General features: G+C 40.8%; 2 protein-coding genes across 2 annotated transcripts; one reads left to right on the top strand and one right to left on the bottom strand.

Annotated features, from left to right (window-relative positions):
* Window positions 1-15946: 15946 nt before the first annotated feature.
* ANKRD55 (ankyrin repeat domain 55) lies at window positions 15947-108244 on the bottom strand. The gene is made up of 11 exons (XM_059919308.1): window positions 108173-108244; window positions 78445-78567; window positions 71712-71842; window positions 67834-67943; window positions 58383-58443; window positions 47821-47949; window positions 35943-36127; window positions 30115-30282; window positions 26278-26918; window positions 18643-18735; window positions 15947-16325 (listed from the first exon to the last, which is right to left on the bottom strand). The coding sequence occupies exons 1-11, from the start codon at window positions 108228-108230 to the stop codon at window positions 16204-16206; spliced, it is 1821 nt and encodes a 606-aa protein (XP_059775291.1). The 5' UTR covers window positions 108231-108244; the 3' UTR covers window positions 15947-16203.
* Window positions 97046-97457, top strand: VCF2 (VCP nuclear cofactor family member 2). Its single transcript, XM_059916019.1, is given in 2 exon segments — window positions 97046-97182; window positions 97229-97457. Coding segments are annotated over 2 exon segments (366 nt in total).
* Window positions 108245-144179: the final 35935 nt, after the last annotated feature.

Raw genomic sequence — 144179 nt, forward strand, 5'->3', positions numbered from 1 at the left:
CTGGCCAGGGAAGGCCTTCCCTGTTCCCCCCTGCACTCCCACAGGGTTAGCTAATTCCCAGAGATATAACACAACTCACCGGAGAATGTATTTTTCCTATGCAAACTAACCAATTCCGGAGCCCACACCCCAACTACCTCCTTTATGGGCTCTCACAGGGTTCTTACACTTGGCCCACTATCCTCCTGCCCTAATCACCCCAGGGCCAGATACCAGAGGACTAGAAGTGGTCCCTATGCTGCAGAGTCTGCTAAAATTATTCCAACTAGCCAGTCCTAAACCTACTTACCCTGCCTTGCCTTGCCTTCCTGTGAAAACCATAATCAAATCTCCTGCCCGTGTTTCCCCCTCTCTTTCTTCCTCCTGGTGCTTCCCTGTGGGACCCTGCGTGGCCTGGTCCCCCTCCTCTTGAAGACAGTGAGTAACAAACTATCCTTTCAATGGCAGTCGTCTCCTGATCTGTTGGTCCCATATTACTGGAATAATAATGAAACCTACATTTTAAAACATCCACCTACTTCCTTATCAGTTCCTTTTGTCTTCAGTCAAGTGTATTGAAACAGGTGCCTATACTCACCATCACCACTCACTTCCTTACCCTCCACTCTGAAATTCTCCTTGAAATCTGGCCTCCGTCCCGACATTCCTCTGCTACCATTCCTGCCAAGATCACTAATAACCCTGTTGCTAAATTTTAAGACTGCTTCCCCAGCATTATCTGATTGGAGTTTTAAGCAGCATCTGATACTAGTGACCACTATCTCCTTGAAACTGTCTTCCCTTGGTTTTAGTGATATTCATCTTTTCCACCAGTTTCTTAGAATCCTTTGTGTGTTCCATTTCTGTTTATCTGTTCACTGTAGAATCCATAGAAAATTCAATGTTGTACTTGTCATCTCCACATGGATATCCTACCAGCATTTTAAACTGGGAACTTCCTAAACTGAACTCATCGTCTCCATACCTTAGCCCGTTCCCCCTCTGTGCTCCCTTTCTCAGTGAACAGCAACGTCATGCTGGAGTTGGCCCGGTCAGAATCCTGACGTCCATCACCCTTGGCTCCTCCTTCTGCCACATTCCCCACAACCATCCATCACCAAGACCCATCGATTTTACATCTTGAATATTTAAAATCCATTTCTTTCTTTCTATTCCCTATGTCTCTATGTTAATTTGAGTTATGGTATCTCTCACCTGGTTAATGCAGCAGCCTCCTAACTAGTCTCGCTGACTCCATTTTTGCCCTCTTTCTTCCATTCTTCATATTGCAGCCAGAGCTCTTCCTACACATTCATATCAGGGCACATGCAACCTCCTTTCCTTACTTTACACCACTTTGATGGTGCCTCATTATCCTTAGGACAGAGTCCAGATTTCTCCACATGACCTTCAAGGACCTTCATCTTGTGTTCTTTGTGCGCCTCTCTGGTCTCTTGCCTCTTTAATCCCTAATTAAAGCCTTTTCTGATTTTCAGGTGCTCCCAGAGCCAACAGAATACCTCCACCAAAAATCTTACCACACTCTATTGTCAGTGCCTGTCTCCTTACTTGTTTCTCAAATTGTTATATGCACCTTGAGGGCAGCACCATGTCTGGTTAAGTGTACCATGTCCAACACCTTGCACAATGCTGGCATAAATAGTTGCTGAATAAATGACTGCGATTCCAACCAATGCTTGTGGGCAAGAGTGTTTCAATGACATGGTCTGTCCTGAGAACACTAAGATGATTGTCCTCACGCTTCTTTCGTCAACAAGAATAACATTCGTTGAGCATTTACTGTGTGTCATGCAATTTTTCAGGGTTAGGGAAAGAAGCCAAACCACTTCCTTAATCTTCCACTGAAATGACATTTAAAAAAGCTCACTTTCTTTTTTTCTTTTCTTTTATTCCATTGGTGATTAAAACTGAGATCATTCTTATAGGGACTGGTGTATAAAACCCCCAAGGACTAATCACTGACTTTAAGCAACAGTGACCTCAGGGTGATGGATTAGCCATGATATATTTTGACCATATGCATATAGCCATTCATTAGATGCCTGGGAATATTAATGACAAATCATCACCGCTTAAAAATGTGCTTGTTTAGAGATTGTTTTTAAGTTTGTTGAGCTGGACCACATGTTTCCCATCTCTAATAATTAAATGAATAGTGAACTAATAAGCTATCTTTTGGTTTGCTTGTAGGAATGCAATTGTTAATACGTACTGGGAAAAAGGAGGTCATTGTGGGGCACAAAGAAGTCATTATTAATGAGTTAGTGGAATTTTTGTTGATTTCCTGGAGCAAACAGATATTTACATGTCTGAGATTTTGAGCGTATCTGGCAGGGGCTGAAAAATATAATGTATCTTACATATCAACTTGCAGTTGCCATCCCAGGAGTCTTTACCACAGTTTGCAAAGACCTAATAGGAGTAGCCAGGCATTCTTGGATTAAGTTATTCCATTTCCTCTTCATGGAGAAGAAATTGCATTATTTAATGCTCCCTCAAGCCACCATTCACACTGGGGAGAAAAAGTGCTGTCTTAGTCCACTTGAGCTGCTATAAAAAGTACCATAGACTGGGTGGCTTATAACAGTAGAAATTTATTTCTCATGGGTGTGAGGCTGGGAAGTTCAAGATCAAGGTGGCAACAGTTTTGGCGAGGGCCAGCTTCCCGGATCACAGACGGCTATCTTCTCCCTGTGTCCTCACATGGTGGATGGGGCTAGGGAGCTCTCTGGAGTCGCTTTTATAAGGGCACTGATCCCATTCATGAGGGCTCCACTCCCATGACCTAGTCAAGGGTGATGGTATTAGTAAGTGGGGCCTTTGGGAGGTGATTAGTAATTAGGTCAGGAGAGTGAAGCCTCATGAATGGGATTTGAGCTCTTGTAAAAGAAATCCCACAGAGCTCCCTGCCTCCTTCCATCATGTGAGGACACAGTCAGAGGTCAGTAGGCTGCAACTCAGAAGAGGGCCCTCACCCAACCATGCTGGCACCCTGATCTCAGATTTCCAGCCTCCTCCAAAACCGTGAGAAATAAATTTTTGTGGTTTCTAAGCCACCTAGTCTGTGGCCTTTTGTTACAGCAGCCCACAAGGACCAAGACAAATGGATCTTGCCCAAGAGAACTTCCTAGCGTAGAGATAGGACCCCAATAGAAAGGCAGGCAGTCAGAATCTTGGGGCAGATGGGGAGACACAGCAAGGGAGACTGAGTAAGATAAACTTTAAGAAATCCCATTGGGGGAAGAGGCAGCTGTTCCACAGCTAGCACCCAGAGGGCAGAGGCCAGAGCGCAACTCTATCAGCTTTGAAAGACTGCACCTTTGTTCCCTCATCCACTCTCTCTCCCTGGGTCTGACCCTGGGGTGTCTAAAACATTTGCTAGGGAGTTGGATAAAGGAGGAGAGAAGTAGTCAATGACAGCCAGTTCCCTGCTGCAGGCTTTCAAGCCTGAAGACAACTTGACCTAGAAATTTAGATTAAGAATTAGGTTGGAGTTTCAATATCAACTGTTCTGAACTTTTAAAATGACAGACTGTTCTTGGGCCTTGAACACCTATGGGACCTGCTTGAGATTTTATCTGGGGCCTGAAAAAATGGTCCATGTTTACTATGGAGTGGTGGACAAGATTAAAACTGCTTTCATGTTCACACTCTGTTGAAACTGATTTCTTCAAGAAATGGGTCACATATACATTTTGGAATGTTTGCTAAAAAAAAATTCAGCTTGATACTTTATGACCTCTTTTTATGTGTATATGTGTACATCCATACACACATATCACAGACACATAATCATAGACTTGTACAGTTGGAAGGATATTTAGAGATGTTCTAGTCCAAAACACTCAGTTCATAATGAGGAAAATTGTTTCATTAGGATCTCTTTCAGTTCCAAAGTTCTCTATGACTTTATGGTATTGACAGCCACTCATGGAAGATATTGCAATAAATAACACTTATCTCTTAGGGATATGCATTAGACTATTGTAAAGCAGAATGAAGTAACCTCTGGTGTTGGGGAGGAACTCAGGATACCAGTTGGCTCATTGCTTCTGAAGAGGACATAAGGCTGACCGCTTTTTAAAAAAAATTTGACTGGGGATCTGCCAGCTTAAATAACTGCAGTATCTGACCAAGAGCCAAGCCTGGGAGGCCAAAGACACAGAGTCCAAAGATTGCCCTTGTTTTAGACAAGATCATTCCAATGCACCTTCACAGAATGCTTGGTACAGGGATTTAGGCTTGTAGGCTTCCAAGATGTCAGTCTTTCCATAGAGCCTTGGCTCTGCATCCCTGGGTTTTTCTCCCGACCCCAATGGCAGAGACAAATCCAGAGGGATCTTTCAAGGAGCTTTAGGCAGGAAAATAGAGGAGTAGGCAATGGCCACAGTCCATTAATCTCATTTTCTTCTGTGTTCTCCATTTAACATCACCAAATTGCCTCACCCTTACCACTCAGGAACCACTTATCCCGTGTAGAATATGATTGGCAGGAGGTGGGCACTTCTACTGCAGCTTGGCAAGCATTCCATGGTTGATAGAGCCCTAAAGATGCTAATACCACTCCCCTTCTCTTCTTAGGCCCCCAGTGGTTTTGAAGTAGCAGCAGTGACTGAGTGGTTCAAGTCTAAGAGCAGAGAGGCCATTGCCTGGAGCTGTGTGTGTCTCAGGGCCTTGCATATTCAGACAGACAGTGAGAGCAGTGATAAGTGTATGGAACTTTCTTGGAGAAATCTCTTGGGCGATATGCACTGATAGAACCCAGGAGTTCAGCATCTCAATGGCCTGGGGATTGAAGGAGAAGCAGGCTTGAACACAAAGATCTCTGTTTCAGCTTCGGGGATCCCCCAGCACAGTTTCAGGTTGACTCTAGTAGGAGACTCAGCTTGTCCCAGCTCTGGGCTAATAAGCCTCCCTGGCCTGCAAGAGCACACAGGTTCCCACTGCTTAGGTTGCTTGTCACCAAGAATTCTGAAGAAGCTTTAGCTCTATAAGCAAAGCCAATAACCACTCTGTGGTTTTGCTGACATTTTCCTTTATAGTTATAGAGGATGAGGAACTTCTCCAGAAAAAAGAGGAGATCTTAACAGCAAAAAGCTTCCTGCCCTTAGAACGTGATACAATAAAATGACTGAATTAATTGAATGACTGCCCATCAGTTTATTCTCATTGGTATTTTAATTATCTCCCATTTTTTTCTCTTATGACTACCTGTTTGCTTTAAAGGAAACTAATAAAATCACCTTTTAATAGAATCACTACTGACCTCGGCCATTGTATTGTATTAATCAGGGTAGGTAATAACTACTGTTAAAACAACTCCTAAATCACAGTAATTTGAGACTAGAAAGGTTATTTCTTGAAAACATTAAAGTGCAATTGGGTCTTTGGCACTTGGAGTCAGATCACTTCCAGCAAGTGGTTCCACCATCTTCTGGGCCTCAGAGCTCTCCACTGGGTCTTCTGCATCTTTCTCCTGGCGAGGGAATAGAGCCAGCGTGAATGACCCTATGAGAGGTTTTAGGGAAGTCGGCACATCACAGCCACTCATGTTCAGGATCAGCCCCGGCCTCGCCCCACTGCAAGGGGCTGGGAGAGGTCGTCCAGCACGTGCCCAGGAAGAAGAGGAGACTATGGTCCTGGTGAACACGGCAGTCTCAGCAGCAGCCCACCGATCCTCCTGCGGGAAGCAGTGTGTGTGGGGCTATGACCCCAGCTTCTAGAGTCTAGCCAGACTGTCTGCACCGGAATTCCGGCCCTGCCATTTGTAGCTGTGTGACCTTCTTTGTCAAATGGGCATAATAATGGTATTTACCTTTTAGGGCTGTTGTGAGGGTTAAAGGAGATGACTCCTGTAAGTATGTACTGAACTTAGAACAGTGGCTGCACATGGTAAATGCCTGAGGGATATTCGATGTTTATCATGAATGGGAAGCACTTAGGCCAGGTCTGATAAGAGGATGCAAGAAGACATCAGCTGTAATGTTTCTCCTTTCTCTTACTGTGACTTCAACTACAAATGTCATTTTCTAACACGTTCAAGGTCCTCTACTGACCTTCCTCTGCTTCTCCTTTTCTTTTTTGTTCTCTTCTTTGCTGCACTTTTGGGTGGCTATTTCTGTTCCTGATTTTTATTTCTTTCTCCTCCATCATGTACCCTCAAGCTGTAAAAGTCTTCTTTATTTATGCCCCACTCTGGCCTCCAGTCCCCTGCCTGCCATCAAACACCTCCTGAAAAGTTCCTCCTAATGAAACCTTGTCTTTATTGCCCATTTAAAGAATGGCTCTAAATTAAGTGGAGTGGTCCCCTCTGGTTTTCTATTTCCCCTGCTTTTATTGTATCAATTCTCATAGGAAATGAAACCCAGCAGAATCTGGGCTATTAGCAGCAGCAACGCCAGTAATTGGGAATCAGATTTTATGGAGTTTCTGGGATACTGATAGGACAAAGTCAGAAAATAGAAACTGAGATAATTAACAGATTTCATAATTGCTTTACCTGTATAAAAGCAATCTGGAGAATTTTGGTTGGTGTCCTCATAGACAATGAGCTTTATGAGAGTAGGCGTTTTGTTTTATTTGTAGCTGTAGCTCCCTCACCTGGAACAGTGCACATAATGGGTGTTCACAACTTTTTTGCTTAACTAAGTGTTAGCAGCAGAAGGGAATGGGTAAATGGTAAATGAGAACAAGGGAACATTTATTTATTAAAGACTATTTTCTACCACTACTTTTTATGGATTTTTAATTAAAAGAGTAAAGTCATTATTAATAAGTGTTTTTCTTTGCACCAAAAAGGACACTAGCAATGTTGGAAGGACTAGCATATTTTATAAAAGCATATGTCTTAGATCCAAATGGCCAGTCTTCTTCATCATATTATTCATTTTCTTTTAAAAATTGTCAAGAAGACACATTCTTCAGATTCAGTTTAATTTAAAAAAGGCAGTTACTCATATGTGCACATTGGTGAAAAATTTTTTTTCTTGTGGGGAAGATAAAATGATTCTTAAATTATTTAGAAGAAAAAAACTCATGAAATTTAGCACACAATAAAATAGAAAAATAATGACAGCTCATTTGCCCAACCTGTATTAAATACAATATAAAGCTTTACTAAGTGGAACCCAAGGCACTACAGCTGGAATAAGATAGTAGCAGCCAGCATTTATTAGTTGTTTTCTTTGTTCCATGCACTGTTAAGTGCTTTACGTGCATTAACTAATTTTATCTCATACATAACAATGCCGTGAGGTAGCTACTATTTTTATCTCCACCCAAGAAGAAAGCAGAGCAGTGAGATTAAGTAACAACCATCCCCATTCACACAGCTGGTTAAGTGTGGGACTGTATTCAAATCTAGATTTCCCATCCTCAGAGCTTGTAAAAGATGTTTTAGAAGAACTTAACGTATGAAAAAGTTTTAATCATGTACATAACTTAAAATGTCATATAATACCTCAAAGCTTCAAATGAAGCCCAATGTCACACTCTTACACTCACACACTGAATTCTCACACCCCAAAGGCAGCCACTTTCAATTATTTTAGGTTTTGCTGTTACTGAAACAGGAGGGAAGGGGGCAGGGCACAACCTTTGAAAGAATGACATAGCCATAGGACATGACAAAAAACTGATTAGAACCAACTAGGTCCAAGACGGCGGAAGGTTCCACTTCCAGTGGACCTCGAGCCTCGTTTTATGCTCATTGTAACACATTAGCATGCTAAATGACACACCCACCAGCGCAAAGACAGTTCTGAGGCCAACCATAAAAGGTCAAAAAATGGGCAGTGGCCGAATTCCTGGAAATCCCCACCCCTTCCCCAAAATAGTTGGAATAATGCTCCCACTGGTTAGCCTATGAAATTACCCAGCTCATAAAAACTAACCACCCTGTATTTCAGGGCCTCTTGCCTTCTGAGATGGCCCACATTGTGTCTGTGGAGTGTGTTTCTCTCTAAATAAATCCACTTCTTACCTATCACTTTGTCTCTCACTGAATTCTTTCTGTAACGAGACATTAAGAACCTGAGCTTCATTAAGTCCTGAGACCAGGTGTGTGATCTCAATGAAAAGACCATGGGTTCAAGTCCCAACCTGAGTTGTATGGTTTCATTACTATTTAATGAATATTTAATGATATTTCTAAATGTAAACCTTACATTGCTATTTCTTGATATTTTCAATTTTAGACCTTATCTATTGACTTCCGAGTCTGAAAGATGAGGATTTATCTCTTTTCTGCACAATAGTTTCCTATCCTCACCTTATGGTAATTAAACAATAGTTGGTTAAAACAATATTTACTGTTACATTATAATAATATAAATATTATTCACAAAGTCAGGCGTAGACCATGATCACACTCTACTTCTTGTAACAACACCCCACCCCTTCTTGGAGTTAATTCTTTTCCCATTTTCTTAGTTGCTTTGTCTTCCACGTACCTATCACAGATTAAGTCCCCCAAATCTCCTCTACAATTATAAATGTCCTCTTGATATAAATCAAACACATCAATCCTATTAGTTTCATTTTGTTTTTCTTTGAAATATCTTGATGCTTGCTGTCTTCCTGCTTTTTTTTTTAAATTAATTTTTATCGGAGTATAGTTGATTTACAATGTTGTGTTAGTTTCTGCTGTACAGCAAAGTGAATCAGTTATACATATACATATGTCTATTCTTTTTTAGATTCTATTCCCATATAGGTCGTTACAGAGTATTGAGTAGAGTTCCCTGTGCTATACAGTAGGTTCTTATTAGTTATCTATTTTATATATAGTAGTGTGTATATGTCAATCCCTATCTCCCCACATTGGTGAAATTTTAAAGCAACAACAACAACAAAAACTCAGAGCAAAACATTACATTCTATTAAATTATTATGGTTTGTAAAGTTAACTTTCAAATGTTAAAGATAAAACACACTTGAGAAGCTTCTTTATGTTTTAAGTTTCTTATAAGAACCAGCATTTCACTGAAAACACAGCAAGAGGTGGATTATTTTTACCTGATGCTCCATGTCTGTGTGTGCACATATTTGGGTCTGGGCTACACGTAGCCAATTCTCTATCACTGGGAACTGCTTTGAAAGTTGATAGGTCCAGGCCTCTTTCCTTCCTTCTCCCCCTCCCAGAGTTCAAGAGCACAGACACAGGATGGGAAAATGGTTAAGAGGAATGAGAACACAGAAATCAGTTTGTTTTGCTTCTTGTGAGCAGTTGCGTTAAAAGGTTTGAGTGAGGAGAGAGAAAGTAATGGATAATCCATTAAAATGCTGTGCCTTAGGAGTACCATCAACGCCTCTCACTTTCTGCTAGTGTCATTCCCATAAAGGAAAATTGCTGGATCATGTTCCTCCTGCCCCTCCACCCTGAGAAACTGTAATCTTCCCTCCTGACTGGCTGTGGGACTGGCTGGTGAACGGATCAGCTTCATCACGCCCCACCCCCATCCTCTTCTCCACTTCCTACAGAGTCTCAGAAGTTGGCTCTCCTTTCCTGAATAGGTCTACTGATGAAGAAATGAGGTCAAATTAGCATGAAGTATCATTTTGAGAAAGAAAAAGCGATGCTAACACTTTCGATACTGGGGCAGGTTTGTCAAATATGTTAAGATTTCCTTTTTGCCTAACCAGTAAGGTTACCACTTTATAAGAACCAGTCCAGATTTCCTCATACTCTGACCTGTACCACCTACAAAAAGACTCTGGTTTTGAGTGTCAGGATCTTGAAGAGGTACAATGTTGATACTCTGGATTATCATTTCAATTTTTTTTCCAATTTGTTCATGTCTAGAGTCTTTTTATTTATCTACTTTTAGGCTCTGAGAGAGTGACTCTGGGACTACAACTTAGAGTGGAGGAATAAAAGTAGAGAAATAATCTTGAGACGTAATATTTTGTTTTATTAAAAGATAATTTACTGGCTTTAAATCACAAAAAGATAAAGAGCCAAAACAGAGAGTATATAGCTTAAATAATGACTTTTTTCTCTAAGAAATATAGGAAAATCCTTATCACTTAACCTCATATAAACTTGTTATATCCTTTATATGTTCTTTTTTCCTGCAACATCTACCCCAGTGCAAGAATCAATGAATGTCTGTTGAAAGAATGAATGACTGCTGATCCACAACAAGCTAAGGCAAGGACGGAGAGAAGATGCCAGAAAAGGAGATAGTTTCCAGATCTCAACATTAGAACTGGATACTTAAGGGGCCTTCCTGCCTATCTGAGTGGTGTCTGAGTTCTTGGGTCATGTGGTTTAAAGCAACCTTTCTCCTTACCAACCAATAGTGATTGGTTATGCAACTAGCCGAGTAATTCAAACCCATAACTATCCATTCCTGCACAAAAGATATATACTTTGCCTGGCTCATGAATAAATAAAGGCTTGTTTATCCCCTTGACTCTGGGAGAGTTGGTCTAAGGAATGGCACTGTCACATCCATTTTCTGCCTTTCATCCCTTACCATGGGTTCATGTTTATTTCTTAGCTAGGAGGGCAGTTAAGGGGGACACATGCATTTCCTGAGTGTTACAGGGTGTGGGGTGGTAACAAGATCAGACGTGAAGTCACAGAGAGTGCTGCCTACATTAAGACTGGGTCATCTGAACAGAAAAACTGACTGAATTGAGCTGTGAACTGTTAATTAGGCTCACAAGGCAACAGCGAGAAACAGCATTCATCCAAGAGTACACATTCGGGTGTGATTTGGCTCAAGGTGAACTCTGAGGGGAATCCCATTCTGATTGCAGTGTTGAGTCATGCATGCATATATGACCTGGTTTCAATAACCCTTGGATTAAATTATATCTCATGAAAGGTTACAATTTAGTATAGTAAAACCTAGGCAAGTCATGGTTACTCTTGAGACAGGCATGAGTCCTGTTCCTCAGAATCAGTGTTAGCAAAGGGGTATCTTTTAAAAATATTACTGCAGTGCACCGTGCAGTCCTGCAGCCTGTCTCCTGCTTCAGCAGTGTTTGGCATGTGCCTTGTTCCAGCCTCTGACCACCCTCCAACCTCTTTTCCAGTCACAACCTTCTGAACCATCTTCCCGGCCATCCTCTGCCTCCAAGGTCAACCAACGCTGTGTTTTGAGCTTAGTTTCCTATTGCATGTGAATCAACCATGAGTTCCCAGATGTGTGAGAATTATTCCACCGAGCTGGAGGCTGCCGTCAATGGCCTGGTCAACCTGCATCTGCAGGTCTCCTACACTTACCTCTCTCTGGGCAACTATTTTGACCGCAATTACGTGGCTCTGGAGACCACTTCTTCTGTGAGTTGTCTGAGGAAAAGCTGAGGCCTCCAAGTGTCTCCTGAGGATGCAAAACCAACACCGCAGCTGCACCCTCTTCCAGGAGGTGCAGAAGCCATCCCAAGAGGAGTAAAGCCCTAGATGCCATGGAAGCTGCCATGGTCCTGGAGAAGAACATGAACCAGGCCCTTTTGGATCCGCTCCCATCTCTCTGACTCCCTGAAGAGCCAATTCCTAGATGAGGAGGGGAAACTCATCAAGAAGATGGGCAACCACCTGACTAACCTCACAGGCTGGCCAGCCCCCAGGATGGGCTGGATGAGTGTCTCTTGGAAAGGCTCACCCTCAAATACAACTAGGAGTCTCTGGAGCCCCGTGGCCTTCTTCTGGAGGGGCCCCTTTGTCATTCCTCTGGTGTCAAAGCTTCTGCCTGAGCCTTTCCCTGCAGTCAGCAGGCAGCTTTTAAACCACCCTGAAGCTCTCTCCCAAGTCGTGAACCAAACAGAAACAAGAAAGCATTTTGCAGAAAAAAAATTTTTTTAAGTGCTCTTAATCCTGAAAGCTTTCCTCCCAAATGTTACATCTATTGGTGTGCTGGTAAACTAGATCTCAAATAAAAGAAAGCACTGATTTGCAGTGTTTGCCAATTTTCATGGTGTAAATGTTCCCACCATGGCCAGTGCCAAGCCACCAATGTTCACAAAACTCCTGAATATTAGATTCAATAATCAAATCTTGCAAGCAGGTAAGACCTAGCTCCAGCACATCCATGAAAGCAAAATCTTATTCACTTTATAAGCCTTTATTAGAATCATACAAAGGGCTTTATGGAAGCTTGCATCTTCATCCATAGGTGAAGACAGGATGTGGCAAAGGGAAGACAGTGATTGCTAAACTCCCTATGATAGAGATTTAATGGGCTAGCTCTCAGGGACTAGAGATTCAAGGGAGGGAAGAGACCCTAAATGTTTCCAATTCATTTTTTCTTTGTATTACATGCCCCTTGCCCTCCACTCCCCCCTTGCCCCAAGTCATTTGTTCGGAGAACACTGGGATAGGTATCTTAGAGTAAACTACTTAGACATGTGAGAACAGTGCCTTGGTTTTCAGCTTTTCTTGAATTCAAAGGCTTGCTTGGTTTCATCATATACATCTGCAAAAACTCCTCTCATAGCTTCCTTCTAGCTGTAAACTATAATGTTGATTGGCTTCACCTTCCGTTTATTGTTCTTACATATTTTCAGAAACTGCTCTTGTCATCTAGCTCAGCAGCTTAAATAAGTTATACTTTCAAATACAGTTAGTGTTTGGTTCAGTACAATACAAATGGCAGAGCAGGGCTTAGCAATGAAGTCTCTCTAGTCCCATGGTCCACATACATAATTCCCCAACAACTGTATTCCTGCTCCAGAAATTTCATAGGTGTTGTATACCTTTGGCATAGCCTCCTTTCTGGATTTATTTATTCAGACTATCTGCCATCCAGGCAAAGTGGAGCTACAGTTAATATTTGTAGGAAGAGCCCACCAACCCAGTAATTCGTGCTAAACCAGAGTTTTTGGAAGGTACAGTTTTTTCCCCTCATTTTCCTTAGTTCCCTTCAGCAATTTCTTCCGGTAAACACTTAACTCCAAGGCTCTCATCTTCCTAGAATTAAGCCGATATAAATAGACTCTTGTGACTCCAGCTTATTATCCCTTCCAACTCTATTAGGTCACAGCTTGACACACAATATGATTTTAGAAACCCACGCCACGTGACTGATTAGAAATATAGTGCCTCCCAGAAAGACAAATATAACCATTGATTCTGATTTTGCCCCTACTCTTTGAGTGTACTGACGCATGTCTCTAAGCAAGTGTATCCCAGCATTTTAAAAGTGGTCTTTTGAAAATAACCCTTTGGAATCCACCATGGGCTTAAATGGGGTAATTAAGAAGGAACATATTTAACCTTAGCATGAAATACAACACTCAAGTCAAAAACTAAATTAAAGGAACATGATAGCAGCTCTCACATGCAGTAGCTAGACATTCTTATTGCTTTCAGGGGAAAATGATATTTTAAAATAGGGAAATTCTATCAGAACCACATATTTCCTAGACATTGAGATAGAAATATTAATACTGGTAGATGAAGACTGTCAACAAACTGTAGGTCACTATCAAAACTACTGTTCTTCAAAGTGAATACCTTCCCATTCTGACCTCCGTTTTAGTCCAACCTTGGTCTTTCGGGCAGCTGAATGAGTTCCAGGACATCTCCAGAGGCCAGATCTGGGAAGTCAATGAATAAATTGTATGAAAAGCCGAAGAGTTTCCAGTCAGCGTGTTCTTCTGGCATAGCTGTCACCAGAAGGACAAAGGTAGCTATCACATTAATATGTAAAAAACAGGAAATATCTTGTTAATAAATCCTTAGCATAAATTTTATTAACGGTGAATGGTAAATCACCTTGCAATTGCTAGTGGTCCATAGACTAGGAAAAATGAGAGCAATATTCACTTTATTGTGGTGATCTAGAGCTGGATCTGCAATATCACCAAGGTATGCCTGTATTAGCTGTGTTGCATTGGGCAAATTACTTATCACTCTCTGCGCTGGTTCCTTGTCTGTACTTGGGGGATACAGGTTGATGTAAAGATCCAAATGAAATAATGTATGCAAAGTTATGATCCTTAGCAATGAAGGGAAATATAAGTGGTAAAAGAACAACAAAAAAAATCATTTTAGAAGAAAAAGTTGCTTGAAAATTTTTTAAAGTTGGGCACAACTTGGTGAACACCTCTGATTTGGTCAGTAAAATATTGGCCGAGGAAGACTCTACCCCAAACAAGCAACTTTACCTAGAGACAAAAGGATAGCTGCTCTATTTAAAGAGGTGGTCGTGGGTAGTACATTAAATTTTCGTAGCTAAGCAAAGATTGTTAAATCAACTTGGATGGAAAGGCCCAACATTAGAAGATTCTGTGTGCGTACATATAACTGCAAGTGTTGGGGGAATAGTGGGTTTTATACAGGGGTGTTTTGTTTTGTTTTGATTTATTGCTTTGACCTCTTAGCTATCCATTTGGTGATCTCTTAGGGCCTGAGCTTTTGTTAGTGTGGTAATCTTTTGAATAATTCATAAATATTCTAATTCTCCCCTTTCCTGACACAAACGGAAGGACTGCATTTCTCTATCCCCTTTGAAGTTAGGCATGTCCATATGACTTAATTTGGCAAATAAAATGTGAGAGGAAGTAATGAGACTCACCTCTGATTTTCTCTATTTTGGTGACCAAGGAAGTACAAGTTGAAATGGAATCTACATCAGCCAACTCTGCCAGTTGGAAATGGGACATGCATCGTGAATGAGAAAAAAAATTGTGTTAGCCAATGAGATTTTGGGGTTTGTTACTGAAGCAGATGCTAAGCTATCCCAGCTAGTCTAGGCAGTGTAGGGCCAGGTATCTACTTGTGGATGGACATGGATTCAGAAGTAGCTAGGTGACACAACTGAACAGCCTAACTGATACTTACAAAGAATGATTCTTCAAAGATAAAAATAGCCCACAAAAAAAAAAAAAAGGAAGAAAGAAAGAAAGAAAAAAGAAATGAAACCCTTCAGAATCTATGTCCTGAGAGCTCTTCCATTTGCACCAGGATTTGATCTGCCTCTAGCTACTGTCTAGCTTGGGAGCTTGATCCATAGGCTTTCCCTTTTATAATCCCCGATTCAGATAACTATCCTTAGCAAAATGAGACTGTGGACTAGTAACTTCTTCCATTATCACTTCTTACATCTCTCTATCTTGCCAACTCCCTATCTCCCTACTTCCATCCCTTCCTTCTTTCCTAAAAAAAAAATTAGCTGAATGAGTGGCTAAGTATGTTCTAGGTATTGTACACATTTCTAGAAGTGCAAAGCCAAAAAACTGTGATTTGGCCTCAGAGGAGCTTCTATTTAGTTAATGGCACAGTCTGACCTCCCTAAATAAATAATACTAACATAAAATGGTAATGTTATACTTGAGATATTTGCTGAATAACATGCAGGCTTGGAAATAACATGGAGTGACTATGATCTTATATGGCTAAACCTTGAACTTTCAATCAATCCAAACAATACACAAACATCTTAGTAAGGAGATCTGCAGTTAGTAGTAGTCTTTCAAAGTTTGCTATGTCATAAGTATGGGAATGTCTTGAGTAGGCAGAGACCTTTATTTTGAAACAGAAAAAAGAACGATTAAATACGTAGAGTATTTGAGGAATGTATGAGGAATGTCTATTTCATTCTGTTAGGGCAGGATGTAGACCTTTCCAACTCACATGATCTTCTCAGTATCAGAGCAATCAATCATATCTGAAAGTGACAATAGGTGGAAATAATCAAATAACAAAGAAGATACATAAACATTGTTAAGTGATTTGGGCTCTAGCCAGGACTTAACCATGTTAGAAAATACTTTGCAGATGATTGTACACTTAAAAGTCATAAACACTGACTGATTAAAGAAATTTACTATTTTAATTTTAATTAAGTTTTCTTAGTCCAAAGTAGAATTGCAATAAATGTAAAAAACATGTATGGAATGTACTTTCTTTTTTATTCAGCAAAGCATACATTTTTTTAAAAACATAAAATCATTCAAAAAGACCAGCAAACATGCCACAAAGCAAACCAAACACAGCTAAGTTTCCCTGATGATAACATGTTGTGACTTTTTATTTTGGCATGTAGAGGTCATGGAAACTCACAGACTTACAATATATGCACAAAGATTCTAAGTGCTTATTTGGAACAAAGAATTTTGAGTTGTAAAACCATGAATGGCTTATAGAATGCAATTTACTAAATTAGTCTTTGTTCTTACAAAGTAATCTTATCCTTTGACAGTTGAAAATATATATAATCTATATTTTTACAATCAGTGACCCACAGTCACTGATTAATTTTCATCATTGGTGGAACTGGCAGAGTTTTCACTCTCTTCAGCTGGTGGGCTGTGTTCCCGCTGGCTTGGGATAGCAGGAAGCACTCGGTTTGTCCGTAGAGGTTCTCCAGATAGAACTGGGAGGAAAGAATAGAATGAAAAACTTTCAAGGTTTGCATCTCTCAGAGTCTCACAAGGAATGATGGCAGGAGAACTGTGTTATTTCTGAAGGAATGGAGGCCCTTCTAAGAAGCTTTTCTTGGGGAGACCTAAACTGCAGGAGAAAGCCATGTATATCTATCTATCTATTCAGGCTTACCACGTGTAGTCAGGGATGCCAAATATGCACAAAAACAAGGCAGGGCCAAGTTTGATCAAAACATGATCAGGCTGTTGGTGCCTAGCAGAGCCTTCTTTTCCTTGGGTGGCGTAGCCCTTGATGGCCAGGTCAGCACAAGGCTCTAAATAAGCCCCAAGACGTTTGTACTGTGCTTTTATGCAGAAGTCAAAAGGTTCTCAGGTTTCTTTTAGGAAAAGCACTGTACCTTTCTACTTCTTTTTCATAGAGCTATAGTTGATCAAAGATCTTTATCTTCCCGCCTCCTTAAATTTAATTGTGAAAAGCAAAGCCCCTGGGTTCTGCCAAAGAAAATCCCCATTACTTTGGCTTCCCCAAGCCACACCAGGATTCAAGGCTGAGTGATTCTTCCCTTAATGAGATGTCTTTGTGACTACATTTCTGTTTAAGACAAGGTCAGACTTGAATTTCATTCAATGATTGAATTCACACCATCCAAAACTCTCCCTTTAGACAAATTAGTAAGGGCAAAGGAAATAATCTGTCAAGGCAGGGATCTTAGTTTGTGCTACTAACTCTGTGTGTGACTTTGGACAAATCTCTACCTCTCCCTTTCCTTATCTGAAAGAAAACAGAGTTGTACTAAGACTGCAGGGTTCTTTGTTTTTACCTAAAGGGTTCTAGAACTCTTGCTTCTTCCCATTTGAACTGCAGCCTGGGGCAGAAAAGATATATTGGATATTTACTCTGTGCAAACAGCTGCAAAGGGTTTTATGTACATTATCTCATTTAATCCTCTCAACAGTCTTATCAGGTTGCACTACTCTTATAAGCTAAGTGAAGAAACTGAAGTACAGAAAGGTTAAGGAACTTGTCTTAAATAGGGCAGCTTCTAAATCACCTAACCTCTGCAATTAAGAAGATGTGGAGAGAGAGAGAGAGAGTGTGTGTGTGTGGATGTGTGTGTGTGTGTGGATGTGCACACAAGTGCTTGAGTACACGTTATAAAGGAGTGGGTTGGATAGGAAGAACAGGAAGGAAGGGAATTAAAATCCAATGAGTAGGGGCTTCCCTGGTGGCACAGTGGTTGAGAGTCCGCCTGCCAATGCAGAGGACACGGGTTCGAGCCCTGGTCTGGGAGGATCCCACATGTCGTGGAGCAACTGGGCCCATGCACCACAGATGCTGAGCCTGCATTCTGGAGCCCGTGAGCCACAACTACTGAGCTTGTGTGCCACAACTACTGAAGCCCGCGTGCCTGGAGCCTGTGCTCCGCAACAAGAGAAGCCACCGCAATGAGAAGCCCGCGCACTGCTATGAAGAGTAGCCCCTGCTCGCCGAAACTAGAGAAAGCCCGCGTGCAGCAACGAAGACCCAACGCAGCCAAAAAAAAAAAAAAAAAAAATCCAATAGGTATTACCTGTTTCATGTGACAGCTGACTCAGTATCCTGTAATTTTGCTTCTGGCTCTGCTACTTACTACCTAAATAATGGGCAAGTTATATGACCTCTCTGAACTCAAGTTTTCTCATCTCTACTGCCTCAGAGTACAGATATAAGGATTTACAAACTCAGAATTTCTAGGCGTGGGGCTCAGGAATCCCCTTTATAACAAGCACCCCAGATAATACTTAGGCACAGGCAAACTTGATCACTTGGTGAATAGAATGTATTAACAGTTTATAGTGTGAGAAGTTTTGTATAAAATAACGCTAAAAGTAAAACTGATGAACAGCATCTACTTGATTATTCCTTTCTGCTTAGGAATGCATAGCCTGTGAGTGCAGAGGTAAGACACATTTCTATCTGTCCAACATAGTAAGGAAAACAATGTCAGGAAGCCAGTCTTAAGAGAAGAATTTTTAAAGCATTAAAGACATTAAATAGTACATAGCAAAATAAACTTCTGTTATTGTTTTTATAGTCCAAACACAAAAATTCCTCCAGGGAGGGAGTATTTTTTTAAACAAGCATTACCATGTTGGATGAAGCTTTAAAGACTGTCTCTATTTTATTTTCCTGTAATTTACAGGGTTTGGCGCCTGATGTTCTCTTGAAAAAAATGAAAGTAAACCAAAATAACATTTAGCCCTGTCTAGACGTGTTAACAGTGTTAAGCTTTGCAAAGGAAGCTGAGGAAGATTCAAAATACTTACATTTTTGGTCTGGTAGGGGAGCCAGGTTGTTCCGGGTGAAAGGAAGATCCCAGATTTTAGGTCTGTTTGGGGAGAGATGCTGAAAATTTTGTCCTGGGGACAAACAGTTTGCATCAATCATATGAGACTCAACCAAGTGCAAATTATAAAATCCAATGGATAAAAGAATCATAAAAGTTGTTATAGATCATGAAATTTATGATGTTAACAACAATAACAAAAAAATACTAATAGCTATACCATATTCAGTTTCTATCACATGCCAGTCACCGTTTAAATGAAAGGAAAAGGTATCAGAAATCATTTCTTGGGTAAACTATTTAAATTTTATAAACAAGCACAGTTGGCCATGTACTCTACAAAACTTGAAAGTTTGAAAAATAACATAGGGTATTAGTATATCACATACTGGTCAATCTGGGTTGAATGAGTGGGTGATGAGTAGGATATATTCTTCTAGAGCTGTGTTTCTTAGTCCTGGCTGCACAGAGAAATTATCTGAGGAGTTAAAAAAAGATGCTACTCTGGCTAAACACCACAGCAAATAAACGAGTATCTCTGGGGCTGGGATAGGATGCCAGATTTTTGTCAGCTCCCAGGTGATTCTGATGTGAATCCAGGATTGAGACTCACTGATCAAGAAGATGGGAGCTGAGTGAAAGCACGTGGGAGATCTGGATGATCTAATTTAGATGACCAGTAGAGTTATGCTGGAGCTATGCATAACAGCTCTTAAATTTTCAGGAATTTTGTGAGCTGGTTGACATCATACTCAGTGGCTTGACATCAGCCATGGTGGGAGTATTTACATTAGGGAAATCAGCAAGTACTGATTTTTCTCTGAAGAGCCACCTATTAAACATTTATTAGCACATGATGGATGTTGGATGGATGGATGTTCCAAATACCTGAAAATAGAAGGGACTACACAAAAGTTAAGTCCATTTAACAAGTTGACCAAATGGTATAATAAATAGGAGTTTGGGCTCTGGGGTAGGACAGGATTAGGCTTAATTCCCAACTTGGGCAAGTGATGTTCTGTCTTTAAATCTCAATTTCCTCATGTAAAATGCAGAAAATAATTTTATCTGTCTTTTTCAGTTGTCATAAAGATTAGGAGAACAAAGGTAAAGCATTTAGCTTATAGAGTAAACAATAAACATTAGCAATTATTACAGTGTTATTCTGTGGCATGTTTAACATGATCTCCTGGACAGTGGGGCATGTATTCATTTGATCTTTTGTTTAGTAGTCTAGTAGGAACCAGAATCACTACAGCAACACTCATAGGGTTTAAGTCTTCTGTGTGGGTAAAGCAGTCCTTAGAATAGGGGAAAAAAAGCATTAGCCATGATCCACCTCCCACCTGCTTCGGTGAGTTCAGTGGTAGATTTGTAGGGGCAGTCATCTGAGCAGTGTCATTTGATGTCATTTGATGAATATTAAGCAAAATTTCTAGTCTCCTTGGTGGACATTTTGCCATTATATTTTTATTCCTTTGAACTTTGAAGGTTAAATAACCTCACAAGCCATTATTTAAAAAGAAAACATTCCTAAGTAGAATTACAATAAAACCCGTATCAGTTCATACCTGATTATTCATGCATGAACACTTGAGCAGAAATTTGCAAAACCCAAAATGAGATAATGATAATTATGGATAATGCATATTGAGTACTTACTATTGTCAAGGACTGGACTAACTGCTGTAGGCATAATCTCATTTAATCCTAACAATCACCTTCCCTTGTGAGATAGGTACTATTATCATCCCCATTTTACAAATGAGGACACTGTGGCTTGGAGAAGTTCTAAATTGTCTGCAAGATCACATGATGGGAAGTGTCACCCAGGCTCTGGACCTAAAATCCACACTATCCTGCCTCCTTAGGGGCCAAAGCAATATTGATAGGATGAGAGAAGTGGCAGAGAAGGACTTCAGCAGTGATTTGGGAGGAGGTGGGAGGAGAGTTAAACTTTCTTCCACACTGGCATTTTGCTCAGTTTTGAAGGACAAGGCAGAATGTGCATAGTCCAAAGTTCTCTTATCTGTGCTGTAGGCACCTTCAGGGAGTGTCCAGCCTGTGGGGACAGGGTTGAGGACCACTGTCTTTTAGAATAAAAAGGCAGGAAACGTTTTCATCGTTAAATGAGGAAACAGAAGCGAATGAAGATTAATAATAATTCAGCACTCATCTATTGCAAACTCACTGTATTCCAGAGCCTAGAGTACAAACAGAAGGCAAGGTGCTCAGGAGGGGCTGATGGGAAGAGAGGCAGGTAAAGTTGTACTTTTGAAGGCCATGAGTAGTGCTGTGAGGGTATCAAACAAGAAAGAAGGGTCCAGAGAGGTCAACGTGTCTTGCATCCCATAGACCTCGCTTGAACATCTGCTCTGCTACTTCCTAGCTAGCTCTGTGACCTTAGGCCGGTGGGCTAACCACTCTACTCCTCAATTTCTTCATCTCTAAAATGGGGATAAAAATTCCTCTCCTGCAGTGCTGTTGAAGGGGAAGTATGTGGTTCACTGCCCCAGAGGAGGCTTAACAAGGCAGAGATATTCTTTTATGATGGATAGTAAAAATGGGTCACACCTCCTACAGCAGTCAGGGTAACTTCTACATAGGAGGCAAGTTTTGGGCTGGTTCTTAAAAGATTGTAGGAATCTGTCAAGCACACAGTGGATGGAAAGTAAAAATAACATGGGCAAAGACGTCATAGAGTAAAAAAGGTATGTAGTTGTCTAGGAACTGAGAGATATTCAAGGAAGTGTTCAAGGGGATGGGGGGTGGGAGGAAAGGATTTGAGACGGGAGGTGCAGAAGTTGAGAATGGGAAGTGAGGCCAGGCCACGTTGGGAGGACTTTGTTTACCAGCTAAAGAATCTGGCCTTCATCCTGTTAAGATGCAAAGCTTCTGATGGGTTTAAACAGAGGTGGTCACAGCATCAGACCTACCTACTATCAGACCTGAGGAGGAGAGTGCGTTGTTGCTGGGATACTCTAGAAAATTCTGGAGAAGAAAGTTCTCTCTTGAGGGAGAAAGGAAGCAAACACTTTCTTAGCTTCCTTGTGATAGCTTGCAAATAACCAGGCTGGTAGCAAACACCACAGAGCTTTCTGTTCAATTTTCTCTGAAAGCTGCTCTCAATGAATTAAGCTGATGTGCTCCAAATTCCCTCATTAAGTTAAGTGCCTCATCCTGCATCTCTCTCCATCTAGCCCACTGACAGGTCTCAATAAATGTTAAGCAATAATCATTACAGCTAAATGTTCAGGGCTGCTGATGTAAGCACAGGACATTAGCTGCCAGGAATTCAAACGGTAGCAATCACTGCTAGCCCATATTATTTCTACTAAACCCAGGGCGGGAAAAGAGAAAATCCAAAGTAAAGGGACCATCCAAGCTCGAGCCAGTGGTGCTGTGGTATGATTTATAGTATCCAATTGCTTTACTACTTTAGGTTTCAAATCAAGTATGGGAGCTCAATGTAGAAATCTACTGAGTTTCAACCTGCCTAGACTAACAACTTAAACCCCTTAAGTGAACCCTCCCAACTGTACTCTGGAAGCTTCAGTAGTTCTGAAAACAACACCTCAAATTGGGTTAAAAATATTCACAAAAATAAAATCTATAAGGCAGAGAGAAATCTTTTTATTTTGGGGAGTACAGTGTAATTTTTAAGAAAATCACGTTGTAGGTAATTTGGTAAGCATACTAACAAACTGGACTTTGAGACTTAAAGAGAGAAATATGTACATTGCCATGGGATAACTTCCTATTTAGGAGGTCTGGGTGCAAGTTCTGAATACGTCCTTAGTGACATATTCAGAACAATTAGTTGTAAGACTGAGCAGATTCTAGGCCATGTAAATTATAACTGGCAAGGGCCTCATGAAACAAAATGGTCCCAGACTCTGTATCCAGAGGGTAGGAAAACTGTAGCCGAGAGAGATGACATGTCTTGCCTTATCAATCAGGGCTCATTCAGGAAAACAGAGACTTCTTTAGGCCTTTGAAACAGAGGGAATTTCATACAGAAAGGTGGTTATACTGGTTGGTGGAAAAGGTGAGAAGCCAGAGGACAGGGTAGAAGGACAATCCAGAGATTAACCACAGCAGGAAGATGCAACCACTTCTAGGCTGGAGTGATAAGGGGAAGAGTTGGTATTACCAAGGCTCAGAAGCTAGTGGGAGCCAGAACCACAGAGTGAGGGGCTTTGTGGAGGAAGTGGGAGGAATTGGAACCCCTATTGGAGAATCCATAGGAAGCAGAGGGACACTGTGTAGAACTACACTTGTTTTCCTCTTTCTCCTGCTCTTACTCTTTTGCCAGTGCCTCTTGGTACTTGGCCAAAAGTACCTGGAAGCAGCTGCAAGGGAGCCTGGGAAGTGTAGTTTCCTGAGATACAAAGTAGAGCTGGAGGGAAGAGACTAGATCTGAGAGCAAAAAGGCAGCTGACTAGCACGTTTACTTAAATGTCATCGTCTTTTAAACAAAGGTCATCTGTAGCTTGTCTCTAAGGCATAGTGCTTAGCATAGGGCCTGGCACATAGTTAAAAAAAAAAAACCCACAAATGTGTATGTGTGTAACAGTACAATGCTCAATCACTGTTCTAAGTATTTTATATGTATCAATTTGTTTAATCTTAACAGCAACTCACAGCCCTACATGTTAGGTATTTCCTCCCATTTTTGACATGAAGTAACAACGGCTCAGAGAGATTCAGTAACAGCAAGTAAATGAGAGAGTCAGAATTTGAACCCAGATAGTGTGACTTTAGAATCCCTCTCTTGGGGCAATTCCCTGGCAGTCCAGTGGTTAGGAGCTGGCTCTTTCACTGCCGTGGTCCCAGGTTTGATTCCTGGTCAGGGAACTAAATCACATAAGCCGTGTGGTGCAGCCAAAAAAAAAAAAAAAGAATCCCTTTCTTAACCACTGGATGTGCTGCCTCTTCATAAATCAGGATAATAGACATTATCCTTTAAAGACATTACCCATTAAAGAATGAGTGAAAGAACTAAGGTCCTTTCCGTTTAAAACTCTTATGATTTTGTATCTAAACATGAGAAGAAAATCAATTTAAAGTGAGTTGTATAATCAGTTTAGCAAATCCAAGTACCTTAAAGTTCATTTATAGGCTGAAGATTCTTGGGAGTTTATCTTGTCATGACTCAGTTACCTAGAATGGTTCCTAGTTATTATCAGCATTCAAAAACATTGGTTGAAAAAAATAAATGCTTTGGTACAGGCATGGCTAATTATTTGACATTCCCTTGGAGAATTCTGCTTCTCCTTTTCTGCCCCATAGGACTTTTCAAGTTACTTCATTGGAAAAGTGAAACAAATCCTCAAACCAATTTATTGAATTTCCTTTTATTTTAAATAATATAGAAGGTTTTAGATGGCACATGTGACAGAATCTACTAGTTCTCTATCCAATATCTATTCTCTTTTTCCTCCTAGAAACAAAAATCCAATTTTGGAGGGACGGTCATGTACCCAGTTAAAAGGATCCAATTCCCAGTCTCCCGTGCAGATAGGCATGATCATGTGACTAAAGTTCTGGCCAACGAAATGGAAGCAGACTGTGGAATTTATGGGAGATAACTTATTAATGGGAGCTAATTCAGCTGGCAGACATCCATTTCCGCCCCCCCCTCCTTCCTTCCTCCTGTTCTGTCAGATATTATGAAATGTGAAATGATCCAAAGGATGAAAGGCATAGGTTAAGTTGTAGAGCACACAGATGGAAGGAGCCTGGGTCTCTGGTGATCATGGATTCACCAAGCACCTGGGAACCATCACCTTCGACTACTTTCATATGAGAGCAATAAACTATGCTGTTTAAGCCACTGTTACTTTGCATTTCTGTTACAGGCAGATGAACCCAATCCTAACTGATATAGAAAAGACAGCCCAAGGCTGTCCTGGGAACAGAACAAGAACAAGACTTTCACAAATTTCAAAAAATTTTCAAAAAAGAAGATATTAGCTAAGACAGGACTAACTCCAGAAAGCAGGCTGAGTCAAGGCCCTGGAGGCCACCAAAGTGTCAAAGACAGCAGATCAATATCTTTTCTTCCTCACCGTTCTGCAGAACACAAGGAAAAACTACCCATGCTTCAGTGCTTAGTGGAGGAAGTAAAATCTTGAGGGAAGTTTTTCTCAGGAAATAGCCTTCATGTGTTTATTCCTATCTATCCTGTGCTTAAAAACATATAAATATGTATGAGGGAAGCCATACTCTACCTCACAGGTTTCAGACATCAGGCACATGAAGATGAGTGAGGAGAGCCAGACTCATGCTGCATATTAAACAGGAAGGAATATTCCTTATTTCCGAAGATACACTGTGCTCCTCTACTTCTTAAAATACACATAGCCCTCTTGGGCTTTCATTTTTCTACTTCTGAAAGAAATATGGGTTCAAGCAATATATCATTTTTCCTCTTAACCCTACTATAAGAAAAACAACAACAGAAACTTGTTGGTAAGAACAACTGACACTCCACGGAGAGATACTGGAGAGTGGTGCAGACTGGGTTGAACTGGGGACAGTGATGTCCAAGTGATGTCTATGGGGATAGTGGTTACTCAGATCCAGGCAATTACTGCCAAGTGAAATTTGGGTTCAGTGTTGCCAGACTTTTCGATTTCTCATGAGAAGCTAGAGTTTTAAATTTTTATGTAAAACTTCATGATTTTTAAATATTAGTAATTAATTCACTTGATTACTGAATTAGTAATGAACTGATTTTGGAAGCTGTTTTGCAGCCTCTGCTTTAGAACGATAGTTCTTAGTCTCTGGTATACATCAGAATCACCTGGGGGCCATTAAAAAAATAAATAAAAATTTTAGTGTGATACATTTGTTTAACACAAATGTTAAATGGGAAAATAGATACGTATATATTGCTTGCATGTGTATAAAAATATAGATTCTTTAGTGTGATACACTTATTTAAAATGTATATATACATATATATTTAAATATGTATAAAATATCTCTGGAAGGTAAAGACAAAATTGATAACATAGCTTTGGATGAGGGGCACTCGGTAGCTGGGGCAAGAGGCAGGAGGGAGAATTGCCATGTAACCCTTTGGTGTGTATGGAGACCTGAGCCACACATGTGCGAATGTGTTCTCTTTCTACACGTATACATAGAGGGCATCGCCATTTTCCCTTTTGCCTCACCAAGATCTTGGTTCAGTAGTCCTGGAGTGGTCATTGAACACATGATTTAAAAACAAACAATCACACGAACAAATCAACCCCTCATAGGTGATATCGCCAAGTATCCCTGCTTAAGAATACTTGCTAGTGGAAATAGTAATATTCCTGCTCTAATCTGCCAGTCACCACACATACCTGCTGCGATGAGAGAAGATGAGAAGGCACATACTTTTACTTGATGATTGCTCTCAAGGTGGAAAAGCAGACTGTTTCCATAGCCTGGAAATCCTGAATCCAGTAGACTCAAGGGAAAAAGGTAGCCTAATCACCCATTTCCATTCTGAGCCTGTCCTCTAGGCTACCCACTGTCACTCCAGTTCCTAACCCAGGACTGCATGACACATTTCTTGTATAGAATCTGTCAGAAATGGGAAAGAAGGAAGCAGGGACATTACCTGATGAAGGATTATGTAGATGAGGAAGATGTGGCGGCCATGACACCTCCTGGTGACTGGATCTGCTGGTAAGCAACCTGTCTAGCAGCTTATCAGAAGAAGACACAGTCCAAGCTTTATAGAACACCTGGTTATCGAGCAATACCTGGCAGCCAGTTCTGTTATTCAATAAATCCTGCTCACTTAGGCTTTTCTGAGATTGCTGGGCAGCATGATGAGTACCAGAGCTCAGGCCAGCATGGGAAGTGGCCCCCTGGGAGGCTGTCAGGAAGTTATGGCCTAGGGTGATGGGTGGGAGACTCTGCGTTCTGATTGGTGGAAGCCCTTTATGGGCCAGGGGCTTCTTTTCTGGCAAGTGGTATTTTGAATTCTCTGAGGTCCTCTTCTTAAAGTCAACCATAGCCACCCGACCACCAGGCTGTTCTTGGCAGTTGGTATCCACGTTGCTGTCAAAGGTGGTGATGATGTCATCAACTTCCGAGGTGGGCTCTCCCCTGTGCCAGTCCCTGCTGTGATCTTTCTGATAGGCCCTCTGCTCTTCTTTTTTGTTCCTGCAGAAGATTTGATTGAGCATGCTGAATCGTCCCTCCTTCTTCTGGGGTCTACTCTTCTGGGAAGGAAGGGGTCGAGTAGGCTCTGTTCTATGGGAATATAAAATAACAAGGATGCTACGTGAGGGCAGGAAGTGGAGACACCAGCAGTAACCACACAATAGACCTCCCTCTATTCCATCCACCTGAGCAGGTTGTCTGAGATCATCCAAAGACACTCGAAGCCCTCTCAAGTCAAAGGTGACGTGCAAGAGCTACTCACAACCTCCTTGGCCATCCCCTTCCTTGCCATGGTCAGTTCTCTGTCCAGTTAGAACATTTCTTAGTTAGATTTCACCTGCTCCCTCAGGAACTATCCTTTCAAATTTTGTTTTCTCCCAGGGATCAAGTAAGCTGAAAATATCTCAAAGTATTACTGTTCTCACTTCTTAAGGACAGTCAGTAGGAGTGCAAGCTTTAAGTCAAAGAGATGAAGGCCAAATGTGGAGTTCAGGCTTCAACTAGCAGCAGCAGGGTGGAGGTTACAGATGTCGGGGGAGTGTGATTTTAGGCTTTCTCTGAAAGGGATCCCAGGAGATCTGGGCAGAGCTCTGATAGTATCCACCTTAGGAAGCCTGCCCATTTTACACTGTTTGTGTGTTGTTTCTTGTTGAGCTTTTACTAAATTTCCTATTGAAAAAGTGTACTAAAGGAAGCCGAGGAGAGAAACTTTTGTCTGGGCTTCAGCTGCAGAAGAGGAAGTGTGTATGCCAGAGGTTGGGCGTGGCAGCAGAAGAAAATGAGCAATGCCCAATGAGCAGGCAATTTCTAAAGGAAAAAACGGTCAGCAGCTGTCCGGCTGGCTCTTCTTGTGTGGAGAGTTTCCCTGAGGCACTATTCTGTTTTTGTTCCTTGGAAAATTCTGTGTTGTTCTCTTCTGAGGCCACAATTGATTTAATGCTTTCTGTGGTATGAGTTAATGATGAAACCTGACCGTGTTCATGCCCTAAAAGCCAGATTGCAACATTACTCTTTGGAGTGAGATATTGTAATATGTAATTTGAAAAAATCACCCCTCATTTTGGCTGCATATAATGAATGGTTTTTGTTTTTGTTTTTTTTCTGCAGGTCACACAGTGTATAATTGAATCTTTATTCCTGTGATATATTTTTATCCTCCTTTCACCTTCCAATAGGCTTTTTGAAATATTAAACACAGCTTTTTGAAATATTAAACACAACTTCTGGACTCCTGATACTACCAGTGAGAACCCCAGGAGATCTCTAGCATTCTTTCAAGTTTCCCCGTACAGAATATGCCCCTGTGCTAACTGATGCTACTTCAGCATCTTCTACAAACAATCTCCTCCTCCTTTTAAGGTTGTGATTTTGGCCAGTGGGTCTCAAAGTATGGTCCACTGAACCTGGAGGTGAGGGCCCTGACAGTCTTCAGAAGTTTCATGAGGTTTAACCTATATTCATAATAATATCAAGATGTTGTTTTTTTCACTGGTCTGCTTTTTACACCAAGGGTGCAAGAGAGCAAGTGGGTGAAACTGTGGGCTCCTTGGCACAAATCAAGGTAGTAACAACAATAGACTTTCATTGAGAAAATTGCCATTAAACTTAATAATGTCCAGTAAATGTTATTAATTTTACTAAATATTGATCCTTGAGATACATTTTTTCGATAAAATAGGAGGTACTCATAAGCAATTCTACTATATACTGAAGTACAATGGTTGTTTTGAGGTAAAACATTTGTGCCGTTGTTTGAGTTGCTAGCTGAACTAGGCACTTTTTTCATGAAACATGATTTTTATGGCTTATAGACAAGCTGTGGTTATTTGGAGATGGGCATTTGATTTCTCAAAAATGAACAAAGTGAGCCTGTCATTTCAAGGTAAACAATTGACATTAATTGTTGCCAATGACAAAAATCTAGCTTTCAAGCAAAAATGAGAATCTTGGAAAATTTGTATGCACACTGTGAGCTTGACAGCTTCCTGATACATAGAGGCTTTTCTGATGAGATCAGTGGTGATATTAACAAATGTGATTTTTTTTCTGGTATTGTATAATGAAATGTACTATTTGGAAGATCTTCATAACTAAGTAAACCAATATTTTCCAAATGACCAATGCAAGATATTATAAAATCATGCATAGATGTAAGACACATTTAAAGTGCTAGAGAGATGACTGGATTTTAATGTAACAGAATTCAAAAACTTCACTGATATGGTGACAGAGTCCACATTGCCACTAAGCTTTAGGAAACTACTACTTGTCAAGTTTTGGTGTAGTATCAAAGGAAAAGTATCCACAGTTATCTGAAAAGGTTCCTGAAATACTCCTCCCTTTTTCACCTACATATCTATGTGAGGCCAGATTGTTTTCATACACTTCAGTCAAAACAACCATATTGCAATGGATTGAATGCAGAAGCAGATGTGGGAATGCAGCTGTATTCTATTAAGCTTCTATAAAGATATCAAAGAGACTCAAAGAGCAAAGTAGAACAAAACTGCTCTTCTCATTACATTCTTTTGGTTTGTTTTGAAGAATGGGTTATTTTTTAACTAAAAATATGGTATTAATGTTAACTTGTAAATGTAATGGGTTATTACTTTAAATTAATAACAAAATATTTTTTCAAAAGTTTCTCAGTTTTAATTTCTAATGCCATAAATATTGATAGGTGTAACTCACATAAACAAAAGCTCTTTAGGATCCTCCATAATTTTTGAGAGTGTAAAAGGGTCCTGAGAACAAAAAGCTGGAGAAATGCTGATTTAGGCAAAAGAGCAATTAAGGGTATATGGCATACTCCAGGGCCTGCGTGCCGGAACTACTGAGCCCGCGTGCTGCAACTACTGAAGCCCACGCGCCTAGAACCCATGCTCCGCAACAAGAGAAGCCACCGCAGTGAGAAGCCTGCGCACCGCAACGAAGAGTAGTCCCCACTCGCTGCAACTACAGAAAGCCTACGCGCAGCAACGAAGACTCAATGCAGCCAGAAATAAATAAATAAATAAATAAATAGTATATGGCATAAAGGGACGAGGAAAGGGAGAAAAAGGAAAGAAGAGATTAGAGTTCAGTGAATATTAGGCTGATGGATTCAGGCTTACTGCTATCATTTTGCTCCACAGCGTCAAGGACATGTCATTACATGTTAGATAATGGCAAACATGATTATTACGTTATTGCTGGTTTTCTGCTAGTTTTGGCAGTTTAAACAATTTCATCCAATTTTATAAATCTTTGAGAGGAAGAAAAAATGAGTGCCTCCTGGTGCGCTCACCTGCTCTCTTGGGAGAGGAGCTTGACACAGGCCATGTGGCCGCAGTACAGGGCGTAGGCCAGGGGTGTGCTCTCACTGATGTCTCGCAGGTTGCTGTCTATGCCCAGCTCCAGCAGTGACTGCACACAGTCTGCCTTTCCTGCAGCTGCAGCCCAGTGCAGAGGTGTCCTGGGGGACCACAGGGGAACAACATAAGTGTCTGAGCACATGAATGGTACAGGTTACTTAGCTGGCAACAGCTCCTGCTTGAAGTTGGGTCGTGGCAGGAAAGACTTGTTGCTATTTACAGTGTGGAAATGGTATGCATTAAATGGGGCTTCAGGATGATGGTGTATGTGTGTAAGGGCCTCTCCTCTAATTCTGATATTCTGTGGCCTTCCACCTGCTTTAGTCTTTCTGAGAATTTCCTAGAAGAGGAAGTAGGGGGTCAAAGGGTATGAACAGTCATAAGGCTCTTTATACATAGTGCCAAACTGCCTTCCAAAAAAACTGGCTCAATCTCTCCTCCTACCAGCTGTGTCCCTACTCCTTCCCAATATTGTATTATCACCATCTTTAAAGATCTTTGCCAACTTGGTAGGCAAAATGGTACTTCAGTGTTGTTTTCTTCCGCATTTCTTTAATTAATAGTGGGGAAGAACTTCTGAAATATATGTTTATTAGCCATTTGAGTTTCTTCATTGAAATGATTCTTAATGCCCTATGCCCATTTTTCTATTAGATTATTAGTTGTTCTTACTAATTTATATAGGCTTTTAAAATATTTAAGGTATCAATTTTTTTTCTAGGTTATGTTTATGAAAACATTTCCTCTAATTTGTTACTTAGCTTTTAATTTTTTAGTGATTTTTTCCATAAAAAATTTTAAGGAATAATCACATTTATTTACCTGTTCATTTTTTGGTTTGTTTCATGATTTTATGTTTTAGAAAGTCCTTCATCAGCCAGAAGGTAGATGAATATTCATCAGTATTTAAACCTTGTTAAATGGCAAAACTATTATTTTCTTAAGGAAGAAAAAAAAAGCCAGAGACTGGGAGAATATATTTGCAAACAGCACATTCAACAGAGAGTTTGGGGCTTCCCTGGTGGTGCAGTGATTGAGAGTCCGCCTGCCAATGCAGGGGACACGGGTTCGAGCCCTGGTCTGGGAAGATCCCACATGCCATGAAGCAACTGGGCCCGTGAGCCACAATTACTGAGCCTGCGCGTCTGGAGCCTGTGCTCCGCAACGAGAGGCCGCGATAGTGAGAGGTCCGCGCACCGCGATGAAGAGTGGCCCCCACTCGCCGCAACTAGAGAAAGCCCTCGCGCAGAAACGAAGACCCAACACAGCCATAAATAAATAAATTAATTAATTAAAAAAAAAAAAAACAAAAAAACAGAGAGTTTGTATTCAGAATATGTAAAGTATTCCAAAACTGAATAAAAAAATACACAAGCCAATTAAAATAAATTAGCAAAAGATCTGAACACTTTATCAAAGAAGATGCATAAATGGTAAATAAGCACATGAAAAGGTGCTCAATAACATTTTTCATTAGAGAAATGCAAATTAAAACACAATGGGATACAACTACATATTTATTCAAATGGCTAAAATTAAGAAAAAATAAAAATAATGTATATATATGTGTGTGTGTGTGTGTGTGTGTGTGTGTGTATAACTGAGTCACTTTGCTGTACAGCAGAGATTGGTACAACATTGTAAATCAACTATACTTCAATTAAAAAAAAAAAATTGAAAAAAAAAAACAAACCCCAAACCTGGCAATAGCAAAGGCTGATGAAGATTCAGGGCAACCTGAACTTTTATACATTTTTGGTGGGAATACAAAATGGAAACAGTCACACCAGAAAATAGTTTGTCAGTTCCTTCTAAAGTTAAACATACTTACCATAGGACCAAGCAATCTCATTTCTAGATATATAGCTAAAGAAATGAAAATTTATGTTCACACAAAAACTTATACACAAATATTTATAGCAGCATTATTCATAATTGCCAAAAACTGTAAACAACCCAATGTCCTTCAATGGGTGAATGGGCAAACAAACTATAGTTCATCCACAAAATTGAATCCTACTCAGCAATAAAAAGAACAGCCTACTGATATATGGAACACAGATGAATCTCAAGTCATTCTACCAAGTGAAATAAATCAATCTCAAAAGATTACATACTGTATATTCCCATTTATATAACATTCTGGAAAAGGCAAAACCCAAGAGACAGAACTAATCAGGGGTTGCCAGAGCTTAGAGATAGGGGAGGCCTTGACTACAAAAGGACAACCTGAGTTGATGTTGGAGGTGACAGAATTGTCTTGAATCTTGCTTGTGGTGGTTACATGAATCTATGCATGTGTTAAAATTCACAGAACTATATGTCAAAAAAAAAAAGTAAATTTTACTGAATGTAAATAAAAAGGAAACCAATATTTTCTTCTAGATTTATTTGGATTAAAAAAAAAACTGCACATGTGTCTGTATGTGTATTTTGATATGTGTGGTGAGGTGTGGAGCCAATCTGACCATTTTTCCAGTTACATAGCCAACTTTTCTCAACACCATTTATTAGTGCAGTGGGATCATATTTTGAGATCTTGACCTATATACGTACTTTTCTACCCTTCCTCTTTCCTCATTTAAGGATATGGTTGATTTTATGCTCAACCTCCGGGGAGGGATATAGCAGGGTGGATAAGAGAAATAGTCAGTGTCTTTCTGTTTCCAAAAGCCAAGCCCAGAACTGAGAGCAGATTTGGAGCAAATTAGTTCCCCAGCTGTAGAAAGAACTACCAAGGCAGATGGGATAAGAAGGTGATAAGAGCATATAGGACTACTGGACCCAAGAGCAAAGGGGACCCGAACCTTGCTTCCTTGGCAGAGATGCCGGGAAATGGGTGGTGGGGGATGTCTGTGTGGTGTGCCTGGGCAGTGGCACCCTGGGAGGCTAAGGAGGGGCACAGTGAAAGAGGACATGCCTGTGAAAGGGGTTTCCCGTGAAGAGAGTGGCTACTCTTCCTGTCAGTCACTCTGGGAAGGGATCAGTTCTGAGGCAGGAAAGGAGGGCATGAAAGGCCTCTTCTTGGCTTTACTCTGGGGTTTGACCGCTGGCAGAAGGCCACCCCTGGAAGAGCCAAGAGGTCTCTCAGACATGGGGGCAGCCTGCGGGCCGGGCATCTGTGAAGGGGCTTGGGCCTTAGTATTCGGAGGGTAGCCATGTCAGCAGTGAGACCACAGTCCCCATGGTAAATCGTGTCCTCTGTCAATCAGGCATCCTTTTCCTCATGTTATGATATGGGCAGAAATTTGAGAACCCTTAATAGGACCGTATATTTTTTCAACATAGTCATCAATCACACTGCCTATTTGAACATGTAGCAGATATGATTCATTCCATTCTGTGTGAGTGAGGTCTCCAAACAATATTTATTATGAAACAAGATGAGGCACCAGCCATATTATGCCTTCCTGCTTAGAGAATATATTGCCCATAAATTCAGTAGATGGAGGGCTGGACATCAATGTAGTCAGGTTTACCAACACGTGACAATTCTCTCTGGAGCACTGTGAAATACTCCTTCACAACAATTGCTAAGAGTGACTGTTTTAATCCTTCTGGCCATCAACATGGAAGAAGAGGTCCAGAAGGACACAGGGAAAAAAATTATTTTGCAGAGAAACAGGAGAAGCATAGATAACTTCTAACTAATACACATAGAGCCTTCATGGGCAATATGTAGCATTCAATTTCAAGTTACCTAAGCTGTAGTTCCTTTCTTATCTCTAAGCTTCAGGATAGTCCTACAAACATAGCAGGCTGGACTCAGCTATCACAGTGAGGAGCTGGAGAATCAGGGCCCATGATTCAGAAGAAATTCATCACAGACAAGCAGTGGGCTGATGAGGTGGTCTCTGAATGGCAGGAGATGAGGGGCACAAGAATGCAGTGTTGGTTGAAGAGAAGCCAAGGAACGATTTATGGAACATGCAAACATTCTCTAGATAATTCCCAGATATGTGTAGGGAGGAGAGTTTGATAAAAGACTCTCCTTCCTGAAAATAAATGACTTGGGTACTAAAGGAAAGTATGACCTCATAGACTGATGAAATTTGGGACATTTAAGCTACATAAGCTATTTATGAGTTATGTGTTCTGTGCCATCAATCTTAGGCTAGTACCACTGTGTTTTAAATGTCATAGATTTATGATGTGTTTTAATATCTAGGAGGACTAGTTTCCCCATATTTTCCCTCATCCTAGGTTGTTTTTTTTTTTTTTTTAATCATTGCCTTATTTTTCTTCTCTTTCCTCAAAAACTTTCTCTCCACTGGGGGAAAAAAAAAAGAAGGAAAGCGAAGTCACAGTTGTTGCAAATGCATTAAGTACTTAAACCTATGAAAATTTTGAAAAATTCTATACTAATACAAGCTTACAGTTTCAATGTGAAGACACAGCTACACAATGCAGGATGCAGAAACTGAAAGAAAATGAAGAGCAGGATTTGATTAGTGCATGCAACACATGAGCTGAACTTTGGAGCAGGAACTAGGCCTTTCTTGAGATTTTACTTCACTTTGAACCCTTGTAGGACCCAATCTTTTGCATTTTCTTTCTGCCCTTGGTTTTTCTTTCTTCCCTGAGGCTGGGGGAACTAAATTTTCTCTGCTAAGCATGTGACAATGCAAAATGGGAAATACTCTATTCAGAGCTGGTTCTACAAGTATTTTGAAGTAGGCAAACTTTTTTCTAGCCTTCTTTTCCTAGATGTGTTCTTTTCTTCTCTTTTTGGATCATTCACCTTTCCTCCTCATGTAACTAAGTCCTATTACTTTCTTACCTGCTCAAGTTCAACATCTGCTCTTAGGAAAAGGTCTAATTTCAATGATTTATACCTTAATTTTAATTAAAGTCATCATGTTAACCATCTCCAGCTTCTGAGACTTACATGGAACCCAAGATTTTTTTCCCCCTGTGTTATAAGGATTTCGGGTATCAGGAAGTAGGAAGTGCTTCTTGGGGCATCTAAAATCATGATAAGTAGGTGGCTAGATTTGCACTTCAATAGAAAAAGGTAAACAAAACTATACGTAGTGTACAAGCCTTATACTCGTTTTCAATAGTCTTATTTGTTGTTATATTATTCTTATATTTCCATTGAGTCTGTGCCTAACTGAAAGAAAGGTTAGATACACATTGTAATTGAAAAGTTCTAATAGTTGATTATGGATGAAGGGCATGCAGGCGAAAAGCTCTGTTTAGAAGTCAAGGGTACAAGTTTTCACTTAGTTGCTAAATACCTCTGAGGCAAGTCTCTTTACCTTTCTGGACTCAGCTTCCTTTTCTATGCAAATACATCTTTAATGACTGAAGAAACCCAAAACAGAAGCCTGATAAGGTCACATCTAGTTCTGAACACAAAGCCTCTATTATGCTCTTCTCTGGATAACAAGAGCTTGTTGACTTTATGACATAATCCAGGAACGAAGGAAAAGAATCAAGACTTACTGTTAAGAACAAAAAGTGCCTATAGCAGGAAGCTGATAATACAGAAGGCCTTCTGAGAACACTGAGAACGGTTAGCAAAAAGTGGAAAGTCTGACAATACTGTACAGTCATGGCGTTTCTCTTCATAACAATGATTTTTTCCTGCCCTGACTAAAATAGAGCAGCTTTTATTGTCACAAGCGTATGTATAAATATTACTGGCAGTAAGGATATAGTCATATAGGATAACTCCTTAAACATCTTCTTTATTTTGAGATTAAAATTTGGAAAAGATGACTGGTAGTTCCCCACATTTCCGAGTTGCCATGGATACCTGTCGTCCACATCCAGAGCCTGCAGGTTGCACTCAGGGAATCTTGCCAGCTCGTTGATGATGTCACTGAAACCTGCTGCTGCGGCGATGTGCACACACGTCTTCCCACTCTCGTCGTCGTAGTTGATTATGGACGGACCCTGGTGATGGCTCAGAATGATGGAACACAGAATTCTGTTTCCACTCTGGAAAACAGAGTTAAAGAAAGCTCATGTACAATCCAGTGCTCTTCCCTGTCTATGCAAATTAAGATAAAAATTCAAAGCAAAAAAATTCAAAACAACAAAAAAAGAAAATTCATTTTATCAAACCCACAAACAAATTTCCACTTGTCTCAAGTCACTGCAGGGATTTTTGTCTCCTGTAAGAGTTAAATTGTCTTCCATAATCAGTGAACTAAGGAGGACTTAAATACAGGTGTAATTGACTGACATTAGAGCTAGCACAATGGGTGGGCCACCTAGATGACTTCCTCATTAAATATATTCGTTTTGTTTCCCCCACTTGCTGTAGAGGTTAACCCCTGAGAAGCTGGCAGAGTTAATTTTAACATTAACAAAATGACTATGACGAGTACTGACTAGTGACGTAATGATGATCAGAATGATCTGGTAATGGTCAAATTGCTATAAATTGCATGTAATTTAATTGTCAAAAATCCTTTGTGAAAAGAAGTGCGTCATAATTTAGTAGCTAATTGATAAAAAGAAATAAAAACAAATAAGTAGGAAAAGGAAAGAACTTCAGGCAACCGTCTAAACTGGGTCCCTCTTTCTGTGTAGGTGTATAATAAGTTTTTATCTTATCTTTTTTTTTTTTTCGCTCTGTGGGTCTTCATTGCTGCGCATGGGCTTTCTCTAGTTTCGGCGAGCGGGGGGCTACTCTTCATTGCGGTGCACGGCTTCTCATTGCGGTGGCTTCTCTTGTTGCGGAGCACGGGCTCTAGGCACACAGGCTTCAGTAGTTGTGGAACATGGGCTCTAGAGCACAGGCTCAGTAGTTGTGGCACACGGGCTTAGTTGCTCTGTGGCATGTGGGACTGTCCAGGGCCAGGGATCGAACCCACGTCCCCTGCATTGGCAGGCGGATTCTCAACCACTGCACCACCAGGGAAGCCCTTATCTTATCTTTGAAGGGAGGCTATTCTACACTCTTTTTAGTAACCTGTCCCAGCCTTAAAAGTCACCAGCTCTTTCTTGAGAGCATCCTACACCTCTTCAGCTTGAACAAATGAGTAAGTAAATGCTGCTCATATTACCTTTCATTGGACTGAAAAATACAAAAAACACTGCATAAGCATTTGCAATTTTAGATGACAATAAATCCTCAATGGCCAATAAAATAAATTCTAGTTTTATCTCACACAGTGGAAAGTCTTATCTTTCAGATTTCTCCTGATATCTGTGTAAAGATTATAAAACAGTCCAAATAATTCGTCAGCATTTTAACGTTCTCCATGACTCCATATAGACCCTGCATCTCCACGCAGCGGGTCTTATGGGAAGAATGGAGGTCTCTAGGAGGCACGAGGAGCAGGTTAAAGAAACGGCAGAGACACGCACTAGTTCTGGGGGCCAGGAGCCAGGTCACATGCGGGGCTCAGGGTCCTGGGCAGAAAGAGTGTTGAACTTTTTTTTTTTTTTTTAACGTCTTTATTGGAGTATAATTGCTTTACAATGGTGTGTTAGTTTCTGCTGTATAACAAAGTGAATCAGCTGAGAGTGCTGAACTTTTTTAAAGCTGCAATTCTAATACATTCCAAGTGCTATTCGACAGCCACCTCCTAATAAATTTTCCCATGTAAAGTTTCTTTTGGCATTCCTCCCACTTTATTATCCCAGTTTATTTGACCCCAGGGTTGTCTTTTAGAACCTCTGAGTCCGTTTGCACAATTCTGTGGAACAGCACCCTTTCATTTTTGCTTTTCCTTTTCCTTTCCCTCCCCTCTCCCTGTTTGCAGTGAGGACTCTCCGGATATCTCGTTACTCAGCGTGGCTTCACAGGGAACCGTTACACAGTGAACCCTCGAGTGTGCTCCCACTGCATCAGGGGACTGCAGCTGATACAAGTTCTGCAACCTCTTGCAGGACCAAAGGCTCAGGGCACTCAAAGCTCTCAACTTTGAGCCCCAGAAAGAGTGCTGAGTGGGTTTTAAATGTTACAACCAGGGCCAGCTACATAATTTATGGGGCCCAGGGAAAATGTGGAGCCCCCTGTTCACATGGCAGAGGAATAATGTATTCCCTTCTTCCATGGTGTCTCTCTGGACCTGTCACTGCGATTTTTATTTGCTATTTAGTGTCACGCTCCCTTGGGCTGGGCATTCTCACGGTGAGTGCAAACCCTCACAGGTGCCTAGGGCCCCATCTTGCAACTCAGCGCATGCTCAATTCTGACCCTCCCTGAGTCTGTGCCCAGACCCCTGCCAGGGGACTGGGGAGCTGGGGCCTGAGCATCTGTCCCAGGGCAGCAGGGAGGTGGGACTGTGTGAGCTGAGGCTCCACTGTCCTATTAGACTTAACATACAAAACACAAATTCATCGATAGAATTACTGAGACTTTTCAGATGGCCACAGAGCATTATACCCCCAGCACAGAGCTCCCTTCTGAGTGTGGGCCACCTGTGGCTTTACTGGTCACACGCCCATAAAGTGGGCCCTGCCTGCAACCTTTTTCCTTCTTTCCTTCTCACCTTCTCCCTTACATCCTCTTTCTCCCTCCATTCTTCCTTTGTCTCACAATGACTTTTAAATAATTCGGATCAACGACTTTAGTTCTATGGCATGCCTGTCATCAAAAGGTGGCTACAGTGAACACATCTAAGCTTTCATGCCTGCTTTATCAGCTTTTCTAAGGTTCTTTCACCTGATGTTAGGTAAACATATTTTGAGGGGTCAGAAATATGGTATATTTAAAACAATCAAGAGACCCCTCTCTCCTTTTAAGAAGCACTAGCCATTGGAAAAGGAAAACAGAAGCAAAAACGAGTGTCCGCTCAATGAATTGATTTCGTTTATGGTTTCCTGGAAGAGCAAAGGAATTCAGGTTGCCACAGTGATTCAAACAGCAAAACACTCTGTCACGCTTCTCCCTCTGTGTGGGATGGAGTGTCAGGCACAGATGGAAAAAACAAAACCCACTTCTTACACACTGCCTTCCTCTCTCCTTGCCTGACCCACAGAGGAGCCGTTCTGGAAGCAGCAGCCAGCTGAGATAGAGGCTGCGGCCCAGCACATCTCAGTGGGCCTCTTCTGAGTTCCTGACCACGGTCCCACTCAGCATTCCCCTTGCAAGCTGGAGTCTTACACGGCTTTTCTGGATAAGAGAAATTCCACCCCCTTACACTTTTCCTCCAAAATGCCTTTTGTCCTGAATCTTCCAGACAATTCCTTTGTCTCTAAACCTGGCTCTTACTTACAACATTATCATTGCCTTTTTTTTTTTTTTTCTTTATAAGACTATCCTCCCAGGAGTAATGGTGATAGCAATGTTTACTGAGTGAACGTTCTGTGCCCAGCACTGCATTTCCACGTTCTAACTCATTTAGTCCTGACAACAACTTCATGAGGTAGGTACTCTTATCATCCCCATATTGTAGAGGAGAAATTGGAGGCACAGAGGGATTAAGTTGCCCACTGTCACAGCCAAGAGGTGGCAAAGCCAGGACTGACTGTCTGCAGAGCCCTCGTACTTCACCACTACACCATTTTGTCTCCAGTTAAAAGTACGGTCGATTTATTTGATCCTGCATGTTCATATGGGAGGAATTTAAGCGAAAACTGCTCTTGGGATCAGCGACATCAGTAGCAATGAAGTGCGCCTTGCCAACTGAGACCTTCTTTCAACATTAGGTGCTTTAAAATCCTCTCCTAGGAGGGTTGCCATGGTGCACCCTCACAAGAATTTGAGAGAGCCCTGGAGAGTACTAGTTTGTGAGCTGAGGCCCTGGCTCAGTGGTCTCCTGGTAACAGCCTTCCCTTCTTGGCAAAATGGGCTGAGTGTCAGTCAAAGGGCGTCTCCAGGCCTGGAAAGCCTTGGTCACAGACACCAGGAAGCACCAGGAGAGAAGAAATGGGATGTTGGCCAGAAGGGCCCTTAGGAAGAATGGAGAGTGGGTTTCCGTTTGGTGGGAATATCATTCAATAAGGGAAGAATGTTGTATAGATCTTATTATGGAGCTCTAGAATTCTACATTGGGTGGCCAAATGAGACTGTGGATTTACTTATTTTTGCTGCATTTTTGTTCTTTTTGTCCATGGGTAATCCATAAAGTACCTTCATGTACTCTGAAAACTGCTGGGAACTACTGAGTCCTAGTCATTTTCTCTTTATACCTCATGAGGGAGGGGAATTCACAAGAAGGCTTGCCAAGAAGAAAGTTGAATTAACGTACAGTAATTTTGCTATAGGAGACTGATAAAAAACAAGATTCCAGTATCTTGATTGTAGACTCTTATTCATTTATTTTATTTATTTTTGGCTGCGTTGGGTCTTCGTTGCTGCGCACGGGCTTTCTCTAGTTGCAGAGAGCGGGGGCTACTCTTTGTTGCGGTGAGCGGGCTTCTCATTGCGGTGGAGCACGGGCTCTAGGCATGCGGGCTTCAGTACTTGTGGCACATGGGCTCAGTAGTTGTGGCTCACAGGCTGTAGAGTGCAGGCTCAGTAGTTGTGGCACACAGGCTTAGTTGCTCTGAGGCAGGTGGGATCTTCCCGGACCAGGGCTCGAACCTGTGTCCCCTGCATTGGCAGGCAGATTCTTAACCACTGTGCCACCAGGGAAGTCCCGATTGTAGACTCTTTTTATTCTAGGTGATCTCCTAAGGAGTCTTAACACAAGATTTAGGACTAGTTGTTTATTTGTTAACGTGTTGGCAGCATTAATTCTATGGTGGGTTCTTCAGGGAGGGAACTCCAATCTCCATCCTTCTCTTGGAGGTAGGGGTCTGTTTGTTACATGGCAGTGACTGTACAAAGCGGACGTAAGGGTTTTAGGTCACATGGCCCTTTTAAAGGTCTGGGTGGTTTTGTGCTATGAGAACACTGGCCCGTAAGTTCAGCTGGAGCCAGATGTGTTAGACTGGAATGGAGCTGGAGGGGAAGTTTTACTAGTTTGTATAGCGTGAACACTTGAGAGTTGAGGGTTTGGGGCTAACTAGAGGACAAAGGGGCCCAATATCCTGGCTTGGAGTCAAGACCATCTTCACGGTTAGCCCCTTTGGACCCAGGCTTTCTGCTTGGCCTGACTCCAGAGGCTGCTGTATCCCAAAGCCTGGGGCTGACTCTCCTGGAGAGCAGGTGGAAGATAGAAATGGGGGGGTGGGGCAGTGAGGCATGGTGACCCTCAGCTGCTGAACTACTTCATTTCACAGGTGCTCTAATGATTAATATGGAAAAGTCCCCCACGAAACCTCCTTCCCTGCTGTGTTAGTGTGTAGACAGTGTCTAGCTTCTGCTTCTAGCTGTCTGGCAAGGTGACAGTCTCTAGGACATCTCTGCATTGCCCTTGCCACACCTATGACTGGGAATCTTTCTGCTGAAATGGAGTCTAGCAAAGAGTAACTCATAATAAATATTTGCTGAACAATGCATAAATAAATAAATAAATAAATAAATAAATAAATAAAAACAAGCCTTACCAACTATGGGCAAAGCCAAATGAAATAGAATTTTACTCATCCTTTTCTTAGCTTCCCTCTCTTTTTCTCACTATCTCCTGCCTTTCACTCTCTTTTCGCTTCTTTCCTCACTTGTGTTTACTCCTAGGTGAGTTCCTGTTTTTTCTCTGTCTACCTCATCCCTTTCTTCTCTGCAACCAAGCACTGGGGAGCTGACACATGCAGGCCACTTTAACTTAGGCTACCCTTCAAGACAGCTCAGTCTTTGCTCCCAGGGTAATGGGGTTGATTTCGTACATTTGACTTTCTCTTTGTTTACTCTGGGCTTATGTGGCTTTGTAGTTTTCCTCTTATCAAGCACTGGGAGTCGTGTGGCCTGAGTCTCTGCAGGCGTGGGGTGTGTTTGGGTAATGATAACCTCCATGTGCACTAGTTTCACCACCTGTGAACTGAGGGGTTGGACTAAATGACTTGTGTGGTCCTTTCCAGTTCTAAGGCTCTTCCATCTATGACCCGGATCCACTAGTCTATGACATTTATAATTATCCTCTGGCATTCTGAATATATTTAAAGTATACTTATAGGATTTTGATACAGTTCAAACAGTTGACCACAGATCTTGGCCACCACGGGAAGGAGGAGGATTCCATGCTGGACCAAATCAGTCTCAGGCACTGGGGTTGATGGTTATATTCAAGAGCTCCAAGGGTATGTGTATGTGTGTGTGTATAATTTCCTTAACCACATAACCACATACTGAATGAACAAACATGAAATAGTTTTATATTACTGCAGTTCTTTTCTTTCTAACCTCCCTTGAAAAATGCACTGAAAGAAGAGTACTGCTGAGGAAGATTCCAAATAAACACATTTTCTAGGATTAGGAGGAAGGAGCTAGAGGTGAGATTTGAGGGGCAGTAGATACTTGCCCTTCTCACTGACCTGCTGTCATATCTATCCTAGAATTCCTATCATTAGAAAAAACTCCTTGATACTAAGCCACATGGACTAAGGCACATGGACTTCCCTGGTGGTGCACTGGTTAAGGAGGCTGCCGATGCAGGGGACACGGGTTTGATCCCTGGTCTGGGAAGATCCCACATGCGGCAGAACAACTAAGCCCATGCGCCACAACTACTGAGCCTGTGCTCTAGAGCCCGCAAGCCACAACTACTGAGCCTGTGCGCCACAACTACTGAAGCCCATGTGCCTAGATCCCATGCTCTGCAGCAAGAGAAGCCACCGCAACGAGAAGCCTGTGCACTGCAACGAAGAGTATCCCCCGCTCGCCACAACTAGAGAAAGCCCACAAGCAGCCACAAAGACCCAGTGCAGCCAAAAAAAAAAAAGATACTAAGTTATTGCATTCCTGGAAGTTTCAGTTAAGCTGAAAATGGTATCTCACAGAAAGAACCCAATAAGCCACTGTTCCCACTGGCTTGGGATGGATAAACTTATTGAACTGAATTCAGTGAACATCTTTTTGGTGTTCACAAAGATTCACAAAGATCTGTTCTGGGTCTTGAGAGACATCTGGATGAGTAAGGCACATTGCCCTTAAGCACATAGTCTAGAAGAGGAGACACAGGCACCCCACTGATCGTAACACCAGTAATAGAAGTAAGGAAGTGCTAGACGGAGGGAAAAATTCTGAAAGCGAGCTCAACAAAGAGGGTGAACTTAGTTGGGCCTTGAGAAATAAGGAAGAACAAGTATAAATTCTGCAGTTAGAAGGGATGATGCAGGGAGTGCAAGAAGAAAGAAGCATTTCACCAAAAGGGAAGAGCATGACCAAGGGGAAGACAGGATGAATCTTTACGATGTATTGAGGGGATTATTAATATTCTAGTATGATTGGAATAAAGCCTATATGGCTTGAAGAGGAAAGGGCAGGGAGCAGGGTGGGTTGCAGAGAGGCTGTTCATGGCAGTAAGTGCAAGGCAAGGAGTTTGTTCTTTACCAGAAAACGGCACTTGGTGAAGGTTTTTGAGCCAAGAACCAGCAGCGACCATAATTGTTTTGGTGTAGTAACAGTTATGTTAGTGCATTCCTTTGTGATTTGTAGAAAGAGCACTTGGTGCAATGTGAGAATAGATTGGAGAAGGAAAGGGCTGGAAGTAGGAATACAGATACTGAAACTGTTCAGGTGAGAGACAGGGGAAGGTTGATCTAAGGCACTGATGGTAGGTGTACTAAATTGTCTCCATTTGTTCTTCCCGGTTAACTCTCCATCTTTTTTCATCCTGCTCTCTACCCTTTAGCATGTATGAATTGCATCAAATGGGTCCCTTTGCCCTTTGGCTTCTGGTTGGGATTGGCCAGTGAGTGGTACTGACAGGAGATGGAGGTAGGAGGAAAGAGTGATTGGGGCATTTATCCTCCAGTTCCCTCCCTGCTAGGCCACAGTTTGACTATTCCATCAAAGGCTACAGTTTCTGTCCTAGGCCCTTTCCTACAGCTACAGCTTTTGCCGTGTCTTAGTAACCATTCCCTCCCATGCCCTCCCAGATGCCCTAATGGCAACCTGCTGTTGTGTGTAAATAGCCTCTTTATGAATCTATGCTCAAATAATCCCATCTGAGTGGGTTGTTTCCTGCTGGGGCCCTGATCTATACAGTGGGGATAGAAAGGAGGAGACAGAGATGTGAGACCTGAGGAGGTGGAATCGAGAGGTCTTGATAACCAATTACACATGAAGGATGATAAGGAAGCAGTGTCCATGGGCCACATGATGGCCTTTGGCTTGGGCTACTGGGTGGATGGGAATGTGACGGGAAGGAGAGATCATGGATCCAGTTTGACGTGTCCATGGGAAATTATGGGAAGATGCCTGGTAGAGTTGGAAATGTGAGTTTAACGTTCGAGAGAGAGGTCAGAGCTGGATTTTGATCTGAGGAAATTCTGAGTAGAATGATAGTCAAAGCCCTAGGAACCGATGGGCTTTCTGAGGAAAGGAGAATGACAAAAAGATTAATGACTAAATTTCTGCAGTGTTGAGGAGTGAGAGGAAGATGAGTCCGAGAGATACCTGTGTAGACTCCTGATAAGCTAGTATCATCACAGATAGGCAAGAACATGCCCCGAAGGCACTGAGATTCCATCAAGGGAGACTGGATGCAGATACGGACAGCGTTCTGCTCAGTGTTAGCCCAGAGAGAGCCACGCAATCGGGTCTCCTGGGCAGATGGGGGAGGCGAACGAGGGCAATGGGCCCACAGGAGGGCACCACCAGCTACCAAGGGACCCAAGAAATGGGGGCAGAAGTCAAACTTAGTTTACTTTTTGGGCCCAATGTTTCAAATCTTTACTGCTTTGGTTGCCTGGGTCAAATACAGAAGCTTTATTAGTTCAAAGTGCTATAGCTTTAAATATGGTCTCATATAGTCCAAGAGAAAAGCAGGAAGTTCAGTGAAAGGAATTAATGACAATGGGAAATAGACTCATTCATGTGGAAAAACTTTATGAGGAGCACAGTGCTGGCCCTGAGTTATAAATGAAGAATAAGGCTAACGGAGGCCAGTATAATCCCAGTTGCAGCTGACATTTGGAATTACCCTCAGGCTTCTTTGCAGAGTAAAGGGCAGAATACACCACTTCTGAATTTTACTGCTAACCACAGGGAGGGAGAGGGTGTACAGTTCCTCCAGAGGGTGATTCTTAACCTTTTGTGGGGGGGGGGGGTTAGTTACAGATCCTCACTGAAGAGTTGAAGAAACTGTAAACACCTCCCTCAGAAAATTGTATGCTAACATCCTCACACATAAGCACGTGCAATATTACATACAATTGTAGGGGTCCTAGAAGGAACCTGTCTTCTTAATCTTTCCCCCCGCAATGCCAGATGCAGAATAGGTGCTCATGAAATTTGTTTTTTTTTCTCATGAAACATTTATTAAGCTATTGAGTATACAAATGTGTGAGGCATTATGCTTATTATACAAAATCATGGTCAAAATGTAAATATCTTAGGTAGGAGTAGCTAAGGTTTTAGAACCCATTAATATGAATTCATTTATCATAGTAGTTTTCAACCCCAGCTGGACATTACAATCTCCTGGAAGAAGGGAAAACTTTAAAAATTACTGACACCTAGGCTCCACCCCAGACAAACTGACTGAAAATCTAAGGGTGTGGGGCTTGGGTATCAGTATTGTCTAAAAGCTCTTCAGATGATTCTAATGTGCAGACAGGACTGAAATCAATGTAGCAGGTTAAAAGCTATAACATTTAGTAGAGAGAAAGAATATAGTATGTAGATGTGGGTATGATAACTAAGCTTTCATGGAGGAAATTGGGAGCCATAATAAAAATGATAATCTCTTCCAATTACAAAGAATATTACATATCACTGTCACACGCACGGTCTCATTCATGCCCCAAAGATACACCTATAGTTAAGCCAAGCAGGTTTAGGTGACTGTTCTCAGAACAAAGCCAGCTCTGTTCATGCAAACTCAGATCTTCTGAGTTGAGCACATTTTTCTTTGGATTTTGCCAAATTGCCTCTTGGAGGATCAAAACAAGGGTTCCCACCCATGAAGAGCCCAACTCAGAAGGTCTGGAGTGGGGTCTGGGAATCTGTTGTTTTACAAGCACTGCTGATGATTCGACTGCAAAGCCGTCTCCCAAGCAGCAGCTCTAAACTGGGCTGTGGTAGAGCAAGGTGGAGCAGAGGAGGCATATCAGTCAGAATTCCCCGGGGAGATTTTTCAAAATGCATCTGCATGAGCCCCATCCCAGATCTATGAAATCAGAAAACAGGGGCAATGGGAGTGAATATACAGAAAAGGCTTGGTTCTGATACCACTCTCACCTCAGCTGAGAGCCAACACATGTGGGATACATCTTGGTTGCCCAGCCAGGCTGCCCTGGGGCCACTGCTCCAGTGGTGACCCCTGACCAGCCAGAGGACTGGGCTCTGGGCAGGGACTGGCATGAGGGGGACAGGGCAGCTGATTAGATACTGAAAGTATGGAGGAGGGCGCTCAGGGCAGGTGAGGATGACAAAAACATGCTTTGTTCACTTCACAGTTTTGCAGGGCTGGCCCTGCTACAGGGTAACTGAAGCCAAGTTTGTAGGAACAAAAACAGAGTAGTTTCCAAATCACTTCTGTTTTGCCCTTATCTCAGGCACACATGTCAACCCTGAAAGTGCCAGGTGCCCTTCTCTGCTGTTGTGTGGCATGTGAAAACACCTGAGTGAAACCACCATCAGGGCGTGCAGAATCACAGGGACCCTGGCAGCAGTTCAGCAAGGGTGCCCTTACTGGGCTGATAGAAATAAACAGTGGGGATGTCTAGGTTAGGCATGAAAAGACAGAACGGGCTAGCAAGTTTGTTGAAAGGATGCATAGTATCGCTCTCCTTTCAAGGACAGAAGAGATAACTCTTAGTTAATCATTCCCTTTGAATGATTTCCTTAGAAAACACTTCAATAAGTGTTAGCTATGGCCATTCTTTCCCCTTAGTCTCAGTTTTCCCCACTTTGTGTTTTGTGTTTTTTAAAAATTTTTGGCTGCACTGCACCGCACAGCACATGGAACCCCCGACCAGGGATCGAACCCACACCCCCCGCATTGGAAGGTGGAGTCTTAACCACTGGACCACCGGAAAGTCCCAGTTTTCCCCCCCTTGGACTGTAGATTTCTGATTTCTCTGGTCATGTGTACTGATACAGATTCCCTTTTGGGGTAGTGAGGTAGGGTTATGAGTCACAATTTCCATTGTTCAGAGCACCATTGTTCAGGGTCACCTGGAATTACTCTGCTTCAGAGGATTTGGAAGGAAGAAGAGAGTCATGGTCCAAAGGCTTTGAAGGGACTTTCCTAATAATTCTTTGAAGGGTTATCCTGGTACACTGTGAGCCAGCATCAATTATTGAGATGGAGAAAGAGAGAGTGAGAGAGGGGTGTGTATGTATGTGTGTGTGTGTGTGTGTGTGTGTGTGTGTGTGTGTGTGTGTGTAACAGCCGAGGTGGGTGATATTCTGTAACTCCTCCCCCTCTTTACCTTGGCAGGATTTCTTCTCAGCAACTGATGTACCCAAATCCTCCAAAGTGGCAGGTTTGCTGTTGCTGCTCTGGGTATGAATGAAGGGAAGAGGGCAGCATGTATCTTACTTGCTCTGTTGTACATATAAAGGCCACATCAATGCTGGGACTGTACCTTTGAAAATTCCATCTTTCCGGTCTGACATGCTCAGAATTGTTAACATTGTTTTACACCATTTATACTTGAGACAAGCCCACTGGCTAACTTCTCACCTGCACAGCCCAGTGGAGAGCCGTTTTAAAGTCTTTATCCACAAGGGTGGGGTCTGCCCCCTTCTTCAGCAGCATTTGGGTGTGTTGAGGCCGGTTGTGGAAAGCTGCCCAGTGGAGTGGTGTCATTCCCTACAAAACCACAATCAGAGGGACACAGATGAGCACAGGATATCAGGCAGGAAAACGGAGCACACTTTCTCCTCAGGCCTGAGGGCGCCACCAGGTGTGCTGGTTGCCGCCTGTCAGTTCATTCGTTCCTTGGGCCATTCATTCAACAGATACTTATTGGGCTTCTACTTGGTGCCAGGCAAACAGGTGTTAAGGATACTACAGTGAATAAGATAAATAAGATCCTGTCCTCATGGGAATTACACCGTGGTAGAGGAAGATAGATAATAAACGCACGCAAACAAGCAAAAGGATTTTCCAGATTGTTGAATGCTATAAAGAATGTACTTGGGGTGCTGTGAGAGAGTAACCACCACGGGGGTAGGAACTGTTCTACATGGGCCTCTGTGAGCCGGGGTGAACTGTGGGAAGAGACCAGCGAGCAACAAGTCACTAAGGCTGGCACCCGTGATCAGTCACGCTGGGATGCCATCTCCCGCCACCAGGGCAGGGGCGCTGTCTATTTTACTACGGTGTTTCCAGGGACTGAACCAAGGCTAAATAAATAGCAGTTGAATGAATGAATGAAAGAATGAATGAATAGGGAGAGGAGGAGAAAGATGTGAGATGAGGTTGGAGAGAGGCAGGGCTGATCCTGGGAGCGTGGGATGGGGAATACCCGGTATAAGGCATCTGGATTTTATTCTAAACTCAATAGAAAGACAGTGGGGGATTTTAAGCAGATGTTGACATGATCTGATTTACATTGTTTAGAAGAAATCACTCTGTGGCAGCTTGGAGAACAGATCTGGATGAGTCAATCTGGTGAATCCCACCTTCTTTCAGAGCTTAAGGTCACACACTCTAGGCATCATTTACTAATAAGATAAGCTTCTTTTGGGAAACATTTGCCAAAAAGAACCAGTATTATTTGGGAGTGTACTATGAAAAGATGGCCTCTTCTCCTTGACTATGGCTCTCAATAATATGAAATGTATCTAAAATGATTCTAGATTAAGATGCCTGGTAAAGGGAGCAAAGGACGTAGGTAGCTTTCTCTTTTTGGAGCTGTCTCTGCAGGTAACATAAAGATAATGTCACCGCCTTGGCTTTCTCTGCTCATCCAAGATGAGCTGAGTGGAGGAGATGGGCCTCAGCCTAGCTAGGAGTGCAGAACTAATATTATTCCAGAATTAATATGTATTGATCTAGAGATCTTTATGAGTCCTTATGTATATTATCTCACTTAATCCTCCAAACAGCTTTTTGGATTTAGCATTGTGGTGAAGTCCACTACATGCTCACCAAACTCTACTTCCTCTCCCTCCAGGGCGCATAGTCAGTCTACACTCCCCAGCCTCCCAGCAGATACATGTAGCCACGAGACTGAGTCTTGACCATTGCAGTGTGGACAGAAAGGATGGAAGGATGGAAGCCCCGACCCCTACAAGGTCTGTCTAGAAAACAAAACCTATGTCGTCTTTGACATATTTTCTTCTCCTCACCTGACAACTGAATGTAGAGGAGGACAAGGCTCAAGAATGTGCTGGAATCATGTGATTAATCAACCCAGGACCCTGACTGATGAGGTCGGACAGGGTCACCTCATCAACCAGCACTGGGCTATGAAGCAAGCAGGAATTAAGCTTTTATTATGTCAGGCCACTGAGATTTCGAATTGTTTGCTATAGCAGTTAGCCAACTCTGACAGGTGCCACTGTCCTTCCCATTTTGTGGAAGAGGAAGCTGAGCTCTAGGGAAGTTCACAAGTCTATGATCGAGCTGAATCTAGGGTGTGATGTTTGTGGGGCCGTGAGATTAGAATGTTAAACCCCCTTGACCAGTTCCATATTCTAAATCATTACATTATGGTCTGCTTTCAAGTTTCAAGTGTCACATAACACTGAGCCTCCAGATACTCTTAAGGATATTTCAAGAAATTGGTTCCATATGGAAAAGAATGCTGGTCTAAAAACAGTGGAACGTCTTGTTCTTATTGCAACAGCTGAATATTACTTGGGATTCAGAATAGCTCACGGCATTTCAATGGGTCCTCTTCATTTTTTAATTTGGCCCACTGGAATTAGACATCTGGACTCCAGGGAATCAGATTCTTTTTACTGTGCAAGGATTATTCCCAGTGCTAAGTCCCATTTGCTTCAGAATCATTGGCTTCCTTATGAAGTGCCACCTGTATCCAGGGTTAAAGACATTGGAGACAATTTTGAAGTCACTGGGGTGTAAGCTTCAAGAAGGCAGGGCCCTTGTCTGTCTGAATCCCTGGAGCCTAGAACAGTGCCAGGCACATTGTGGATACTAAGTAAAGGCTTATTAAATGAGTGACTTCTTACTGTTCTTGATTGAATTTTTTGCTCTTGTAAAATTTGGCTTTGCTTTCTAAAATCATTCACACAAGAAACACAGACAGAACATGACTTCTTTATAGAAAATGAACTTGTCTGATATGATCATTGTTACCAACTGTTCAATTGAAACCTTTTAGAATTCCTGATGAGCGCTCCAAATGAGGTAGATAGCAATCACTACATGCAGAGATACAGATTTAGCAATATGAGAATTCAGTGTGAAATTGTGAATTAAACTGTCATTATGCACTGTTAATCCTTGTCTCCTAAATATAGCTTCTAGGCTTTAAGAGTTATTCTCTTCAAACACCCTTCCCCAACCCCCTGCTGGAAAAAAACAAAAGAAAACAAAACAAAACCCCCCACCTCCTGCATGCTTTGGTAAATGGTGGGGAGGAGCACTACCATTTTTCATATACCTACTTGGTGCCAAGAACTTTATTCACTTCACTGAATCTTTACAACAATCCTAAGAGATGGGTATTTTTAGACCCATTTTACAGGTGAGGAAACTGAAACACAGCTTAAATACTGGGTTGGCCAAAAAGTTCATTCGGGTTATGGAAAAACCCGAACGAACTTTTTGGCCAATCCAATAATTTCCCTAAGGCCACTGACTGGTTACAAGGCAAAGGTGGGATTCAAATCCAGGTCTCTCCAACTCTGGAGGAAGATGCTTGTTGCACACATCAAGCTAGTAGACTTTCATTTTGGAAGTGAGCTCAGCTGCTGGACAAGTTTTTTCTTTGTGATTTTAGCTAGATTCAGGGTCTTCTCACTTTCTAGAATGGTGATTCTCAGTAGCATAAGGGTTGCCACCCTTTATTATTATTTGTTTCATTTGGCATCACCTCTAGTTTTCTTCTAAAAGTGCAGCTGGCAGATATTTATTTTTGTAAGGTATTGAAATATACATATTCTCCCCCAACTCCTCCCCTAGCCTGGAATTTGGGATCAGTGTTATAAATAACTGTTGATCCTCTGAGTGGCCCCAAATCAAGACTTGAAATACTCCATTACTTCTCTAAATAATAATATGTTATATAATATAAATTTGTGTATTTATATTACAGTATAAACAGGTTTCAAAATTCACTCAAGTCAAGGGAAACTTCCTGTTGCTGTTTTTTTCAATTGGGCTAATGAGAAATACAAATACATCCTCTTAGAGTTAGTAAGATGAAAACCAAAACTGTTAGAATCAGCTCAAGTGCAGCCCTTTGTATTGCACAACACACTTTGTTTAGGAACTTTTTCCTACAACTGCCTCCTCCTTCCTTCAGCTTCTATTAACACAGCTAACACATCCTAGTTGTGTTATGTTAAGACTCTGGTGGCCATTTACGGGGCAGACTTCAGGCTTGGCAATTGGCATTTGCACTGAGCTGTGATAGGGACTAAGATTAAGCTGTGATGCACTTAAAGGCCGAGGCTATGGCTCATTCACTGCGATATGCCCAAGCACACATTAGTTGTTCAAGAAGTGTTCATAGGAAGAATTAATTAGTGAATTGCAGGTTATCCAGGCTCCCTTGAATTCATGGGGAGTGTAAGGTACTAGAGTCTGTCGAACGCAAGCCAGCCACCTGTGTCCAAACTGTGAGGCTCCTCATTGAGTCCCTGAGGACTCAACTGGGCCTTCAAAGAATCTAAGGGCTGAAAATCTAGGAGCTACCTGAAGATATATTACAACAAACACCCAGACGACTCTTGTAGCAGTAGAATTCCACTTTGTTGAAAAAGAAGTATTGGCTCAAACAGTGAAGAGTAACTTACATTCATTTAAGAACATAGCTCTCTAGAATGTTTTGGAGGGAAATGTTAAGTTTTGGTTGACTTAGGATCCATTTCGAGATAGCTGATAGGACTGTGTGTGGTGACTGTTGGGTGCATAGCGGGGCTGTTTTGGAACAGGTTCTTGTACAGATGAGTAATTCTGTGCCTTGAGCCTGTGCCACCAACATTTCAGTTAAGGGCTTTCAAATCCTATTAGCTTCTCAGACCTTTTTTCTTTTTTTCCAAAACCACTGTAACTTTTATGTTTTATGAAGCAGAAATCTGATGAAGTGCTTAGCAGTTTTCATGTTTCAGAATTGCACTTTTAGACCAGCTCTTGCAGACGCTGAAAGACACAGAGAGAGAAATGTGTGATGTGGCTGGGTGCTTGGTTCACCCCTCGCCTTGGTGCACTGGGGGTAGAATTTTAGCAGGTGTTTGAAAGATCAGCAAAACAATTCTAGATCATCTGAAGGATCTAGAATTTCACAGAAGTCCAGTTTGGCTCTGTTTGACATTTTAATATTCACACATTATTAATTTTGTGACTACCTCTCACAAAAGTTATAGAGGGTCTTCTGTATACAAAAGATTGGAATAAGTGATGTACTTTAAAAGATTCTTAAAAAACCTAGATGGTTAGAAGTGCTGTAATGAAAGCCATTTTCTTCAAATTTATTTGGGAAAAACCTTACAATTATAGATCACAAAGATTAGTAGTGCATTAGCAAAAAAAGCTTGCATATTAATATTGCAAATTTGTTCTTTAAAATAGTTTGATATCTGTTATTCAATATAATTTTTTTAATTCTATATATTTTATTTTATGTAATTTGAAACATTTTTCTGAGAAGGGATCCATAGGCTTCCCCAACATACCAGATGTGTCCATGTCATAAAAATGGACAAGGACCCCTGCCCTAGAATCTACAGTACCTTTTTTAAGATCTAGAATAATATAAAATCTTATTTTTTTGAGAGGAGATTTTGGAAATAACTAAAAGTCAGCGGGAGTCAACTCTGGTAAATAAAATGGGTCATTGAGTTGGGTCAACAAAACAAAGAGAGAAAAGGCCAATAAAATAAAATTATATGACTTTTTCTTGAATTTAATGATGTAATTCTCTATTTATCTAAACATGTATTTTTGGGGGGACTCTACTATGTGTAAGTTACTGAACTAGATTCTAGGGACACAAAGATAAAAAATACTGCCCCTAGAAACTTATGGGGAAAGGAGGGTCGGGGGAGAGAGGGAAGTGAGGGCTCCTAAGTAGTAGTGACTCTACTCCACTTGTTAAGGTGTTCATTTTTAGGATAAAAATTCTGGTGCATTAAAATTTTTTTGCTTTATTATTTTACCTTTTGCCAACTGTAAAATAAAAAGATTTCTAGGGTCAGGGACTATTTCTATTGATTTTGCCTTTATAGTGCACAATCTCTGCTTATGCTTGTATCTTAGGAATGTTGTAAGTGGATTTTAGTGCTAAGAATTATATCCAAAGATTCACATCTGTTTTTGCAACTTGGATTTATTTTCTGAGAGTGCTGTTGTAATGGAAGTTTGGATTGTTAGGCCACTCACAAAAATCTACTCATATCAGAATGTGCATTTAATATAGGATCAACAATCTATCCTGAATACCATGCATAACAGTGCTTTTCTGGATAAATGCACTCAAAGTTCTAACCCAGATGCCAACATTTCATAGCCACTCTTGATGGGGTGCTCTTCCTGTGAAAGCTAAAATGAAAGCAGGAGAGGTTAGGTTCCAGGAATTTAGCAACTTAACTCTCTGTAGCTGCAGTAGACAAGCCTCTCTCTTTGTCATTGATTCCCCTTAGGTCCAGAAGAACAAAGGCACAAAGGACAATCTGACCCATCTGACCCATCTTGCCTTTCCCACAGTGTAAAACTTTACAGTGTGAATAGCTTCTAAATAAGTCACTTTATAACTAAGCAGTGTGGTTAATGAAACAGGAAAAACAAACAGATCATTGGAATGAGAACAAAGAGTTCAGAAATGGAACCATATATTTAAAAAAAATCTTGTAACAAACTAAAAGAAAATTTAGCATAGCGTAGTTATGTCCCTAGGGGTAGGGAAGGCCTTCTTTAAAAAGATACCAAAAGCAAAGTAACAATGGACAAGAATGATCATTTTGATTATATCATATTTTAAAATTTCTGTACAGGAAAAGACATCACAAGCAGTTCTAAAGTAAGGAACAGACTATGAAAAAATATTTGCAATCCAACAGCAGACAAAGGATTAATGTTCAGAATATAAAATAAACTCCTATGAATCTGTAAGAAAATTACAAGTAACACAACAGATGAACGGACAAAGGACCTAAACAGGCAAGTCACAGGAGATCTAAAAATGACCATTGCAAAAAAAAAAAAAAAAAAGATGACCATTGCACCTATGAAATTATGCTTGATCTCATTGGCTATAAGGGAAATGCAAATTAAAACAATAACAAGGAAATCCAACAATAGGCAAACAGTGATAAACACCCTTTTACACTATGGGTGGAGCTATAAATTGATGCAGTCGTTTTGAAGAACAACCAGGCATGCATATTAAAAATAAAAATAGGGAACCCTCATGCAATGTTGGTGGGAATGTAAACTGGTGCAGCTGCTGTGGAAAACAGTATAGAGGTTCCTTAAAAAACTAAAAATAGAACTATCATATGATCCAGCAGTTCCATTCCTGGGTATATATCCATAAAAAATGAAAACACTGATTTGAAATGACACATGCACCCTAAGGTTCATAGCAGCATTATTTACAACAGCCAAGACATGGAAGCTACCCAAGTTCCCATCAATAGATGACTGGATTAAGATGATGTTGTGTGTATATATATATACAATGGAATATTACTCAGCCATAAAAAGAATGAAATATTGCCATTTGCAGCAATGTGGATGAACCTACAGAATATTATACTTAGTGAAATAACTCAGACAGAGAAAGACAAATACTATGTGATATCACTTCTATGTGGAATCTAAAAAATAATAGAAAAGAATGTATATACAAAACAGAAACAGACTCACAGATATAGAAAACAAATTTGCGGTTACCAATGGGGGTGGAGAGGGACAAATCGGGGTACAGGATTAACAGATACAAACTACTATATATAAAATAGATACGCAACAAGGATATACTATATAGCGTAGGGGATTATACCCTTGTAGTAACCTATAATGGAATATAATCTGCAAAAGTACTGAATCACTATGCTATATACCCGAAACTAACACAATATGGTTAATCAACTATATTTCAATTAAAAAAAAGAATAGAACCCCTCCCCCATACACAAATGTACACTCTCTACTGCCTAACAATTTTTCTTCTAGAGAAATGCTCGTATAAAATACTCAAGGAAGCTTATACAAACACCCTTCAGAGTAGTGTTTGTGATAGTGAAAAATTGGAGACAACCTAAATATTCATTCATAGGGGAATAGAAAATATAAGGACGTATTTTCATAGTGTGAAACATTATGAAGCCATTGAAAGGAATGAGCCAGATTTATATGCATCAACATATCCAAGACACTCTAAGACATATTCCTGAGTGAAAATCAAAGTTGGAGAACAACATATAACATGAGATATCTTTCATGTTATACTCCATAGTGCCTAAGTGTCTATATATATATATATATATATATATATATATATATATATATATACACACACACACACACACACACACATAGTGTAAATAGACAAAAGACTGCGAAAGAGACACATCAAATAGCAATTGGGGGCTAAGGTGGTGGGGTGGAAGTAATCATGGACTTCTGGTATTACTTGTAATATTCAAATTTTTAAAGAAGCGAATGTGTTCATGTATTACTTATACAAGTAAAAACTAACAACACAAAAAATGTTTTAAGTCACTGAGTTCAGATCAGGACAGCCTCTAGAGTGATATTCATCTCTCTGATATAAAGTGGCACGTATCATGGTTTTTTATGTAAGCAATTAGAGGATGGCTTCAGAAACAGATTTTTTCCTTCCTCTCTCCCTCTCTCCATTCTTTAGTTTCAGTTAACAATCTAATATGTCTCTTAATGAAGTTAGATTTCTATTAATTGACCATTTAACCTTTAACCACTATTGTGATAAGCTGGGGAGTCCTTCAGTTATTGGAAAATAATTTTATTCACACTATGTAGGGGTTATGTCTTGCTCTTTCCTCTTGTCATTAGGAAACCATAATGTTCTGCCAGAAATAGCTTACCTTTTCCCTGATTTCTTTTGCCTTTGCTGTTTTTTGCTTCCTGTTATTTAGCAGATGTAGAGTGTGTGTGTGCTTTAACTGTTACCCCCTCATATATGATGGAGACTACACCGTGCTTGGAAGTCATTGGAAAAGTGATTGTGGGAGGGGCGGGGTTCAGTAAGCGACTGCTTATTCAGAACACCGAGAAGCCAAATGCAGGAACTCCTCCAAGGTAACAAATGACAAAGAAAGCCTGGGCCGTGTTCTTTCCATTTCAGAACTGTCCTTTGTCCAATGGCAAAGAGCAAATTAGCCCTTGCAAATTTATGTGGATTGGCTCACACTAGCAATATATATGTTAATGAAACACACAGGCAAGACTTAGTTGGCTTCAGATGGATTTCAAACATGCTGTGACATGGTGCGAAGAGGAAGCTGCGACATTGGGGGGAAGTGTCCTTTTTGAGGCTCCTGCTCCGAAATGCCAACAGGTCAGAATGCTGGTGTAAGAGCAGAAGGAATCTTCTCTGAGAGGTTGCTTTGCATGAGAAGGAACTAGAGATTTCTCCAATATTTACCACATATTATCTGAAAAGTGTTACAATTACCACCATTAGAAAGATTTTCGTCTACATTCGTTGTCTCCACCAGCCAGGGGCCTCCCAGGGTGGGAAAAAATAGGGAACTGTCACTTTGCTAGGGGATGTTCAGCTCCACTGAGGAGGGGACAGAGTCAGATGTCTATAAGAGGAATTTAGCTTTAGGGTGTGAATGACTGAATTTGTCCCCTTTCTAATAAGTCCCAGTTAGTGGGGGGAGTGAAGGTAGGAGTTAGAGGTGGAAGAAGTGGTTGGCAAGTTGCCCAAAATCTAGAAGTTCTTGATCAGCTGACATAACCTGCAAGCCCCCAAGCTCCCTGATTTCACACCATGGGCAGAGTGATCAGAGTGTACTTTCTCATCTCTGGTTCTCGTTTTTAAAGCAGAAGTTTAGAACAGTGCAATATTCTCTCATCTGAGGTTTTGCTTTAAACCACTGAAGACATGGGGGGTGAAAGCAGCATGTGCCCACCGAGTCAGGGAGGTGTCCAACCTCAGACCCAGGCTGTGATGTAGGGGCTTTTTGGTGTGGTCATTACTGCCAAGCACGTTGGAAGGAGGCCTTTGCTCAGAAGGCTCAAGAAAGATGAGGAGCCCAGCCCAGGAGAAATATGGGGTAGGGGGCCCAGCCCATGTTAGGGGGCTTCCTCCCATCCTGTTGTCTATGGCCAGTGTGTCTTGAAAACAGTGTAATTTGGCATCTTGGGGCATATGCACTTTCAATGCTATCAGACCTTCTTAAAGTTATCAGACATTCTTAGTGCAGTCAAGCCAAGCTTACTTTAAAAAAAAATTCCATTAAAAATCAGGTATTTAAATCAGTTTTAAGAAGCTATTACAGAAATCAGGCTGGCTAATAAAAATCAGACCTGGGTTTTAGAAGAGTTAAGTAGATAAAAGACCCTCAGCTGCTTTGGGGCGGCTCTCCCTGGTCTGATCCACCCTCCCTCAGGAACCGAGTTGGGAGTGCTGTGCTGTCTTGCTGGAAGCCTTGTACAGGATTGCCTTGCAACGTAAAGCAAACAGCAGTTGTGATCATTGGCATTAATAATGTGGCTTCTGGAGCAGGGAGCCTAGAATTATTATCTATCTGTCATCTTTCACTCAAAGAGAGAGTGTCGGCAGCCTTCGAAGTTTCTGGTACTCGAGGAGACAGGAAAGAGCAATATTTATTTCTCAATGTCCAAAGAGAAATTACAAAATTTCAGTGGTATGATAAATGCTTAAATACTTAATGCAATAAATCCTTCCCTATTAAAAGCTACCCACACCCACAGAGGGATACATTTCTGCCTGAGAATTCATAGTGGAGACACAGGCTTCCCTCTCAGGGTAGGAACACAAAACTGCTCCATGGCCTCCTTGAACCTTTAAGAGAGGAAGCACTGTGGTTCAGAAAAGCCCTTATTCCCACCCTAACATGGGCAATGCCAACTGTTCCTTGAGAGGGCAGGCTCACCTCGCTGTCCTGGTGATTAATCTCGTTGAGGTTTGACTGTTGTACCAGGACTGTTAGGAGCCTGTAAAGAAAAACAGGAGAAGTGGCTTAAAAGAACAGAATCTGAATGAGAACATGACATTAGAAATACAGTCTGTTGAAGGCCTCCAAATGACCATACGCCCTTTGCATTTACTAGGGGAAATATCCACGGAAAAAAAGCCAGCGTGATAGGTAAGAAGGCACAAGAAGGCAGGTAGGAGGAAGACCTCTATCTCTTCTCCCACCTCCTCTCTTAGTGCTTCTGGAGCGGCCAAAGAGAACGGAGAAAGCGAATCCTCACGCTTATCTTACCAGAACTGTATCCCTTTGTGCTCACTCTAAGAAGCAAAGTCCTCCAGTGCTTATTTTTTATTCATTTTACATAAACTTATAGAGTGCTTTCAAATTGCTTCATCACTAGGTACATGTGTCATGCCTTCTAAATGTACAGGTTATACCTGGAGGCAGTCAGCATTTACAACTTCGCTTATTCTTTCTAAAATGCACAAATACCTAAGCATGCAATGGCAGTTATCAGTGTGAAACAACTGCCAATGATTCTCAAGTTCAAGTTCTTATCCCACTTGGGCCCAATACTTGGTTGACTGAGGTCAGTACGCCATCTGTGGGAGAGAAGCAGTTGAGTATAGTGGTTAGGAGCCCAGACTCTGGAGCCAGACTACCTGGGTTCACATCCCAGTCCTGTCACTGACCAGCTCTGTGACCACAGGCAAGTAACTTCACTTCTCTGTGCCTATGCATCCTCATCTATAAAATGGGGGTAATAAAAAGTGCCTACCTTATAGATCAGTGTGAGGATTAAATGAGTTAATATGCATACAGCATTTAAAGCATGCCTAGAACACAGTAAGTGTTATTTCTAGAATACTTAACCCTAGAACTTTTAACCCTGGCTCCATCTCAGAATTCCCTGGGGAGATATATTTTTTTACCTGGGCTGTATATTCAAGGTTTCTGACGCAGGAGGTCTGGAGAGAAGCGTAGCTTCTACCGTTTAAATAAGCTGTTCAGAAAATTCTGGTAAACAATCAGATTTGGAAACCACTGAGAAAGGTGCTGAATGAATAAATCAATGGATACTCACTGTTATAGAAAGCATTGTGTCCCTCCCAAATGTATATGTTGAAGCTCTAACCTCCCAATGCCTTAGAATGTGACTGTATTTGGACATAGAGCCTTTAAAGAGGTAATTAAGTTAAAATGAAGGATTACAGCGGGCCTTAATCCCATTTGACTGGTGTTCTCATAAAAAGAGGAGATTAGGACACACAGAGTGACACCAGAGGCACACGCTTACAGTGGAAACACCATGTGAAGAGGCAGCAAGAGGATGGCAATCTGCAAGCCAAGGAGAGAGTCTCAGAGGAAACCAACCCTGCTGGCACCTTGATGTTGGCCTTCCAGCAGCAGCCTTCAGAACTGTGAAAAAATAAATTTCTGTTGTTTAAGCCACCCAGCCTGTGGGATTTTGTTACAGTCACCCCAGCAAACTAATATACTCACCAAGATGATAAAGGATTGTCTATGGGCAGACAATAAAAAATTCGGCAATTATTTTGGAAAAATTATTTGAAAAATAAAATGGCTTAGCCTCCTCCTGAATCAGATTTTCATTGTCTCTCAGCTGAGATGACATCTAAAGTCCTAAGTATTAAATTGCTTAATATTAATCAGAGGGATTGATCATACTGTGTTACAAAGAGAACTTAAATGGGGGTGGACTTCTTCAGTGGGGGTAATATAACAAGGAAGCCTAGGTTTTAAATCTGGTCTTATCACTGTTTTTTGGGGAGCCAGGATACTGCTGTGATTTAATTCTGGCCTCACCACTGCATGACCTCTCTGAGCTTCTGTATCCTCACTTCTCTAACAAGGATAATAACAGCGGTGGTGGTGGTGAGGGTTAAATAACATAACAGGTGTAAAACTCCTAGTATACAGATTTTAAAGGAACAGTGGCTATGACTGTAAACAGCACATCTCTTTATCCTTTCTGAATTCTAGAATTTCTCCGTCAGGTGGGAAGATGCTACAAAAATAATTGTATTTTGGTTAATGCTATTTTTTATATTTTCCCTTATAGCTGCTTTATGGGGGGGAGGGTAAGGGGTGACTATCTTTCTTCTTTCTCTCTTTCCTTCTCTCTTTCTCTCTCTTTCCTTTCTCCTCTCCTCCCCTACCCTGCCCTCTCCTCTTCTTTTCCCTTCCCTTTCCTTTCTCTCTCTTTCTCTCTTTCTCTTTCCCCCTCTCTCTCTCTATCATTAATGGCCATTGTCTAATCTCTAGGGCACATTGGGTCCGAAGTGCTGGAGGAGGGAGAGTGAGAGTGAGCAGGAGGTCAGTGGTGGTCCAATCTGGTTATCCTCGGCTAACCCTGAGCAGACTGAGATCATCTGTAGTCGGACAGGATCTTCTGGGGCTCCTTCAGAGCAGCGTGATCACACTGGGGGAAGTTGGCTCTAACCAGATGAGAATGGGGGTGGGAAGATCAAGACCTCTTCTCACATCCTAGGTGAGCCTCCAAGGGTCACAGGGGGAGCCCTGTGCTGGATAGTCCTCTGTTTGTCTCTCAGATCCAGTCTCTGCCCTGCAGTGTCCTACACTGAGGCTGACCTCCAATAACGTCATCATCCAGGTCCCTTGCCCTCTGACCTCCCACTGGGTTTGGTCAGTGGGAGAACCAGCAGGAGGAAGGAGAGAAGCCACTTCCCTTCCTGACAATGATTTCTTTCCTCTACTAAAGGCCTTGGTTCCTGCCAGGTGGCCCCTCTCCTACACTACAATTACAACTACCGCCCAGCTCTCAGCAGGTTCCAGTAACAGTTTCCTTCCTCACCTCTTGTGGCCTCGGGGTGGAACATTTTCCTGCTTCTGGAGGGGAGTGGGGGTGGCAGATTGTCACCATCTCTTGCTGGTTAATTTCAAATAGTCTTTCATTAAACTTTCTTGGTCATCTCTTTTACTATTTCATGTCTTCCCTGTCACGACCCTGAGTGATATATGCCAACCTATACTGTTTGCCTCCATTTGATTCCTAAGTCACTGAGACTCATCGATCTTTAAAGCTGGTACAAATTTACAGATGAGTATTCTCTCTCTCTCTTTCTCTCATTTTATGAGAGCAAATGACCTGATGCACTACACGGCTTGCCAAGGCCATCACACGTTGCCTTGGTTGTCCAGCCTGGACGAGAAACCAGGTGTCTGCTTTCCAGCCTGGTGCTTCTATACTGTTCCGTGGTTCAGAGGTAATCTGCAAGATACTTGTCCCACATCTGTCTTAATTAACAGCGGACTTGCAGACCTCTTAGTTTTGTTTTCTCAGAGCTCCTGTTCTGTGCTAAGGTGACCCAGGAGTATTTCTCCCATAACCCCCCAGCCCAATTTCCTATTAGCACCAGCTAAAACTCTGCTCTCAGATCTCCAGGCCACAGCATAAGGCTCACCTCATCCCAGCTGCCAGGACAGCAGGCCCAGGTCCCCAGCAGCAGCTTTCCCAGACAGGCAGAGTGGTGAGTGATAAGAGCACGGAGGCTGGAGCCAGACTGGAGCCTCTATTAGAAGCCCTGCTCCCTCACCAATCAGCCAGACCTTGGACAAGTTATAAAACTCTCAGTGCCTACATCTTCTTATCTGTAAAATAAACATAACAACAACCCTACTTCTTAAAGATTTGTTGTAACTTTAAATGGGTCAAAGCATATAGAGCACTTAACATGGACTTTACATACTCTAATAAATTCTCTATAATGATTAATTTCTTAAAAGGCTCCTACCCTTTATATTCGGGGGTCCTGTGATTGCCATTAGGTGATTGGGAGGCCAGAGAGAGCTCAGCTAGATGTATCCCGGAAAGGGGGGAGGGTTGTCTCCTTGAGCTTCTCTGTTTTGCTGGCCTCTTGGGCTCACAGTCCTGGAGCTGGCTCAGCCCAGGGATGGCTGGGAAAAAGGGTCCCCAAGCCAGTCACCTGCTTTCCTGTCCCTGAAGCTGCCTGGAGGTGAGTATGCTTCAGTGAAACATCCACTGCAGGTTGGAATGCATCACCTGGAAACTAGAGAACAGGACCCCAAAGAAATGATTTCCTTCCTCCCTCTGGCTGTAGTCAAGAGCAATGAAAAGAGGCAGAGCTGCTGGCACTCTGGAAGGAAAAAAAAAAAAAAAAAAAAAAAAACAAACTGCTGGTAACCATGGAGACCATAAAAAAAGACTTTCAGAGAGCCCTGTGGCTGCTTTCAGAGGAAATCGCTGCTTGCCTTGCAACTCTAGCATGCGCAGTGTTGTACAAACACAACTGCGTGCTCTTTGGAGCTTTGTCTTAATGATCATGCCCCCTCTTTCACATGGACGCCCTCTGAATGTCCCAGCCAAGGAAGCAAGAAGAGCAATGGGGAGCTGAAAGGGAGAAAACTCGGACCTGCTGAGAAGCAGAGCATTCAAAGCAGGAAGGGGACTCGTGAGATGAAACCTGTGCTCCTTTGCTTTTGTACATCCAGCTTGCCTTCGTGTTCTTAATTATAGGTCCTTCATCCCGGCAGCAGCTTAGATTTCCCACAGAGCTGTAGCGTAGCTAATGCTGTATATTGCCACTGTTTGGTTTGCTAGTGAGTTGTTTCCATCAGAGAACCAAAATTTCTCTGGAGGCAAAGGGCTGATTGAAGTGTCCCCTTGGCTTGTTTATAAGCAGCTTCAGTTTGAGACTTCACTCTAAATGGTCTCCCGCAAGCACCGAGTGGAAGGAGTGTGCTGTTTGGAAATACAGGAGTTAGTGGATTTTAAAAGGAGTATGAATACCTGAGTACAAGGCCACAATGTGGCTGGTACATATGCTTATGATTAGAGGAAAAATATAGATGCATGTACACTGAATGGTTGAGTCTAATGTTCATTGGGTTCTGAAATCTTGCAATGCTCTACAATGTCCCAAGGTTAATACAAATGGGAGCGCTGTTCATACCCTGATGACCTTCGCAGTAAATGTGTGCTCATGTCAGTGGGTGCAGGACTGTGTGGGCATGCACCTGTGTGTGCAGATATATTTTTGGGGACCTGTGTGTGCTAAGGTGAAGAAGGCCAGGGTGAGAGCTGGTGTGTGGCCGTAGCAGGGTTTCATTCTTTAGTGCTGATCTACGGTACTTTATTTCTATCTTCCATCATCATCATCATCAATATCATCACCCTCATCATCACCACTAACACTTACTGAACATGGACAATTGACAGTGTTCAGTGCTTTCCACATATTTTCTCATTTACTTTTGCCTACTTACCTATGAGGTAAGTACTGTATTATTCCTACTTTCTAGAAAAGAAAGCTAGCTGAACCTTGACATGTTAACTTGCCCAAGATAATATGGTCTGTAAGATATGGAGCCAGATTCATACTCAGTCAGTCTGACTCCTGAGCTGGCACTCCTGGCCACCCTTTACCTCAATCCAAAAACAGGATTTTAGGTGGTTTTCAGATACATATAGTAAAACAAGATCACAAGCGAAAAAACTAGGCAAAGGGAAAATGAGGGCAGCATAAAGAACACATAATTATGGTCCTACGTGCATGCCAGAGGTGAGACACAAATTGGGCTTTGAGTTTTCTAAATATGCAAAGAGAGAAACATGATGATAAGTCACAGTGTCCACACAGTAAAAATAAAAAATAATTTATCAGGAGAAGCACAGGAATTCCTCCTTTAGTAGAAATTTTTCTTGTGGTTTTTCAGAAAAGATTTTTTTGGACACTGTAACAAAAAAAAAATATCCTGACAATCAGACAATAAGGAGTTTTGTATGGCTGTTTCTTTTAAGGCCTCTCAGTGTAGACTGAGGGCTTAATGATAAAATGTGGCCATTAAAATAAATTCAACAGGGTCCACAGCAGTGGACTCCAGGAGCACAGCAGACCCATTGGGCAGGTTACTTATCTTCACACATGCACTAGGCAATTAGTTTTCTTCTTGATGCCTTAGTTTTCTCATCTATAAAATGGGGATAGAAATATTACCTATCACATAGAGGTGTGGTAAGGATTAGATGAGATAGTACATGGAAAGCATTAAGAACTTTGCTCAGAACATGATAAATAATCCGTGCTGTTTGTCATCATCATCCTTTTTGTAACTACAGACCTACATGCTTTAATGGTCAGACAAGCTGGCCTAAAGTTGTATCCACTTAGGAAAATTAAATAGTCAAACAGGTATGCATGGCCTAATGGAAGGTCACTCCCTTCTGCATTATGATTTTAGGATTAGAAAGTGCCCATAAGATAGACCAAGATTTTTTTTTTCTCAGAAAACGATTCTGAGTTCATGCAGACACACAAACAAATGGGCAACTGAAGCCCAACTTCTCTGGTGCGGTTAGTTTCGGCTTGAAGGATTTAATGCAGATGTTATCAAACTCTGCCACGGCCATAAAATTTCTCAATAAAACAATGATAAAATATCTAATTTTAAGCAATGTAATTCCATAAGGAATCCTTTCAATCAAGCTAGTTTTGAAATGTTCTCTAGGTAACAAAGCCAGTTGATTTGCTGTATGGGTTGTGTCAAACTAAAGGTTGGCACTTGCCATCTACCCCTACAAGGATTAAATCACAAGCTGCTGAGACTGCTGACCTTCAACACCCCCTGAAAGGAGTTCAGGGTGGAGATCAGGAATGAGGCACTCTGTACTGTGGGAAAAACTGGCAGAACTGGCCTTCAGATAGTTAGATATTTTCAGGAGATTTTATGAGCCCAATTCTTGCATCTCCTCATATCTAGAAAAGCACTAAAATCTTTCATGGTGACATCTGCTCCTCGTGACTAGCAGCAACCTTCTGCAAAAATGTGTGCTTGATTGCACGTACTCCCTCTTCACTGAAATCACATATATACTGACCTTCCCCCCTACCCCTCTGCAGCAGTTTCTCAGAGCTATCTGAAATGCTCTCTCCTGGGCTATAAGTCCTCATTTTGCCCCAAATAAAACTTAACTCACAACTCTCACGTTGTGCTTTTTTTTTTTTTTTCAGTCGACAGTTGTTAAGGTTTACCCCAATTCATTTTTGGAGAACATTTAACAGGTATGATAATTTTAGTTTTGGAATATTTAATCTTAACCTTTGGGTTTTACTAGTTACAGCAGCTAGCATTACCATCACTAAAGCAGATTTTATCTTCCAGAATTAGCTAACTGTCCATTTAGGACAATAAAACTATATCATCAGCACACAGAGGATGTTTATTTTTCTGGCTTCAGCTCTTCCCAAGGTGGTGACTGGGTCATTTGGGACAATTTCATGAGAAGGGGAAGCCACAGCTCTGTGCTATCTCAGTTACAGTGATGTAATGTAAATCCTAGAGAGTCTAGGGGCACCGCTGGGCATAGTAAGATATAGTCTAATAAGTCCACAAAAGAGGAAGTACACTTAGATTAGTTTTTAATATATTATTGTAGTGATTTCAGATGATGAGCCTAATCTATTGACCAAATTGATCTTGAGTGTGATTTTGACTGCCAAGGCTTAGTTCACCCCTCAGGTGCAATGGTTTAATGGCAGAGCCAGGTTTTCACCAAAATTCTTGCCCCCCTTTCTTGGATTGGAGTCATCGCCGGGAGGTGGATTCTTGGTCAGGGACTATGTTCCCCATCGCTCTTTATGGCCAAATGACTCATCCTTATTAATGGAATGTGAGCAGAAGTGAATTGTGTCATTTACAGGCTGAGATTTGAAAGAAACAAGTGAGGCTTATCTAAGCTCCTCTTACCCTATCTGCAGGCTGAACAAAAAGGATTCTGTGATGCTAGGAGATGATGAAGCCACAAGCTTGCATCCCTGAATTACCTGTGGAGGGGAGGCCCCCTGCCCCCATCCAGGAAACCTACATTGGACTAAACTTTTATCATGTTAAAATGCTGAAGCTTTGGGTTTTACTTGTTACAACAGCTATGATTATCATAACTAAAGCAGGTGTTCATTTTCCAGAATCAGGTAGATTTTGAAATGACTACTCTGAGTGAGGCAGGTAAAAATCATCTAAGTGGAGTAAATTGGGGCAGAATAATCTTAAAAGGTACGTTTAAAATGTATTTTCTAAAGATCACTCTTGGGAAGACAGTATGATTTTGTGACTAAATATTTTTGTGGGTTGTCTAGAAAAGTCACTCTTTTTTCATCAAAAGGTGGTCATCTTTTTATGATGTCTACTGATTGTTAGCTCTGGGCTTGCTGTTTCTTCTCTAAACTTCCTTGTTTTGTTGGGCTTTGAGTAAATCCTAGTTTTCTATTATTCCTGGATATGATCCAATGATAATAGAGGCAAGGCTTGGTTGGGAATAGTCCTGGAATTTCCCAAGTCCTTTAACTTCAGTGTAAACACACTGAAATGAAGAAATCCTATTACCTCTCAACCTGGAAGGGGCCTTGGTCTCCTCAACCCCCGCAAGGCTTCAGTTTACTTCCGAACACAGGGTCTGAAGGAGGCAGCAGAATGCACCCACCGTGCTGCTGGCCTGCAGCCTAGCTCTGGGGAGTGTGAAGTTCCTGTCAGAGGCCTGCTCTGTCAGCAGAGGTTCAGGAAGTGCCTGGAACGGAACCTTGCTGATTCCACAGTGGGAAGTGTGCTGTCATCAAGCTGCCAGAAGGGGCTTTCGAAAGACTGGGGACCCAGGCCACTTGGATACAGAGGCCTGGGGGAGCTACACTTGGTCTGGGCAAAGCTTTTTCCTTTGTTGCTCAATCGTCTTACAAAAAGGTGACCTCAGTCATCCAACTATTTGAGGGCTTTCTGTGCATGGTCTCCAGCAGCACACACTTCTGGTTTTCCTTCTCACCCACTGGCCCCCCTGTCTCAATCTCCTTTGCTGGGTCTTTGCCTCCTTCCAGCCCATAAATGTTGGCATGACTCTGGGTTCATACATTAACCTTCTCTTACCCTGTTTGGTTTCCATCACAGCACTCGTCACTATTTGAAATTATCCTATTTATTTGTTTACTAGTGTGCCACTTAACTCCTTCACTAGAAAGTAAGCTCTGTGAGGTCAGAGACACTGTCTTGCTCACTGGGGAACTCTAGGGCCTAGAGCAGTGGTTGGTCCATAACAAGCACTCAATAAATAGTTATTGAGTTAATAATTGACTGATTAATTGAATGAATGAATATATGAAATTCAGATGATGACAAACAGCATTTCTTCTTAAATCAGAGACTAGGAGAAAAGGGTTTTATCGAAGTAAAATTGGGATTGAGACTAGAGTTGAGATTGTTCCAGGATATTTTGATTCACTGAGATGGGGTCCTGTCTCCTGCAAATACCAAAAAAATGGATGGATTTTGTTTTTATTTGCCACATGGATTGGATTAGATGACCTTCTAATCCAAGTTGGGTGCCTCCCAACTTGAGCGTCGTGTGAACCTGGCTACGTACCTCACATCAGGCTCAGCGGTGGCAGCGTGCAGTGGCAGACGGCCATTTTTATCAGGGATATTGTGCTTGGCACCATTTCTTAGTAGACTCACACAGCCTTCCAGCCAACCCTGGAAGAGCAAGAGCATAGTTAGGTAACACAATCTCGCATAACATAGTAACAGAGTCCAACAAACTTTCTCCAGTTTTCTTTCCCTTTCTTCTTTGGTTTGGCTAAAAACATGTTCTATTGGACCTGAAGTGGTTGGTTAAGGACCATAACTCCCATTTAGACAACAGAGGGCTGAAGGTCTTGAGGTGTGGATTCCTGAGTTTTCTGGGACCTTTACCCTGTAAGATGCAGACTGATTCCTGGACTCTTCTGCGTCTGCCTCCCCATTTCTAGGGTCACTTGCTGGCATTCCACTTTTAAACCCAGTTCCTAGAGCCAAATGTGGCATGTGATGGGGGTGATTAATCAGCTCTAGACCCTTATTCTATGGGCTTAGCTCCAAATCATGCTCGTCAATGGTCTGACCTGGATGTCAGTGTCCAATTCCAAAACTGGGCTCCTATGTCACTCTTGAGTCCCAGCCTCCACTCCATGCCTCAGTTCATCTATATCTGATAAATGGTCCTTCGTCCTCTTTTCCAAGTTCTTTTTCTAGTAACCACAAAGATAATATCTTGCTTATTCTAGTCAGTCCCCTTCCTGATGCCTGGAATTCTAAACTAAGCCCTACTCCAATGGCTGGGACCCTGCCACCCTGTTGACTGATCTTTCTGCTGCTGAATATGGGGCTATCACCAGCACCCTCTAAGGGCTCCCCATTGTTGTGTTTTATCCCCCTATGAATTCCCCAAGAAACTTCCTGTGAACTCCCTGTTGTCTGCTAATTCACCAGATTGAGACCTGATATTGCCACATCTGATGCTTGTCCCTCCTTGGTTAGCACTTACAGCTGGGTCATTTCTCCACTGTCTCTCCTATTTCAAAGGGAAAATATAACCGCAGGCTAGTCCTCCCTTTCTGTTTGTTAATACTTTAAGTAACTGACCCAACCCTGCTGATAACTGAGTTTGGCTCATGTGCCAAGGAGAACACCTCCTACATTCATTCAGAATCATTTGGGTTACTCACCTAATTAAAAGTAAACTTATAAGTAAATGAAGTATATAAGTATACTTATAAGTGTATGAAGTATATGAGTATAATAATAACTTATGAGTAACTGAAGTTATTATTATGAAGAATAATAGAATAAAGCTCTATTTTTTTCCTGCCTTCTTCCATTCCTGTATAGTTAAGCCTCAAGATTACCCAGTAACAAGAGAAAGATTACTGAAGATTTTCCCATGCAGTACTGGAAGCAATAAAAATGTTACTAAATGCATGGAGGAGAAAAAAAGATAATCATAAGAAAAGAGCTTTTGGTTCTGAAAAGTCTGCAAAAAAAATCTTTCTACAAAAGCACATTAAAATTCATAGGTTCTAAAATTGAATATGGCTTTGTAGAACTGACCAGTAATATCTGTCTTAAGTAGAAGCAAATAATTTTCATAGTTTACTAATGTATTAAATCTGGTTTTAGTTCCTAATGCCCGTCATCAAGTTTTCTGATGAAAAGGGAAAAATATGGCCAGGAGACCCAAAAGAAAGGCATGCTGGACAAATTTCAGAGTTGCCAAATTTTTGAGTGGCCAAAGTTTTACAGTTTTTGAAAAACAAATCTTCTGATGGGGAAGGGTTTGAAACATTTTTATCATTTTGCAACATTTCCTGGAACTATGTGCGTATGTGGTTTTCTTTTTTTTCTTCAGAAAAGAAATCAGAAAACCATTGACTACATCTGAAACCCATGGTCACTATTCAGAACCAACAAATATGTTTTGGACCTACTATGTTCTGGGTGATTCTGCATGTGGTTCTCCTTCAACAGTGATAAACTTAGGGTATTATTTTTACTACATTTTACAAAGGAGGGAAGAGGCATAGGAGGTGAAGAAATTTGCCTAGGATCACACATCTATGGTAAGTTTATTTGTATGTTGAGCTTGAAGCTGTGACTGAGACAGTTTCTGAGTGCTCCCTTTGCCTAATTCCTCTTTAATACTTGAATTCAAACATTGCCAGAGGGAGTGGTGGGCCTCACTGTGTAATCACTAAGATACCACCTACTCTCACCTTCCCAGGGATCCTCAGGAGAGCCAGTGAGGGGCCTGGCCTTGGGCTGCCAGACAGAGGTGGGGTCAACAGTAAGAGGGTAATGCCCATGCTGTCATGCCGGCGTACTTCCCTATGCAGCTCCTTAGAATGCGTTCCTGGAAAGAGTTGTATGCAACGGTGGCACCTCGCTAGGTTCACTGTTCACTGTGATCTAGAGGAGAACTTCTTCCCAGTCCCTTAAGTGCTGTCTAGCCCAAGAAATTTGAAATTTTGAATTTTAGAATTTTGAAAGAAGTGTAGCTTGGTTTTACTCTCTTCTGTATGCTAGTGGCAGTTAGTTAAATTTAGAAACCATCTCTATTCCCTTCCTCCATCCCCTGATCCAAATTTTCTCTTTTCCTCATCTCGGACACCAAAAATCCCTAAAGCAAGAACAGTTATTAGGGCATGTGCCAGAAGGGAGGAGGACTCAGAGGGCCATCGTAAGTCTGTCTGAGACACTGGACTTCACCTAGTACTCACAGATCAGTGTGTTTTAAACTTGAATGGGCATAAAAAAATTGTTGGGGAGATTTGTTTAACATGCAGGCACTTCTCTCTCCACCCATAACCCCTGTCCTGCTCCCAGAGTGTCTGACTCAGGAGGTCTAGGGTGTAATCCAGGAACCCACATTTGAAACAAGCACCCCAACACTTTGAAAAATTCTTCCCAGTTTCATGTGTGAGTCCTAGAGAAAGAGGGCATGCAAATAAGAAATGAAAGAGTAGTGTCTAAAGAAAATCTCTGTGAGGACTGGGCAATGCTTTATTGCAAGCAGGAAGGTGTGGAAGGTGTGGTGTTTGGGGAAGGGAAGTGTTCTACTTGTCCAGGGCAGCTTCAGGACACCGTGGGTGAATCCACCACTGTCAACGGGCGGCAACAGCAAATGCAAGAAGCTGCATTGGCAGCAACAGTGGTTATGATGAAGATTTCCAGGAGCCATGTTGGAGAGGAGGGAGAATGATGACCTTTGTGTGGCACCAAGGAGGACTTGTTTGACGTGGACTCAAGATAGCCCTGGAGTCTCCCGAAAGGATTACAGGGAAGATTTGAGAGGACAGAGGTTTGAAGATTTTCAGTAAGGCTTCACCAAGCTTGTGCTAATGTTGGGAAATGGCAGACTGAAATCTCTTGTGTTGAGGACTGGCTCTATATAATTTTTAAGTTAGGCACTGATTGGGGGTTGAATCCTATGCTTGGTGTTGTCCTTTAAGAGACTGGTATTTCTCCCCTACTCCCTACCCACCACTCTTCCCAGTTCTCATTGTTCTCTACTTTGCTCATCCTTCAGCTTCCACTCAACTAATCCTGCCCCAAAGAGGTTAACTGCAGCTTCAAGTGTTACCACCCACTGAGGGTATTAACAGAGGGCATTCTTAGAAGGAGTACCAAGTGTGTTGAGAAATGCCCCAAGGGAAATTCTGATGCAATTAAGATGGAAAAGAATATTTCTCTCATGGCAATATCACCTCTAACTTAGAGGATTGTTAGGAAGATCCAAAATGACTTAAATCCATGAAACCAACTCTAAGTCGTTATATAAATGTTGGAGATGATTAAAGCAAAACTTTAAAGTTCTCTTTCTGTTGGCCAGCTGCACAAATCCAAGAACACTCTTCTGCAAGTGGGGCCCCCTAACAACACATTTAGTCCACCCCACTCTTTGACAGCCATCACAGACACAGTTGGTACCAGATAGGTTGCCAGGCACAGACTTGTGCGGCCATAAGCGTCCTGCATGTTAATATTGGCTCCCATCTTCAACAGCAGCTTCACTGTGTCCACTTGACGTCCAGAAACTGCATGCATTAAGGGTGTACATCCTAGAACGAGACATTTCAACAGCTTTTAAGAATGTTTGACTTGTGACTTCAGACAATACTACAAAGCTACAGTGATCAAGACAGCATGGTACTGGCACAAAAACAGAAATATAGATCAATGGAACAGGATAGAAAGCCCAGAGATAAACCCACACACATATGGTCACCTTATCTTTGATAAAAGAGGCAAGAATATACAATGGAGAAAAGACAGCCTCTTCAGTAAGTGGTGCTGGGAAAACTGGACAGCTACAAGTAAAAGAATGAAATTAGAACACTTCCTAATACCATACACAAAAATAAACTCCAAATGGATTAAAGACCTAAATGTAAGGCCAGACACTATAAAACTCTTGGAGGAAAACATAGGAAGAACACTCTTTGACATAAATCACAGCAAGATCCTTTTTGACCCAACTCCTAGAGTAATGGAAATAAAAACAAAAATAAACAAATGGGACCTAATGAAACTTAAAACCTTTTGCACAGCAAAGGAAACTATAAACAAGGTGAAAAGACAACCCTCAGAATGGGAGAAAATATTTGCAAATGAAGCAACTGACAAAGGATTAATCTCCAAAATATACAAGCAGCTCATGCAGCTCAATATCAAAACAACAAACAACCCAATCCAAAATTGGGCAGAAGACCTAAACAGACATTTCTCCAAAGAAGATATACAGATTGCCAACAAACACATGAAAGGATGCTCTACATCACTAATCATTAGAGAAATGCAAATCAAAACTACAATGAGGTATCACCTCACACTAGTCAGAATGGCTGTCATCAAAAAATCTACAAACAATAAATGCTGGAGAGGGTGTGGAGAAAAGGGAACCCTCTTGCACTGTTGGTGGGAATGTAAATTGATACAGCCACTATTGAGAACAGCATGGAGGTTCCTTAAAAACTAAAAATAGAACTACCATACAACCCAGCAATCCCACTACCGTGCATATACACTGAGAAAACCATAATTCCAAAAGAGTCATGTACCACAATGTTCATTGCAGCACTATATACAATAGCCAGGTCATGGAAGCAACCTAAGTGTCCATTGACAGATGAATGGATAAAGAAGATGTGGCACATATATACAATGGAATATTACTCAGCCATGAAAAGAAATGAAATTGAGTTATTTGTAGTGAGGTGGATGGACCTAGAGTCTGTCATACAGAGTGAAGTAAGTCAGAAAGAGAAAAACAAATTCCATATGCTAACACATATATATGGAAACTAACAAAAAAAAATGGTTCTAATGAACCTAGGGGCAGGACAGGAATAAAGACACAGACGTAGAGAATGGACTTGAGGACACAGGGAGGGGGAAGGGTAAGCTGGGACGAAGTGAGACAGTGGCGTTGTCATATATACACTACCAAATGTAAAATAGATAGCTAGTGGGAAGCAGCCGCATAGCACAGGGAGATCAGCTCGGTGCTTTGTGTCCACCTAGAGGGGTGGGATAGGGAGGGTGGGAGGGAGACACAAGAGGGAGGAGATATGGGGATATATGTATATGTATACGTATAGCTGATTCACTTTGTTATACTGCAGAAACTAACACACCATTGTAAAGCAATTATACTCCAATAAAGATGTTAAAAAAATAAAATAAACATAACATGTTATGAAAAAAAAATGTTTGACTTGTGAAATTTATGAGTAGACTTTATTTGCCTGTTCATTTATTATGCTCTTTGCAGATGAACTACCCTCAACACAAACTCAGCTGTTGAGCTGAAGAGAGATGACGATTGTTGCTACATTTATATAAACTATGTATTTTTCACACCCTATTAAATCTATTGTAATTTTGCTGTAATTGGTGGATTAAAACATTTTGTGCAGATGATAAAATTTGCTTATTACTACCTTGGGAATCAGCATAATTTGGGACATAACAGGCAGGTTTATCCCGACTTGGTTTGAACAATGCGGAATCTGGAAGTATCTTTGGAAAGCAATGCCAGCCAGGCAGACAGGTGCAGCACACATTTATTGGAGGTGGTAAGTGATATAGGGCAGTGATGGTAGCCTAGCCTTGGGTTGTACAAATTCTTGCTAAAAGGGGCCACTTTCACTGAAATACTTTTCTGTTTTTGGAATCAATATAGGCCACATTTGGTTTTTCATGTGTTTTCTTCCTGAATAAAAACAGAGATGAAATTACACATTCTGATTAACTTCGCAGGGCTGTTGGAACAAGCCATACTGGTGAGGCAGAATCCAGGTAGGTGCTTCACACTCCTTCAGGTGAAGAAACCTACCTCAGACATATCCCTTTCCCAGCTGAGACTTGTTTAGATGTCTTTTGATTGGAGATTCATGTAGAGGTTATAATTCTTCTCCAGGTGAACTGCAAACTATGACCTCAGTGATCCCTGAGAATGGATAAATTCCAGGACTACTGTTCTTATTGAAAGATTGCAGCCAGCAACCCAGTTTCTCTCCAAATTTCTCCCTTCTAATATTCTTCCAGGCATCTGTACTGGGTAAAAGCAGCAATGAAGTGCTCTGTCTTCAATAGTGGCAAAATTTTTCTCTCTCTCCCTCCTCTTTCTTCTCTTCTCTCTTTCCCTCTCCCTCTTTTCCCTTATTTCCCTCCCTCCCTCCCCCCTTCCTTCTTCCCTCCCTCTCCCTCCCTCCCTCCCTTCCTTCCTTCCTTCCTTCCTTTCCTTCCTTCTTCCCTCCCTCCCTCCTTCCCTCCCTTCCTCTTTATTTATTTATTTTTTTGCTTATGGGTGTTGAATTGCTCCAGCACCATTTGCTGAAGAGGCTTTCTTCCACTAAATTACATTTGCATCTTTGTCAAATATCAGTTGAGCATATTTGTGTGAGTCTGAGCTCTCTGTTCTTTCCCATTGATCTATGTGTCTATCCGTCAGCCCATACTACATAGTCTTGATTTCTGTAGCTATACAGTAAGTCTTGAAATTGGGTAGACTGATTCTCTCCCACTTTATTCTTCTTTTTCAAAATTGTTTTAACTATCTTAGTTTCTTTGCTTTCTATATAAATTTTAGATAATCTTGTCTATATCCACAAAAAAAAATCGTGCTGCAGTCTGACAGAAATTGCATTAAACCTGTATAAGAATTTGGGGAGCATTGCATGTTTACTATATTGAATCTTCTAATCCGTGAACATGTATGTCTCTCCATTTATTTAGATCTTTGATTTCTTTCATCAGCATTTTGTAGTTTACAGTATACAAGTCTTGTATGTATTTTGTTTTATTGACACCTAAATATTCTTTATTGAGTGATTTTACTTGGTATTGTGGTTTTAATTTTGGTGTCCATGTGTCCATTTCTAATATATAGAAATTAATTTGTTTTTGTATATTGATCTTGTGTCCTGTGACCTTGCTCAACTAACTAGTTGCAGGAGTTTTTGGTAGGTTCCTTAGGATATTCTATATAGACAATCAAGCTGTGCAAAAAAGGAACAGTTTTATTTTTCTTTTTCAATATGTATGCTTTTTATTTTTTATTTCCTTTTCTTGCCTTTTTGCACTGGCTAAGTACTATGCTGAATATGAGAGAGAGAGGGCATTTTTGCTTTGTTGCCCATCTTAGGGGCAAAGCATTCAGTCTTTCACCAGTAAGTAAAATGTTAGCTCTAGAGTTTTTTTGTAGATACGCTTTATCAAATTGAGGAAGTTCCCCTCTATTCCTATTTTCTGAGAGTTTTTAATCATGAATGTGTGCTAAGTTTTGTCAAATGCTTTTTCTGCATCCATTGATATGATCATGTGATTTTTCTTCTGTAGCTGGTTAATATGATGTATTACACAGATTGAGTTTCAAGTACTGAAACAGACTTACATTCCTAGAACAAACCACACTTGGTCATGGTGTATAATTCTTTTTATATATTACTGAGTTCTATTTGCTGATTTTTGCTAAGGATGTCTGTCTGTATCCGTATTCATGTGGAGTATTGGTCTGTAGGTTTATTTTTTGTATCATCTTTGTCACATTTTGATATCAGAGTAATACTAGCTTCATAATCATAACCAGGAAAAGTTTCCTCCTCTTATCTTTTCTGGAAGAGATTCTGCAGAGTTGATATGAATTTTATTTAAAAGTTTGTAGAAGTTTCCAGTGGAATCATCTAGGCCTGATGATGCCTTTTTCTGGGAATTTTAAAATTATGACTTTAAGTTCCTTAATAGTTATAGGACTATTCAAATAATGTTTCTTATTGGATGAACTGTGGTAGTTTATCTTTTTTTGAGGAATTGATCCATTTCATCTAAATACTCAAATTATGTGTGCAGAGTTGCTTGTTGTATTTTCTTATTATCTGCAGGGTCATTCCTGACAGTGATAATTTGTGTCTTCTTACATTTTCTTTTTGTCATTATTGCTAGAGGTTTGCCAATTTTATTGATCTTTTCAAAGAATTAGTTCCTTGTTTCATTGATTTTCTCTATTTTATGTTTTCAATTTCATTGATTTCTATTCTTCTCTTTATTACTTCTTTCCTTCTGTTTGCTTTGGGTTTATTTTACACTATTTTTTCTAGGTTCTTGAGGTGAGAACTTAGAGTATTGACCAATACGTTTCCTCTTTTCTAATGAATGTATTTAGTGCCATAAATTTCCCTCTTAGCATTGCTTTAGATATGTGCCACAAATTTTTATATGTTGTATCTTTGTTTCCGTTCATAATCAGTTAGTACAAGCCAGGATTGAAAGCAATCAGTCTGACTCTTGTATTTATCACACAAGTGGTGTTTAACCTTTGACTCTTCTCATTCCCAACTTCTAACCCCAAGGCAGATGTACAAGTAATTCTGCTTTAAAAAACGAATGAACAAAAAACTACCATGGATAAATTAGGGAGCACCCACACACTTTACAAAACATCTTATTGTCATGATAAGGGAATCCCAAGCTCCTCTTGGGACAGGTCAACTGGTTAAAAGTCATTAATGACTTCCTAGAAATACTAGGATAGAGAAACCAATGCTAAATCCTTTGTTATAGTTCCATAGGTCCTTGAGGCTGTCACTTCTTCCTCTTCTCCTCCTCCCTCTTTTTCTTCTCCTCCTTCTTCTTCTTTGTCTTCATCTTCATTTTCTAACCCTGTTTTCTTTCAGTGGTTCAGATTTGTTTCATTTCTATTGTTCTGTTTTCAAGTTCATTGATCCTTTCCTCTGCTTCCTCACTCTACTGCTGAGCTTAGCCATTGAGTTTTTAATTGTAATTATTGTATTTTTCAGTTTTAAAATTTTCCATTTGGTTCTTCTTTATATCTGTATTTCTTTGCTGAGCCTTTCTATTTTTTCATTTGTTTTGAGCATATTTGTAATTGCTCATTGAAGCATTTTTTTCATGGCTACTTGAAGATCTTTGCCAGATAATTCTAACATCTGTCATCTCAGTGTTGGCATCTACTGATGGTCTTTTTCCATTCAGTTTGAGGTCTTACTGATACTTGGAATGTCAAGTGATTTTCTACCGAAACTTGGACATTTGGGGTATTGCATTATGAGTTGCCTAAATCTTACTTAAATCCTCTATTTTAGCTGGTTTTCTCTGATACTGCTCCAAAGGGTAAGTGAAGGGGGGGGTGCCACTTCATTATTGCCAGGTGGGATTAGAAGTCTAAGTCCCCTACTTAGCCTTCATTGACATCTAAGGGAGAAGACTTTTCATTACTGCGTGGTGGTGAGAGTCCTAATTCTCAAGAAGGATTCCTCTGACACTGCCTCAGCAGTGGGGATATGGAGACTTCATTACCATGTGAAGGTGGAGGCCCAGGCTCCACGTTTGGTCTTTGCTGGAATGAGTGGGGTTGGGGGTCATAGTTTTTTGGGTTTTTTGGTGGTAGTATTTGATGGAGTAGACTCATTATTGTCTAAAAGTTTTCTGTCTTGCTATGCAGTCCCTTTCTTTGTTCTTTGGCTAGAGAGCAGGCTTTTGTTGGGGGCTTTTTTGACCTCTGTCCACTGGCATTCCTATGTTGTCAGCTTCTTCAGCTCCAAGTCTGGGAAGTATGAGGCAAAAAGGAAGCCCAGGAAACTCACCACTATGTCATTCCTTGGGTCCCATGGTCCTAGCTAGTCTGTCATTTTCTCTCCACCTTCCAGAGTGTTCTTATGTTTATGCTATATACAATGTTCAGGATTTTTAGTTGTATTTAGCAGAAGGAATAAAGAAAAAAGTACTACTTCTACTCCATCTTCCCAGAAGCAGAAATCCTTGCTCTCTGGCTTTAATAGCCGCACTTTCCCAACATCCACTGCTACCAAAAATAGCCTCCTCTTTTCATACCCATTTTCTAACTTCAACTAATTGGCCTATCTACTTTAGTCACTCATACAAAGAAGTTGAAGACAAACTCAAACCAAACAACTTCATGAGAAGAGGTGATGTAAAAGAATTTGAAGATTTGTGTCCATGACTCTCATTAAATAAAATGCTGAGGAACCTGCACACGGCTACAAGCAGGATATTCCTTGACCCTCCAGTAACAAAGTAGCTTGTCAAATATAATTTTATTAACATTGTTCACCTCTGGAGGCCATCTCTAAAAGGATAGATCAGAACATTCTGCAGGATTCAAAATACATAAATAGCTCACCTTCACTGTCACAGCATTCTAGGATGGAAGGGTCTTCCCGAATCACGGCAGTCAAAGCATTGACATCTCCGTTAGATGCTGCCTGATAAACCATGGTCAGGTCAACTTCTTCAGATGAATCACCTTCATGAATCAAACAGAGACAAACTTACTGTGTGGAGAGAATTCACTGAAAGAATAACAACACCCAAAGCGTCACCCACACAAGTGATTCATGAAAATCTCTCTGGTGAATCCAGGCAGAAGCCTGAGTCATCCTGATCACAGGCACCTTACCACTTCTGAAGAAAGGTGGGCCACTGTGGGCTGTGTTGTAACATCACCATATATTGGGAAGGAGCCTGAGGGATTAGGTGTCCTCTGAGATTTAATGATTCTCTCCAAGTATTTGGACTATACTTGAAATCAGTGAGACCAGATTGGGAAGTGGAGCCCTTATCTTGGTTCCGGGTTTCCTTTTTGATCTGAAATATGTTACTTTCCCTTTCAATGACTCAGTTTACCCACCTTTGAGGGAGATATTGTGCTCCTTATTCTCTGTTCTCTAGTTGGACTCTCTACCCTTTTCCTCTTGCTCTGAACCCTGAAGGCTAACCTTGCTGACCACATCACCCAGGCCCCCTGGCCCTCAGTGTCCATGGGAGGCACTGGTAGGAGAGTGGTGAGGAGAAGAGAGATGGGGCATTTCCTCCTGCTTTCCCCTAGTTCAGGGTCTAGCAGTAGCTGCTTCTCGCCCACCAGGAGGGTCCTCCTCCCCAGAGCCAGTCCTCACTGGGCTCCCTGTGGTAACAAACATTGTCCTTTCAACCCTGCCTCATCTCTGTATGTAGTCCTTTCACAGAAGCCCTTCATTTGAACCATCTGAGGTTTCATGACATGGTGTTCCCAGAAGAAGCAGCTGTATGCAAGTCCTTTGAATTTGGTAGCCACCTGTATCATACCTTTGTGCATGATTGAACCAACTAATAGTATTACCAAAGGTGACAAGAGAACTGTGGGTCAAGTGACCCCAGGGGAGCAATGGAAGGGCTGGGAGACAAGCTTTGTTTACAGGAACACCCCTTGTGAGGTGCTGGGCCGAGCCCCTCTACTTAATTTCTCCCACACATGGCCATGGTTCAGGGAAAATATATGTGTACAAGAAAAGTTTTTAAAACTGTGTTTTTCTACTCGTGGAGGCATTATGCTAGAGATACTTTACAGTTCTAATTGATCTTTAGTTGGCAGTGGTCCTAACCATTGGTTGGGAAGGGTTGGGCTTTGTTTCTCAGTCCCAGTATTTCTGGGAAGTCACCAATGACTTTTTAACCAGTTGACCTGTCCCAGGAGAAGCTTGTCATTAAAAATGATTCACTTACAACAACAAATTCCGTTGTTAAGTGAGTAGTTGCTCGCTAATTTATCCATGATAGGTTTGTTACTGTAGGTGTAGCTTTTAAAGCCTTCTCACCTTTACATTTGTCTGAGGGCTGGAAGTGAGCAGTGAAGGATGTGAAAGGCAAATGCCACTTCTGTGTGAGTGTAAGGACCCTGGAGCCACACCACTGGGGTTCAATTCCTAGTTTGTACTAACTAGCTGTGTAAATTTGGGCCAGTTACCCTCTCTGGGCCTTAGTTTCCTTGTCTTTAAAATGTAGATGATGATGATGGCAACCATGCATCTCGTAAGGCTGCTGTGAGGAGTAAATGAGTTAATATTTAATCCTATGTGCTTTTAGGACAGGGCATAGTGTGTAGTAAATGCTGTATATACTTTGGTACTACTACTGTTACCATTTTTTTTTTTTCTGATAGTGTGCAAATTTAGAGAGCATTTGAAATCTGGGGCATGTAGAGAAAAAGGTCTCTCTGATGATGGCTAGCTAAAAGATCCATAGATTGTACAGAACATTCACTCTCTATTAGAAACTCCCCCAGGAGTCTAGACATTTTGTGAATATTGCTCACAATATCTCTGGACACAAGAAATAGGGCCCAGACCCAAGCACAAAGATGGGCCTGGTATCTGGTTGTATGACCACATCCATAGATGCTGATGATGTCACTTCAGAAGGAAGGTCCTGGTGGTGGGCTGAGGTACAAGGTATGCTGTGTTTATAGCCTGTTTATATCTTATACAATGTGTTTACATAACATATATAAACGTGTTTATAACCTGTTCATCACTGAGTGCAATAAAATCTGTAAGGCACATTCATCAGACTGTTGAGTACATACAGCTGAGAGAAACAAGGAATGCATTGCCTGATAGAATTAGAATTCCAAACAACTTGCCAGAAGGATTCTAATAACATTGTATTTAATAGGGATAAACATTTAGTCTGTGAAATATCCAGTTGAACTAAGTGAAGGGTGGTTGAACCTGTAGTTTTTGTTCCTCAATATCCCCTCACCCTGCTGGTGACCTTAACCTGATTATTCTCTAGGGACCACTTCCTCTCCACTTTCAGCACAGGGGGTTGACTACATTCCTGCTCAGGGCCAGAACATGTGACCTATAACTAGCCATTCAGCACCAGCATTATCCTGGCCACAGATATTGGTTCAGGGATGTGCCTCAATCAGAGTCCATAAAAGGCAATGATATTTTGGATATTTGGGGATTGCTGGGAACAAGTTTTGTTCTACCACCCATGAAACTGGGAGTTATGGGGGGTACATCTTATGGGTGGAGAGCTTATGAATGAAGACAACACAAGAAGAGCAGAGCTGGGCTAAGAGAAAGAAATAATTGAGACCTGATGACATCATTTGAATTCCTGAATCAAGCCATACCTTAAGCCAGCACCATTTCTGGAACATTTACATGTCCCAATAAATTTCTTTTTTTGCTTAAGTCAGTTTGCATAGATTTTATGTGTTTGTTTTTCTTTTTAATCACTGCAAGAGTTCTAACTAACAGAAGATTTTAGTGGTGGCACATTAAAAAAGCATTTAGGGATTTAGTTGGGCAATTAACACTATAGGAATTAACAGTGTGACAGTAAACTAGTAGGATCTCTGGCTGCAGTAATAATAGTCTAGTAATGAGACTGAGGGAGATAATAGGCTTTTTCCATTCTTAACTGGTCAGTGTCATGTTGAGGTCTATGGCCCATGGATTAAATGGGCTATAGGTAGCTGGAGAACATTCCGAGGAGAGTGACCAGAGTATGACTGGACTTCATGTCACCTGATAAACAGTGAAAGGAAACAGATCTGTTTACTCTGAAGATTACTCTGTGTGGTCACCATGGTTGCCTTCAGATATTTGAAGAGGTTTTTTTTGTTTTTTTAATTAAAAAAACTGTGGTAAATATACATAACATATGCCATTTTAATCATTTTTAAGTGTAGAGTTCAGTGGCTTGATGTACATTCACATTGTTGTGCAACCATCACCACTATTCAGCTTCAGAACTCTTTTCAGCTTCCAAAACTCAGACTCTGTATCCATTAGACAAAAAACTCCCCATTCCTCCCTCCCCTCCGTCTCCTGGAAACCACCATTCCATTTTCTGTCTCTATGAATTTGACCACTCTAGATATCTCATTTAAGTGGCATCAATAGTATTTGTCCTTTTGTTACTGGCTTATTTCACTTAGCATAATGTCCTCGAGATTCATCCACATTGTAGCATGTGTCAGAATTTCCTTCTTTTTAAAGGTTGAATGATAATCTGTTGTATGTATGCACCACATTTTGTTTATTCATTCATCTACTGGTGGACACTTGGGTTGTTTCCACCTTTTGGCTATTGTGAATAATGCTGCTGCAAACATCGGTATACAAATAACTCTTTCAGACTCTTTCGAGTATATACTTAGAAGTGAAATTGCTGGATCACATGATAATTCTATTTTTAATTTTTTAAGGAACCACTGTACTGTTTTCCAATGTGGCTGCAACATTTTATATTCTCACCAACAATGCACAAGGGTTCCAATTTCCGCATGTCCTTACCAACACTTGTTATTTCCTGTTTTTGCTTCTTGTGTTTGTTTTTTGTAATAATAGCTAGCTTAATGGGTGTGAAGTGATATCTTGTGGTTTTGATTTGCATTTCCCTATGATTAGTAATGCTGAGCATCTTTTCATGTGCTTTTTGGCCATTTGTATACCTTCTTTGGAGAAATGTCTAAGTCCTTTGCCCATTTTTAACTGGGGTTGTTTGTTTTTCTGTTAAGTTGTAGAAATTCTTTATATATTCTGGATATTAACTCTATATTAGATATATAATTTGTATACTTTTTCTCCCATTCTGTGGGTTGCCTTATCGCTCTGTTGATAGTATCGATGTATAAAAGCATTTAACTTTGATGTAGTTCAATTTGTCTATCTTTTGTTGTCTCTGCTTTTGACATCACATCTAAGAAATTACAGTAAGCCCCCTACATATGAACAAGTTCTGTTCTGAGAGTGTGTTTGTAAGTCCAATTTGTTTTTAAGTCCAACAAAATTAGCCTAGGTATCCAACAAACACAATTGGCTATATGGTACTATACTGTAATAGGTTTACAGTACTTTTCACACAAATAATACATAAAAAACAAACAAAAAATAATGAAAACATTTTTAATCTTATAGTACAGTACCTTGAAAAGTACAGTAGTACCAGCTACATCACCACTGCTTTTACGCTTGCTTCCAGACATCCTGGGCTTGCAGTAAGGATGCTGTACTACTAAACTTTATACAGTACTGTATGGTACACAAAAGCACAACCACTTGTAGAGGATGCACACACGTGACAATGTGAGCCAGACACATGAACTAACTTACGTGATTGGACATGCAAACTCACATTTGCATTTTTGAAAGTTTGCAACTTGAAGGTTCGTATGTAGGGGACTTACTCTATTGCCAAATTCAATGTCATGAAGCTTTCCCCCTATGTTTTCTTCTAAGAGTTTTATAGTTTTAGGTCTTATGATTAGATCGTTGATCCATTTTGAGTTATTTTTTGTAGATGGTGTTAAGGTAAGGGTCTGACTTCATCATTTTGCATGTGGCTGTCCAGTTGTTTCCGCACTGTTGCTGAAAAGACAATTCTTCCCCCATTGAATGGTCTTGGCACCTTTGTTGACTCCTCAGTTGCCCCCTAAGTTGACCATAGATATATGAGATTATTTCTAGACTCCCAGTTCTATTCCATGGATCTATATGTTTGTCTTTATGCCAGTACTACACTGTTTTGATTGCTGTAGCTTTGTAGTATGGTTTGAAATCAGGAAGTGTGAGACCTCCAACTTTGTTCTTCTTTTGTAAGATTTTTTTTGGCTATCTGGGTCCCTTGAAATTCCATATGAATTTTAGGATGGATTTTTATATTTCTGCAAAAACATCATTGGGATTTTGTTAGGGATTGCATCAAATCTGTAAATCTCTTTGGGTAGTATTGACGTCTTAACAATATTGTCTTTCAATCCATGAAACACAAGACATCTTTCCATTTATTGGTATCTTCTTTAATTTCTTTCAACAATGTTTTGTAGTTTTCAGTGTATAAGTCTTTTGCCTTCTTGGTTAATTTTATTCCTAAGTATTTTATTCTCTTTGATGCTACTGTAAACAGGATTATTTTTCAAAGAGCTTTTAGCCAAGTTTATGGTTAAACTTTTTATGTGAAATTCCAGCAGTTAGAAATAGCAGTGGGTGAGAATGACAGAAGAGTATTTTAATGGTCAGAGAACTGTAAAAATGTCCTAGGTCTCCTCAAGAGGTAGTGAACTTCCTGTAATTAAAGATGTCAATCTTGGGACTTCCCTGGTGGTCCAGTGGTTAAGACTTCGCCTTCCAATTCAGGGGTTGTGGGTTCGATCCCTGGTCAGGGAGCTAAGATCCCACATGCCTCGCGGCCAAAAAAACAAAACATAAAACAGAAGCACTATTGTAACAAATTCAATAAAGACTTTAAAAATAGCCCACATCAAAAAAAAAAGAAAAATCTTAAAAAAAAAAAAGATGCCAGTCTTGGCTAGGTGGTCACCAAGGGAGTGTGTTGCAGAAGGAATTCAGACACAGAGTGAAGCACAAGGTATGGGGAAGGGAAGATGTGTGAGGCAAAACAGAATGTATTTCAGGGTTTCTTCTAACCCTAAGATACCATACTAAACTACAGAGTGATTAGGAAATAGGAAATGAAGGCGCTTCCATAGAAGTTGTATAGAAACAGTCAATTTAAATTGTAATCAATGCAAATAATTAGGCCTAAACTTAAGATAGTGCAAAGAATTTCTGTAGAAATGATGAAGGGCGAAGAAGAAGTAACAAGAATGAGGAGAAGGATAATTGATGGTCCTGGTGGAATCTAAAATAGAGGCAAGAAAAATTTTTTTCTATCAAAGGTCACAAAACCATTTAAGATATGCAGAAGATCTACATAAACAAACAATACATAAATTCTTCCTTCTCTCCTTCCTTCTTTCCTTATCCATCTCGATATCTATTATCTATCTACTATTTTTGTCTATCTACCTATCTATCTATCTGGTATCATCTATCTATCTACCATCTATTTATCATCTATTTATCTTTCTTTCTATTCATCTTTAGAGGAGGAGCATGGTTTGAATGGCTTTTGCCTCTCTAACTGTGTGAAAGTTAAACAGATAGACTTATATATGGATGCATAAAGAAAAATTCTAAAATTCACCAAGGGAGAGAGACTGAAAGTAGAGAGAATGGAAAACAGACATAAAGGAAATAGGAAGAAAGAAGAATGTGAACAGATGCAGATTATATTTTATAAAAAGTTATCTATGTATATGTATACATGAAAAATATAAAAGACAAGAAGACGATGCATCAAACATCAATAGAGATAATTTTTTAGATATTATTCAGTACTTTCTATATTTTCCCAATTCTCTACAAAGAATTTATATACTTTTTATAATCATCAAAATAAATCAAGTTTTAAGTGGTGAGAGAGGAGGGTGCCTTACTAGCTTTACATTAATGTGTTACTACTAGAAGGGTAGACAGAGCCTAATGTGTGTCTGTAATAGAGAAAACAAGTCCTTGATACTTGACAAAGTGCTGAAAAAGGAAAAACATACATGTATGTTAAAAATTCTGACCTTTATAAATACCCTAGTAGATTTTTTTTTTAAAACAGGTACATGTTTTAAATTTTTATTAATTTTTACCTAAAAATTGGAAGGATAGACTTTTTGGAAATCATCTATTTCCCTCATTTTTCATGGTTAAAAACCTTGTAAACGGTTTTCTGGATGTGTCATAAATTATCAACTTAATTCCAAGGGCCCAACTTTTTAATAGTAGGATTGCAGAAATATGGCAGGCTGCTAGACATGTTTTAGATTAGAGGACCTTCTTCAAAGCTTCTCACATTTTACACAAATATGGGTTCCTTCACATAGTGGTTCTGTCTCTGGGTTATTGCAGAGTTCCTTGGGAAAGCCCTTGACTGCATCAATTACTGGGCCTACTTTGTTGAAATTACCCAGCGGTCAGCTTGGCATTTGTTCTGCTTAAGTTGAGACCGTGTTGTGGAACAGCCAGGTCAATGTAAGCATAGATTGGGTACTGCAGTTTCAAGAGTCCAGACCAGAGGGTCTTGGGAGAATTTCTTTGGTTCATTCTATTCTGAGAATTCTTGGGTGGCTGAATGCAGCCTAGAGTCACTAGTGAAGTCTGGGTTCATTTTGGGCAACTACAGAAGATTCCACAGATATTTCTCACATTGTTTTTTGGAGTGGAATTGATTGCATCTGAAGAACTGAAATTTATTCATTTATCCATTTACTTAACAAACATCTACCATGGGCTAGTGAAATTGCAGGTACAAACGTTGTAGAGTCTCTCTGTTCCTAAGAAAAACATGCCCTAATGGGAAAAGAAGTATGTAATTTATGATTGAGATATACCAGGGATATTATGGCAGGACAAGAGGAAGAATGATTTAAACGAATAGGTTCCTGGGCATTCTCCTAATCCAGATCACTCTATCCTCCCTCAGGATTATCTTGGGTGCTTTGGGGACAGTAGAGAAATCGTGTTTTGGGAGCTGCCTGGAATGATCTATCCATAAGGTGGTGAGGTCTTTTCACTTTTAGGGAAGATGCCAGGCCTTCACTGCACCCTGATGGCTCCATGTAACAATATTGCCACCCACTGGTGATAAAGAGTCTCTCTGGGCCTTGACCTTGGCCCTGAGCCAGGATGGTGCCAGTTCTGCTGGACAGAATTAAAAGCCAGTTTGGAACACTCTGGTCATGTAGGAACAAGTTTAAGGTCATTGATACAGTTGGCTGGCATTGAAAGCAAATTAGTTTCATGTGACTCATCATATACATCATATGATACAAAGCATGCATACATGCAAGCAATATAGAAAAATAGTAAGAGCCCAGCCTCCAGAGTTTGAATCCTAGCACTGCCAATTTCCTGATAGCTGTGTGATCTTGGGCAAGTTACTTAACCTCTCTATTCTCATTCTTCTCTTGTCAAATGGGTAAGAAGAGTATTTACCTCACAGGGTTGTTCTGAGAGCTAAATGAGTTCATCCACATAAAGTGCAATGCCTGGCACAAAGTATTCAAAGTATGTCAACAATAATACATTATCACCATTACTACTTTGACATAGATAGGAACCTCTGTCTTCTTTCCCCTTAAAGAGACCCTTTGCCTTGCTCAGCAGGCTGTAGAGATTTTGTGAGCTGAAACATTTTGCTATTTCTCGCGTTTTCTCCTACAGTCCCTCAGGGTGTACTGGCTGAGGCTTTAAGAGTGTTTTATAAAGTGCCAGTCATATGGGAGGAGGAAAAAGAGTTTCTTTTTAACATTTTAAAGAGAAAAATAGCTCCAAGCTTTCTGCATGTGCCAGCTGAGAACAAATACTCAAAGCAACCTTCATGCCGTGGGAGTGGAAAAGAAGGGATTTCATTCTGTGGGGAGGAAGTCTTGCAACAGTATTATCTCAAGGGTAAGTATCTGGCCACAATGAGACCTTTCTTCATAACCAAACTTGTGATGCAACATAAACACATGCTGTATTTCTTTGAATCTCAGCATCACTGTGTTCCTCGGGGTGACTCTTCTGACCTGTGAATGACATTCCATGGCTCGCATCTCTACTGGACACAGGGTAGGGGATAGTGCTGGGAAACGGAATCTGCTATTCTAAGAAACATGTCTGTGTTAAACTTCAGTGACGATGCCTCCCTAGAGTGCATTTTCATAAAATGAACTTTCATTTTAATAACACTAATTCTTAAAAAGAACTCAATCTTCAATGCATAGGACCTTTAGTATGTGTGCAATAAATGGACTGACTGATGTAGTATTCATGTTCAATAGCTTTCTCACCCATTGGAGTCTTGTGGAAATCTCCTTGATGTTAAAAATATTGTGTCAAGAAGTTCTTTGGTAAGTAGGCAAGTATAAATCTTAAATGATTTTATGAAGGACTATGCTAGCCTAGCCAGTCTTTGGAAATTAAAAAGTAAGCCAAGCCTTACTTTGAACACTGTTCCTTTGATCTTCCTTACTTTCTTCTTGATCAAATGTATGACACCACCCACCTCTTTCACTTTTAAGAAATGGGAAGTGTTCATGTCAGGAATTTGCCATTTTAACTGGGGACGCTGGAAGGAGAGGAATAGGTGAAGAAGCAGGGTTTGCTTAGTTTGCAGAAGAGTAGACTTAGTTGGACATGACTGCTGTTGGAAAAGATGGAAGAGAGTTTAGGATTGTTTTCTGTAGATCCAGAGGGAAGAACTAGTATTGGTGGGTAGAAATTGGAATAATTAAGATTTTTAATAACTAGAGCTGTTCAGAACTAGAAGGGATTATATTGTGAGCTGTGTGCTCCTCATCACTACCCATGTCTAAGCAGGTTCTGATCAAGCATATCTCGGGATGCTCTCGAGGAGATGTCTGTATTGAGTAGAAGGTTGACCTCTAAGGTTCCTTCTGTGATTAATATTCTATGTGTCTTTCTCCTATCTGTGTAGAACCAAATAATGAATCACCTATTGTTGATGAACAATGACTGTTGTGCTGAAAAGGATTTGGAGAAGTGGGTTTTCCTCGAGTCCTTTAAAAGGTATCCTTCCTAGTGGCCCTCCACTGTGGCCACTTGTAAAACTGCCCCAAGTGCCTTGATCACCTGAAAATAGTTTAAGAAAACAAATACAATTTGGGTGGCTTGTCCAAGTGTCAGAGATTGAACCAATCTATCTCTCTGTAGTCCTTTAGATTTGCATCTCTCCTTTTGTAGTCATCCTGTCAGCTGGGCTTCCATGGCTGTCTTCATTGTCTTGACTCTGTTTTCTCCCTCTTCATGACTGTCTCATGGGTTCCTCAAGGTAATTGAAATGGAATCCCTTCTTACTATACTGGAGTTGTTGCTTTATAAAAGGTACAGAATAAAACCCAGCCTGGTGAATAATCACCCTTCACATGACCCCACTAGAATTCTGGCAGTATGGCTTTGCTTTCTTTGCAGAAAAAAAATCTCGAACATTAGATAGTAGAAGTTAGAGTAGTGTTGGATACATTGTAGATACTTGATAAATATGTTTATTGATTTAATTAGCATATTCTTTTCCAACTGGCAAATTGAAGAATACATATACGAAATGAAGTCTCATTCTTTTCAATCCTTGGGAATAGAATTAGGAAAAGTGATAGAAGAAGGAGTCTTCTGTTCCTTTAAATAATTTCATAAGGCATATCACTAGCATTTCAAGTAGAGTTGAAGTAAATGAATAGCTTCCCTCAACTCTCATAGATTATGGATATATGGTTAAGTAAGGCTGATTTAAACTGTATCATCAGAGCTGTGAGTATGTAATATTGTGAGGTCTAAAACAGTGACAACACAGCAAAGGAAACCATAAACAAAATGAGAAGACAACCTATGGAATAGGAGAACATATTTGCGAACAGTGCAACCAACAAGGGCTTAATTTCCAAAATATACAAACAGCTCATACAACTCAACAACAAAAAACCAAACAACCCAACCAAAAAATGGGTTGAAGACTTAAATAGACATTTCTCTGAAGAAGACATACAGATGGCCAATAGGCACATGAAAAGATGCTCAACATCGCTAATTATTAGAGAAATGCAAATCAAAACTATGAGGTATCACCTCACACTGATCAGAATGGCCATCACTAAAAAGTCTACAAATAACAATTGCTGGAGAGGGTGTGGAGAAAAGGAAAACCTCCTACACTGTTGGTGGGAATGTAAATTGGTGGAGCCACTATGGAAAACAGTATGGAGGTTCTTCAGAAAACTAAACATAGAATTACCATAGGATCCAATAATCCCACTCCTGAGCATATATCTGGACAAAACTATAATTCAAAAAGATATATTCACCACTATGTTCATAGCAGCACTTTTCACAATAGCCAAGACATGGAAACAACCTAAATGTCCATGGACAGATGAATGGATAAAGATGCCATTTGTAGCAACACAGATGCAACTAGAGATTATCATACTAAGTGAAGTAAGTCAGAAAGAGAAAGACAAATACCATATGATATTACTTACATGTGGAATCTAAAATATGACACAAATGAACTTACCTACAAAACAGAAACGGACTCACAGACATAGAGAACACACTTGTGGTTGCCAAGGTGGGTGGGGGAGAGGGGCAGGGATGGACTGGGAGTTTGGGGTTAGTGGATGCAACCTATTACATATAGAATGGATAACAACAAGGTCCTACTGTATAGCACAGGGAACTATATTCAATATCCTGAGATAAACCATAATGGAAAAGGATATAAAAAAGAATGTATATGTACATATAACTGAGTCTCTGCTGTACAGCAGAAATGAACACAACATTGTAAATCAACTATACTTCAATTTAAAAAATGCAAAAAAAAAAAGGTGACAACAGAAATGACTTCTCAATTAAATCTGAATCTCATAAAGAACTTTCTTTTTGAACAACAGAAATATTAGCCAAGTGTATTACTATGAACCACTCTGGGTTCAGTTCTCTATTTTGTAAAATAAGGTTGACTACATCCCTGGGTCTCAATACTGGCTGAACATTAGAACCATCTCGGGAGATAAAAAACAAAACCCCCCCCCAAAAAAAACCCCTGATACCTAAGTGCTAACCCCAGATATTTTGATTTAATTGATCCGTCATTTCATGTTATTTCATTTTGGATTACAAAAATTATGAAGATACAGATAAGAAGAAAATATATACTCAAAGATAATCACTATTAAGATGTTGGTATGTTGTATATACTTGATTTATAGGCTTGCTTCCCACCCATCCTGGAGCGCTCATTCCTCCACCAGCCTGTGTAATGTAAATATGGGAGTGGGGAGAAGTGCTAGCAGGAGGGGAAGCTTGGACACCTGAAAGATCTAGTTGCTTCAGAATGTGCAGTTGTGAGCCTCTGCCCTTTCCATCTTCCCCCTCTAAAATCTAAACTGTCTCCTGCCCCCTATCCTGCACTCAAAATGGACATGGCTGAAAATAAGTGGTAACCCAACCCAAAGGCTGTATAAAAGAGAAGGCAAGTTCCTAAGGAGCAAGCATAATGGTTAAAAGGTGCAAAAAGCTGTGAGGTCAGGAGGCATAGAACAGGAGGGAGGGAGTTCTGGAAGGTGCTGTAGCTTGGGGTGGGTAGCGCCCTAGGACAGTAGACTCCTGCCTGTGGCTGAAGCTTGGGGCCAGTGGCTGCTGGTGGGGCAGGATTCACTGACCAAGGTAGCAATGCAAATCTCAAATCTCCCACACTGTGATCTTCTATGGATGAGAATACAGTCATAGAAATTGAAGAAAATGACTGAAATTTTCTGAGATCCAATGTGAGTTTGGCTAACACTAAGGCCATTTTGCTACTCATTTATTAAGTGAATCTGTTTCTCCTCCCACTCCAAATTCCCCTCCCACAATAAGGGACCAGATGAAGGGTAATATTAAAAGGATCTAATGACTGGCTTGTCAGGTCCCCCATCAGACTGGAGGCAGGCCTAACAGCTGGAGCAGGGTTGATAACTTTTTAGCTGCTGGACTGGGGGCTGTGTGTGTTCCTGGGGAGTGGTTGGAATAATCTCTATTGATCTGAGGATATAGAGGTATTTTAATATTGTAACAACCAGTGACTAATAGTTCTTAGCATGGTGCTGGAGTTACATTTTACAAAAAAAAGATCATGCTGTACATATAATTTTGATTGTTGCTCTTTTTCAAACATTTAATATTGGATCACAAATATTTTCCTATGCCATAAGGTAAGATTTGAAAATGTTATTTATAAAATGTGGCATAAAATCCCATTGACTGGAATTAGCACAACTGATTTAATCATTCTCTTACTATTGAACATTTAAATTGTTTCTCTTTTGGGGGGAATTATTAATCCTGTAGCTATTCCAAATAATGCTATAATATTCTTGCATATATGTGTTTCTGTGCATCTTTATTTCCTTTGGACACATTCCTAGAAATGAACTTGGGAATCAATAGATTTGACTCTTTGTCAAATTGCCCTCCAGAAAGGTTGACCCAACACACCCTCCCCAAGCAGGGCTTGAGAGCATACATTTCACCTCATTCTTTTTTTTTTTTTTAAATAGGAAGTTTTTTTTTTTAAATTAATTAATTAATTAATTTATTTATTTTTGGCTGTGTTGGGTCTTCGTTTCTGTGCGAGGGCTTTCTCCATTTGTGGCAAGTGGGGGCCACTCTTCATCGCCATGCGCGGGTCTCTCACTGTCGCGGCCTCTCCCGTTGCGGAGCACAGGCTCCAGATGCGCAGGCTCAGTACTTGTGGCTCACAGGCTTAGTTGCTCCGTGGCATGTGGGATCTTCCCAGACCAGGGCTCGAACCCGTGTTCCCTGCATTGGCAGGCAGATTCTTAACCACTGCGCCACCAGGGAAGCCCTCACCTCATTCTTAATGACACTGTGATTTATTGTTTTTTAAAAAATAATGCTGATGTGAAAGAAGGAAAAGAGTATATCATTTCTAATGGTCACTTCTTTTATTATTCCTAAGAGAGAAGTTTTTTCACATGTTTATGGCCATTTCATGAATTACTTGTTGGTATCCTTTACGTATTATTTCAAGGCATTTGTCGTTATCTAATTGATTTGAAAGAGCTCTATATACATTAAGGGCACTAACTCTTCATCTGCTATCTATGCTGCAGTTATTTTTCCCTGTTTGCCACTTAAGTTCTCAGTTTGTTTTGTTGGTTTTTGAAAAATAAACCAACAAAATCTATGGATATTGCACTTAGGATTCATTGCCCGTGGAACCTTATACTTATGTGTTAACATTTAGCTGTAATTAATATGGAAATTTTAAACTTTATATTTGCATGCCACAATTACTTTCTTTCCCCAAATATTGTATAATTCTCCTTTTCTTCACTAATTTGTAAGGGCAACCTTATCATATAGTACCAACTCAATAACACCTTGGAGGAGGCTCCTCCTACAGCCCATTCACTGCAACTGTGGCTTGGAAAGCATGGATGCCAGAACTAACTCCTCTGCAGCGGTATACGCATGAATGCGGGAATGTGGCCAAAGTGCACCTCAGTCACATTCCGTAGAGTCTTGTGGTCTGTCTCTAGTCAAGGTTCTTAGCTTTTTTGTGTTTCCTGCACAGTTTTGAATTCTAGAATTTTTGGTAGCATATTTGAAGGAATTAAACTCAGAACAATCCTAAAGTTAGCAAAAAGTTCGATACAACCATTTTGACGGCACAACAATGTCTCCCAGTAGCTATGAAAGCATCCACTGTTCCGGGGGGTTCTCTGTCACTGTCTGAATAACAATCATAATTATGGTCAACAATTATGCCACGCTTATTATGCACCAGGTACTGTGCTAAACCTTTCTAGAAATCAACTCATTTAATTCTCACCTTATGAGAATTATTCCCACTTTATGGATGGGGAAACTGAGGCACAGGGCAGGAAAGTGACTTACTCAAAGTCACACAGTTAGTAAGTGGTGAAACTCAGATAAGGCTGCAGGCTGTCAGGCCTCAGATTCAACCCTCTGACCAATGTGCACTACTGTCTATCGCTGCCCATTCACTGAGGTGGTGAAGCCCTCATATATTCCAGTGAAGCTGTGACCTTTCTTGGTGCTGGACAATATTCCACATTCCATTCTCTCTTACTCACAGCAGCCTATATTCTACTCTCCACAAGCTGTGCAGCTCAGCATTCTGCTGGAGAGACATCACTGTGCTAGAGTTTATACTCATTTGTAGCAAAAATAAAATCTACACATTAATTGAAAATTGGGAATGCATCTATGAGGAGCTGCTTGTACACCAAGGAGCGAATTAAAGTTAGTGGTAACAGCATAAAGATTCTAATATGAGGTTGAGCGAATTCTTTTAAAATATTAAGATAAATGTCAAATAACCAAGGAACAAATAGCTCTCATACTGAAGCACAGAAAGAGAATGAAATTTTTCTAATTTATTTTCTAAGGCTAGCATAAACTGCTAAAGACATATGCATACAGGCACCTATAGATGGACCCAATTTGTAAACTCAGAGTTCTAAGTTTTAAATTAAATTCTGTGAGATCAGATTAAGTTGGATATTGAAAGAATAATACACCATGACTGAACAGAGTTTATTCTAGAATATAGATGTTTTGATTTTCCAGTGTCTATTAATAAAATATATCACATCAGTAGAACAAAGGGGAAATATATGATTATATGAATAAAGAATAGAAAGGCATTTAATAAAATTTGATATCTGTTCCTTAAAAAAACACCACACCTAATAGTGAAAAAATAGGGAAAGAAAGAAGACAAATTTTATCTAATGCAGTAATATATGAAGCAAAAAGAAATGAGATAATAATCATAAAGGAAGAGCAAAATTATCAAAGTTTAATCAAAGCTAACTTTTACTCGTGTTCTTTGCACTGTCCTAACAGTCTCCTTTGAATTAAGCTATTTATTTATTTCAACAATTTTATGAGTAGGTAGTATCTTTACCCTATTTACAGATGAGGGAATTGAAGCACAGAGAGGTTTAATAATTTCCCCTAAGTTGTACAGCTATTAAATGGCAGAGCAGGATTTGAAACCAGTCCATCTGGTTTCATCCTGTGCACCAGGATGGCACAAGAGAATTAACCACAGAACCATTAGAATTAATAAGCTAGCCAGACTTAAAAATAAGTATGAAACTAAATAGTTCTTCTATATTAAATAATATGAAGAAACTAACTCCTCCTTACATTGAAAATAACTCACTAAAATGAAAATATAAAATACCCAGTAATAAATATTCAGAATCTAAATAAGGAACTAAGAAAAGAGTTGGATTCATGAAGATACATGCCATGTTTCCAGACAGGAGAACTAAATAGTATAACTAATTTTAATTATTATACAGATTCATTTTTAAGTTTAATGTCATTTCAGTGAAAGTTCCAACAGGTTTTTGGGGGTGTGGGCTCAGAAAAATGGTATTGACTTTCATTTGTAAAAACAAATGGATAAATTTATGCTTTAAAGAAGAAAAAAAAGAATATACTTAAGTATTTGCTTATCTATACCTAGAATCTCTTTGTAAGGATATATAAGAAACTGCTTACATTGTTTTGCTTCCAGGAGGGGATTTGGATGGCTGGAGGGGTTGGTGTGAAGGGAGATTTTTCACTGTACATTGTTTTATACCTTGAAATTGTGTGAATGTATTACTACACCAAAAGCAAAAACAAACAAAAAGAGGGAAAAAAAATTGAAAAAGAAACCCCCCAAAAATTGAAAAAAGTATTGAAGGAGGATTTCTCTATCAAATCGTAAAACATTATGAAACTATAATAATTTAAAAAGTAAGATTGTGCTTCAAGACTAGATCGATTCCTAGAACAGCACAGAAAGTCTAGAAACCTGCCTGGCACTAGCATGGAAAGTGGAAGCTAAAGGTAGGCTGGCTTTTAAGCAATGGGATGAGTTATATCTAGAAGGCAAGTCTCAGACTGAGAGGACAGAACTCCAGAAAAAGAGGAAAGGGAATGTAGAAGTTCTCCAAGACCTGTGAGCTTTTCTGGGAATTATTTTCTTTCTGATGTGGTTTTCTTGCTAGGCAAATTCTGCCCCTTCCAATTTCCAAACAAAAAGCAGTGCTATCAAAAACAGACACCTAGATCAATGGAACAGAATATAGAGCCCAGGTGGGACTTCCCTGGTGGTGCAGTGGTTAAGAATCCACCTGCCAATGCAGGGGACACGGGTTTGAGCCCTGGTCCAGGAAGATCCCACATGCCGCGGAGCAACTAAGCCTATGCACCACAACTACTGAGCCTGTGTTCTAGAGCCCGTGAGCCACAACTACTGAGCCTGCGCGCCACAACTACTGAAGCCCGCACGCCTAGAGCCCGTGCTCCGCAACAAGAGAAGCCACTGCAATAAGAAGCCTGTGCACTGCAACCAAGAGTAGCCCCCGGTCACTGCAACTAGAGAAAGCCCGCGCAGCAACAAAGACCCAACGCAGCCAAAAAAAAAAAAAAAAAAAGAATATAGAGCTCAGAAATAAACCCATACACTTATGGTCAATTAATCTATGACAAAGGAGGCAAGAATATACAATGGAGAAAAAAGACAGTCTCTTCAATAAGTGGTGCTGGGAAAACTGGACAGCTACATGTAAAAGAATGAAATCAGAACATTCTCTTAACACCGTATACAAAAGTAAACTCAAAATGGATTAAAGACCTAAATGTGAGACGGGATACTATAAAACTCCTAGAGGAAAACATCGGCAGAACACCCTTTGACATAAATCACAGCAATATTTTTTTGGATCTGTCTCCTAAAGTAAAGGAAATAAAAGCAAAAATAAACAAATGGGACCTAATTAAACTTCAAAGCTTTGCACAGCAAAGGAAACCATCGACAAAATGAAGACAACCTACTGAATGGGAGAAAATATTTGCAAATGATATGACTGATAAGGGATTAATATCCAACATATATAAATAGTTCATATAACTCAACATAAAAAAAAAAAACCTGATTAAAAAATGGGCAGAGGGACTTCCCTGATGGCGCAATGGTTAAGAATCCGCCTGCCAATGCAGGGGACATGGGTTCAAGCCCTGGTCCGGGAAGATCCCGCATGCTGCAGAGCAACTAAGCCCGTGCGCCACAACTACTGAGACTGCGTGCCACAACTACTGAAGCCCAAGTAACTAGAGCCCGTGCTCTGCAACGAGAGAAGCCACTGCAATGAGAAGCACGTGCACCGCAATGAAGAGTAGCCCCCCCTCACTGCAACTAGAGAAAGGCTGCATGCAGCAACAAAGACCCAACGCAGCCAAGAAAAAAAAAAAAGAGCAAAAGAACTGAATAGACATTTTTCCAAAAAGGAAATGCAGATGGCCAACAGGTACATGAAAAGATACTCAAGGTTTCTAGAGTTTTGGGGCCAGGACTAGGGAGGTATGCCATGCCAGAATGTCTTTACAGGACAACTTTGGCCTGTACTGGTCCATCTCTGGTCCTCACCATCATCCTGCTTTGCTTCTTCGGCCAATATTGCCAGGGCCACTTCGGCCAGTACTAATGTATTCTCTGTCCTAAATATGACTGTAGACCCAATTACCGACATGCTATTGGAATTAGAAACACAGTCACTGAACAATAAGCAGAAAAGAAGAAGGAATGATAATAAAGAGGACAATCACCATTCTCCCCAGTCCAAAAGGAGTAAGAGAAACCCTGTTTTTCAGGAGTCTCAGGATGCAACGAAAAACAATAAGGAAGGAACCACTAAGAGGAACCAAAGTGTGTGCATGTTCAAGCAATGATAATGACAGGAGCAGCAGTGTTAATTCCCCAGAGAGAGTAACTGGATCAGAAAGCAGCTTAAACCAGATCATTGCTGAACTCAACAAGAGTACCCCTCAGTCCTTATATGAGGGGTATGTGCTATGCCAAGGTCCTTATTCCCACATCAACCAGATCATAAGGGAGGCACACTTCAACAGCCTATAGCAGCAAGGACAATCTCCAACATGATGAACCAGGAGCTCCTTATTCCAGCCTAAAATTTGTTTATAAAAGCGATTGCACACACACACACACACACACACACACACACACACAAAAGAAAAGATGCTCAACATCGCTAATCATCAGGGAATGCAAATCAAAACCACAATGAGACATCACCTCACACCTGCCAGAATGGCCATCGTCAAAAAGAACACAAGTAACAAATGTTGTCAAGGATGTAGAGAAAAGGAAACCCACCTGCACTGTTGGTGGGAATGTAAGTTGGTGCAGCCACTGTGAAAAACTGTATGGAGGTTTCTCAAAAAACTAAAAACAGGGTTACCATATGACCGAGCAATTCCACTCCTGGGTTTATATCCAAATATAACAAAAACACTAATTCAAAAAGCTACATGTACCCCAATGTTCATAGCAGCATTACTTACAATTGCCAAGATATAGAAGCAACCTAAGTGTCTGTCAACAGATGAATGGATAAAGAGGATGTGGTGTATATATACAATGGAATACGACTCAGCCATAAAAAGGAATGAAATGTTGACATTTGCAGCAACATGGATGAAGTTGGAGGGCATTATGCTAAGTGAAATAAGTCAGACAGAGAAAGACTGTATTATATCACTTATATGTGGAATCTAAAAAATACAACAAACTAGTGAATACAACAAAAAAGAAGCAGACTCACAGATATAGAGAACAAACTAGTGATTAACAGTGGGGTGGTGGTGGGGAGGAGGGGGGCAGTAGGAGGTACAAACTATTGGATATAAGATAGGCTCAAGGATATACTGTACACATGGGGAATATAGACAATATTTTGTAATAACTGTAAATGGAAATTAACCTTTAAAAATTGTACAAAAAATTAAAAAATAAAATTTAAAAAAGGGGTGCTATGCTATGAATTCATTACAGGGGGGGAGGTAACTTGAGGGAGGGATGTTCTCTTGACCAGGGAAGACCGGTTGTCCATAGGACCTTAGGTAAGTCATCTATAAGAATCACTAGCACTTGCTAAGTGGTTACTCTGGGCCAGGCATGGTTCCAAGTGCTTTGTATGTATTATGTCATTGAATCCTTCTAACCATCCTCTGAAGAGTGTTATAACCATCTTTATAACAAACCTATAACGCCCTCTAGCAGTTACCGAGTGATTACTATGGGCCAGCAGTGGTTGCAGGTACTTTGCATGTATTCCTTAATTCAATCTTTATAAACAATCCTTTGTAACAGCACCATCTTAATTTACAAGGTAGGAAAGTGAGGTACAGAGATGTTAAACAGCTGGGTCACACAGTAAGCGTCACCAGCATAGCCCACTAACAATTCATGGAAAAATAGAATCTGGGTAATAAAATAGTCGAACCTTTTTTTCTTTTTCCTTTGTGATTAGTCTGGTTTCACTTGCTCGCCGGGAGCCGCGTGCAGAGGCCTCGGACTGGTACTTGGCACTTCAGACCAGAGCTCCTCCTCGTGTGAAGCGCCCGTGCCAGACACCTCAGCTCTGGGCGCGGGCAGAAGCGCCGCTGCACACACCGCCTCAATTCAAGATGGCCGCGGGCCGTGGGCAGAGACGCTGCTCCGGGCGCTGCGCTCTGGAGCCTGAGCAGTACGGCTGCGCCTGCCCTGGGAGAGCTCCGCCCCCCCAGCTCCTCCCCCCGCCCCCTCCCCCGCCCCCCCAGGAGATCCTATAAAGCAGCCCCGCCCACAGCCTGTGAGGACAGCGTGTCCTCTAGAGAGTGAGCTCGCGTCTCTCCATTCTTTGAGCAAAGAAGAAAACTCCCCTTTACTTCTGAACCAAACTCAGACTCATTCTGTTGGTTCCAATGACACCGGCAGAAGGACCGATGCTGGGGCCTGACTGGAAAGTGTCGGTAAAAAGAGTGGCAGCATTGGGACTTGAATTGTTTGGTTTGACTCCAGTGGCCATTACAGTGCAGTACACTGTACCACCGCTAACCCCTCTGTTTCAGTGTTCACATGTAAAAAGTGAGGGAGCTGGATTACACGTTCACTGAGTTCCTTTCAATTCTACAAGTTACTACGATTCTAAGACAAAACACTTCCAGGATCTGGACTGGTTTCTGCAGTGACCACCTGAAAGCAGACAGCTGTGAGCCCATCCCGAGACCTCTCCGTGGTGGTCGTGCTGAGTCAGCTGACTTGAACAGCACTAAGTAAGAAGGATAAAAATGTCATTTCAGATGAATTTCAGGTGTTCCTCTCATGATTCTTAAAAGTAAGGTGTTTTTGTTTTTGTTGTTGTTGTTTCTGGGTTTTTTTGAACACCAAACTGTGTTCTGATTTACTGTTGTGAGTTAGAGAACAGAGGAATGATCTTGGGGTCACCCAGGATCAAAGCTTAGGATGTCAAGGTTAAAATAATTCTCTTTCCTCTTTATCAATTGCTATTTATTTGTGACCTTGATTACAGGGTCGGGGCCCTCTGAAATGTCTCTTGGAGAAATATTAACCTGTTGCTGCACAGAACAAATAGGCTGAGTAGGAAAATGATAAAGAACCGGGCTTCAGAAGCTTCTGTGGTGGAAGCCAAGCCCTGACCTTACAGATTCCCAATTCCCATCACATCAGTTCTACAGGTCGAATTCCAGTGTGATCCTACCCTTTTAGCTTCCTCCTCCTCCTCCTAGGAGTCTGGTGTCTTTCTTTGCTCTAAAGGCAGGTTGCCATGGAGACTGGATCTACTCCTACCATGGAAGAGGTCAGCCTGTCACTAAGCTGAGCCTACTGGGCAGAACTCATTGCAAATGGAAGCTCAGCCCTGGGGAGACTTGAGCAAACCTAGCTGCCGTCACCTTTATTTTCCTTTGTGCTAGGAGTCATGAAGGGGTTGATGAGGTGGGTTATAAGAATCCAGAAAGTATAACTTCATGGTGAACAGGAGTGTGAGGAGGGCTTGGGGGTCAGAAACCAGAGTTAAAAATGGGAGCTTTGCCTTTGTCCTGTGTGGCCTTGGATAAGTCATGTAACCTCAGATGGACTAGAAATGGAATCTATCTGACAGGCTGTGTTGAGGATCCAGTGAGATGATAGGAGTGAAAGCTTTGCACAGTGTCTGGCTTAATATATGGGAGCTGCTTAATAAACCAGAGTTATCGCTCTTCTTCTGATTATTACTACTGGTTACAATTCTTGGCCTGATCTCCTCTGTTTCCATTTGGAAGCTACTCCCCATCCCCGCATGGAGGTTGAGTTGCTAGGGTCTATCTTGGCAGCCAAGAAGCTGGGAACAGGCTGGGGCTAAGAGACTCTGAAGAACAGAGCCCTTTGCTAGTTAAGAGAATACAACACTTTCTATACTGAATTCTTTTTTGTATTGCTTGAATATTTTGAAGAAGGTGATGCTAATTTTACATTTAGAAAGAAACCCCAGTACTTAAAAAACTCTGTAAGAACCAGTTGATATCTAATAGTGCAACACCTGTAACATCAAATTACCATCTAAAAGAATTTAAACCATATTGTGATAACCTGAGACGGATACATCGCCCATGTGGTGTTCTGGCTGGGAATGCATAATCTAAATCTAGTTGTGAGGGAGCGTCAGACAAACTCATAAGGAGGAACTTGGTATTAAAAAAAGAGAGAGACTGTAAGTTCAAAAATGTCAATGTCATAAAAGACAAAGAAAGTCTAAAGGAATGTTCCAGGTTAAAGGAGACTAAAGAGGCCTGATAACTAAATGTAGTACCTAATCCTAGACTGGATCCTGTACTGGGGGTAAAGTGCTATAAAAGACATTATTGGATCAATAGACAAAATTGGAATGCAGGCAGATGAGATAAAAGTACATACACATGTATACACACACACACACAAATAAGCATATACATACATACATATAGAGAAAGAGGCAGAGAGAGAGATAGAGAAACAGAGAGATACAAAGACAGAGATGTAGAGATGGACACAGAGAAAGAGCTAACAATAAAGCAAATGGGGTAAAATGTTAACTGGTGAATCTGGGTAAAAGACAGTGTTCTTTATACTGATCTTACAATGTTTCTTTAAGTTTGAAATTATTTTCAAACAAAAAGTTAAAAAAGCATTAGAATGCTATTAAATGTTATATGTGTATATATTTAAATTCTGAGGATACTTTTAGAAATGGAAATAGTTCCCATGTAGACTGGAACATTGTCCCTTCACTTCCTCCCCCAATGGACCCAATAAAACAAGAGTGGCCTCATCAATAAGCAACTGACATTTTAAAACTTTACATAGAGAAAACAAATTTAGGGCCCTTATTAAGCACACGGACCTATTTATTACGCTTACAAGTGGGCTAAACATGACTCCTGGGTGGATGTGGTCTTTCTGCAATACGGTGTCTAGCCCATACCCATCTTTTACACCAACCTTGGGCCTCAGTGCATCTAGACCCTCACCTCCTCACCTTGTCCTATATTTGCGGATGGGTGAGAGGTTTGTTTTTCTACTTGTTTGGGAATAAAAATAGCTACAAGTTTAGTGGTTCTTCCTTTAGGCTCCATTAAAATATCCTTGCATCCAAATGGTTGCCTCAAAGGGAAAATCTATGGATATCAGTTAATCAACACAGTTGTTTAATAATTACTAAAGAAATATGGAGTTAATGAATAGAGATGGTAGGAAAAGCTCAGTGTGGCGACCCAGCTGACTTCCAGACAAGGGGCTAAGTTGAGGATTTGCCTTCTGAAGTTGATCTAGCCGAGTTGTGGGACATAACATCAGGGTTGATTCAGGAGATCTGGTTCACCAGGTGGGCCTTCATTCCCTCTGCGGACCACTCCCAGATTCTCCTTCTTGTGATGCATAGTCAGGCAAGAGGCCCCATTCCCGAGGACACTATGACTGTCCTATGGTGAAGAATGCTGACAACGACACCACTCCCCTCAACCCCAATCCACTGAATCACTTTCGGTTTCACGGTTCTCTAAGGCAGTGAATGGTAATTGTTTGGATAAGATCGGTCAGGGGCTTCCCTCTAGCTAGGTCCAGAAGAGGGGCCGGGAGTGGATTGGTGTGTCACAACCTTTCCCAGGAGTTGGCTGATGGAAGGGAAGTTCCTGTGTGCTGGAAAGAGGACAAAGAACACAAAGAAGGAGGCAGAGGAGGGGAGGGGCAGGCTTCCAGTCCACGTGTTTGCCTGGGTTAGGTCTTGAGTGGGCAAGAAAATTGGAAAAAGGATTCTTCTCCTGTTACTTCTTCCCTCTGTTCCTCTTTCTTGACCAAGAGAGGGAGAAGGCTGAGCATTTTCCCACAGGCAACAGATAATCTGCTTCTGAACCTCTGGAATGGTCACCTGCCAGCTAATTTTCCTGTATCTGGACCATCAATCTGAAAATCAAGCACAGAATTCTCCTCAGTGTTCCTGGGTTTCATCCCATTCAAGGTCTGTGCCTAAAATCAGCTGAGCCCAAATCATCCCCTCCCTTTCCTGTCTCCTTTGCCTGCCTTTTCTCTACTCTCTTCCCAAACCCCTTTGAAAATTTGCTTATTCTTCCTTTGGAGGCATTCTTCCTTTGTCACGTCAGAATTTTAACTTTTGCTTTTTCAGCAAAGTGCATATCTGTGCACTCTAAACTCTTTTTGTTTGGCGTTCCCATTCGGGATGAAAAGTTGGAAATTAAAACCAGCACATCTGCACGTGGGAGCTTTAAAAATCCACAATACAAGGGATAACAGCTTGATTGTAAAAATATATGCTTCATTAATTTAAATTTTTGTTAATGTCTTATTTCTACATTAAAATGTATGGTTGATCAAGGAAGAGTATTGTAGTAGAAAAAAGATGGGTTTGGAAGTCAGGCAGGTTTAGGCTTGAACCTCAGTTTTGCCATTTTATCTTATGCCCTTTCCATCCCACCTCTCAAATGCCAACCTTTCTTCCGACTTAAATGAGAATGGATTTTACCAAAAACCCAGCGATGAGGCTGTATACCTCTGAGAAGGAACTTGAGATCTGACCTTTTTTCATGCCAAGTAGCAGCCTGAATGGTGGCCTTGAAGGTATATCCATGCCCTAGTCCCTGGGACCTGTGACTATGACCTCATATGGCAAAAGAGTGCATAGCACCTCACATGTTGAAAGACTGAGTTAAGGATTTTGAGAGTAGAAGCTTATCCTGGCGTATCTGGGTGGGCCCTAAATGCAAGCACATGTACTGTTATAAGAGAGAGGCAGAGGGAGTTCTCAGACACACATGCAGAGGAAAAGGCCATGTGAAGATGGAGGTGGATTGGGGTGATGAAGCCACAGCAGTTAGAAGCTGGAGGAGACAAGGAAGGACTCTTCCCTAGAGCCTTCGGAAGGAGCACACCCCCTGCTGACATCTTGATTTCATACTTCTGGCTTCCAGAGCTGTGAGAGATTGCATTTCTCTTGTCTGAAGCCACTCAGTTTATGGTAATTTGTTACAGCAGCCCTAGGACACGATGCTCTGTATAAATCTGGGCTGGAGGGCCGAGCCCCTCCTGGCATTCTCTCAACAGCTCTACCAGAGAAAAACCTGTGAGGGTGGGCCACACCCCCCAGAGGTGCCTGCAGACACACTGCTCCGCCTCCTCAAACCCTTCTTACAGAGCTGGGGCAGGGCTGGGCTGGAGGAGGCCCTTGGGACCTCCCTTGTCGTTTCTATTTTCTCTCTGAGGCCTCGGTTCCTCCTCATGCAGGGATCTTTGGTTACATAACTGAAGTCTCAACTTCAGTAGGAACCTCTGTGTTCTGTAGTAAATGATTTTACTACAGGTCCTTTCCTGCGTGTGGGCTTTGAGAGGGAAGACAGCCAGGGAGAACACGTGGGACCAGAGAGATGTTGCCGTGGTGAAAGCAAGAAGCACAAAGCCGGAGTGGAGAGCTCTGCAGACCCAGGCTTCCTCCCTCACAGCTTCACAGGGCAAGCCAGAGACACAGCCCGAATCCCCTTAGCCAGGAAGATAACACAATCTTTAAGCCTCCTAGCAACCCTGTGAATGTATAATATTACCCACATTTCACAGATGAGAAGATCAACCAGTTTGTCCAAGTCCATGCAACTGGGATGAGGACTGAGACTGGACTAGAGCAAATGTCCATCTGTCCCCAAGCCCCTGGCATGGGGTTGTCTTATTACCTCTGCTAAAGAGAAAAATAGAAAAATGCAATTGGAGGGACTCAGACTTACCAAATCCACCTGGTTCTGGTTTGAGCCAAACTGAAGGTCATCATTCATCATAGTTTCCAAGTGCACATAGCTGACCATTCTCTGGGCAACCATAAGCCAGAGCTGCCTGAGCCCTACCTCCACCTCAAAGTAGCTGTTAAGACCAGAGATTGCCCTCAGAAAGAAACTTCTTAGTCTGCTGTCTGGATAGCGAACACCTGGGTCTCAGTCCCCTCTGTTACTAATTAGCTGTGTGTTCTGATCATAAATTGGCCCCCATTTTAACCTCTCAGTGCTTCACTTTTCCCATCTGAGATCTTAGGGGGATGGATGGAATGAACGGTTCTCAATCTTTGTTGTATGTTAGAACTTCCTGGGGAGCTTTGTCTGGCCATGCCCCTCACCAGATAAACTGGAATATCCAGTGGTGGAATCCAGGCATCAGGATTTTCAAAAACTGTCTAGGTGATTTTTATATGTGGCCAAGTTTTTCTTTTCTTTTCATTTCAATGTTACGTTTCATTCAGGTAGATCTGTAATCTCACAGTGATGAGAGGAGAAAGCCAGGTCTTTAATAATTGTAATAAAAAAATAATAAAAAAGCCTACGAACAGCAATGCAACATTTCCTTCCCCCCCAACCCCATGATGAATTAACAGCTGGTAGAGGATGCAATGACTCAGAATCAAAAATAAAAACAAAACCAAAAATCAAGCCAAGGGCCTTCCCTGGTGGCGCAGTGGTTGAGAATCTGCCTGCCAATGCAGGGGACACGGGTTCGAGCCCTGGTCTGGGAAGATCCCACGTGCCACGGAGCAACTGGGCCCGTGAGCCACAACTACTGAGCCTGCGCGTCTGGAGCCTGTGCTCCGCAACAAGAGAGGCCACGATAGTGAGAGGCCCGCGCACCACGATGAAGAGTGGCCCCCACTCACCGCGACTAGAGAAAGCCCTCGCACAGAAACGAAGACCCAACACAGCCAAAAGTAAATAAATAAATTAATTAATTAAAAAAAAAATCAAGCCAACCTCGGGAACAATCCACACTGTCAATGACTTTCCATACTTAATTCAAACAAGTAGTCAAATGCCAACCAGTTGTGGAGAACACCATGGACTTCCTTGGTTTTTGATAGTGTTTTTCTTTTGAAGGTAAAATAAAATAGGACACAAAGTTGTACCTAAATGCCGATGTCTACATTCCATAAAGGCGATGCCATTGCAGCAGTCTTACAAGACTTCTAAGATCTTTCCAGATGTAATGTCTTTTGTCAACATCTGCATGTAAAGCTAGTGGACACTAGAGTTTTGATTCCCCAGATATTAGGAATTCAAGGAAAATCCTCTACTAAAGCCCTACCCATACTCAACTTTTCAAGAGAAAGTCACTTCACCATGGTTTTGCCCAACAATATGGTATTTAGAATCTATGCAATGGTCTAAACCTATTATGGCCTTTCATGCTTTTAAGAAGGTGGAAGGGTTAATGTGATAATAGAACTATTCAGGTATCATTTAGTTAACTGTTATTCTAGGGGTTGCTCTAAATGGTACCCTGGAGTTCTAAAGAAAATAATTAATGTAGTATAGTCAACTGGCCTTAACTAAACTCTCATTTGTATTGCTGAGTCCTCATTGCTGAGGACTGCTAAATTCAAGCTAGAGATAGAGAGGTGAATAATCTTTCACATTTGAGGAACTCACAGTGGAGGCTGGTAATAATTATAACAGCAACGATAATAACAAAAGCAGCCACAGTTTGAAAGTACTTCATGCATATCAGGCAATGTGACAGGTGCTTTTTTTACATTATTTTAGATTCTCACAACAACCTTGCTAGGTGAGCATCTTTTCCTTTATTTTACTGCTGAGGCAATTAAGGCCCAGAGAGGTCAGGTAACTTGCTAAGGTCACACAGCTAAGAAGTAGTTATTCTGCCATTCTAACCTACGTCGCCCATGCTATTTCCACCAAACCACAGCACCTCTAGAGAGAAATGATTGAGAAATAGAGGTGGAGGTGTCAGGGAGAGGGTTAACTTACAAGGGGAAGAATCAGGTCTAGGGTGGAGAAATAGCTGTGAATTGCTCACATGAAAGGTGCTATAAGAAAATAAATATTATAAATGAATATTTTAACTATGTTTTGGGCTCAGTCCTGTTAGGAGACACAACACTGGAACAGATGGATTCATTACGAGGGGCTAGTGCTCTGCAGTTAGTTCAGCTCCCTCAAATTAGTCTTAAAAAATAAACCCATTATGTTTCTCTTTGAATTGCATAGCTCAATAATGTCATTTTTTAGCCAGTATGAGGTCTTTGGATCTAAGCATATTTTCACTTTTGCTGATTGCCGTCAGTGATACAAACTGTACAAAGGATGTGGTGGGCACAACTGTAACAATCACTTTCTCTATGGTGTTCCTAGCCCAATGCTGTGTAAACTGGCACATCCTGAAGATGCACACACACACACACACACACACACACACACACACACACACAGTAGTTACTCAGAAATCTAAATGTAAGTCTGTAACTTGACAAAGCACTGAACTGAAATAATTCACCCATGAAACCAGATGTAGCTTGAAGGGTAGGTAGTAAACACACTATGGCCTAGAGCAGGAAAAGGGAAAAGGAAAGAAGCAATGAATTTTCTTAATGAGGCTTTCACAGACAACCATTTTCACGGTGTAGCCAAAACAGGTAAATGACCAAAGGATCTTAGGATTCTGAGGAATACTCAGAGGGTATTGAAAGTGGTTTAGCTATCAGATATTTTTTTAAAAAATCTTCTAAAGTATTACTTACATTTAAAGAATGGAAATTTTCTGTACTTACAGAGAAAAGATGCATAATTACACATAGGTGTATATATATATACATATATATACATACACGCACACACTTCATATGCAAAATGTACATGCACAGACTGCATGCCTGAATACATGTTTTTTGTAAGGATGGATCAATTTCACAGCAATCGTTTTGTGTGGAAAATTACTTCCACACTGGGAATTATGAGTAAGAAAGATATATCCTTTCATTGCAAATAATAACATAGTGATAAGTCATTACACAACCTCGGATGAGATAATATATCAACTATAGCATAAATCTGGGCAACATCTATTCCTGAAGGGACTCAAGAGATATTTATGAAACTATAGCAATGAGATATTGGGTTTATGTTACTTATTATAATCTATATATTTTAAAGATTTGAACAAAAAGCTAATGAGAATAAAGACGATACTATCTGAATAGCTGGTGTGCTTGAAACCCAATTTTTAAAATTTGTAGGTAGGAGCACTTTAGCAAGACTAATAGACCATAAGCTTATTTTTCCCTTCTAAATGCTTATCAAATGAGAAGTGAACATTTAGAACAGGTTTGGTTCCTATGTGAAATCCTCTTCCCACATCACACCCACACCCACACCCACACCCACACACACACACACACACACACACACACACATTACTCTCTCTCCCCATACAACTGCAAATCCCTACCGTTGGACTAAAGATGCAAAGAACCAAAGGGTGAGTTAAAGCAGCATTTTTACCTTTTTGCTGATCAAACACAGATGGAGTGCTGAAATCCATGGTTGCCTGTCTCATCATTTACCATCAGGATGGCAAAAAGCATCCAGGTCTCTAGAGAGGAGAAAACACCATCTTACACGTTACGGTCAACACAACAGTCAGATACAGCATCCCTTGCCAAGGCCTCTGTTTGAGAATTAAATGTGCATTAGAGCTGCCGGTCTTTGTCAAGGCAAATGATGGAAATAGGTAAATGTTATTCCTGTAATACCTGACAGGAAAAAGAGTTACTTCTTATGGTCTCACTCATCAGCTATACCCACGTGTAAATATTATACACCCTCTATCCCCCAACAAATACAGACAAAAAAAGCTCAAACCTTGAAAAACGGTTTTCATAGAGGGCCACCTGCCTTGGATCTGGGCCAGGAAAATACTGGCGGTAACAGGAGCCTCAGCAGCTGGTGTGTTGTTTTAAACCAAAAGAAATCTCAATGGGTGAGTGAGGATTCACAGGGCCAGACGGAGCATGTGCAAAGCTGCCAATGCAGTTTGGATTCAGCTGTGTTCTTGGTGGAGTGAGAACTGCATTTGGGTCATGTGAGCAGAGTGCCATCTCAATGGAATAGCACGTAAATATTGTAGCAGGAGGCTGCTGGCCATGTGCTGTATGGAGTAATTACCGGCTTTCATAGCTCATCTTTAGTCTCCCTTCAGCTCTGTTCTCCGAATGACAGGGAGGATGGGGGGAAGGAAGTAGCGTTTGAAAGGTTGGATTTCAGGGCTCAGATATCCATGGCGATAAAATTAAAACAGTGTGCAATCACAAGGGTGTTTAGTGCAGTATTATACGTGGTGGAAAAACCTCAAATCACCCAAATGTATATCATTTGAGGAGCAGTTGAATAAATGGTAGTAAATTCATACTCTAGATTTAAAACTCTGAAGTAAATCTCTATGAATTTATCTGGTAGGATGACTCTATTATTAAATGAAAAAAGTTATATATTTCATTTGTTCACATCTTTATAAAACCAGCAACCACCGACTGTATATATAAATATGTTCATGTGTGTTCACAGGAACAGAGGAAGATGTATGAAGATATACTGTTAATATTGGCTACCTCAGGGGATTGCAATTAAAGTAGGAGATTTCTATCTTGTTCTTTATCTACCTCTGTATTTTTAGGCTTATTATAACAAGCCTGTTGTTTTATATTTGTTATTAAAAATCTGATATAATAAATTCAAAGCAAAGCTCTAAAATCAAGACAATCAGGTTTTTGGATAAGTCAAATAGTCATATAGAAGATGATCTTGTAAATGCTGTTGATAATGATAACAAAATTTTTTAACTTAATTAGTGTGTGACTATGGAAATAAAAGCAGAAACCATTTTTCTTCGTGTATGGCCACACTTGTTTTGATCTACTGATATGGACTGTGTTTTTCAATAGACAGGCTTCTTTCTTATCTCTTGCCTCTCATATTTTCCCCATCAGCAGACTGTCTGGCCTCAGTTCCCTGTGACAATACTAGGACCCACTTACCTTCCTCACATCAGCCCTTCCCCCACAAACACCCTGTGTTCATTTTATTTAAAACATGGGCAGAACCTACTTCTTATAAATCATTATGCAAAATGTGCTCCATAGATACATTTCTTAAATTTCCCAGTGCTGTTTTTTTTTTTTGCATTAACCATGAAAGCCAGACTTTGGAGGCCGAGAGTGAATTGGTGAGGACACTTTGGCTTATGCTAGCAGATATTCAGTTAAGGAGAGATGGCTTAAGCTCACCCAACTGACTGAGGTAAAAGGAGTTGTGGTCACTTGGTCCCAAACACAAGAAAAATCAAGGATTTATTGGGTTGGCCAAAAGGTTCGTTCGTTTTTTTCCGTAAGATGGCTCTAGCAGCACTTAGTTGTCTTTAACGTCATTTGAAACAATTTTGTTAGATTGTATTGTGACAGCTTTCATATCAGTGTGCATTTCAAAAAAGACTTATCAGAGTTGGTGAATTTTTTTTTAACATCTTTATTGGAGTATAATTGCTTTACAATGGTGTGTTAGTTTCTGCTGTATAACAAAGTGAATCAGCTATACGTATACATATATCCCCATATCCCCTCCCTCTGCGTCTCCCTCCCACCCTCCCTATCCCACCTCTCTAGGTGGTCAAAAAGCACCGAGCTGATCTCCCTGTGCTATGTGGCTGCTTCCCACTCGCTATCTATTTTACATTTGGTAGTGTGTATATGTCCATGCCACTCTCTCAAAGTTGGTGAATTTTTGTGTAGCCATTTTAATATTGAAGATGGAAGAAAAAAAGCAACATTTTTGGCATATTATGCTTTATTATTTCAAGAAAGGTAAAAAGGCAAAAAAAAAAAAAGCAAAAAAAAGATTTGTGCAGTATATGGAGAAGGTGCTGTGACTGATCAAACATGTCAAAAGTGGTTTGCGAAGTTTCGTGCTGGAGATTTCTCGCTGGACGATGCTCCAGGGTTGGGTAGACCAATTGAAGTTTATAGCGATCAAGTTGAGACATTAATTGAGAACAATCAACGTTATACCGCACGGGAAATAGCCGACATCCTCAAAATACCCAAATCAAGCGTTGAAAATAATTTGCCCCAGCTTGGTTATGTAAGTCGCTTTGATGTTTGGGTTCCACCTAAGTCAAGCGAAAAAAACCTTCTTGACCGTATTTCCGCATGCAATTCTCTACTGAAACGTAACGAAAACGTTCTGTTTTTGAAACAAATTGTCACAGGTGATGAAAAGTGGATACTGTACAATAATGTAGAGCAGAAGAGATCATGGGGCAAGCGAAATGAGCCACCACCAACCACACCAAAGGCTGGTCTTCATCCAAAGGTGATGTTGTGTATATGGTGGGGTTGGAAGGGATTCCTCTATTATGAGCTCCTTCTGGGAACCCAAACGATTAATTCCAACAAGTGCTGCTCCCAATTAGACCAACTGAAAGCAGCACTCGAAGAAAAGCATCCAGAATTAGTCAACAGAAAACGTATAATCTTCCATCAGGATAATGCAAGACTGCATGTTTCTTTGATGACCAGGCAAAAACTGTTACAGGCTGGGAAGTTCTGATTCATCCACTGTATTCACCAAACATTGCACCTTTGGATTTCCATTTATTTCGCTCTTTACAAAATTCTCTTAATGGAAAAATTTTCAATTCCCTAGAAGACTGTAAAAGGCACCTGGAACAGTTCTCTGTTCAAAAAAGCTAAAAAGTTTTGGGAAGATGGAATTATGAAGTTGCCTGAAAAATGGCAGAAGGTAGTGGAACAAAAGGGTGAATACGTTGCTCAATGAAGTTCTTGGTGAAAATGAAAAATGTGTCTTTTATTTTTACTTAAAAACCAAAGGCACCTTTCCGCCAACCCAATAGATTAACCTCCTTTTAATTCATTTGTTCATTAATTCATCAGTGGCTATGGAAAGATTACTATGCTCCAATCATTTTGATAGGCACTGATGATGCAGACGTCAGTAAGATAGGAAAGTTCTCTATGCTCAATGAACTTCACTTTGGTGCAGCTTCTGCTTCTGGCTATGCTGGAGTAATAGGGACTGGATTTACCCTCCTGCTTAAACAGCTAGAAAACTAAGCAAAACATTTGAAATGATATTTTTCAGACAGCAGGCAGGGCAGGCCAGAGATCCCTGGCAGAAGAGAATCAAGAAAGCTGAGCCTGATGAGTCCCCAACCGACTGCTTGGGGAGAGCTTCCAGGCTGAAGCGCAGGGAGGGTGTGGTGGGTTCAGTGGTGCCCTTCCACCCCAAAGATGCATCCGCATCTTAATTTTCAGAACCTGTGAATGTGACCTTATTTGGAAAAGAGGTCTTTGCCTATGTAATCAAATTAAGGATCTCAAGTTGAACTCATCCTAGATTATCTGAGTGGGCCCTAAATTCAATGACAAGTGTCCTTATAAGAGACACACATAGTGAAGTGGAGTTCATGTGACCGGAGATTGGAATGATGCAGCCACAAGCCAAGGTACACTTGGAGCCACTAGAAGCTGGAAAAGGCAAGGAACAGATTGCCCCTTGAGCCCTCAGAGATAGTATGGTGCTGTTGACACCTTGATTTTGAACTTCTGGTTTCCAGAATTGTGAGAAAATAAATTTCTCTGTTCTCAGCCACCAAGTTTGTGCTTATTTGTTACAGAAGCTTCAAGAAACTAACACAGAGGAGGACTTCTCAAAGTAGATGCAGTCTCTATAACTGTTATATTTCTGTGCCCATTTATATCATTACCAAAACCAAATTAAAATATAGACAATTTCACATTTGTAAAAGGGCTGTTTTGGACTCATTTTGAAAACAAATAGAGTGGAAAGGACATGAGTTTGAGTCTATTTCTTGTTAACTGTGTGATTTGGGCAAATTATATAACTTTTTGAGCCTCAGTGTCTTAATCTGTGGTATGGGGACCCCACCCCCTAAATTCATGTGAGAGTTATTATTGTTCAGTCCACTTCCCGAGCTGCAAACATAGAGATAATTCTTTCTAAACAGCCAAAGCCAAGTGTAAGATAACATTTGGTTGTTTTTTTTCAAGTGCGTTTTGAATAAGGCCCTTATTCAGACATATTCACACACTTTTCACACATACCAGGTGCCTGTGGTTCATTAATTATTATCTACAACGTAGGAGGGGAAGAGAGGACAAGGTCTGTGTGACTGCAAAATCTGGCTCTGTGCTGCCTCTCCAGCTCATCTCTCACCACCCTCCCTCCGTTCTCACATCCGGCCACACTGGTCTCCTTTCTGTTCCTTGAACATGCCATGCCCTTTCCCAAACTCCCAAAACTTTTCTATTCTATCCCACCACTTGGAATGCTCTTTCTCCAGTTCAAACGTCACCATTTCACAGAGGCTTTCTCTGACCACATTTTCTAAAATAGTCTTTCACTCCTTTACCCCATCTGTCACTTCATTCTCTAGAATGCCACTTTGTGGGTTAACAATGAGGAATATCCCTGTCAGGGAGACAGGCCTTTGCCCATGTACAACATCTGTCTAGTTCAGGGCTTCTCAGACTACCTGTGGTGAAGGACCAGGTTTTTAAATTTCCAAAGCATCATGGAACTGATACATTAATAAAATATAATGAAAATTAAAAATTGAAAAAGAAAAAATAAGATTTACAGAATGCAACCCCCAATCTTTATTATTAGATTCAAACAAGCATAAAGTTACATCAAAAAATGTAATCAAAACATAGAATAATCAAAGAATTTTTTTTTTTTTTTTTTTAGTAGAGGGAAGGATTATTTATTTACTTATTTATTTATTTTTGGCTGTGTTGGGTCTTCATTTCGTGCGCGGGCTTTCTCTAGTTGCAGCAAGCAGGGGCCACTCTTCATTGCGGTGCGTGGGCCTTTCACTATCGCAGCCTTTCTTGTTGCGGGGCACAGGCTCCAGACGCGCAGGCTCAGTAGTTGTGGCTCATGGGACCATTTGCTCCGCGGCATGTGGGATCTTCCCAGACCAGGGCTACGAACCCGTGTCCCCTGCATTAGCAGGCAGACTCCCAACCACTGCGCCACCAGGGAAGCTCAAAGAATTTTTAAAATGTACACATTGTTCATTGAAAGTACATTTAGGCATTAATATGCTGTGCTGTCCAATATGGTAATCACTGGCTACATATTGCTATTTAAGTTAAATTAAAATTTAATAAAATAAAAAATTTATTTCCTCAATCACAGCAGCCACTGTGATTGTATTTTGTCATAATTAAAAACTTTTTGTTCTTTAAGAGATGCTGGTGAGAAAACAAAAAGACAAACCACAGACAGGAAGAAAATATTTGTAAAACATATCTGATAAAGGATTGGTATCCAGAATACACAAAGAATTATCAAAACCTAGTAATAAAAAAACCCTAATTTTAAAAAGGACAAAGATTTGAACAGACATGTCACCAAAGAAAATATATAGATGGCAAATAAGTCTATGAAAAGATGCTCAACATTATTACTCATTGGAAAGTATAAATTAAAATCACAATGAAATACCACTACACACCTATTGGAATGGCTTTAAAAAAGCTAAAAACACACTGTGTGCTGGTGATGATGATAGAACTCTGACACATTGCTGATGGGAATGCAAAATAACCCAGCTATTTTGGAAAACAGTTTGGCTGTTTCTTATAAAGTTAAACATAAACATGGCCCAGCAATCCAACTCCCTGGCATTTACTTAAGAGAAATGAAAACGTATGTTTTCACAAATACCTATATGTGAATGTTTATAGCAACTTTATTATCACCCAAAACTGGAAACAACCCAAATGTTCATCAACCAGTAAATGAATAAACAAACTGTGGTACATCTATATGATGGAATACTACTCAGCAATGAAAAGGAGTGAAGCACTGATACATGCAAGAAATGAGTGGATCTTAAATGCACTTGACTGAGTGAAAGAAGCCGGACACAAAAGACTACATACCGCATGATTCCATTTATAAGGCATCCTGGCAAAAGATACAGAGAGTGCTTTCCAGCAGGGAGGGAATAAACTACAAAGAGGCCAGAGAGAACTTTTGGAGTGATAGAAATACTCTCTATATTGATTGTGGTGATGGTTATACACTCTCTATTCACTTGACAAACTCAGAGAACTAAACCCCTCCAAAAGGAGAAGATTACTAAATCATACCTCAATAAACCTGAAAGAACAAACAATATAAATTGTACTTCTATAATTTAACTAATAATATTATCCTAAAATATGTTTTAAAACACACTTGTTAAAAATTAAAATGATTGAAAATAGCAAGTTTTAAAAATAAATAAGTGTGAAGAAAACATAGGTAGTACTCTCTTTGACAAAGGTTGTAGTAATTTTTTTTGGCTATCTCTCCTCAGGCAAGGGAAACCAAAGCAAAAATAAACAAATGTGACTATATCAAACTAAAAAATTTTTTGCACAGTGAAGGAAACTATCTACAAAAGGAAAAGATCACCTACTGTATGGGAGAAGATACTTGCAAATGATATATCTGATAAGTGGCTAATATCCAAAATATACAAAGAACTCATACAACTCAATTAACATCAAAAAAAAATAGATCACACAACCTATTTAAAAAATGGCAGAGGATCTGAATAGGCATTTTCCCAAAGAAGATATACAGATAGTCAACAGCCACATGAAAAGATGCACAACATAACTAATCATCAGGGAAATGCAAATCAAAACCACAATGAGATATTACCTCACACCTGTCAGAGTGGCTATTATCCAAAAGACATCAGATAACAAGTGTTGGGAAGGATGTGGAGAAAAGGAAACCCTTGTACACTATTGGTGGGAATGTTAATTGGTACAGCTACTGGTACAGCTACTGTGGAAAACAGTATGGAGATTCCTCAAAAAATTAAAAATAGAGCTACCATATGATCCAGCAATTCCACTCCTGGGTATTTATCTGAAGGAAAAAAACCCCACTAATTCAAAAGGATACATGTATCCCTATGTTCATTGCTGCATTATTTACAATAGCCAAGATATGGAAACTACCTAAGTGTCCATCAATAGATGAATGGATAAAGAAGATGTGTTATATATAGAATGAAATATTACCCAGCCATAAAAATGAACTCTTGTCATTTGAGGACTTCCCTGGTGGTGCAGTGGTTAAGAATCCTCCTGCCAATGCAGGGGACACAGGTTCGAGCCCTGGTCCAGGAAGATCCCACATGCCGCGGAGCAACTAACCCCGTGTGCCACAACTACTGAGTCTGGGCTCTAGAGCCCACGAGCCACAACTACTGAGCCCACGCACCTAGAGCCTGTGCACTGCAACAAAGAGTAGCCCCCGTTCGCTGCAACTAGAGAAAGCCTAAGTGCAGCAACGAAGACCCAACGCAGTCAAAAATAAATTAAAAAAAAAAAAAAAGAACTCTTGTCATTTGAGACAACATGATGGACCTGGAGGGTATTATGTTAAGTGAAATAAGTCATACAGAGAAAGACAAATATTGTATTGATTTCACTTATATGTGGAATCTAAAAAACAAATGAACAAACATTACAAAATAGAAACAGACTCACAGATACAGAGAACAAACAGGTGGTTGCCAGAGGGAAGGGGGTTGGGAGAGGAAAGAAGAAAGAGAAATAAGTCCTTATTTTTCTGAGATCTGTATACACATTTAGATTATAGTGCATGAACTAAACTTAAAATATCATGTATTTAACGCTATCCTACTGTGCGTGACTTTCCACACCAGTTTGACAGCACCCAAAGTGGTCTACACCACGTTCACAGAGACAAGTCCATTACCACAGGCTTGGAGGTGTGGCAATGTCTAATTGCTGTAACAATTTCTAAATGGTTACGTTTAGAAGTACTCTCAGTTTTTGAACATACCTTGTCTCGAACTGGTGACAAGCAGTTCCTGGGCTGGCACCAGCTGTGGCCCACACCTGGCACAGGGCTGGTTTAAATCCCTCTTCCTTTGACTCTTCCCCTGGCGGGCTTCTCCCTACCGTCCAGGTGTCGGCTCAGAGAGGCCTTACCCAACCTCCATATTCCATGTAAAGCAGCAGCTGCCTCCCTGCCCAACCCTAATTACAGTTAATAAAATGTCCTCATTTTTCCCTTCTTGTAATTGTCACTATCTGTAATTAACTTGTACTTCATTATATCTTCATTATCTGTCTCCCTGTAGTCTATGCTGTTGTTCCCCAGACTTTTCAATGTGCTTCAGCTGACTTTCAAATATCTGTGTCTGGGTCTTGGTCTGAGGGCATTTTTCCAGAATACAGAAGGTCACTTTGCCAGCTCTGGGGGCTAGGCCAGAAGTGCCAGGGAGCTAATCACCTCCTTCCCCGACCCACAGCAACCCTCAACCAGTGACTCTTGGGAGCTGGCCTATAGACACCAGCTGCCTTGCCTTTAGATGTAATGATTCTGAGGTGTGCTGTTTTACACCATTTCCCAATGTTACCCTTTAAGAAATAAGCTCCACTGCCACCTGTGATAACTGGTTTAATAACACACTTTTTATGGGCTGCCATTCCCTACCTGTATGACATCTCCCCACCCACCTTTCCTACCCCATGGTATTTCCTGCACTTCTCAATAAGCTACTTGCATTGGAATCAGTGTCCCAGGATCTTCTTCTGGGAAAACTCAAATTAAGACACTTCTCCAGTAGAGGGTAAACTTCCTAAGGACAGGGCCCTTGTCTGCTTTGCCCACTCTGTGACCCCAGTCCAGTTCAGAATGAAGCACAGAGGAAGTGCCAATAAATATTTAGTGAATGAAGGACTTCACTGGAGGACTTTCCTTGCCAAAGTTGATGACTTACTTGGTCACTGACAATATTGCATTAGGACCCAATTAACCATCGCTTATTGGGGTAATTCCTTATTAAGAACTTTCTGGTGAGGACTTCTGATGACCTTGACATTTTCCCATGTAAACAAGAAACCATATATTTGAGAATTTCAGATGTGCTGCTATGTTTTAATGATATTCTGATAGTGTTGTAAACCTAGTGTACACTTACAGAGAGGTTTTAGGTAGTCCTACATTTTATTCGGGTGAAACCAGAGGCTTCTCAGCAACGTGCTCAAGTTACGGAAGTGGGAACTATAATGGCGGCTATGAAGGCAGTGATGGGGGCTTGGACGTGACACAGCCCTGAGTTTAAGTTCCAGCTCAGCACATTTCTAGCTTTGAGATACTGAGCAAATTACTTAACCACAGTTACAAACGAGGATTAAAAAATACTAATCTCGCAGGGTTGTTTTAAGAGTTAAAACCCAGTAATATATGTAAAGTGCTATTGTGAAAAACTGAGATTATGCATTGGTTTTAAAGCAATCTGTTGAAGTCACTTAACTATTTTACTGAAAAATGCCTTTAGGTTTGTTTCTGATTTTAGAAGGATATGCATAGTCTTTCTTCCTGGTTAATTAAAAGTAGACCAAAGAAATCGGTTAGTAGGTTAATTATTCATACGACTCACGAGAAAAACCAATCTCTTAAAACAAACATGGTTACAACTTTAAGTGAACAAATATAGTTCTCTACCACAAATTTTCTAAAATCTGTAAATTCTTATAACAAATAAAAGGTTGTAAAGTCAGAAGTTCTTGGATCTATCAAAATAAAACTTTCAATATTCTATCGCTTTTCCCATTATCAAGCAGACTCTATAATGCTAAGGTGACAGGTAAGTGTAGATTAAATTTAAATTTTATGGTAACTGGCACATAATTTTTTTGAACCTTCTTATTTTAAAATTGACGTAAAGGCCAATAACTAAACAGTACTTTGCATTCTCAAAGTAGTTTGGTCAATATCTTCTTTATTTAAAACTTTTCATTAAGATTCATGATACATTAATTTCAATTATCATTTTAATCAATACCAACTTTAAATAATTCAGGTTTTTTCATGTTTCCACAGTGCTTGCTATAGACTGAATGTTTGTGTTCCCCCAAAATTCATATGTTGAAACCTAGTCCCCTGTATAATGGTATTTGGAGGTGTGGCCTTTGGGAGGTAATTAGGTCATGAGGGCGGAGCCCTCATAAATAGGATTAGTGCTCTCACAAACACTTTTTTTTTGAGATTTTAATTGGATCCTTTTAAGTGGTCATTTCCGAGCTTCTAGAGCTGTACTGTTCAATAAGGTAGCTGTCAGCTAATATATGTGGCTATTGAGCATTTAAAACGTGGCTAGTCCAAATTGAGATGTGCTTTAAGTGTAAAATACATACTGGATTTTGAAGACTTAGTATGAAAAAAATAATACAAATTGTTCCCTTAATAAATTTTATGTTAATTATATATTATGATGATAATATTTTAGACATATTATGTTAAATACAGTATATCACTAAAATTAATTTTACCTGTTTCTTTCTACTTATTTTTGAATATGATTACTAGAAAAATTAATACTACACACATGGCCTGCATTTTATTTCTATTGTACCGTGCTATTTTATAGGATCTTGGAGTGATCTTTAGGAAAGGCTGTTTAGCTGACTGGCTGAGCCTTATTCCTTACTTTCAGCAGGATTGATGGGGCACAGTTTGAAAGAGGGTAGAGGAGGAAGAAAGGAAGCATGGCCACACTGAAGAGCATGGAATACTGAAGCACCCAGAGAAGCCATTATCATTATTTTCATTGTTACCATCATTGTTATATAATCCAGGAGTCCATCACCAAGTTTTAGGTTCCCAGAAGGTATGATCTGAAAGATGGGTCTTCTGTCTCTCACAGTGCCAAAACAGTGCTACTCATATAGTCAGTAGCCAGTAACAGATACTGGTTTGTTAAACACTAAATGTCAAGTGCCCAAATGGACAAATCCAACTTTTGGCAAAATGGTGAAGTAGGTGATGGAAGCCTTCTGGCTCCACAGTGAGTATTCCTTTCCTCCTCCCCTTCCCAGTCTGCACAATCCCATTCCTGGTTAGTGCAGACACCCCCATTTCTGACTTTGCCCTATGTTTTCCTTTTATTTTTAGTTTTCAGGCTACTATAAACTTTTATTTTCATGCATATCATGATGGGAATTTGGTAAGTATCAGGCATTTCTACCATGCTCAGGTTAATCTGTAGCAATGACTTTATTTATTCATCAGTCATATGATAAATATTTAATGAGGGCTGAATGTGTATCAGGCAATGGTCGTGGTGCTGGGGATATGATGGTAACCGAAATAGAGATGTGATCCCCATTCATGAGAAGCTTTCAGTTTAGGGAGATTTAGGAGGCCTTCTTCTGTGGTCTTCTGGCATCTCAGAGTCCTTGGATGCTATTCTTGGTCACCAGAAGCCTGAGGAAATATCTCTGAATGACCAACATCTGTTAAGACCCTCCCCATAACTGGGCAGAGAGAATGCTCTTCCTTTTATCCCTCTTCCCTGCCTCTCTAAGAGGCAGGTTTTCTAGCCTACCTTGCCCAGATGAAAAATGTAAAGGGGTTCCTCACCCTGTTATTCCAGCTGAATGTATTTAAGCTAGTATTAGCTGGTAGACATTGCTCTTACCATAGGTGTCCACACATTAGAATAATTTTGGTCTTTACTTTTGAAATCTAGAGTTGATATTTTTGAAATTTTTTCGTTCTCTGAATTGCATTTGTTTTGTTTTTAGATTTCCACCTCAACTGGAAAGAGTGAGGATTTACATTCAATTGCATCTGGATTGTGGCCACTCCTTCAGTAATGCAATGGATTTGGGAAAATACAGAAAAGAAAATCTGATACAAGCCCAACCCACAGTGCTTTTAAATATCTTTGGATGGTGAATTTGCTGAACATCTCAAAAGTACTTTTAAAAAGTTCTAACTTTGGCCACATACCCTTTCCTTCTATTTTCAACTCATGAATTATTGGCCAAGTTCAATTGAAGCCCTGTGGTTTGAATTAAATTGGCACATGTCATAGAGGCCTGGCTCCAGCAATCTCACTGCTCCCCTCCTCCCCTTCCTGGCAGACTCTGGAGGGTTTAGAAGATAATTTTCATTGCATTAATTTTTCTGAGAGGAAATCCTTGTGAGAAATCTAGTTGAACTTGGCTCTCCAAAGTTTCTTGTACAGTTAGAAAAACAAAATTTGAGGTTACTAAGCAGGTTAATGGAAGAGAAACCTCTAGCTGTTTGCTTAGAAATGTTGCTAAGGAGGCCGAAGTCTCACTCGATAGAGTCACTCTGCTTTATGACCATAGACTGTACCCTTAACAGCCACAAAAGGGACAGGACAAGATCGAGTGTATTGTTGTATCAGTGCCCGTCCCTGCCAACTGCAAGAAGAACAGCATACAATGTGAGACACTCTTGGTACATGAAAGCCCCAGTATGATCCTGTAGGCTAAAGTTTCTTAAATTTTAACAGGCACACATATCACCTGGGGATTGTCTTAAGATGCAGGTTCTGATTTAGTAGATATGGGTAGGAGCCAGAGATTCTGGATTTCTAGCAAGGACCCAGATGATGCCGGTAGTTGGTTCATCCTTTGTGTAGCAAGGGGCTAGAATATTTTTCAAATATTAAGTAAAATATACACTTATGGGCTTTTACCCAGAGACTCTCTACTGAACAGTAAAAACCTAGAAATATAAACTCAGTCCCCAAGGGGTCTCAGAAAATCTACCTGTAACAGACGTGAGCCAGACGTGGAGATTGCTTAATGACTGGTGGCCATTACCACCTTGAATCTCCATGGCTATTTGTAGGGTAAAGAAGGGGTAGGCCTATGGCTAGATGTTATTAGAGTCACACAGTCTGAGCTTCCCTCAGAGCTCTGCTTCGTTGTAGCTCTGCGCACCTGTGCAAATTATGAAACCTCTGAATATTTTTCCTAATGTGTACACTGGAGATAATAATGGTACCCACCTTAACAGGTTGTTGTGAGGATGAAATGCGATAACAAAATGATGGTGTGCTGGAGTCAGCTCCTACCGGCTCCCACCGGCTGACTGAAAGACAGTCAGGAATTCTGTGGCTTGAAATTGGCTGTGGTAGGAGTATTTACACCATGGGAACTGGCAAATGCTACAAGTCGGGGCCTCCTTTTTTTTTTTTTGAGCACTGATTTACCAGCATATCACTCTGTGTAAAGTACCTAAAACAGCTCAATAAATGTAAGTTACTACTATCTTAGCTACCTTTTCTGAATTCCTCCAGCACTTGTCATTTGAAACACATCATTTAGCACTGGATATTCCATGCCAGCCTTCTTCTTTAAAAAATTCTGTAATTGAGTTCTTCTCAAGAGTTAGAGTCTCTCAAAGGTGTGACCATATTCTGCCACATCCCATGATTGATCAACGCCTTGCTCTTTCACCTCTCCAAGGGAAACACTGAGCATACTTTCAGAATTTTTGGAATACATAGCTCTAACAGCTTTGATCCTCTCCACAGGAAACATCAGAGAACAAACTGAACAATCTCAGGGTAGATCCCAGGATATTAATGTCTTTCCAAAATATGTCCAATGATAAGTATGCCTGAATCAGAACAGGTAGGAACAGAATATATATGAGTTCTATAGACTAGATTTGTGGCCCAGTCACAAGTTTTCACACATTTGTCTAAATAATTGTAGCTGGTAGATTAATTGGAAAATGAACCCTGTCACAGTAGGTAAGGAGGTGATTTCCTTCTGTGTGTTTGTGCTGACAGCCCGATTTTGAACATAAGGGACCTTAAGAATCAGCATAGCCATCTAATGTGAATGCCCTCAACTTTTCTCTCCTATGCTTCTAAATTTCTCTGTCCCTTCCCCTAGCTCTCCTTATTTCCTTCTGCTAGGCTACCGTTAGTTCACCTCAACCTACATAAAAACTTTCCCTAGAGAAGCAGATTTGCACAACCTTTAAGAGTATGGACTCTGGGGCTTCCCTGGTCGCACAGTGGTTGAGAATCTGCCTGCCAATGCAGGGGACACGGGTTCGCGCCCTGGTCTGGGAAGATCCCACATGCCGCGGAGCAACTAGGCCCGTGAGCCACAACTACTGAGCCTGCGCGTCTGGAGCCTGTGCTCCGCAACAAGAGAGGCCGCGATAGTGAGAGGCCCGCGCACCGCGATGAAGAGTGGCCCCCGCTCGCCGCAACTGGAGAAAGCCCTCGCACAGAAACGAAGACCCAACACAGCCAGAAATCAATCAATCAATCAATCAATCAATCAATAAACAAACCCAAAGTTTAAAAAAAAAAAAACGAGTATGGACTCTGGAGCCTGAATGCTGGGTTTAAACCCCAGTCTTGTAACTTGACACTGTTTAAGCTATGCCTTATTTTCCTCATCTGTAAAATCAGAATACTACTAGCAAGTTTCTCATAAAATTTTGGAGTGAATTAAATTGATTTAAATATGTCAAGCTCTGAGAGCAATGCTTTACCCATAGTAATTCCCTTGTATATTTACTATTATTATTTCCATCAATTATTCCACCTCTTTTGCAACTTCATCCTTTTCTCTCAAGATTCTTTTTTCTAGCCTATATGTATGCTCACATCTTTCAATTCTTAAAAACAAACACAATATAAAACAAAATTGTGATGTTTCTTCAAACAGGTCTATTCTTCCTTTCCTGATGTACTTTTGGGAAAAAAAAAAAAAAAAGCCTACGTTTGCTCTTTCCTTCCTGACTACCCTATCTCTCCTTGGTCCAATTTCAGCTCTATAGCTGCTGAGCGCAGGCACTGCTGTGCAGATAAGCACTGATAAGCACTTGTTCTGACGGACCTGTTAGGATCTACTTCACCAGTGACCACACTTAGGTTTCCAATGGCTGGGGGAGTTGACTGAGAACATCTGCTATGAAAAACATATAGGCTCAAATAATATTTTCCTCAAATCTCAGGACTTTTACCACTTAAGCATCAGCATTATTTTAGGGGTGGAGGTGCGACCTTGGCAGTTTAGCCGTGGCAATGTTGTATGCTGGAAATAATGGTGAATTTTGCTGTCACAAGCCCTGGGCTCAAGTTCTCCTTCTTCTGTACACATGGCAGATACTCTGTTAGTACTTAACTGAAATGAATTATTTGCTCAGCAAATCACTCAGGACTCTTGCCTTCTTATTTTTATGCTAATACACCAGCTGTCCAGGTTGGGTCTGACTCTTGACAGAGCTTGAACAGAGGTTGGATGTCTGGACCTGTAACTCAGGACTCTACGTGCTGGAATGAATAAACCCAGGGACTTTAAAAGGATTTTCTCTCTGAAGGAGATTAAGGCAGGGAGATGAAGGGCTGATGAAGTTGGCCACAGGACCCAGGTTCCACCCTTAAATAGAGAAATGGGGTTCAGATGGAATCCTCTCCTGCTTGAAGCCAGTCTGGCATTTCTCAGGTATCATTTATATATCTCTTCTCTCTCTAGCTCTGCCTCTAATCTCCTTTTCCTCTCGGGAGAAATTTAACTCTTGAATTCTTCCTGTCATATGTCTTGAAAAAAAGAAATCTCACTGTCCAGAGAAGCATAAACCAGATTAGAACAAAAAGCTATCTTAACCATCCTTCTTTTACAAACAGAACCAGAGAGTTGATAACTAAACCAGTAATCATCAGAGAAAACATTTTTCTTTTATTTGTAGAAAGAAAAATAAGGAAGTTTGGATTATTGCCTGGCTGGTTGAGGCGACACTGTGGTGCATGAATACAGCATCAACAATTTAATGACATCAAGGGTTTGGCGGTTTCCTTTATATCCTGTCCAAAAGGATGTTTTCACATGAGGTTTTGCCAGATAAGTTTTGAAATGCTGTGTGTTAACAGCAATCCCTTTTTTGATTTCACAGTCTTTTTGTCAGACACAACTTTTAAAAAATCTATTTTCTTCCCCCTGAAAATACTGCTGGGGTGAACAGATTTATATTCAGCTTACAGAGCAGAAAATTAAAATTTTAGTCAGCCGTTGTGTATTTTATTTGATCTACATTATGTTAAACAGCTTGTTTGATGACAGGCTTTGGGTCCCTAACATGACCATCTTTTTGGTATCATGCAGACCCAATGCATATGTTTCTGGGTGAAACAATGCCTGAATCCTTCCTTGGCCTAATTTGTCCTATTTGTCTGTGAGAAATTTGCTGAAGGAGTTATACATGCAGCAATAGATCGGCCTTTAGGCAAGTTTAGCTTGATGGAATATTTCACCTATCAGCAGGATTTAAGCTTCCAGAGCTTATATTCTGACATTTCTCTCTCTTTCCCTCAGGGAAAGAAACTGTACTGAAACCAAAACTGAGATATGAGGAGGAAAGGAGAACTCAATATGCAGCATGAAGTTTTTGGCATGGCTAGGTTTAGGGAGACAAAACAATTGTTTTCAAGGGCTACATCTGAATTCATCTCTGATTCTCCAGGTAACAGGCTAAAGCTTTCCTTCACCCAGTTAAATAAACAAACTGAAATTCTACGGGCATAGGCGTATCATTGTCATTTTATTGTCATATTCTCTCTGTTATCATTCAAGATACAAAAAACACACTGGGAAAGCCTTTAGCTATCTGCTTGATAGGCTGAGATATGAGAGAAGTGATTTTCATTATTAGCCTACTAATAATATTTGATGGGAACAAGAGGTGGCTTTGGTGATTTCTGAATCCCCTTCTGGCAATGACAGAAGATTTCCACAAGACGAAATCAGCCTCTTTAAGTGCTGTTTACATAATTCTGTTTGCATGAGACAGACTCATGTGTATTAAATTCTATGCTTGCCATGTGCAAATAGAGATCCAAATCAGAATTCTTAAGTTCTTCTCTTAGTGAAAAACCAAATAGCTGACTTGGAGAAGATCATTCATTGACCACTGATCAATAAGTGGGTATCGGGCACTTGTTGAGTGCTTGGCCTGATTCACTATCCCAACGTGCTTTGTAAATGAGCTGCTATTCTATGACCTACTACACCCCTAACCCCCCCAATAATCAGAAATGAGAAATATTTTTTCTTTTTAAAAATCCAATTTTGTATGCATGGATAGGTATAAATTAAGTATACATTCTGTCTCTGGTCACCCCCTGTCCATCTTTCATCTTCTGATGTCCTATTTTCAATTTTATTCACCTCTTCTGCTGGCTCATGAGTCTCACATTCTGACCTCCCTGGACCACTTTCCAGAACAAGTCCTGTGTGCTCAGAAGTCTTCCTGCCCCTTGGACAGGTATATTTACCCTTCAAGGCCAGCACCTGTGAGTCAGATGGCAGTGGTTAGGTATTCTAAGACCCAGCTCTGTGGATACAATCATCCTCTCAAATAAGCACAGATTCCTTCAGAGGATTACAGAGGTTTAGAGTAGAAAGAACTTTAAGGGCAAACAGTCCCACATTCTGAGAAGGGAGAAAACCAAGACCACAGAGGTGTGTTGACCCAGGGCAGTGCTTTCTCCACTGCTCCCTATGGCCTCTTGCTCTGTGAGTGGAAATCAACATTAGTTTATTATCACAGGTGACTTCTGGGGATGATACCTTAGCCAAGGACCTGTGACTTTAAGAGCTGGGCAATATGAGGGGACACAAATCACTTATTACACTTTTGAACACACAGATCTGTTTACCACCAGGTGCGAGTCAGCCCTATAAGCCTTGATTGCTCTGCTTGGCCCCCTAAGTCTGAATAATCTCTGAAGGAGCCAACCCAAATCTTTGCCTCTCCCCTACCTTTCACCTCCCTTTAATGTCCATGATCCCCCCTTGCTATCTTGCTTTCATGATTTCACTCACAACTCCCATGGATAATAATATGTTTATAAAGAACAGATAATTTGTATTAAGAGTTTATGATGGGACAGAGGTTATGCTAGGCTCTTCATGTGTATTGTTTCATTTAATTCTCACAAGAACCCAAGGAGATAGGTAGCATTAATAGCTCCATTTTCAGATGGGGATATTAAGGCTTGGGGGGGTTAAGTCACTTGCCCAAGGTTCAGGAGTCAGAGTTTGAACAGAGGTAGCCTAACTCCAGACCTAAGCTCTGAATCGTACTATTAATAAATCAACAAAAACACTTTGAGCATTGACTATATGCAAGACATTCAGCCAGGCTCTGTGAAGGATGGGGCTTCCAGTCTAGATGAGGTGTCTGGACATTTACATAACACATGTCAGTGACACATTGTATGATGAGCATGACAAAACAATAAGTCAATAATAGGCTATGGTGAGAGTCTTAATCTTTTCTTTCTTTTTTTTTCTTTTTTTGGTGCCAGGGACCTCTTTGGCAATCTAGTAAAACCTATTGACTCCTTATTAGGATAAACGCATAAAATAACAAGCGTACAATTGCAAAGAAAACCAATTATATAGCAATATAGTAAAAAAAAAGTTTTAAAATGTTGTAATATGGTAGTATATAAGCGTCTGTATTAACACATTACATAGCATGATTTAGTGGTAGCTTTGATAACTACAGTAATTTTGAAGTAGGGCTGAGCATGAACAGTATTATGAGATATCTATAAGAAACATATGATATGAAAATACTTGTGATTTCTATTGGTGACAGTCACATTACATCTACTGCCACTGTGATTTGTGACTGAAGTAAATGCTACATTCAGTTAGAGGTTAGTGAAAATAGCTTTCCATTCAAGTTTCAAGCGTCTCCTCAAAACACCTCAGGGGATCCTGAGCCCTAAGTTAAGAACTCAAGTGGTTTAAAGGAAGGAACAATCACTTGTGGTCTGGAGATCCCGGGGAGCAGATATTATATTTTTTTATCACATTTTTCTTTTATTTTTAATTGCAGTAAAAACATATAAAGTTTACTATCTTAATCATTTTTAAGTGTAAAATTCAGTAGTGTTAAGCATACTCACACTGCTGTGTAACAAATCTCCAGGACTTTTTCATCTTGCAAAACTTAAACTCTATATCCATTAAACATTAACTCCCATTTCCCCTTCCTCTCAGTCCTTGGCAACCACCATTCTGCTTTTTTTTGCTATAAATTTAACCACTTTAAGTATGTTGTAAAAGTGGAATAATGCAATATTTGTCTTATTTCGCTTAGCATAAGTTCCTCACAGTTTACCACGTTGTAGCACGTGACAGGATGGAGCAGATATTGTTAAGCCATTTTACGGTTAGGCAGAGAGTAATGGCTTGCTAAATGATGCACAATGAATTAACCCATGCTTCTGCTGGCTCTTCAGTTTCTCAGTCCCATGCATGTCCCCTTATATGGTACTAATGAACTTGGCAAGTAGTCTCCAGCTATATGGTAATGGAAAAAGTCTCTTTTTGAAGTTATCAGGTCATAAGACATCATAGAGATCGCCACTTTGAGAACCAGTGACAATGGAGGAGAAGTGCAGTGGGCACAGAGGGGCCAGAGTTGTAGGAAACCAAGTGGATATAAATGCAAACTGCTTCTCATTTCCAGAGCTCTCCAAACCCAATGTCTCAGTCCCAGAGAGTGTAAATGTTACGTATTTTCTTTTTAATTGGAGTGTAATTGCTTTACAATGTTGTGTTAGTTTCTGCTGTATAACAAAGTGAATCAGCTATATGTATACATATCACCCCTCCCTCTTGGACATCCCTCCCAACACCCTCTGCCATCCCACCCATCTAGGTCACCACAGAGCACCAAGCTGAGCTCTCTGTGCTATTCAGCAGGTTCCCACTAGCTATCTATTTTACACATGGTAGTATATATGTCAATCCTAATCTCCCAATTCATCCCACCCTCCCCTTCCCCCCCATGTCCACATGTCCATTCTCTATGTCTGCGTCTCTATTCCTGCCCTGCAAATAGGTTCATCTGTACCATTTTTCTAGATTCCACAAATATGCATTAATATACAATATTTGTTTTTCTGTTTCTGACATACTTCACTTTGTATGACAGACTCTAGGTCCATCCACATCTCTACAAATGACCTAATTTCGTTCCTTTTTATGGCTGAGTAATATTCCATTGTATATATGTACCACATCTTCTTTATCCATTCCTCTGTTGATGGACATTTAGGTTGCTTCTATGTCCTGGCTATTGTAAATAGAGCTGCAATGAACACTGAGGTGCATGTGTCTTTTTGAATTATGGTTTTCTCAGGGTATATGCCCAGTAGTGGGATTGCTGGGTCATATGGTAGTTCTATTTTTAGTTTTTTAAGGAACCTCCATATGTATTTTCATTGTGCTATGTATTTCCACGTACTAGTTCTTCTTTTTGCTCTGTAATAAATAGACTTTCTCATTGCTCAATAAATAGACACATTCTTGCAATGTTATCACATCTAAGGGGACTAAATTCCTGCATCTTGGAGAGGTTATTTTGCAAGATTGTGTGGCCTTGTCTCTCTAATGTTCCTTCATGAAAAAGCAATGGTAAAACCACAACTTTGAATATCAAAAAGTGAATTTGGACATATTTCAATAATTGTGAACAGTAATGTTTAATCCCAAGAGTGAGGTTTCTGTTATAGCTTTTCACATTTTGTACTAGGCTGGCAAGTGTAACTGACATAACGACAATGGGGAATTAAAATTCATTACACTGCATGAGGAAAATCTTTAACAGAAACCTCACTCTTCAAATTAAACTAGGCTGTTTATAATTATTGACACCTACTCTAACTCACTTTCTGGTATTCAGAGCTGTGGTTTTGCAATTGCTTTCTCTAGGAGAAACACTGATGTTTCTGGACTACCAGCAACATATGGTATCAAGATGTGGTTTACTTTGCATTTCCCTCGTGAGTAATGTTGCCAAGAATCTTTTCACTTGTAGGCTGACCATTTTGGTATCCTCTTTTGTGAAGTACCTGCTCAGGATTCTTGCCCAATTTAAAAAATTGTGTAGAATTTTTGAAGAAGAGTATTTTCTAGATATAAATGCTTTGCCAGGTGTGTGTATGTATATGTGTGTGTGTGTGTGTGTGCACGCGCACGTGCCAGTCTCAAGTTTTCTTTTTCTTTTCTCTTAATAGTGTCACTCATTGAATGGAATTTCTTAATTTATCAATTAAATCCAACTTATCGTTATTTCGTTGTGTTCTGTTTAAGAAACTGTGGCCTACCCCAAAGTCCTGAAAATATTTCCTGTGTTTTCTTCTAGAATCTTTATTGTTTTACTTTATACTTTTAAGTATATGATCCATCTTGAGTTAATTTTTGTGTATGGTGTGAAAAAGGGTCAAGTTTCCTTTTTTTTCCATATGGATATCCATTTGAGCCAGCACAATTTATTGAAAAGACCATCCTTCTTCCGCTGAATTTCTGTAATGTCTTCATCGTAAATCAAGTGATTGATCGTATACGTATGGATCTGTTTCTAAACTCTATTCTATTCCATGGTCTATTGTCTATTCTTGTACCAAGACCACACTTTAAAATTAGTCTAGCTTTGATATTTGGTTTGTTTTTCCTCTTCAAGATTGCCTTAGTTATAATAGGTCCTTTGTATTTCCATATAAATTTTACAAATAGCTTGTCAATTTCCACCAATTAAAAAAAACTGCTGATCGGTGCTTTGTGACCACCTAGAGGGGTGGGATAGGGAGGGTGGGAGGGAGGGAGATGCAAGAGGGAAGAGATATGGGAACATATGTATATGTATAACTGATTCACTTTGTTATAAAGCAGAAACTAACACACCATTGTAAAGCAATTATACTTCAATAAAGATGTTTTAAAAAAAAACTGCTGAGATCTTTATAGGGATTGCTTTGAATTTATAGATGAATTGGAGAGAACTGATATCTTAAAAGTCTTACATCTTTGAATTCCATGTTCATGGTATATTCCTTCATTTATTTAGGTTCTCTTTTACTTTCCTCAGCAATTTTCTGTATATTTCAGTGTAGAATTTCTGGTCATCTTTCATTTGATTTATTCGACATAATTGATGCTTTTGGTGCTTTCAAAATTTTACTATCTAGTTGCTTGCTTCATTTTTTAAAAAAATTTTTATTGGAGTATAGTTGACTTACAATGTTGTGTTAGGTCTGCTTTTTTAAAAATAGAGTTATTTCTCTGTTGAAATTCTTCAACTTTTCTTCTATTTTGACTAACATTTCCTACATTTTCTTGAACATATTAATCATGGTTATTTAAAACTCCCTGTCAGTTCATGTCAATATCTAACTTGCCTATAAATCTTTCTCCATTAAATATATTTTTCATTTGGATTTCAGTAATTCAGTTTTTAAATTTTTTATTATATTTTTGCATGCATTGAAATTTTTGGTTAACTGCCAGATGTCATAAATGAAAAATTATAAAGACTTGAGATGATGTTTTCTTCCAAGGTTGTTTTCTTCTTGTAGGCAAACAGACAAGTCTTGTGAAAACTTGGTTTTATGCTTTTTTGGGCTAATCTATTTCAATTTTCCCTTATTTTTATATATTGGTTTTTATTCCTAAGGAATGGCTCTTACTCTTAGGGCATGACCCTTCTGAGGTTTCAGTTCAAAGCCTGGGATATTTACCAAAATACTTCCCTGTTAGCAAGGCTTTAATTATGACTTCTGCTTCCCTGGTACTACTGAAATCTTGGATCAGCTCTTTAGCTATCCAGGTGCTTTCTTCTCCTCCCCCCTCGCCCCCCCAGCCTTTTAGTTTCACCCTGTGCAAGCTCAGCTTAGGAATCCATCACTTTAGGGAAATGTGTATGCAGAATTTTAGGTTCCTTCTCTGATGTTCTCATTTTTCCAGGACTTTGCTCTCTAGTAGCAAACTCTAAACTACTCCAAACTCTGACTTCTGCCTCTTCAGCCCAGTAAGACTGTTGTTTTCTATACCCCCATTTTTCAATTTATAAATGTCTTCAGGGAAATATCTCAGATAAATGTGGTCTTTCCTTCAAGTCTTGTCTGTGTTTGTTGTCTCCAATGACTTCAGACAATTGTTTTATGTATTTTGTCTGACACTAAGTCGTTTTTGAAGTCAGGGTTAGTATGATGCCAGCTCTTCCACCATGGCTGTGTATTGCAGGACTATTTTTGTGGAAAAATATAACAAAAATTGCCTTAAATCCCTTGTTCAGATACATTAACTCATCTAAGATCTGAGGTTAGGGTGGGTTGTAAGGGGAAAGAAGAAAAGATAAATTATTATTCATTCAGGATGAAGCTTAGGCAGTACATAAATGACTTTCTAACCTTTGAAAACATTATGAAAATTAAATTTAAAGGATTAACCCTGATAACAATGAATCAAACGCATGCTTCTTCATACTCATTTTCAAAGGGAAAAACATGAAACCACATGTGGCTCCAGCACTTTCTGCTGAAAATTATTTTAAAAAATAACTTGTCATGACTTTAGTTGGGCAAATTCACAGGGCTCAATGGGGGTTAAAAGGAAAAGCACATATAACCATAACTGACCTAAAACTTTGAGATAAAAGTTACTTAAAACAATTAACTCTTAAGAACTCAGAAGTATGGCAAGAAAGTTTGTACAAGCAACGTAGGGAGGGTGAAGTGGAAAGGAAAAGAGTAGATAAGAAATTCTTAAGGTGGTGGGCTTCTCAGATCTGGAAGAACATTGATATAGGGAACAGGAGTGGCTATAAGAGTCATCCCAGGGATGATCCAATCCAGTTTTCTGTGTCTCCTCCCCTTCTACTCAGTGACTCTCCCAAGGCACCTAGGGTCCGGATGCTACTCAGGGTTCCCAGTCCTGTGATCCCAGGCCTGTTGCTAGCAAGGGAACTTGGACTGAGGGTGTGGAATTTAAGAGCTAGATTTGCCATTTGCTGGATTGTGACCTTCACCAAGTTACTTAATGAATCTGTTAAGAAGTTTTTGATTGCAAATGGAAACCAAGTCTCAAAGGCTTAAACAAGAAGAATAACTTATTATCTTAAATAATAAGAAGTCCAAGTTACAACATCTTTAGAGTGGGTTAATTGTCTCAGTAATATCATGAAGATGTTACCTTCTTTCCATCTTTCTACTCTGTCATCTTTATGTATCAGTATCATCTTTAGCTACTTTTCTTGGTTCCCTGAGTCACATCCAGACACAACATCTGATGGAAGAAAAAGAAAATTTTCTTCCTGCTTATCTCTTTTTATTAGCTAGTAATCCTTCCCCAGAAGGCCCCCAGGAGACCTCATCTCATGAATTATTGAACATAACTAGGTCACTTGTTCCCACCTAAGCCAAGCCCCAGCAAGGAAAATGGGGTTCCTCTCGAATCTGTGTACAAGCCAGAGCCACCTGGGGAAGGATGGACATTTGAATTAAATTTAAACTCTGCCAACAAGGAAGGAGGTTACTGGGTAAACAACCACTGGTGCCCACTACACTTAAATTTGCTGAACCTCATTTTCTTTATCCACAACGTGGGAATAATAGCAGCTGATTTATAGGGTTGTTATAAGGATTAAATACAATAATCCATAGATTATTTCTCCAAAAATTCCCCCAAGACTTGTTTTTAAAGTCTCTGAGTATCTCATAGACACACACTAATGGATGGCAAGTCCTATCAAAGTGTATACAGTCAAGTGGGTAGAACAGTCTCTCTCCCTTGGTGTAAGGTCTACAGTATTGATAATATCTCAGGTGCTATATTATACAATAGGTGCTTTACATATATTTTTTCTAATCCTGCCAACAAAAATGTAGTCATGCATGCTCTTCATTCATTCTCTCAGTCAACATATATTTGATTGCCAGTAATCTCATTTTACAGACAATGAAAATGAGGTTTAGAGAGGTTGAATAACATTCAAAGTGACACAACTAGTAAGTGGAGAAATTAGATTTGTGCTTAGGTCTGCCTGACTCCACTCTTTGCAACTCTCTTATGACTTCCTTTCCTGAAAGTTTCCTGGTGTTCTCTTTCACCAAGCTTAGTCTATTGAAAAAAGGAGTGGCTGGGAGCCATTGCACGGTGTCAATGCACACTCTAAGATTTGCAGGAAAGAGCTGTCTGTTGTTTGCTGGCCCACACCTGTCACCAAGCTGCCCTGGAACGTTGGGTTAGTTCTGCTCTGCTCCAGCAGGTGGCAGGTTGGTATCATTCAGTGCTTGCCTTCTTTACTTGCGGGGAAGTGACTAAAGGGGTGAGAATGATTTTCCTGGAAAACTGTAGAAATCGGACTCATCACTTTTTGGTCCCACTCTGTCGGAAGAGCAGCTGACCCTTTTCAGCTGCTCTCATGTATGAAGTGAGGGATGAAATAAACTGCATTTGAATTAACCTTTTTACTTTTGAAAGGTGCTCTCATATATTTTATACACATTCATCCCAGTTACAAATGTTAAGATGCTTAGGACAGATATTGTCAGCTATTGTTCTCAATTCTATTGTTTTATTCACTTAATCGCCATGAGCTTCCTAAAGCAGAGGGTATGAGTTACTTACCTTTGGGCACCCAAGAGCAGGCACCGTGCTGGGTATTTGTAGAGTACATTTGTGAATTACTTGAAGTAAGATGATCTGGGTTTGAGCTTTGACTTGGTCATTTCCTATTTGAGAGGCTCTTAGTAAGTCATTTGCTTTCTGAGTCTCAGTTTCCTCATTGGCAGCACACTGATGATAATGATGATGGTGATGATGGTGATGATAATTCTTAAGCTCACTTGTTGTGAGAATGAAAGGCATATGAAAAGCACTTGTAAAGCACCTGTTAGAGATAGTTATTATTTTTAGGTGACCGGGCAAAGCTGTAAAATATATTAGTGGTTGATCCTTTCTCATAGGGATTAGAATATAAAGTGCCTGGAACCAGAATTTAGGCAGACCCCACTGGGGACATTTCACCTCTGGTTGTCCTTTCCTGCCCACAGCTCAAGTACTTATCTGCATCACTGAACATGGAGAATCACTGAAGTGATCTATTGATACTTATTGTCTGTCCTGGCTCCAATTCTACCTTCCTCAATCCAAGTTTCTAAAGGTATTATTCCAGGAGGTCCTCCCATAACCTAGCCTCAGTCTACTTTCCCCTCTGACCACCATTTCCCACCCACTCATGTCCATGCACAGAGCATCTGCAGCAGGTTGACTCTGGGAACCCCAGCTTGTCTTGTGCATGTTCACATCTCTGCCTGTGTGTGCTCTCACTCCCTCTCCTTCTTCTCTTTCCCCCCGAACCACACTCGTTCTTCACGATCTCTCTTCCAAGAAGGCTTCCTCTAGCCCACATTGATCTCCCCGCTTAGAACTCCCGCTGCCCTTATGAGGCAGTATAGGTCACTGAATATTTAAAGACATGGTCTTTGGTGTCAAACATCCTGGAATCAAATCCTCCAAGTTATTTAAACTTTGTGTGCCTCAGTTTCCTTACCCTTAAAATAAGAAGAATAATAGTCCTACTTCATAAAGCTGTTTTGAGGACTTAACGAGATAATGTATATAAAGCGTTCGGCACAATACCTGGAACAGAGTAAGGACTCAATACACACTAGCTAGTATGATTACCATTATTATCATTAAATACATTACTTGATATTTCTTTACTGCTTTTTTGGATTATGCCTCCTCCTCCTAGGAAGACAGTCAGCTTCTTGTATTCAGGGACCATATTTTATGTTTCTCTGTGGCCCTGGCATTGCCTTGTGCATTCCCTAAACAAGAGAGGTGTACCACAACTTGTTATTGCTCAGTCAGTCTTACCTCATAGTAAGAAGTAAAACTGATCCTCAAGTTAACTTTTAGCAAAGCCACGTAGATACTGGTTGAAGATGCCATTGCCACATGCCAAGAATCTCTACAGAGTTTTCTGATCATGAGACACTGGCCATTCAAAATCCATACAGCAGTCTGTATAACTGTACTATACATTTTATTAAAGCAAAGATTATTTTCTACACAATTTGGCATTATCTGTAGGATAGGAAAGAAACGAAAAAGGAGAAAAATGTGACAAGTGACCAAATGATATTGATGAAGAATAGGATATTTGTACAGTTTACCAAGAGAGTATAATGAGATTGAGTCGAATATCTTCTTTCTCCACACCCCAGCTCTGGGGTTTTATGATGTCAGTGATGAATAATGGCCCAGGTCCAGGATTCTGCTGCTTTTCTCCTTTAGTTTCCAGGATTCTCAAAAGAAGCACTAAACTGCTTTCTCCTTCCCTGCCAGGGGTAGATATGGTTGCAAAGCTCTTCTCAGCCCCAAATAAAGGTGATTGTACCTGTGGTCTCAGGAGATTCAGCTCTATTTCTCAAGCCTTTTGTATGTGTGCTGGGAAACCCTAGGGTGAAATGTCACTTCTTTAGAGAGTTAGGGGATCTTTCACCACAACAAAGTAGCTTGATCTCACACTGGGTCTGAGCCTTACCCTGGGGTCCCTCTGCTGGCTGTGGGAAACAAGAGCAGAAAACAGTTCTTTGGGATAAGAAACCCTGAATTTTGTCTTTGAAGGTAATACATAGAGAGACAAGAATGTTCCTGTTTGGTTGGGGCAGTCGTACTTGGGTTATGGTATAAAATGAGGAGAGAAGACCGAACTAGCAATAGCAACACAAGTTTCCCTCCACAAAACGGATTAACAATTGGATTCAGGTCTCAATCCAAAAATAAAAATTAATTTAATACAGAGTACTGAAAAAAAAAATTCTCCTTTGAGGAATACCTGTAATGTACAGCTGTAGTTCATTTTCAGTGCAAGATCAGAAATCAGCAGAGATTGCTCAAACTGTTCGGGTAAACCCACTGGAAGGCATGCTCCTCACCTACAAGCACTCTGCCTTTCCCCGAGCTTGCTTCAGTCTAGTCTAATTCGTGAGTCAGATTACCAAGGTACCATGGTGAGAGGTACCATAGAAATACCAAAGTGAATGGATGGAATTGGACACTCAAGCGTGTTCAATAGATGCAACATCCTAATTACGGACTGGGCTTTGTGGTCCGCTGGCCCAGGGTTTTGTTAACTGCCCTGGCTTCCTACAGAGACTTAGGGCTTGGCCTCTGCCTACTTTGTTGCTGTGGCTGGTGCTTTTGCTCTGTCAGAGAGACAACGAGAAAACATGGGCTCAGGTGGCAACCTAGGATAGGTAGCTGAAGGGCTTCTTATAAACAAAGGAGGAAGGCCTAGTGTTTGTCACCCAAAGGACCAGAACAAGAGAAATCAAAACCAACCACACAGGTAACAACCTCAAACCTTCTCTTGGTTCATTTTCTGATCAAACAAAAATGAAATCCATACACAATATAATGACAGTAGAAATATCTACCACTCCAGAGGAGAAATAGATGAAGAGTTTTAAAAATGTAAGGAACATCAATGAGAAATAGATGGCATCAGGTAGGAATACAGCAAAAATGGAATTAGGCAACCCCTAAGGAGGACTCCTGTGCAGTCAGGGAAAACGGGCAGTGCTCTGAAGGGGCCTTGGCCATCTCTGAGATGCAACACATCCTAGCAGCCAGTGGGGGTCAGAGGTGTTCTATGTTTTAGAGAGAGTTCAGGCTGCGTCTACTGCTCCGCACCTTTAACCTCAAGACCTACAAATCCTGCTAATGGGAACCCAGCTGGAGCTCCCTCGGAGTTGGAGTTCGAACTTCTCTCCAGGAAGAGAAGCACCATGAAAACAGGAGGCGGCTGATCTCAGATGCTTTACCATAAAGGTTGGTTTTGACTTCGAAACAATTTGCTTGTTTTATATCTTCTTGCACTTGCTCTCCTACCATTCCACTTGCTTCCAACAAGAACCTGTTGGTCATGGATAAAGGGCAGTTACGTCTCTTAAAGTCAAGCCTATGGAAACTCTGAAGCACGGACTCTAATCGAGCTCCCCAACCCGTATCTCTTTTAAGTCAGTGGCAGTCTGAAGACAATGCTCAAGTGGTTGGGTGGGTCTAACTAGTTTATGGGTGTATGTAGGCATCCAGGCTCGAAGTGCTCACACATACTCATGAGAGCTAATTGTGTACATTTCTTCCTACCACCAAGTTAAGTGATATCATGGTGGTAGCTTGACATTGGCCATGGTGGGAGTACTTACACCACAGAGAGAAGCAAATGCTGCAAATCAGGGCTCTTTTTTTTTTTTCCCCCTTGGTGTGATCCTCTTCACTTATTATTTTTTTTGAATTACTATTTTTTAAATTGAAGTATAGTTGATTTACTATATTGTGTTAGTTTCAGGTGTACAGCATAGTGATTCAGTTTTTTCTGATTATATTCTATTACACAAGATATTATCACAAGATATTGAATATAATTTCCTATACTATACAGTAAATCCTTGTTGCTTATCTATTTTATGTATAGTAGTTTGTATCTGTTAATCCCCTACTCCTAATTTGTCCCTCTTGCCCCTCCCTCTCCCCTTTGGTAACCATAAGTTTGTTTCTATGTCTGTGAGTCTGTTTCTGTTTTGTATATAGATTCATTTGTATTATTTTTTAGAGTCCACATATATATTTTTAGATATCATGTAGTATTTGTATATATATACATATATATATTTCTGTATATATATATATATATCTGAATCAATTTGCTGTACACCAGAAACTAACACAACATTGTAAATCAACTATACGTCAATAAAGAAAGAAAAAGCAGGGAACAAGGAGGATTGAGGAAACAAGTCAATATAATGGGGTAATGAGAGGCAGATTTCTCACTAAGAGAAGGGAGTGTGAATATAGAAAGAGAGAAAGCTGGAATGAGCCATGTGGTATAGGATTAGAACCAGAAGTTTTGGTTTAAACTTAGAGTTCTTAATATGGAGAGTTAGATGCAGAAATAAATACTGATGTACAGTTCTGTGTATATATGCACATGTATATCTTCATATGTATGCACATGCATACACATGTGCACACATACATAAATCCATATATTTCCTAGCTCTGTCCCTGACTGAGCTTGGGAATAGTGAAACCCCAATAACGATGAGCCTGCCTAGAGCCCAGATCTTGGTTTCTAGACACCATTCTCCAATAAAAGGAAACAGGGTTCTTTGGAGAAACGGTGGACTCCAGGGCTGAAGTAGGAAAAATATAAGGCAAGTTTAGAACATCTCATTATTCTAGGAGATAAGCAAGTAATCAAAAAGCGATGGAGGGACTTCCCTGGTGGTGGTTAAGAATCCGCCTGCCAATGCAGGGGACACGGGTTCGAGCCCTGGTCCGGGAAGATCCCATATGCCGCAGAGCAACTAAGCCTGTGCACCACATCTACTGAGCCTGCACTCTAGAGCCTGCAAGCCACAACTACTGAGCCTACATGCCACAACTACTGGAGCCCACGCACTCTAGAGCCCATGTGCCGCAACCACTGAGCCCGCGTGCTGCAACTACTGAAGCCTGTGTGACTAGAGCCCATGCTCCGCAACAAGAGAAGCCACCACAATGAGAAACCACAATGAAGAGTAGCCCCCACTCGCCACAACTTTCTAAAGAAAGCCCGCTTGCAACAACAAAGACCCAACACAGCCAAAAGAAAAAAAAAAAGCATTGGAGACATGTCCAAAGGACACAAAAGATAGCTCAAAGAGGTGCAACTGGTCCAGTCTGGGATGATTTGAGTGTCAAAGAAATCATAATATCAGATTATATCCCATTCACTAAAATAGGCATCCATTAATTTATCCTCATGTAAATAAAGTATCACCTCACACCGGTCAGAATGGCCGTCATCAAAAAATCTACAAACAATAAATGCTGGAGAGGGTGTGGAGAAAAGGGAAGCCTCCTACACTGTTGGTGGGAATGTAAATTGGTACAACCACTATGGAGAACAGTATGGAGGTTCCTCAAAAAACTAAATATAGAAATACCATATGACCCAGCAATCCCACTCCTGGGCATATACCCAGAGAAAACCACAATTCAAAAAGATACATGCACCCCAGTGTTTATTGCAGCACTACTTACAATAGCCAGGACATGGAAGCAACCTAAATGTCCATCAATAAAGGAATGGATAAAGAAAATGTGGTACATATATACAATGGAATGTTACTCAGCCATAAAAAGGAACAAAATAGTGTCATTTGCAGAGATGTGGATAGAACTAGAGACTGTCATACAGAGTGAAGTAAGTCAGAAAGAGAAAAACAAATGTCATGTGATATCACTTGTATATGGAATCTAGAAAAATGGTACAGATGACCTTATTTGCAAAGCAGAAACAGAGACACAGATGTAGAGAACAAACTTATGGATACCAAGGGGGGAGCAGGGGTGGGATGATTGGGAAATTGGGATTGACATATATATACTACTATATTATAACATAGAAAACTAATGAGAACCTACTGTATAGCACAGGGAACTCTGCTCAATGCTCTGTGGTGACCTAAATGGGAAGGAAATCTAAAAAGGTGGGGATATGTGTATAACTGATTCACTTTGCTGTACAGTAGAAACTAACACAACATTGTAAAGCAACTATACTCCAATAAAAATTTTTTTAAAATAAGTAAATGAACACATAATGGGAAAAGAATATTCCTCCCTATAGTATAATTCCAGCTAATAAATGTTGAAGGAATTATGGAATTAGAAAAGCATAATTTGAGACTGATAGTGAAATTATTTTAGGCGAAAAGTATCAATAGATACTAAAAGTAGTGGGTGAAAGTCAGATGAAGAATGGCATATTTACATGGTCTCAGAATATCTTTCCACAAAACATTAGTTAACTGCAAGGGAGAAACAGAATAACTCTATAGCAGAGAACACTGGTATATACCATACTACTCAAGAGATCAAAGTTGACATCACTAGTGACAGAATAAACCAAGACCATGTGTCATATTATGGGATGCAGGGAAAAGATCCAGCATCACATCTGTGATCATCCTGCCCAAAGTGCATAAACACACCTGAATCAATCATGAGGAGGCAGAAAACAAATCCAAAGTGAGCCATGTCCTTGAAACAAATCTCTTAGTGTGTGTGTGTGTATACACATATACACATACACACATTTGTGTATGTGTATGTATACACACACACATATTCTATTGGTTCTGTTGCTCTGGAGAACCTTGACTGATACAGCAGCAATTTCGGATTCAGAAGCTTTTGATCACTTAGCTTGCTAATTTTAAGTCTTTCTTCAAAGGTCACATTCTCAGAGAGGCTATTCTGATTACTCTATCAAAAATGAAAATTAATTATCTCTCCATTCCGTATCCCTGGTCCTCTGACCCTATTCCACTTTTTCCCCATAGCAATGTCACTTTTCACATGTGTGTTACTGTTTACTGTGTTTATTTTCTGTCTCTCTCCTCCATTAGATAGACTTCATAATGGCAGGTGTTGTAGGACAAGTTCCCTGAGAAAAAAACTCTTGAGATGAGATCTGTGTGCGGGGGATGTTGCCCTCGGGGACAGCAGCCACAGGGGACTGAGGCAGCAGGACCGGGCAGAGAGCGGACTTGCGGCCGCAACAGAGGTCTCAGCTAATCCTGAGGGGAGCCGTGAAGCTGGGGCAGTGCTTCCGCGCCGTCCTGCACGGAGACAAAGGGGGCTGCGCCTTTGTAGCCACACAGCAACCAGTCATGGGATGCGGGCTGCACCAGGGAAGGGGCATTACGTTGGGTGACACAGCTGCCTTAGGCCAAGGGCAGTTCCTAGGAGGCCTCAGCTGTGGGTCGTCCTGCTGCAGCATGGTCCTGCGCGGCGGATCTGGGCAGTGCATCCCGGCAGCGGCCGCTGTAGCGGGATCTTTGTCTACTGCTGTGTCCCCAGCTCTCAGAACAGGGTCAGAGTTATTGACTGGATGGGTGGATGAATGAATAAATGAGTGTATGAATGAATGAATGAGTTCCTTTCCGAAAAGGTCAGCATGCACAGACAGGAGGGAGCCGCCGTTCTCAGTTGGCAAGTAGAATGACTAGAGTGTAAAAATAGAAAACAGGCCAACGGAATCACAGAAACCTTTAAGACGGTTCAGAATTGTAAAAAAAAAAAACAAAAAAGTAGCAAATGGGAGAAGAGAGACACAGGGCTGTTGGAAGGAGTGGCAAGGTTGGAGAGACAGGTAATAAATTTATACTGCGGGGAGTTTCCATATTTACATGCAGATCCTGAGCAGTTCATTGTAGGACCAGGGTGTGCTGTTACAGGCCTCAGGGGCCGGGGTTAAAGAAAGCATCCTGCTAACACAAGGAACAACTGGCTCCTGGGACAGAACTTGTAACAAGCCTTTTCTCATATCTGTTGACTTAACGCAGGCCAGGGAATTCTTTGAAAGGCAACAAGGCTATAAATCAGCAAGTCCTGTAATGTGCATTCCAGGGTCTTGGAGGAAAAGGCAGCACACAAAGGCACCGAGTCTGTCTTTAAGAATGCCATGGTGAGTGGCCCTGGTGGTCTTGGGGTTAGACTCTGGGGCTGGGAATAGAAAACATCCAGAAGAGGGAGCAGGGAAGAGCCAGCGAGAGCAGCATGGTATGTTTCTAATGAAACACCCAGCATCCGGGCCTGGAATGGTACCTCGTGGATAATCAGCACTCGGGGAATATCTGTTGAATGACTGACTAAATAATGGCCCTGGTTCTGTCACTCACCAGCTGTGTGAGCTTGAGGAAGTCCTTTCACTTCTCTGAAACTTGGCCGCCCTATGTGTAAAATGTTGGGCTCAAACACAAATGGAATCTTTGGGAGTGAATGACCCATGAGAGTTTCTGAGTCTCACAAAGCATTCAAAGAAGTTCCTGAAGCTCTGAAAAGAAGAGAAATAAAAAAAGCCTGCACGGCAGAAAGGATACTGCAGCTTCCCGAGCTAACACAGGCACCCAGGATGGTCAGAACCTGCCATGGCTGCCCTCCCTCCCCCACCTCCAGCCCAGTGGGATCTGCAGGCGTAGCAGGTGGCTTTTGCGCCCACCACTCCAGGGGAAATGCTTCTTCCATTGCTACCTAAAACGCAACAGACCCCCCTCTCTGGGACAGCTTGACGCCAGGCCGAGAGGGAAGAGGCCAATGCTGTCTGATGCCCATTGCAACTCCCATTACATCTGGGGCAGATCTCCCAGAGGCCCTGAGGCAGGCAGAAACAGGGCCCATTGCCTGCTCACCTCTGTCAGTGGCCTGATGCAGCACAAAGGACAACAGGCTCCCACCAAGAAAACGAGAGTTCAAATTCTAGCTTTTCTGCTGCTTGCAAACTTAGCAAGTGACTTGATTTCTCTGGATCTGTAAAATGGGAATGATCATCCAACAGCACAGGTATGATCAAGGGGTAGAAGATTCATGAAACCAGCACGTTTATTTCCCCTCCTTTCCTCTCCCTCTTCCTGCCTCCTTCGTTTTCTCCTTCCCTTTTATGCAAGCAGCCCAGCTAGGTGGGGCAGAGTCTAAGCAAGGCCAAAACATGAGTTCGATGCCCACATAGGACCAGAGTCCTGCTCCTTGTCCTGGTCATGTCAGCCCTAAACAGTCAACTTTTGTGCTCACACCTCCTTATCACAGAGCAAAGGCAGTTTGCCATTGGCCAGTATCACTGTGGACAAATACTATTTACTCAGCAAGGATGCCAAGCATTTTTAATCCCTGACGCATCAGGAGGAGGAATTTGGCACAAGGGGGGATGGGGGTGGGGAATGAAAGAGATGAAACCGAGTGAGGCAAGAATGTAATCATGAGGGTCAGATTCTGCCATTCTGGGACACAGAGGAAGAGGGAGGAGACGGTTTTTCCCTTAGAAGAGCTGGCATGATGACCCCAATTCTCCCTTTTGTAAAACTGAGGAGGAGGGGTCTATAATGGATGGGTGGGATTTTCCTTCTCTGTCTTGGAGTTGCACCTTATGCTGAACCAGGGTTTCTAAATCCATGGGCTGGGATCCCTGCAGAGTGCTGACCTCGTGTAAGGAGCCCTCACAATTATTACATCTGCACTAAGCAGTATTTGTGTGCCCTGGAACAGTAAGTGCAAGTGCTCTCATGGAGAAGGCATGTCATTCTCACTTATATCTGGGTCCTTATATTCAGATCAGTTGGAACTTAGACCTGCATTACAGCCAGGCTCGATAGGTGGAGTCTCCATGTCTTCAGATGCTCTCTTCTGTCCCATCTCCACCCTCGGGGTTCAATAGCCCAGCCATGGGAATAAACCTCAGAGCAGCTCTTTCCTCTCTACCTGGGGCCCGAGGACCCACGACTGCCTGGGCCTTCTCCTGTAGTATTAACCTTCTTGCGAGCTGAGTCTGGGGGCAGGGGCTGGGAAGAGACACTTTGCTCTTCCTGGGCGCAGAGGGACGGTGACGCAGGTGGTGACAGTCCGTTTGCCTTCTCCATTTTGGTTGATGGCCTCACTAGGCCTACTCCTTTTTTTTCCTCCCAGCCCCCTTTTCTCCCTCATTGTCTTAACATCACCTCCTCTTCCCCTTTCTAAGATGCTAAAGATGGTCTTGTCACACCTCTCCACATCTCTTGCTTTCCTAAGATCCTGCCTGCTCTTCTAAGTCTTTCACTCCATATTTGAGCCATGAAGATTCCTTCTCTGCAGTGCTGTAAGATGCTCTTATCACCAGATCGTATTCTAGTGGGCCCAGAAAATCACCGCAGGTTGAGCGGACCGAGTTGGTATTAAAAACTGAACAGGTTTAAAGG

The sequence above is a fragment of the Balaenoptera ricei genome, chromosome 3 (assembly GCF_028023285.1).
Source record: "Balaenoptera ricei isolate mBalRic1 chromosome 3, mBalRic1.hap2, whole genome shotgun sequence".
NCBI classification, from domain to species: domain Eukaryota; kingdom Metazoa; phylum Chordata; class Mammalia; order Artiodactyla; family Balaenopteridae; genus Balaenoptera; species Balaenoptera ricei.

What these genes read in the sequence shown, in the direction of transcription:
- ANKRD55 (XM_059919308.1), bottom strand. Translation starts at nt 108,230, where the DNA reads ATGATGAGACAGGCAACCATGGATTTCAGCACTCCATCTGTGTTTGAT. An exon ending in TTAATCACCAGGACAGCGAG is followed by an intron (nt 47,950 to 58,382) that starts GTGAGCCTGCCC and finishes GTGGTTTTGTAG; the next exon opens with GGAATGACACCACTCCACTG. An exon ending in TCTACATAATCCTTCATCAG is followed by an intron (nt 18,736 to 26,277) that starts GTAATGTCCCTG and finishes GTTTGTCCCCAG; the next exon opens with GACAAAATTTTCAGCATCTC.